The following is a 144179-nucleotide window of genomic DNA, read 5'->3' as shown; positions in this document are numbered from 1 at the left end:
TTCTGTCCTCTCTCATTTCTGTTTATTTTGTTGTCTCTTTGTTTCCCTTTGCCATGTTGTCATTCATTCTCCCCTCTCTCTTTCTATCTTTGTCACGTTCTGTCTTAGTTTCTCTCTCTCTCGGTCTCCCTCTGATTTATTTATTTGTCTCTCTCTCTATCTATCTACATCTCTTTCTTTCTATCTATTCCTCTTTCTCTTTGTATCTCTGTGCCTCTGTCCCTCATTCTTGCTATTCGCTCCCATCTTTCTTTCTCATCCTATTTCTTTGTTTATCTACCTTTGTCATTTTGTTATTCTCTGTCTCTGTTTTCTTTGTACCTTTCTTATTTTTTCGTTCTCTCTTTCTATCTTAATCTCTCTCTGTCTTTATTTCTCTTTCTTTCTTTCTCTCTCTCTCTCTCTGTCTTTATTTCTCTTTCTCTCTCTCTCTCTCTCTCTTTGTCATTCTCTTTCTCTCTCTCTCTCTCTCTCTTTGTATCTCTCTTTGATATTCTCGCTCTCTGCATCTCTAACATTCTATCTCTCTATCTGTGCCTCTAAATTCTCTCTCTCTCTCTCTGTACCTCTAACATTCTCTCTCTCTCTCTCTCTCTCTGTCTATCTCTTTGACATTGTCTCTCTCTGTATCTCACTTCAACATTCTCTCTTTCTCTCTCTTTCCCTCTAAAATTCTCTCTCTCTCTGTCTATCTCTTTGACATTGTCTGTCTTTCTCTGTATCTCAGTTTAACATTCTTTCTCTTTCTCTCTCTTTGTGGCTCCCGTGATTAGCCAGCACAATTAGTATAACCACCCTCCTGCCCCACCGGGTGAAAAGAGAATGCCTGAATTTGAATCCCGCCAATGATGCGAAGAATATTTATGGGTCCATTTCGTAATGTGGCTGAGTTAGTCGGTCTGAGCAGAGAGCAGCACAGTTTTTCCTCCCGGAAAATCTTGGTTTTCATCCAGCAAATAGCAAGTTGCTTAAAGACTTTCAGTTTACATACAGCGCAATGCGCTTGAAACCCTACAACTGTGTTCGTCATTACATCTCCCTATTTCTCTCTTTCCATCTCTCTTTGTCCTGTCTGTCTCTCCCTCTCGACTCGCGGAGGGTGCCTGTAAATAAAACTTTAATCTCCACAGCAGCGTGCATTCGTCAGTATCAAAATCCACGCGCTTTTATCCGTCCCTCCAACGAACTGCGAGGCAGCCCAGCCGGATGTCCTTTTTTTTACGTTCAGTTTGTTCCTCGAAAGGCCAAAGTTGCTTTCTTCAGGGATTTACCATCAAGGGACAACGGAGAAGAACAGGAGCTGCTTCACTGGACTGGAATAAGATAAGCAACCCAAAAAACTGAATTTTTCTCCAACTTCTTCTCATATTTGTGATTGAAATTTCCAAAATTGCATTCCATCCTTACAAAAAAATATCCTTTAACACAAAACTGCCAAACTCCATATCTACCAGACAAGACATCCAAAAAGGAGACGAGTCCAGAAAAATCTTAAGACACTTACACAAAAAAAAAAATTGTGGAGTTGGCGTAAGAAGACAGAATATTACAAAAATATCCATCTATTTATTGAAACGAGCTTCTTGGAGTGTCAGACACGTGTTAAAATTTAATTTTCTTCGATGTCTCCTTTGGCTCCTGAAAGCGCCTTTTTTTTCCTCCTCCATAGAAATCGAAGGCAAAATACCAGAAAGTTAATAAATGTCTGGCTTAACAATAGGAGGGTTCTTTTTAGATAAGCGGAATTCACTTAAGGCACCCCGCTGCTTGCCCGTGTATCTTTTAATAGTAGCTTTGATGTTGACAAGGCAACAATATACCTTTAGGGTCTCGCGCAAGTAAAGCCCCTTCATTACTTAGTGCTCGCCCGGTACCTTACAATAATAAAAGAAAAAGCAGTCAGATTTCATAAACTGACATCAAATAGGAGCGCCTTTTTTTGTATTTTAATGTAATGACTTTGAGCTGAGCAGCTTCGAATGTGTAGATGCGCTTAGAAACAGAGTTCCTTTCATTTTTAAGTTTTTGATGGGAAAATGGAGTGGCTGCAGGAGAATAGGCGCGCGTTCTTTTTTTCTCCTTTGATGCGCCTACGGTATGAAATATGAGATGTTTCGTATTTAGAGACATTTGGAGCTTTGCTATTGTAAGATGGACGGCTGGAGGTTGATGTCTTTGTAATGCCATTGTTTCTTTCCTCTTTAATTATACATTATAAAGGAATTATCAAAATTTATTTTGATTTTGGAGTTAACCAAACGCGCTGGAGAGGAGATGAGGAATGTTATTTAGGGAGAGAGATAAAATTGAAATAATAGACAGAATTGTGTAGAGATTAATAGGAGTAAGAAATTTGAGTCGATTATCACGTGTTTTGTGGTATTTGGAAACCGATTTGTATTGAGGGATCGAAATCAAAACATCCAAGAACCAAACGAAAATCAAAATAATAATAACGAAATGAAAATTCAAAATTAAAATATTTTAAAAGTGAAAATGAAACAAAACTGAAGGTCAAAGTAAATCAAAAAGGGGAAACATCAAAATCAAAATCAATCAAAAAAAGTGGTCTCCATAATCAAAAGTAATAAAAAAGCGAAATCGTCGAAATGAAAAGTTATCAAAAAGAAAATCGTCAAAATCAAAAGTAATCAAAAATAAAGACGTAAAAATGAAAGTAATCAAAATGTTAAAAAAATTTAAATCAGTAACGATAAAATATAGCAATAAAGTAGGAAATCATAAAATCATAACTCAACTTCCCCAAATCAAAAAAAAAAGTTAAAAAGAGAATAACCAAAATCAAAAAAACAATAAAACAATAGAATGAATAAAATCAAAAAAATTAAAAAAATTCCCCCAAAATAACAAAATAACCAAAATCAAAAATAGCGAAAAATTAAATATCTAAATTCAAAAATTATGAAAATGCGAAATAGGATATAAAGGAAATTAAAAATAGAATAACCAATATCAAAAAAGAGAAAATAAGAGTAATGAAGATATAACAACCGAAATTAAAAATAGAAAAAAATTAAATAATTCGCTAAGTTAAATAGAATAGCTATTTGAAATGGAATAAACAAAATCAAAAATAGTGAAAAACGTAATAACCAAAATTTAAATTAGTGAAAAATCGAATAACCAAAATGAAAAATTATGAAAATTCAAAATAAGATAATAAATACCAAATCAAAAACAGAAAAATAGAATACCCAAAATGAAGAACAGATAAACAGAATAACCAAAATCAAAAACAGAAAAATGGAATAACCAAAATCAAAAACTCGCAAAAAAAAAAAAAAATGGCTATTTGAAATAAAATAACCAAAATCAGAAATTGGGAAAATGCAAAAATGAGATAATAAAATAAATCAAAAATAGAAAAACAGAATAGCCAATATCAAAAACAGAATAACCAAAACCAAACATAGAAAAATAGATTCGCTACGTTAAATAGAATGTCTATTTGAAATGGAATAGAATAACCAAAATCGAAAATAAAATAACCAATCAAAATTGAAATAGAATAATCAAAATCTAAAACAGAAAAATGGGATAACCAAAATCAAAAACTCACAAAAAAATAATAATTGACTTTTTTTAAATAAAATAACGAAAATCAGAAATTAGCAAAATACAAAAATAAGATAATCAAAGAAATCAAAAATAGAAAAACAGAATAGCCAATATCAAAAACAGAATAACCAAAAATAGAAAAATAGAACAATAAAAATCAAAACTAGTCAACAAATAGAATAACCAAACTAAAACTTACAAAAATGTAAAACAGTCAATAACCAAATAATCGAAAGAAATAATCGATTTAATTTCATTCCATTACATTAATACGAAATATGAAAAATGTTTCATGGTGTCAGCAATCTCCAGGAAAAGTCTATTTTTTACCTAATGAAACAACGACACCCCTCAGTAAACCCTCGCTTAATAATCCCCGTACAGTATTTGGAAAATTTTCGAGTGTTCTAGCCACCAAGCGGAAATAATCGGAATCACTTAGTTAAAGACATTTTGTGGCAAAGTTGAATTGTCGGAGTGGCGCGATAAGAATGGAAGGCGATTTTATTTGCCACCTGCGCCGTAAAAGTGGTCGTATATTAAATGAGACCGTCCCACTTCCCCCGATAATTGTCCCCATCAATCATATTTGCTCTGTTTGCGTTGGATTCCATTAGGACACTTTTCCAAATCAATTTATGAGCAACCGCAAAATTGTCCGATTCACCGTATCGACGTGGGTGGGCGATGCCAAAAATGTCCTTTTCGGGTACGGAACGCGTTGTAAAATTTGCTTACGGGGCGGAGATGACAACGGACAATAATTCTGCGGAGCCTCATTAAAGAATCGACACGGAAATGCAACAGTGGCGCACCACAGTGGATAATGAAAGAAACGCGATCGATTTAAATATTTTTCATCTCTAATCTAAGTCTGATCAACGCCACCAGATGGCATTGCCGACGGTAATGCCATCTAGTGGCGACTTTAACAATTATATATTTATTTTTTAAATAAATATATTTTAATATATTTTTAGCCTTATTTATATTTAAATCGTTATTCGACCTATGGTAGTGCCCTCTAGCGGCAAAAATATGAGCCGTATAATTATTGTTAAAAGCATTTATTCTACCGATGGTGGTGCCCTCTAGTGGCCAAAATATAATCCCTGTATTTATATTTAAAGGAATTATTGGTAGTTTCGTTATTTTTGAAATAAAGAAACGCGAAAATATTGTAAAAAATAAAAATGGCGCCCGTGATTGCGAAATATAAAGAAGATCGATGTTTTAATGAATAGGATGGTGACAGGGACACGTGCTACTGCTGTTTGTCTAATACAAAAGCATCACCGAGCTGTCTTTGATCTCCTTCGATCTGCCATTTGTATGTTTTAAGAGAAGACGAACATCCACTCCTGTCTTCGCTCGTAATGGCCGTGTCGTGTAAAACCATTTGTTTATGGGTTTGGAAAGTTTTACTGCTTTGGGGGGGAGTGGAAGAAGCCAGTTCGTACCCCACCCACACTTCGACTCCCTTAGCAAACCCCCAGTGGGAACGTTACAACGATTCCGATTGCAGCTGACATCCTAAACTGAATATCAAACCATGGTCGATTACAACCACTATTTACAGCACCGAAGCCATTACGAAATCTTTGCAGCTTTTTTTTCCCCCTTTCCTTCTTCCTTCTTTATTTTTCTTTCTTTCAGAAGGCATTTCGCTACGGTGAGTTCGGCGAGGTAAACGACTTGGAGCCTAACAGCATATAGATGTGGCATTTTATCTAACTGCAAGTTCTGATGTCTTTTTAAGTGCGTATTGATCGGATGGTCACTGAAGTAGTTTTTATTTTCTCTTTTATCGACGGTAATTTATAGAGATTAACCCATTCATGTCCACGTGCTTCCACAGAGAATCCTTCCATCCCTCCACAGGAAACCGAAATTCTTAATAAGTCCTTAATAGTTCCATAAAGGATTCCTTCTCAGCAAGTTTTGCTTCTTTAACAATTTCGTCTACAAAATGGATTCCTATTCGCTGATGATAATAGGCCTCCGATAACGATCAATGTGCCACAGCCAGATTGAAAAGGTCTTTAGAAATTTCTTCAGTCTGTGATTGGACTCGAACCCGGATCTCTTCAAACGAGTGATGAACCTGCTGTTCTCACAAAGGATGCACTTTCAGCTTTCCATCCCTTAAGATTTTCGATGGAAAAGGTATTCCCTCAGAACGTTGCTTCACTGCATCACACATCTTACATACGGTGAAACTTGTCTGAAATTTAGATTATAGGTGCAAACTATACGTTCAAGATTTACGTTACAGGCACAGGATTAAAGGTTAAGGATTAGCATTACACCAGTAGGATTAAAGGTTAAGGGTTAGCATTAAACGTGCAGAATTATTGGTATTTTAGATTATAAATACAGTCAAGACTAATATTACAGGTACAGGATTATAGGTACAGATTATAGGTCTGGGTTACCATTGCAGCTTCAGGATTATAGGTACAGATTATAGGTCAGGGTTACCTTTGCAGCTTCAGGATTATAGGTATTTGTGATGATAAATACAGTCACAGTTAATATTATAGATACAGGATTATAGGTTAAGGGTTAGCATTACTGGTGCAGGATTATGGATATTTTGGATTATAAATACAGTCAGGATTAACATTATAGATACAGGATTATAGGTTCAGGGTTAACATTACAGGTACTGGATTAAAGGTTAAGGGTTAGCATTACAGGTGCGGGATTACGGACATTTTAGATTATAAATACAATCAGGGTTAACATTATAGGTACAGGATTAAAGGTTCAGATTATAGGTCAGGGTTAAGATCACAGGAACAGGATTATAGTATTTGTGATCGCAAATACGGTCAGGGTTAACATTATAGATATAGGGTTATAGGTTCGGCCTTAACCTATAATTTATTACAGGTAATAAATTATAGGTTAAGGGTTAGCATTACAGTTGCAGGATTATGGTTATTTTAGATTATAAATACAGTCAGGGTTAACATTGCAAGTCCAGGATTAACATTACAGGTACAAGAATTATAGGTATTTGTGATTATAAAGTCAGTCATTGATTATAAGTCATGTGTTTATACGATCAAGATTAATATTGAAGATACAGGATTAGAGGTTCAGGGTTAATATTGCAGTTACTGGATTATAGATTAAGGGTAAAATTACAGCTGCAGGATTATAAGTATTTTAGATTATAAATACAGTCCGGGTTCACATTACAGATACAAGATTAATATTATAGTTCAGGGTAAATATTGCAGTTATTGGATTATAGATTAAGAGTTAAAATTACAGGTACAAGAATTATAGGTACTATAGATTATAAAACAGTCAGGGTTAACGCTAACAATACAGGACTATAGGTTCAGGATTAACATTACAGGTACTGAATTATAGGTATTTTTAGATTATAAATGCAGTCAGGATTAGCATTACAGGTACAGGATTATAGGTTCAAGGTTAACATTAATATTACAGGTACAGGATTATAGGTTCAAGGTTAACATTAATATTACAGGTACAGGATTATAGGTATTTTTGATTATATACACAGTAGAATGTCGGTTATTGTACACAATTTTGACAGAGTATATTTCGGTAGTCTATTAAATTGTTTAGAATAATATATTTTAAGTACCTGTGGTACCAAAGGACAGGAGGAAAAAATTTCAGCAACTGGAATTTATAGTTTACAGCCGACGTACTGTACCTGCTTATATAGGTTAAAACAACTGCCAATAATCTGCTGCTTGAAAGGGTACAGGATTATATTCGTCTGCAGGATTCAGTACGTTTTCAAACACGTAATTCTTTGCACTCACTTCTTGCGATTTGTTTCATCCAGTAACGATCCAAAAGGACTCAATGTTTCATTGGCTATTGGTTTTTGTGGTGTATACTAATAATTTTACTATTGTAGTAGTAAAACCATTAAGTACTAAATGTAATTTCTCTTCTGAAAACGTGATAACGTGGATCGGTACGAAAATAAGGCGCATCAAAAACGTAGGCAGTTTTTGTGTCTGTGAAGAAAGCCAAGCAGGCTGGATAGATTATCCACTCCACTTCTGCATATCGCTCACCACACTGATGAAGACAAATAATGAACTAAGTAACAATATGACGAAAATTGACTTAAATTTTTAATGAATTTATTTAAATGTTTATTTTCTCTAATTTATGTGATGGTAAATTTGTGGTATTCTTATGGTGAAGTGTTTATGCAAATGTATCAGAGTGGTTATTATGTGAAAGTGACATCGTTGAAATTAACTCTTCTTTGTTTCTTTTATAATGCTTTGTATAAGAGGAGAATCATGATTTATTATAATCAGGAGATAGTCTTGTTTCTTATAAATAATAAATGTATCACTTTATTTGAGTGAAATTAGAAGGAAAGTTAAACGCAAAAAAGATTCGAAAGTTCAAATTTCCGATCCTAATAATTTTATCTACCAGTGTGTCTTATCACATTCATTATGACAACCGTTGTGTGTGTGTAATCATTTTTTCTAGACTCAAGTGCAATGAGTCTAGAAAAAAAAATATCCTAAAACATTGTTTTGGTCTTATAGTCTAAAAAATACGGTATTACGAAAATTATTAGGACATTCTTTATGACAAGCGTTATGTGTGTGATGTTTGTGAGTTATCATAAAGATAATGAGTGGAGGGAAAAAAAGGAAGCATTCTGAAAAATTAGGCTTGTCTTTCCAAAAAAAAAAAAAAACGTCTTATGGTCTAAAAAATACGGTATGTCGAAAATATGTGAATTTTCTGATGCTAATAATTTTATCTACCAGTGTATCTTATCGCATTCTTTATAACAACCGTTATGCGCGCGTGTGTGCGTGTGTGTGCGCGCGCGTTATCATAAACGTAATGGGTGGAGAAAAAGAATTCGTCTTGGCTGGCAACGACCAAACTTCTAAGCAAAATATGGCTAGATATGAAAGCAAATGAACAAAATAACATCCAAAATAAGGAAAGAGCGAATGAGAAAGGAAGGAAAATGCAAAAAAAAAAAAGCACGAAGGTACAAGAGCTTAGACAGATGTTAGGCGAATGGCAGCCCAGGGAATCAGCCAGTGTATTTTACTTCGCAGACACTGCATTCATTACAGCCGGGCAGGTATTACGTTAAAGTGGGGAGGTCTTCGCCTTTCTCCTTCCCCTTTCTCCTCCCTACAGCATCATTAATCAATCTTTCTATATTACAGCCTTCACCACTGTCACCGGCTCGGTTGTCCATTAACATTCTGCCTTGTACAGATCGGCTCCTTTTAAATATACGGCCGGTCAGCTGGCAGTGAGATCGTAATGGGGTAAAAAACACACACGCGCGCGCACGCACACACACGCACACTGTGGTAGGCGCACTCAACACACAGACGCATACTTCTTTCTCGCTCCTTCTCGTAGCAGCCGGCAGCCTTTGCCATAATCTCCCCTCCTTAATTAACACCGCTCCAATAATCTCTGAATATTAATTAACAGTTCTCAGATCTCCGGATAGAAGGACGCTCCGTTGTGCGTCCGCATTTAAAATGAACTTTGAATTAGCTACGGAATTTATTGTTCGTGTCCGTAGTCGTGTAACACGTGTACACTCGATCCGTCTTGTTATGTTACTCTATCGTTCTATCCATTTCACTCTGTCTGTCTGCAGTTTTTTAAAATTTGGACGAAACTGCTAATTTTGTTACCGCCTACGACGACTGGCTTGCTTCCCAGCTAATGGCCAAAAAATATAAGGAAATCCATCAAAATAAGATAACTATCTTCAGTTCTCCTTAGAGAAATTCACCACTTCATTCTTCGTACATTTGTGGAGTCATGTTAGTATATCTAAGTTGGTTATTGATCCAACTGTGTAAAACGTGAACAACGGGGAATTTTATACAATACTCCATTGTATAGCTATTCAAAAGGTGTCCCACAAGGATCTGCCTTGGGACCTTTTTTATTATTTTTTATATAAACGGTGTCTTTGAACGCTAGATGACTGAAACCAAGGGCAACATATACGCTGATGACATCAGATTCCCTTTTGTGTGATTTTATGAGATTATAGAATGTTTTTATTAAAATATCTATTGATTGGTGTATCAATCAACAATACTAATCCAGAGAAATTCATGTCCGTTGCTAGCTGCCGCTAGAAATTTTTATGATTGGTGGTTACATTGATTTCAGTCGGTTACTGCGTTTATTGATCCACCATATAGCTGTCCCAAGACAAACATTGCCCACATGGATCTTTCTTAGGACCTTTTTTTTTGTTATTTTATACATAAACGGTTCTTGAACACTAGAGGACTGAACCTAACATATACGCTGATGGTATCAAATTCTTTTTGAGATTATAGAATGATTTTAGAAAGAATTATAGAAATCATATTTTTTTTTGAGATTATAGAATGTTTTTATTAAGGTTTTTATCAATCAACAACACTAAAAATTTTTTGTTCGTTGCTAGCAACAGCTAGAAATTGCAGTGATTCTAAAAATTCCAAGACAACATGTCCCACAAGGATCTGCCTTGGGACTTTTTTTTATTACTTTTTACATTAACGGTGTTGGAGTACTGAAACCAAGTGCAACATCAGCAATATATGCTGATGATATCAGATTCTTTTTGGTATTATTTTATGAGATTATAGAACGCTCTCTTAAAATCTTTATTGATTGGTGTATCAATCAACAACACTAACCAATAGTAATTTCTGTTCATTGATAACTGCCGCTAGAAATTCCTGTGATTGGAGGATTGATTTGAGTCGGTTATTGCACATTTATTGATCCATTATATAGCTGTCCCTAGACAAACGTTGTCGCACAAGGATCAAGCGGTGTCCCACAAGGATCCTCTTTGGAACCTTTTTTATTATTTTATATCTAAACGGTGTTCTTGAATACTAGAGGACTGAAACCAAATCCAACATATACGCTGATGGTATCAGATTCTTTTTGGTATTATTTTACGAGATTATAAAATGTTTTTATTAAAATATCTATTAATTGGTGTATCAATCAACAACACTAATTTCTGTTGGTTCTAGCTGCCGCTAGAAATTTCCATGATTGGTGGTTATTGATATTGATTTGAGTCGGTTATTGCGTTTATTGATCCCCGCATTCGGAATGTCGCCAAGGATTTCCGTCTGTTTATTGGAGTCGGAATTTTTCAAATTGCGAAACCTGTGACAAGCAAATGTGACATCTCTCTGTGGTTTCCTGGGGCTAATTTGAGAGCCTTTTTCTTTTGCTCCTACTATCCATCTTATTCTGTGTCATGTCTTTCCTATTTACAGTTGTATACAAGTAAAAGACGAAAACCTCTTCCATCCTTCTGTCTGCCCCCCCCCCCACTTCCCAAAAGAGGGGGAAAAAGAAAGAAAAAAAACGAACACAACATCCGGGGATTTGAGAGAGAAAAGTAGTGAAGTTTAACGTAGTCCGGGCGATAATTTTTCGGGCCATTTTCTTTACCCCTTGGTTCCCATCGAGACCTCAGTAAATTGCTGTAGATTTGAAGAAGATAGTTAAACTCCTCTCCGGGGAAATTAAAGAGGCACGGAAAAGAAAGCGAGCCGGAAAAGCGATATTCTTTTTCTCCGTGTAAAAGGTCGTACGGCTTATTCCTGTCATTTGCGTCTGCCTAATTTGATGCGAGCGTTTCTTGTCGGCTTGGATGCTGCACGACATGACAATTACTTTTCTCATTATAATTTCGAATGGTTAAGTAAAAGATGAGAGGAAATAATTCTCAATCGATCATCGGTTTTCGTCTGCGAAATATCTTCTCCTTCCTTCTTTCCATCTTCCCAATCGGAAGTGAATGAAAAGAAATTTAATCCCTTGTTTTTGGAAATGAAAATTTTCAAATTAGTTTAACAAAAGGGAGACTTTGGAAATTAAATTTACGAAAATTAAAAATAAAAGAAAGCAGGTGGCGCTGCACGGCATACTTCTTGTGTGTCTATCGATCTATTTATCTTTTAAAAAAAAGGAAAATTTCATTTATATTAATAAAAATTTCCATATAGGAAATATACTAGCGCCACCTACCGACGAAGAGATAAATACTACTATAAGCATTATTCTCAGAAGATAAGATGATCACGTGTCGGATGACGTCACTAGTTTGTGCTTTTCGTGCAACTTAGAATTATGGATGCGACTTCTACTTTTTCCTGAATCATAAGGACAGCTATATGGACGCCATCTTGAACATAAAACCGTTGGGAGGAAACTGGATAAACATATAATAGAGGGAAAGGGAAATAAAAGGATTGTCTTCATCTTATAAAATAGAAGAAGGTGAAAATTTTCATTTAAATTAATAAAAATCTCTATATAGGAAATATACTAGCTCCATCTAGCGACAAAGAGAGAAAATTGTAGCGTAAGGTTTTATAAATACTAGAATAAGCAATATTCTCAGAAGATATGATGATCACGTGTCGGATGACGTCACTATTTTGCGCTTTTATACCGTTCACGTAACTTCGAATAGAAACGTTGATGGATGCGACTTCTACTTCTTCCTTAGTTGTAAGGACAGCTACATGGACGCCATTTTGACTAGCTGGAACAGCAGATCAGGGGAAGAAAACTAGATAAGCGTGTAATAGATGGAAAGGGAGAATTATCGAAGGTTGGAAGAGGGAAGAATCGTAAACCTCTAGTTTATTTATTTATTTTTTTTCCTCACACACACATTTCTCCTGTACGCATGGTGACATTGGTATGGCACTTTAATCTTCCTATTCAGGCGCAGTGGATAGATAGAGTGTTTAAACAGGAACACTATCTCAGTACGAGAGGGGTGGGAGGGGTGACAAAAAGATTGATGGCGAATTCAGGAAGTTTCTAGTAATTCCATGAACAAATGAGAAGTTCTCTGGCTTCCAGCATCCTCTATAGGATCGATCAAGTTTCCCAGTGCGATTGAGACATTATCTCACGAGGGAGATTTTGTCATTTCTCTCTCGGAGAGAGAGAGAGAGTACGGGAAGGAGCATCTAATACTAGGCGCACGTCCCATGAGCAGTTCCACCCTCTTGTGTTCACGATCAGTATACTCCTTCACGCTCCCTTAGCTCAGTGATTAGCGCTTATCAGAAGTGAGACTATATTGGACGCTGTATCGACCGGGCCGTGGTCTAAGATAGCGGGCCTGTCCGCAGATAACTGTCTCCCTTCTCTGATCGCAACTTTCATCTTCGGCTTGAGAGGCGTCGTCCATTAATTTCTATAAAACTTGCAGCCCTACATTACGTCCGCATAAGTAAGCGAAGCCAAGTGCTTCTGGCGATAAGTGGAAAACGGTGTTCCACGAGAGCTGATATGAAGATATCCGACAATAGAAAGAAGATATTGTTATATACGGGTCGAAGTTTGGAACTTTTTCCGGAGGGGGAGGAGAGAGAGAGAGGTTGAGGGACTGTTTAGCAATACGCTTATTATCGCTAGATGATGGCGGTGGTAACAAGTCCCGTTTGGGGAGGAGGTAAAAAATGTCGGGGGAAAAAATCTGCGCGCAGTCAGTCTCGCAATTTTTGGGATGGTAGCAGAGCGCGGCTTCCGTACTTCTGAAATATGACAGCGTGAAGGATGCCGGGAATGAAACTGGGTAGGTGAGGAGTACAATAAGGTAACGAGCCATTCTTAAACAACGTTGGGAATTATTATAATGAGCTTATAATTAGAAAATAAACGCTATTTAGAGTTGGCTCTCGAAAATTAAACTGCCATTAGTGGCCCATTTGGGTTATGAGAAGGAAGAGCGAGAGTTTGCATATTGGCTTAAAATCTTCTAGTCTTTGATTCTTTTTCTTTCCTTCCCTCGGGGCTGCAAGTAGTTATATCCCCACTTTCTCTCTCGTTCTCTGTCTATCCTTGTGTTGCACGTGAAACAGAGTTACAGGATTACCGAAATCATTGGAAATCTGCAATAAACTCGAACCGAATCTTGTTCAGAATCATCAGAAGATGAAGTACAAAAAGTCTCTTCTATAAGAGAACTTATATGTTTTACAGAAAAGCGCTGAAATTCATTCTCGTTATCGCATGTGTCAAAGTCATAGCTCCTCATTTGGCATCTCATATACCAAAATTATAATCCTCATTAACATCTCGTATAACAAAATAATAGCTCCTAATCTGGCATGTCATATACCCAAATTAGATTCTCATTTGCCATCTCACGTACCAAAATCATAGCCTCTCATTTAGCATCTCATACACCAAAAGCATAGCTTCTAATTTCACATCTCTTATACCAAAAGAACAGTTCCTCGTTTGCCATCTCATATACCAAAATTACAATCCTCATTAACGTTTCATATAACAAAATCTTAGGTCCGAATTTGTCATCTCACATAACAGAATCATAGCCTCTCATTTAGCGTCTTATTTACCAAAATTTTATCCCTAATTTAGCATCTAAATACCAAAAGTATAGTGCCTCATTAGCCATCTCATATAACAAAATCACAATCCTCATTAACATTTCATATAACAAAATCATTGCTCCTAATTTCACATGTCCTATACCAAAAATATAGCCCCTCATTTGTCATCTCTTTTACCAAAAAATATAGCCCCTCATTAGCCATCTCATATATCGAAATCACAATCCCCATTAACATTTCATATAACAAAATAATAGCTCCCAATTTGGCATCTCATAACAAAATCATAGGCTCTCATTTAACTCTTCTCATATACTAAAAATATAGCTCCTCATTTGCCATCTCATATATCAAAATCGCAATCCTCATTAACATTTCATATAACAAAATCATAGCTCTCAATTTGGCATCTCATATACCAAAAATAGCCTCATTAGCCATCTCATATAACAAAATCACAATCCTCACTAACATTTCATATAAAAATCACATGCCTCACTAACATTTCAAATAACAAAATCACGATCCTCATTAACATTTCATATAACAAAATCATATCTCCTCATTCAACAAAATCATAGCCCTTATTTGGCATCTTATGTACCAAAAGTACAGCTCCTCATTTGTCATCTCATATAACAAAATCATAACCACATTTTCCATCTCATATAACAAAATCATAATCATCATTAACGCTTCATATAACAAAATCATAGCTCCTAATTTGGCATCTCATAAACCCAAATTCTCATTTGGCATCTCTGTACCAAAATCATACCTCTCATTTAGCATCTCATATACCAAAATTATAACTCCTCATTTGGTATCACCTACCCAAAATCATAGCCCTTCATTTGGCACCTCGTGTGCCAAAATCATACATACAGTCCTTAGGAGGGGAAATTCTGTATTTTATGAATTTATGCGAATCCTTAAGTTATATCGAAATCTGAAGGGCACATCAGAGTGATTAAGAGGATGCTTCTCAACTAAAAACCTGCAACTAAGACAGAGAGAAAGAAAACGAAATAGAGCGATAAACAGGGGGCGATATTTATCACTATCCAACATATTCATTGCACATATTTATCTCTCCCAAATCCCCATAATCTAATCCTGTCTCGATATCTAAAGGCGCCCTTTCTCAAATCTTCCAACATCCCAGATCACCATGGCAACAGGATTTGGATTACTACGGATGGATTTATCGCAAAGTTGGTAACGCGATCACACGTGCTGATGGAAAGGACCCGAAAAAAGAGAACCGCACGCACCGCACAGAAAGAGAGAGAGAGAGAGAGCAGAAGAAATATTCGTGCACTCAATAATAGAGTTTGTAAGGTAAGTCCAGGCATCCTCAAAGAGCGCGAGGCAGTTCAGAGATCGCTGTCGGTTCTTCGTGTCCACGAACAAGGTAAACACAGCACGAGAAGGATACAGTTACGTCGAATTTTAAGAAAAACAACTTTAATCTTTTCTCCTTCTTTCTCTCCAGTTCGCTATTCAATTTAGCGTGGAGAAATACTATACCAGTTCGGAATCCCCGGCGAACATCTATAATAGTAAATATTGGGGGGAGGAGGAAGAGGGAGAGATCTGTCACCGACACCAGCAGCACGCTGTCATTTGCGTTGGCTACGGTAGCGGGTACGTCCAAAGAGCAGAGCACCGGATACCGCTGACAACACAATGCATCTTCATCAAGCAATATCTTCGAAGTAACTTTAAAAAGCTTAACGTCACCAGCGTCTATAAATTCGGACCGATCAGCTTACAAGAATGACAGCAGACAAGCTCCTTGGCTGTCTTCCATCGCTGCAACGATTGATTGCCGTTCCCCAGGTAGATTCGCTGCCAAAATGGACATAGCAACGTTTGATGGTTGATTGGAGGGAGAGGATGATAAGAGGAAAACCGCAATGATATTTAAGCATGCGTCTTATGCCATGTCATATTCGAAATAAGAGACTCTTTGAAGAAGGAGTCTTTACATCTATGGTCTTTGTTTGATGCATATTCCCCACGGTTATATCCTTTAATAGGTTTATTTATTTTTGAAAAGTATTCAACATATTCGAAAGAAGCATCCTTTTTTGATCGGCATCTACTTTGAAAATGGAGTCTAATTTTAGAGCTAATGAAAACATTTCTCATAGAGCAGTGATGGGAATTTCTCCTAGGAGAAATAGAACTATATCCTTCAGTTCGTGACGTTGATACTTTACAGATTTCTTACTTTGGAGTGTTAGTTACAGTGGGAATTCTCAAGGGAGGTGTTCTCTCGGGCCTGCTTTTCACAACCATCATTTAATAATTAGTTCTTGTGGATCCGATAGATGTGGAAGAAATCTAAATGGTAGGTTCCAGCCCAAGGTTGTGTGCAGCGTTTTTCAGTCAGGACCTCTGACAAAGTAACCCTAGAACAGTCTGTGATAGCTCTATACAGTTTATAAATTTGGACAAGCTTTATTTCTTCCTGATGTATGTCATCACAGGTAGCAGTTAATTAAGAAATTAACTGTTAATTAATAAAGAAAGCCTATAACTTTTATAGGCTTTCTTTTTCACTCTGTGGTTGAGTTATTCGATCTCAGGTAAGGATAGAAAAATATTCATCATCTTAAACTCGGGTTTTCCATCCATAAAAAAAAGCAAACCGACCAGAGAACACACGCAATTTATGCAATTGAAAATACATTTTATTTCTTGCGTAATATGAAATACGTATACAGTAGCTCACAAATAAATAATTCCAGATTTATTTTAAGCCTCTTTAGATGCTGTTTGAAGCAACTGTAATTACCCAGTTTTTGGCAAGCTACCAATGAGCATTTCTTTAATTTTAAATACTACGTAATTATTAAAGCAATCGCTGTACACTGATTTATATAACCGCGGTTTTTACATCACTATTTAATCAACTAATTCGCCGCGTTATTGCGTCCTAAATAGTTAGAAGGTCACATTTTGGTGCCGCTTATTAACCCCGTACATCGCATGTGGCAAGAATAAGTAAAGAATGTTTTTGGTATTGATCTTCAATGACGGAAGAAAAAGGCAATTAATTTCATGATTAATCACCCCCCATTTCTTATGATGGATTGTTCATTCCAGGGATAAGTAGCTTTCCAAGTAAAAGATGGAAATAAAATGAGGAATTTTTATAATCTTGAAATACAGCACACCTGAGTCACAAACGATTAAAAAAAAACTGCTCATTTGCATATTAGTAGACGGTTCCAAAAGATGCCACGTTATTCTTGACATTGAATAAGGAGCCAAAACTTTTGGCAAGTGCCTATCTTTTCTGAAACTGCTGAGCTCATGGAGGATTCGTTAAAAAAAAATAAAAAACTTAAGAAGAAGAAAACCATCGAGCTGAGCTGTTAAGATTTGTTTACTCCTTTACTTAACATCTTGGCAATTTGGAACGAACACCGCCATCTGTCGGTGACACAAAGAAAACTGAAGTATGAAAATGATACGTTGCCAAATAGCGATATAGTTAACCATCTATCAAATTGTAGTCTCTCTCTCGTTCACTGTTCTCCCTTGTTTTTTTTTTCTTTTTTTTTTTAAATATAAACCTCGCTAAGATAACCCAATTTCTACACCGGCATATTAAAGATGATGATTGATCACTCTTTGGTATGGTGTGGTGAAAAATAGTTACTGTAATGGATGCCGAAATCAGAAAGCATTTATAAAAAAAAAAAGCTTGAACGACTTTAATATTAGATACACGGATTTCACATTACAGCCTCCAAATATTTTCAGTACAGATAGGAATATTTTTTACTGCCACTCATATCAAAAGAGACAGATCCTCCTAATCAGTGGCTTATAAAAATACCAAGTAGTAGGGCCGGTTAGTGTTGATTATGTAATCGATCAACTCGCAGCATGCAGTCCACATTTCTCATTCTCAAAAATAAAAACATCCACCCGAAAAATCACTTTTCGATGCTTTAGTGGATGGAGACTGTTTTCCATCCAACAAAACGTTTCGAGTTTCGTGTTTAATTTTTTTATCTTTTTTTAAAAAATATTATTAAAGTAGTGCCTAAAGAAACCACTTTAAAAATTATTTCTTTTAATGTGTTAAAGATAGAGAGAAAAACCGTGAATATGTTAGGGTCTGAAGAGGAAGACGGTTTTAATTCATATTTATTTAATTTATTTTCTTTTAAAATTCTAAAAATAAATATTATTTGACTTGTTTTTTAAATTAAAAACAAGTAATATAATTAAAATAATTAGAGGTGTTTTTAATTTAAATTTCGAAATATTATTTTAACTTTTGTTTAAAAATTATTTCAATTTTATCTAATTTGTACTTTTAAAATAAAAAAAATTATTTTAACTTCAGTTAATTATAAATAATTTTCAATTTCTTTGCTTTAAATACTTTCAGTTTAGATTGTTTTTAATTTAAATTTCGACCTATTATTTCATATTTTTCGTTTATGTAAATTTAACTTTTTTTTTAACAATTTTTAAATTTCAACTTAAGCTAATTATAAATAATTTTTAATCCTTTTGCTTTAGATTATTTCAGCTTAAGTTGTTTTTTAAATTTCGAAATATTTTAACCTTTTTTTCGAAAATTTTATCTCAATTTTATTTAATTTTTACTTTTATTTTCTTTTAAAATTTAAAAATTCTTTAAATTTTAACTTAAGTTAATTATAAATCATTTTTAATTCCATTGCTTTAAATTATTTCAACAAATTAAACTGAATTAATTAAAAATTATTTCATTTTAATTTGTTGTTCGTTAAACTAATTTGTTAAACAATTTTTTTAGTTTAACAATTAATTTGTTAAACTAAAATAAAATAAAAGTTTAATTCGAATGATTTTTAATTATTTCAGTTTAAATATGTTATAGTCTGAAGAGGAACATGGTTTTAATTCATATTAATTTAATTTATTTTCTTTTAAAATTCTAAAAATAAATATTATTTGACTTGTTTTTTAAATTAAAAACAAGTCATATAATTAAAATAATTAGAGTTGTTTTTAATTTAAATTTCGAAATATAATTTTAACTTATTATTATTATTATTTCAGTTTAGATTGTTTATAATTTAAATGTCGATTTGTCATTTTAATTTATTTCATTTTTTTAATTTATCTAATTTTTACTTTTTTTTTATTTTCTTTTAAAATTTTTAACTTGTTAATTATAAATAGTTTTTAATTCCTTTGCTTTTAAATTATTTCAGCTCGTTGTTTTTAATTTAAATTTCCAACTATTATTTTAATTTTTTTTTCGAAAATTTTATTTTAATTTTATTTAATTTTTACTTTTATTTCGAAACAGGACGACAGAGGGCGTGTGAAAAAAGCAGGTTATCAAGATTAGATTCTGCAAAGATGAGACTTTATATTTATCACACTAAAAGTACTGATTAATGAACACAAAATTAATCATTTCTAATTAATTTGTTGCAGAAACAAAATTACTGGTGCTAAATTACAGCCGCCGCATTATTCCAGAGTTTATAAAAATTTTAAATACATCTAAAAATAGCGAGCTACAAAAGAAACAAGATTTTTATCTGAAGTGATAATAAAAGAGCATTCTAACAAAACCAAAGCATCTTTCGAAATGTATTGAATCTTTAACTTCCACGACCTCTATTCAAAATCCGTGCTTTATAATCAACCCCCAAAAGACAACCCGGGAGTTCGAAAACGATCAAAACAAAAATTCGTCTCAATTCATACTCATTTTTACAACTCGGGATTCGCCGATTCGATACCAACTCCGCTGCCATGGCAACCATTTATTTATCATTCATTTAAGAACATAATTATACTCTTTATCTTTAGGTGCCATTAGAATTAGTCATTCTTCGTATAATCGCTTGAAATGAGGTCAGTGTGGACCACCCTCTTGTATGTCAAGTTGAAAATAAGTTACATACAAGCGCGCGCACGAGCAGCACATACACACTGGCAGAAGAGAGAGAGAAAAAAAAAAAGAGTTCCAATAATTATGCCAAACAAACGCAAAATTAATTAGTAGAACGAAATGAGACATGACATTTATTTTAAATGGATGCCTACAGCCAAACAGACGAGACCAGTTCTCTTTCCTAATCGCATCATCAAAAAATAAGTGTGTAATTTGAATTTCTTCAATTAAACGAACAAAAAAAGGATTCATTACCACATTTAGGTTCGATGTAAGCCGGGTCTATAGAGAGAGCCAATTACAAAAATTATACACCCACCGATATAGATAGGGACGAAATTACTTTAAACAAAAGAGAGATGAGTTTTTCTAGTTGCTCTCTTCTCTTTTGTTTTTAATGACTAATCAAAACTGAACTCTGTTGCCATAATGTTGCGGCGTGCATTTAAAAAACCAGTTTGGTTTGGATTGGTTTTACTTTTATTGGCGCATTAGCAACTAAGGCTATAATGCGCCAAGGCAAAAAAAAAAGAAAAAAAAAGAAACAGTAATCGATATTACACGTAATGGTGCACCTAATAAAATGGCCTGTCAGTGTTGTTATCATCTATATATAACAGTTATCATCGTCTAAGTGTAATATATTATCAGGAATTCCATCTTTAATAATAAACATTAAAAGAAATTCAAACACATCAAATACTTTAAATAATTAAATTAAATCAAATGCAGTTTGATTTAATTTTGATTTTATTTAATTTAATTTGTTTTTTTGATTCAATTCAATTAAATATTGATCTTTTTGTGAAGATCAGTATTTAATAAATTAATTTAGTTTATAGTAAAATTGAATTTTAATTAATTATTTATTTAAGTATTAATTAAGTATAATATAATACTAAAATAACATTTTATAATTTCATTAAATTATTTATTTAATTCGTTTGAATATTTGGATTTCCTTAATATCAATTACGTTTAATATATTTAAATATATAAATAAAGTAATTTAAATTACTTTAATTATTAATAATTTTAATGTATTTTATTAAAATATTAATTTTTAATAAAATACATTTTGATAAAAATGTTTTAATAAAATAAAATTAATTTAATTGAATTTGTATTAAACTGGATAATTTAATATAAATTATTTATTATTTATTTACATTAATTAATTTATATTATTCATATTATATTATTTATTTAATAAAAATATTAGAAATACATTTTTATTTAGTAATATATCGAGATAAGATTTAATTATTTTATGAGATTATTTAATGTTTTAATTTAAAAAAAATCTTAATTTTACTTACTTTTTAATATAGTTAAATAAAGGAAAATTAATTTTAATTAAATAAATTTTGATAAAAAATTAACAAATTACAAATGATTTGAATTTTTATTGAATTAAATAATTTAATGTAAAATACATTTTATTCAGTAATACATATTAAAAAAATAATATTAAATAAAAAAATATAAAAATTTTATTTAATTATTTTCTAAAAATATTAATTTTAATTACTTTTTAATATATTTAAATAAAAATATTTTATTAATTTTAATAAAAACAAGTAATATTTACTTATTTAGAATTTTAATAATTTAATAATAACGTTACATTCGTTGAACTCTAGAAATCTTTTAAGTTATTTGATTTAAGATTTAATAGCGTTTTATTAAATCAACTTTTCTTTTATTCGGTTGCTGCACAATTTTAATTATGGGGGAAAAATGAATTATTGGTTTTCGTTGGTTTAAATTTGGACATGAAAATCCTTTAAAGATGGATTGCCTCTTTGTTATTACGACAAAGACTCAAATTTCCATAGCAATCATGCATTTGATAATGCGAACAGAGCTTTTTATCCCCATGGTGACAGGCTATTGTTTATATAACATAGCGCTCAGCCATTATTTATCTGGTCCCTTTGTTTCTGCCCAATGCCATCAAGAAGCTTCCCCGCACAGAGAGAGAGAGAGAGAGAGAGAGAGAGAGAGAGAGAGAGAGAGAGAGAGAGAGAGAGAGAATGCGGGTCTGGTGACAAATGGTCGTTTGTAAGAATTTTGAAACCTCAACTAACCATATTTAGAAACATATTGTTTATGTGGAAGAAAAAATTGATGGTGAAGGTCCTTGATAATTGATTAGCCAGTTTGGCAGTTAAATCCATATTTCCGGTCACAGGAATGGATGAGATAATACATCAATTAATCGTAGTGGTGTGTCTAGGAATTCACGTTTCAAAGGCATTTTTCAATAGTGGAACTTCGACCACTAGAATCTCTAATCCTACCAGGAATCTCAGAAAAAAACAAAACAAAAAAAAACAATTGATAGTTGCATTGCAAAGGAATCACACTACAGAGAAAATCAATAATTTATAATTGAAAGAAAAGTATAAATCCTTAAAACTGATTATAAATCAATGTGGTCCATTTGATGTTTGCTGGATGAAAAACTCGAGTTTCCGGGAGAAAAAGTCACGCTACTCTCGCCGATCCTTCTCATAGTCAAGTTAATAATACGTGCCTATTTCGGCATGATTCCATCCATATTGTAACACCTTCAATCCAGATTAGATTATTTATTAATTATTTTAACCTACTCAGTTGAATCCTATGCTTTTCCAGGAGCATGACTCTGTCGAGGATTGGGAAGCTAGAAGATTTTGCTGTAGTGGGGTTTTGGGAACACGAGCGATTAAGCCATATTGGTCCTAATATACTGTCTGTAAATTGCGCCTGTTCTGTGATCGATTTTCTGTTTTCTGGATGAAAATCCGAGTTTTCTCTCAGTTATCACAAAATCATTTAGTGGTCTTAGAGTTTGACAAACTTTTGGCACCCCCTTCCATAAAGAATTTCTCATGTGTGAATGTAGATACAAAATACAGTTTGCATTTAGGTAAAGAAAGATCTATTTCCAACCGAACTATGCCGCTAGATTTGAAGAATGTGCAATTTGGTGAAGATCCCAATGGAGTAGTGCTGTTAACGACAAAACTGGACTGTGGAACAGTGGAAAAAGATCATATGGCTTGACGAGTTTCCATTTACACCTTTTGGCACCAATGGTAGGATGAAAGTTTGGCCAGAACCTCATCCAGACTGTTTCGTGTTCTCAACTCAAGCTGCTGGAGGTGGTGTCACGATAAAGGATATGTTCTGTTGGTATGGACTTGGTCTGTTCATACTGTTAGAAAACTGTGTTACGTCAATGAATATCTTTCTGTCGTATTTCATCTGGATTGCGATGGATTATTTCAAGATGACAATGCGACTATCCACCGTCAAATGTATCTGAATGGTCGAGAAACATTCCCAACGTGTACTCTGGCCATATCACTCTCCAGATTTCAAACCAATTGAGAACGTCTGGGACATGTGGGAAAGTGCAGCTGGGCTTCGCAGTTCTCTTCCAAACACAATAAGCAGCTTACAACTATCCTGATGGAAGAAGAGTCAAATGTGGATCAAATATTGTGGATCTTGCCACGGGCTGGAATTCGGGTGAAAGGTAGCCTTACTAGATATTGAATAAAGGTTTCTGATTTTTTGGCCAGTGAATGTAGATTATAACCAATCATAACGATATCTTCCCTTAGTCCGGTGAACAGTATGATCAACGACAATTGATTTACAAATGATGCACTCAAAAATTCAAACATTTAGAAATCGTAAGTTGGTGAGATTCGATTACTCTTGCGACTCCATTATTTTACCTCCACTTAATAGAATTCCGTATAAAGTCTTTGGGAAGTGGGCAGGTTTTTTTCTCCCTCCTCTTGCAAGTAATCTTTCATGCAGTCACTGTGCCATCCTCCTAATCTGTATTCTCTTCAGGAGGTCCTGCCTCCAGTAATCATCAGGATGAGATGTTCCGAAGACTTTCTTTCCCTGTCTTAGCGAAAAAAAAAAAAACTTAGGAGTCCGTTATTCGCAGGGTAAGGCTGGTGTTGAGAGCTAATTCACTTTAGAGAGAGACAGAGAGAGAGAGAGACTGAAAAAAAAAAAACCCAATTTTTTGTTATTGAGTACCATGGTTATAAAATGCTGTGATTTTAGGATTCGTTTATCTTAATTTCTCTTGGATATTTTTAAAGATTGTTTGCGATGATACTTCTCTCCTATTCTAGGTTCATGGATTCAGAGTTCATGGATAAATTCCACCAATAGGTCACACGCCCCTCTAACTATTGCTGTGTAGTGCAGTATACAGCGATCCTGGACATATTTAACCACAGAAAGACTCTCACAATTCTTTCCTCTATTGAAGACCTCCATTTTTCTCTAACCAGTTTTCTTTGTCAAAGTTCTCGACACGTGTCAAGAAGCGAAAGCAAATGGATCCATACGGAATACAAATGTTTCTTAGAAGGGCCTTTAACATCATGAACGCTGACCTATTCCAAAGGTCACATTTCACTCTGAGAGAAGAAAATTTGTTGAAGATTTCGTGAGGTTTTCTAAAAAAGTTTGTGGGGTTCTGAACGTTGCTGAATTCCATGTAGAGAAATTAACAGGATCTTAAACAGGAGAGAGTTTGGCTCGTTTTGGAAAATGGGCCCCTTCTTGGGAGAAGGTGTCCAAGTCATTAGAAAAGTCTGGTTAGTTTTCAGCTTGATGGATTAGTTTTATGGAACTTTTTTATGCGTCTATTTTTTTTGACTTGCAGTGTACAAAATACCAGTAAACAGCTGTGAGTTAATTTTTTTCTCATATATGCGTCAGGATATAAACAACAAGTCTTTTTTTCCACCAGCAATAAAAGAACACCAAGGAAGATGACAAAGATCTCTCTTCCTCTACAGGACGAAATTACATTTCTCATGGAGCCAAGCAGGCTCTTGGTGAAGTGTAATCGATCAACTTAGTCGTGTCTTTCTCCTTGCTTCCTCCTCCTACAGAATAATTTCAATTTGGCGTGTGACATGGGAAATGTATCGATGACCTCTTACTTCAACCATGTAAGAAATTTATTTCTTGGACTCCACAAATCACCAGGCTGGAATTACCTTTATTACGCCGCAAATTATACGACTGCTGTCACGTGATTCAACCTTCTTTAAAGAGACATACATTTTTTTTAAGTCCTAAAATACACAAGAACGTTTTCCATTGTGAAATACAGGAAGAGCCGGTCCTAAACCACAAGATAATATTTTTTAAAATATCTACAGACATATATAAATAGCCAGTTGAATTTATGAAGTTCTGAACCTATATCTATAACAATGAACATCAATAATGTCGGTCCTCCTGCGATAAAGTGACCTTAGGACGGCCTTGTGGTATTTATCGAATTAAAATGGTTTGTTTCTTAACTTTTGGAACACCAGTGTTAACAACAATGGTATCAATCAGAGTATGTACAGTGGTGAACAAAAATATTGCTTTTTTTTTTAATTTTCCAGAAATATTATATCAAAAACTGTACTTATATCTGGGACCTCAGCCCTAACTCAATAACGAGTGAATAAATCGAACCTGGACCTTTCCAAAGTAGGTTTAACACAGCTACTCGTTGTCTACCTTCCCCCCTCAACTCATAAAAGTGGATATATCGAGAGAGGGGTATATAAATGTCTCCATTTTTAATAGAGAGGGAAAACAGAAGGTTCTCTCTTTGGTTAAGTTGAGTTTACGATGTCAACATCTACTGGACCTTACCATGTTGAGTATGAGTGTAAATCTTTAACATATCTACCACAAATAAACATTGTTTCTGTGTACTCTTCTTTCCAGGGAGCACATAATTCCTACCTCGCTGAGAAATCTATAAAACGTCGGAAGAGTCTTGAAGGACAATATTTTATTAAAGTGTCAACATGTCAGATCCATTACTGAGACATTCTGACATCCTCCTTTTCTCTTTTCGCTCTCTTTAAATGGATGCCCGATGTGGGTGGCACATACCAAGCTTTTTTTTTTTCCCTTTCAAAATGCTATGGCATTTGCTTACAGTCGACAAACCAAAGATTCCACGAAAATAATCTTCTGAAGATATTTAAAATACATTAATATTTCTAAAAATAAAAATGACTGAAGACAAGAGTTTAAGGGTAATTTATTCAAAAGGTCTCTGAGGTCCTCGCGGGTGGCGCATTGGTTATAATTCCCATCCCCCTCCCACCCTATTGAAAAAGGCCCTTCCTGGCTGAAGTCGGACATCAACAATCTTCTTGGATTTATATACTCCAGTAAGATTGTTGATTATAAATCCATATGGAGGACAGTCCATACATCAACAGTTTAATTTATCTCCAATACAGTCAGTAAATTTCGTAAGGGGGAGGAGTAGGGACCATGACTACAGTAAGGATCCGTTATCCCTTGTTCTTTAATAAATCTGACAAGCCTTGATTTAATTCCATAGTTTTCCTCCATCATGTCAAAACAGGATCCACATGGGAGTAATTACTATGGTGAAGGAAGCCTTCGGAGTAATTTTAAGATTTAGAAATTTATTAACATGAAGACGAAGGTCCCAGATGGCAGCCACATCTCTGGTGTATACTCTGTTGAGCGCCATATACAAGTATCAGTGCAGCTAAACTTTACTTGGTCAACACCATTTTTCATTTCACCAAACTTTGAGATTCCTTTACCTTTTTTCTTAGGAATAGTGTTGTCTTGAAAGAAAATTGCCTTCTGCTACAAACAGCTAGTTCGTCTCTCGGGTATTTGTAGAAAACTAGTGATTTCCAGTACAGTAGAGACGGTTGTAACATCACATCAACACTAACCGGGTCCAATTCGTTCGTTCTCTGCTATTTTCTTTCATTCTAAATATCACATTCTCTATTGAAGAGTGAAAGAAAAGTAATAGGAGCAAACATTCTTCTTTCTGTAGTTTAATATCGCCTCTAAAGACTCCTTCAGTGATAACAGAACCGAAAATCCAGCTAAAGATGTGCAAAGCATATTAAAACCATAAATAATAATATGGAGGCACTACGTTTTGAAAAGTATACAAAACCTTCATCAAGTAAATTGCCAACTGATAATTTTTAGACTTCAAAAACACTAATAAATTATAAACAAGCGTTCTTCTCTTTGTCCTTAACTTAGGGAACAATTTTTAAGAAAAACAAATAAAACTCCAAGCTTTTCTTTATGAGAGATAATTTTCAATAATTTGCCAGCTGTTTGGCTCATAAAAAGGAGCCATTTAATTATAAATCCACAAAACTGTAATGAAAATTAATAGGCTACATACTCGGCTAGGCCTATTTAGTGATGGATAATTTTTAAACCATGGCATGAGCTAAATTGCCCTTGAAGCGCCATCTATGGTAAGTAATAGTAGATAATATTTTGCGTGTCTTGTTGAGGTTAAAAAAATGGATTCATTTGCAGAGTTAATAATTTTCGTCCTTAAAATTAATGCGTTTGGTATCAATCTGGGACCGAGCAAAAGGTGTAGCTATCGGTTAACTTTAAAGGAATCTGGTGTCTTCGGATCCCCCTCCCCTCTCCGGCCCTCAAACACACGTGCGTAGAATATGATCACATTTGCAGAGACGCCATCACGCGGGCTTTAATGAGATGCAAATGACGCAAGAGCATCAATATTTGCGGACCTTAAAAATATAATTACGAAGTGTATTCTTGGATATTGTTGGCCATCTTGGAGGCGCTGTTCTCCTTAGATAAGCGACGCCAGTGACAGCAGAGACATCTACACTTAATGACACTTGATGAAGTATCTTCAATAAACCTGAGATTTGATCTGACGAGTTGGAGGTGCTGCTAATAAACTGAGGTTGCCTTAAGCACCGGACATTAATACGAACTGAGTTTATAAGAGAAGAAAAAAAAAACTTGGAGTATATTACCCACAAAGATCTTCTGGAAGTGGAGAAGAAAAAAAAAAAAAAGAGAGAAAATAAATTAAAATTCTAGCTTCAATATTAAATTAAGAACAGCGTGAGGGGCAGAAGATGGAGTTCCAAGATGGAGAAGGCTAACTTCAAATTAAGTACAAGATTTGATTAAGCCATTCTGTCGCTTTTTTACTGCACACCAGAGAAGATTCTATAACCATTACGTGGCAATTGTGGTGCACTTTGTAATTTACTCTCAAATAAGCTCGGGACATTTCAAGGAAAGCAATCTCGCCAAGGGTTGTTTGGACAACCTGATATTAACGTTGTAATTAACTTTTTTTCTTTTTTTTTTAAATATTTAAGTTATATTTTTACCCAAACTTGTATAATCAACGCTGACCAAAGATCAAAGGTATATGCTTTTTAAAAGATAAATAATTAGGATTTAAGAAAAAAATTAATGTTTTGGTAAACTTCTTGATGTGGTCTTTCGATTTCTTGCTCCATATCCTCTGTCTGTAAACTGGCTGTGTTCTGTGGTCGATTTTCTATTTTGCTGGATGAAAAACCCGAGTTTCAGGGACCAAAAACCATTCTACTCTCTCCTGAGACCGACTAACTCGGCCACGTTGTGGAAGATACCCCTAAAAATTCCTCACATCATGATGGAACTCGAACTCAGGTCTTTTCCACATGGTGTGGGATGAAAAATTGTGAACAAAGTTCTGCAGTTTACTCCAAGAAAGCTAAAACTTTAACAAATATAACTACTTAACTGGTAACGTTTCTGCATTGGATGTTGAATCCGTCATCAGGCCAAACCAAGAAAGAAGGACAGTCTGAATAAGGTTTAGAGGAGAGAAAACTTGAACACATTGCTTGCTTTTTTATTCAGGTGGTTTGATTGGTAATTTCTATCAATTATTTATGAAGAATTGCGTAAGATTCTTCTCTAACATTTCTTAAATTTAAAAGAAGCGGTATGGATCTGTTTATTCTTTATATAGTAAGTTTGATAAAACAGGTCCAGTTTGAATTGTTCATGACTTCACCATTGAATACCTTCAGGAGATCTATTTGGTTTACCGTTTTATTTTTCCAGAACCATACGAAGTTCTTTTTCGCCAACGATTCCTCATGTTGAGTTTAGTTTCTCACTTTGGGGTCTTTAGAATTTACGTCCAGGCAATTAATGCAATAAGGTGTCAGTTAATTGTGTAATTAAACTGTTCGTGCTCTGCAATCGCTTTGTCTAATTTTTGGAATGACAAAGCCAAATTTCGGGAGAAAAATCCACCCAACTTTTTTGAACCAAGATTGATCAACTGGTCGAAGTTGAGAAGTACACACAATAATAAAAAAAATAAGAATGTTTATTCAGTATTGAATCGGCCTTCTGTGTTTCGAATAACAGCAAGTGTACGAAGCTGCATGGATGTGGCTGTGGCAAAGTTGAAGGAAGAGGACTTCGTTGTCGAATAGCTCTCTCTCCAGCATATCCCACACATTCTCAACAGGATTGAGATCAGGTGAATGTCGAGGCCACGAAAGATGGTGGAAATCCGTGTTATATTCTCCGAACAATTCTTGCAAGATTCTGGCACGATGAGCTGTTGCATTGCCATCCATAAAGTGACCATCAACTTCTGGATAAAAGTATAACACTGCAGGATGCAGTAGAGCTGGTTCTGGATGACATTCGATCTTCCACCGGTATCAAAGAACCCAATCCGTGTCAAAAAAACATTCCCCATGATACCATCTACAGATGCTTGAGTTATCTGAACCAGGCAACAGGGTCCATCGCTTTAGCAAGGTTCTCGCCATCAGTAGAACACACATTGTTTTGCAGTGATGGTAGCAACATGGAACCGCTTGCTTTACAGTCAACAATCTTTGAGATGGATGCTCTTAAGAAACCAGTTATGTTTTTCTTTTCTTGAATCATGGCTCCTGCTAAACACACACCCACAATAAGACCTTTTTCAAAGTCTGACAGTAGCTTGTGCAGTCTTCATACTCAACGAGACAACACGACATTCTCTCCCCTCCCCACGGTTCTCTTTGCATTTCTTCTGTCTGTAACTGTCTTAATACAAAGGTTCTATTTTTTTGGCTAGCGCGTGTACTTTTATTAAGTACAAAGGAGCTTTTGGGGGTTTTCTTCACAATGTGACCGAGTTATTCGTCTCGCGATCCATTTCCTTACCCTTTGATTCATCCTTCAGAAAGAGACAAATTTCCCTTAGAAATACACTCGATATATCGACTCCTCACGGCCTTAGTTGCCTTTGCACAAATTCTAAGCAACCTCTGCAACGTTTTAACAACTTCCAATTCTAAACAACCCAATTAAATGTGATTTCTTTAAAAATTAGTGATATTTAATTAAAATTTTTAAAGTTTAAAAACTCGAAAATCCAATATTTAATTTTTTTTATATATATTTTAAAATCAACAAGAAAAGAAAAAGAAGGCTATTTAAGGGAAAGTCTTTGCCAGCCATTATGAATACGTTTTCCGATAAAAAGGGAATAAAATATGGCTTACTTTGGAAATGCAGTAATCCGTCTAAACAACGGATTACCGGAATTGTATCTGCAACCGAAATGAATGGAAACACCCCCTTTGAAAATTTATGCTATTCAAATATACGATGAGGGGAAAGAGGGGGAGGAGAAGAATGTTAGGTTCAATAAAAACGTAGCCGGAGGGATTTTTTCGTATTCCTTCAACCATACAGAATCTTTAATAAGGTGGAAAAATAACAAGATAGTAAGAGGAAGAAAGTTAGCATCTCGTGGAGCATTATAGAAACAAAAAGAATAGAGTATTTTCTTTCTCTCTCTCTCTCTCTCTCTCTCTCTCTCTCTCTCTCTCTCTCTCTCTCTCTCTCTCTCTCTCTCTGCGTGTGTCTTCTTCCCTTTCCAGCCCCTGAGCACTTTTGAACATCGTAGAGAAATCGAATAAAATGCATTATACAGCACCCAACAAATACTAAGACACATCGGAGGGAGTGGAGGGAGGGCTGGCATATAAGAAAAAAAAAAAAAAAAGCAAAATCGACTGTGACTTATAGCTAGTTGGCATATCACACTATTTTGTGATCTCTTTTCATGATAGCGAGCCTCTCAAATATCCCTTTTCGTGAGCACTCTGGCGTCCACGTGTAAGCTTTGTCAATTGATCGTTGACTAGCATGCTCCCCGAGATCTATGGTAACGTAAAATACACCAAAGACTGTGCCCATCTTGGTAAATGTATTCAACCGCATCAATCATGAAATACGAGAACATAGCGATACGTTTTTCTGATTGAACGCTACGCGAAGAAATTGGGTTTTCCATCCTTTTTTTTTTTTTTTTTTCTCCATTTCGGGTAAAAACTGTCTTAGAGTCTGTCTGAGAAGGTTTATGGTTGACAACTATTGACGTAAACCTCTAAGAAAGGAAGTAGTAGATGAAAGAAAATATATTCGAGTGAAAGGAACGCTAAATATGTAAGAATTTCGTACAAAATACGATCCGATTGTTTTGTTCGTTTGGCGAACGCCGTATAACGCATTATTGGATAAACAACCACTGTCGCCGTTAACGACACCACTACAAACGGATGGTTCAGACGCGACTGGCTGAAAACAATGCACTTAATAATATGGAAGGCCACTATATACACATTATATGCTAGCAGTGCGGATGACAGAGTTATTGCGCAAGTTCCGGTTTTTTTTTTTTTTTTCTTCTTTGTGCGCAGTCGCAATTATTAGCAATTTTAATGTTGTTGATTCGTAGGAAAGTAAGGCGTGCACTTATTGACACTATAACCATCGAATTATCGAGAGAAAGACAGAGATATTTTCCAGAAAACAAAAAGAAGACATAACTGGATAAACAACCACTGTCGCCGTTCACGACCCCAATACAAATGCATCATTCAGAGAGTATAAGCTAAAAAAGAGTGCACTTAATAATATGGAAGGCCTTATATACACATTTTCTGACAGTAATGTTGTCTATTAAGAGTTTCTGCGCAAGTCGTGTTTCTTTTTGTGCGCAGTCGCATATATTATCAAATTTTAATATTGTTCATTCGCAGTAAAGTAAGGCGTACACTTACTAACACTGTAACCATCGAATTATCTGTGGAGAGAAAGAAAGAGAGAAGGGGGGGAGAGAGAGAAGAATATTTCAAATATGATTAGCCTTTAAGAATGGTTGCGATAGGCATGTGTGCCTTAAGTGAGCTGTAATGAAAATAAATTGCTGCTTTGCGCAACATCATGGCCTCTTATTTACCGATGTACAATTGTGTTAAGTAAAACCATTTAAAAATAAACTTATACATCAAAGGGACGGATCTACGATGGGGGTGGACAGGGACGGAGTCTGTTTCGTTACACGAACTTCGTTCGATGCGAATTTTTGTCAGTTTGATCAAAATATATGGCCATCTTGGTACAAACTTTTAAAACCATCAATGAACATCACGTGATTAATGGCAAACGCAGAGATAAAACGCGAGTAATGAGATTTGTTCTTATACCCAAAACGCCGTGCTGGCTTTCTTTCTAACTGTCTGCATTCTCTGTCCTCTTCTCTCTCTCTGTACTTTCAGTAATGATGCATTTTTTTTTTCTGGGCCAAATTCGATCCCCCACCCTTTTTTCTTTCTTTCTTTCTTCCCACTTTGCTTCCCCCTAACTCGAACTTATTCTGGTAATTACCTTAAAGTCATTTTCTCAAACATTAAACGTCTCTTTACTGTTTACAGTTCCTTTTTTTTCTCTTTCCCCCCTTTTTTTTTGCACCCCAGTGTGCATATTTCTCCTGCTAATGGCTTTCGCAACATACACACAGAACGTTTGTCTGCTCGATTCATTACAAAATTGAGCGCATGCGCAGGTAGAAGTTTAATATATAAAAAAAAAAAAAGATATGAAATAAAGAGCATTAGTTCTATTGGAAAATTTAAGTATATCACTTTGGACGCAAGATTATTTTTTATATGTACAGTAATTAAAAAAAAATAGACACATCTTTTGAAAAGCGTTCTCTTGAACCCTTTGGAGAAAAACAACAAATAGCATTTTTATTTGTTTTTCGCCAAAGATCAAATACTTTTATCGATGTTAAAGCACAATTTGAAGTAAACGATATCCGATTACCAGCGCCACCTAGCGGTACATTCTGGTAACTCGATAATAAATGCGTTTTGGCTTTCAATTGGATGGGGCTTATATTTTTAATGGGGATGGAATTAGCTACAAGATCACGTGGGATTGGTACAAGAACGCAACTCGTATGATCCTGATCCGACACCTAATACGAAAGCAATTATCTTGGTCATGAAGGCCAAACTTTGGTGCAATTACTGGAGTACTCACCACTCTTCTAAGCACACGTCCAATAAGTAATAATCAGAGGTAACCATGGGTGAAAAAGGATGAATCACTAATACTCATGCTCTGGTGAGCATTGGTCGCGTCCGAACGACAAAGAAATGGAATCGAATAGGGTTTAACACCCTTCGATTCTTGTTATGTACAGTAGTGGACGAAAAAAAGTAGCAAGACTAAACTCTTACAGATTCGACTGAGATTTAAAAAAATAGATAAATCTGGCGCAAATTAGAATGCCTTTAGAGAGAAAGAAAGATTAAAAATATCTTTTTGTACATACCGATTTGTATTTTTTGTTATGTACAATAGTGGACAAAAAAAAAGGAGCAACATTTTGAATTTATTGAAAATAATCGAAAATTCATTTCGGGAATAGATGGATTTTTTTTTCTTAATTAAGATGTGCCTTTCGAGTTCTTTTTTTCCCAATTTAATGTTGTGTGCGTACGCGAGTGTCCCGATGATACCAATAAAGCAAAATCTTTCAGGTGGTATCCTCGTGGAGATAAAAGCTCCAGCAATTTGAGATTTGTTAACGATTTCCTTTAAGACCGAGACTCGGTGTTCCTCTTGCACATCGAGAGCGAACAGGTCGAGATGCTATATCTTGTTAGTGCCTCTTTTATTTATGCCACTTCTTCCAGACGTTTCGCAAGGATGCAGTTTCCTTAGAGAGTACACTTAAAGCATGGTAACTCAGAGGTATTCTTTCCCCAAGGAACAACTACCGAAGAGTACCACATTTATTTTATAAGATTTTCTCGGAATCGGGAGACGAAAAATATTAGAAGTAACTTAATATATCTAGATCTGTAAACTCTTCTACTGTCAATGACCTTTTTCCACCAGTGGGACCATCCTGTTCGTTTTGGGAAGGGAGCTGGACCATAGACTTTTAGGAGCATCGACAACTAAGGCCATATTGGGCGGTATATATTGTGTTAAATTGTATTTGTTCTGTGGTCAATTTTCTGTCTGCTGGACGAGAAAATAGTTTCCGGGATGAAAACCAAGCTACCCTCGCCTGAAACCGACTAACTCAGCCATAAAAATTCCTCAAGTCATCCACGGGACTCGAACTCAGGTCTTTTCTACCCAGTGTACCAACTGTGCTACCCACGATGGTGCGGCGTATCCACTCGTCTGGCACAGAGGTTAACGTACATGTATTGAATATGTGAAAGAAATCTCAGACAACTTACATTGCTTTGCACCCTTTGATGTATTTCGAGTCATTAGAATTTTCACCAATTTCCTGGTCCGGGCGCCGCTGGTTGTTATTTTCTTGTGTTTCATTCAGTTTTTATATCTTTTTTTTTTTTTTCTTACTTTCATTCTCTCCTGCTGTTTTTCAGGCGGTTTTGTTTCTCAACTGTCTACATAACAAAGATTTTTGTTTACTGTTTCCTTTGAGTGCTTCACTTTAATCCGATTATCAAAAGAAACAAGTTAGTTGACAACATATATATCCAATTACTTTCTTCTGTAGCTCGTTTTTTTTTTTTTTTTAAGATATTTTTCTTAACTTTTTCCTGATAGTATTGTCCATTTTAATGTCTGTACGAGCCATTACCGACTTTGGAAGGTGTTTCTTTACGAGTTTTCACACGTAGACGATAGAGGGCGCTAATGTGTGATGCAGCTTGTTTACTTATGATGGTAAAATGAAAGTTAAATTATTGGCTGATCTACGCCAAACGATAGTCTTACATGAAACTCCCAAATATTGGTGATCCCACAGGATACGAAATCTCGTGGAGCACTTGCTCGACTACCAATCTGAATTTTTGTATAAGAATCCATCAGTGCCTAGCCATCCACATTTGCATTCGTGTTTGAGAGGGGCACAAACAATGTAAAAGAGAAGATCCTTTCATCAGTCCTCTACCAATCTTCATTTTTGTGTTTAAATACATCAGTGCCTAGCCATCCATATTTTCATCCGTGTTTGAGTGAGAGGACTAAACAATATAAACAGAAGATTCTTTCGCCAGTCCTCTACAAATCAGCATTTTTTATTAAAACCCATCAGTGCCTAGTCATCCATATTTACATCCACGTTTGATAGGTGTCTAAACAATGTAAAAAGAAGATTCTTTTACCAATCCTCTACTAACATGCATTTTCGTTTTAAAATCCATCAGTGCCTAGCCATCCATGTTTGATAGCTGTCTGAACAATGTAAAAAGAAGATTCTTTTACCAATCCTCTACTAGTATGCTTATTGTTATTTGTTATTGTTATTTGGTTTTTAGGAGCATTAGCAACTAAGGCCATATTGCTCCGGGAATATGCGGTGGTCATTCCCTGACCTTTCCGCATCCTTCGTATTTGGTGGTGACGGGCTCGAACCCCGGTCTAATCAAGAAGCGTGTGCTACGCACCGCTGCTCCTTCCCACCTGGCTACGGAGGCGCCCTACTAGTATGCATTTTTGTATTAAAACTCATCAGTGCCTAGCCATCCATATTTATATCAATGTTTCTTAGGTGTCTAAACAATGCAAAAAGAAGATTCTTTTACCAATCCTCTACAAATATGCAGTTTTGTTTCAAAATCCACCAGTGCCTAGCCATCCATATTTACATCTACGTTTCAATGTAAAAATGATAATAATCCTTTTATCAGTCCTCTACCAATCTGCATTTTTGTATTAAAACACATCAGTGCTTAGCCATCCATATTTGCACCAATGTTTGATAGCTGTCTGAACAATGTAAAAGGAAGATGTTTGTTATGTTGTTATTTGGTTTTTAGGAGCATTAGCAACTAAGGCCATATTGCTCCGGGGATATGCGGTGGTCATTCCCTGACCTTTCCGCATCCTCCGTATTTGGTGGTCAAGGGGTCGAACCCCGGTCTAATCAAGAAGCGTGCGCTACGCACTGCTGCTCCTTCCCACCTGGCTACGGAGGCGCCAGTAAAAAGAAGATTCTTTTACCAATCTTCTACTAGTATGCATTTTTGTTTTAAAATCCATCAATGCCTAGCCATCCATATTTGAATCTGTGTTTGAGAGGGGCGTAAAAAATGTAAAAAATGAATCTTTCACCAGTCCTCTACCAATCTGCATATTTGTAATAAAACACATCAGTGCCTAGCCATCCATATTTCTATCCGTGGTTGAGCTAGAGGGCTAAACAATGTAAAAAGAAGATTCTTTCACCAGTGATTTTTAAATTGAACTCGATTTACACATTTATTCGCAAATTTTCCAAAGACTTCGATTCGAGTCCAGGAAAAAAAAATATTACGACTGTAAACCTGAATTCTTAAAAAAATAAATTTAAGCACGTGACTGTGCATAAAAGCCACCTTTTCTTAACTCCTCCTTAGCGACTCTACCAATGTTTGCGGAAAAATCCTGGCACATAGACTACACAATAAAAGAACGCTCAAGGGGTAGGGCGAAAGCTTTTGAGGTGGGAGGGGAAGAGAAAAAGACAAACTAATTTTCTCACTTAAACAATCCAACCATTTCCGGTGTTGTCTAAAGATCCACTAAACCGGAAATGAAACATTCAAATCGTTTCTGTTTTTGTCTATCCCAAAAGACAAATGGATAGAGGGGGAGGGGGAGAGGAGGAGAAGCTCGAAGGACCAATAATCTGCAGGTGTGTGGAGGAGAAAGGGGTTGTCTACTATAATTAAAACTGAATTCAATTTGCAGAGTGTCACTTGATTTGCAACCAGTGTCATCAACCAGTTCGGGACAACCCGCCCACAAGGATGGTGGAGAATCATTTCGTCTGGTAATGGGATGAGTCGCAATTCTTTTTTGCCCCAACCCGCCCTACTTTGATCCAATCTTCTAAGCTCGTGCAATGCACACCACGTGATCTCGAAAATTCATTCTTTCAGGTCCTCTTCTATTCCAGAAACAAACAAAAATAATGAAGAGAAAATCTTGCAGGAGCTTGAAGATTAAATGGAAATTTGTGGGTTCCTTTCTCTGATCAGAACTTGAAGGATTTTTTTCTTCTTTCCATCAGTGCCTTTTTTTTTATTCTTTCTCTCTCTCTTCGGGGCGGTCAGAATGTGCTAGAAGTGTAGAAATCTAATCAATTCAAAGTAATTTCTCTGTCTTGCCCCTCTGTTATGCAAATTATTCGAGAACTGCACATGCATAAAAGTTGGTTGTGGTAGCCGGCCCTTGTAGAGAATTTCAAAATAAAGGACATTTTTTTTTTTTTTTTTTTTTGTCACTGTAGCTTAATGAAAGTGAAAAGTTTGTCTTCGGAAGTGGAAGAGACGCTTACTTAAAAGAAAGAGTGAAAAAAAAAGAATTTTCTCTTCGATGTTTAAGCAAAGATAGCTCTTTTTATTAGATTAATGAAAATACTCGCTTCGTTTAAGCTTTTGTTTTCTCCCATTCGTTCTGTCAATAGACAGAAAGGAATATTTGAAAGGGCCGGGTAAATAATTTCACTAATGAAAATACACCCATTGTGGTCCTCAAATAACTGTGGGCAATCCTGGTATTGTTATTATCCAACATCACGTAAGCAGCTATCAACTAGTTGAAAATGCAACTCCGCTCACTCTGAAGAAGAGGCGTATTATCGTCCTTGAAACGTTACTGTAATTAAGATATTTTCACTAATCATTTTGTGTTACCATGGCCGCGTGTGCGTGCACATGCATGTGTGTGTTGTAGTGGGTTTTAGTAGGGCCGGACTAAAGTATTCTGCACCCCATGCAAAAATTTCAGCGCTGCTTTGGATATCCTAGAAATCTGCGTAAGGTTTTGCAAAAAATCCTGCCCTTACTCTTCAGCCCCTGTAAGAATGGCGCCCTGGGCGAATGCCCTGTTAGCTGGTGCCATATTGCTCCGTGTATATTGTCTATAATGCGTGTGCGCTGAGTTCGATTTTCTCTTTGCTGGATGAAAACCCGAGTTTCCTGGATTAAAAACCATGCTATCCGTGGCTGAGTTAATCAGTCTCAGGCATATTTATTGTAAAAATACCCATGAAACCTCCTTACATCATCGACCGGACTCGAGACAAGCCACCGATGTCCTTTGTTTCCTCAATTGTGGCTCCTGCTAAACGTGCTCCAACAATCACTTGAGTTCACCATGACCAGTACAATATTTATCTATTAGCCAGGAACTCGTGCTCAAAATCACCAGCTTTCCTGTGACCAGCCCACGTAGGTGGCACAGTTAGTAGAATCGCTCTCCTCACAGCGGGTGGAAAAGACTTGAGTTCGAATACCATTGATGGAGAGAAATTTATGGTCCTTTTTCACAACGTGGCCAAGTTAATCGGTCTCAGGCGATGGTACCATGATTTTTCGCCAGAAACTTCGGATTTTTATCCATCAAACAGAAACTCGACCACGCAGAACACGCAGTGTACAGACAATATATACGCAGCAATATGGCGTTAGTTGCTGATTCCCCTAAAACCTGCTACAACAACATCTGCACGACCAGGACCACTAAGAAGCTCCAAGAAAGCGGACATTACTTATCTGATACCAAGGAACTCGTCATCATACCATGTGACAACTTAAATTAACACACACGTACGTTTATCTGTTGACACCAATTTCAAAAGGCCAGCAATTTTTGTCCAGTCAATGTATTTCATTGTTGGATTCACTGGAAAATTTCACCTGAATCAGTCCATAGATGGGTAACATAAGCCAGAATATCACTAGTGGATCGACATTGATGGAATCCATACTGGCGATCGTTGATGAGATGAAAAGGTTCAAAGCATCGTAAGAGTTGGAGGTTGATGGATTTCTCTAATTCTTTGGAAAGAGTTGACATAAGCTCAACAGGACGATCACTGGAAGGGATTTGTCACCCCACTTAAGAACTGGCTGGTTGTGAGCAAATTTCCAACAGACTGAAAAATACCAGTGGAACGATAAAGCGTAAAAAGGAAAGACAAAACAGGAGTGGGACACAGGCATTAAGAACAGGGGAAAAATGTCGCCAGGACCTACAGACATTGGTACCATGGTTATTCAGGAGTCTTCTCTTTCTGAAGACCATGGAAGACATTTCATAAAATATGTTCGGTATGGTATGAGCCTTACCAGGACTTTTAATGCCAGAGTTTTGGATTTATGAATATTTATTGCAAACGATATTGCAAAATCCAACAAGGATCGAAGAACAGCGCCCTCTAAGAATCTCCTAAATTTTCATTTCAACTTATTTTATCAAAAAATAAGGGGAAAATGATTGCTGGCACTCAGTAAGAAAAACTTTTTTTCCCTCTCCAAGTCTCTTTTCATTTGGACCAAAAAGGATGCTGTCAATAAACTATGTACGAGGTACTCTGTCCACGGGCGTAATCATTTCCTGAATGGTTTCTTTCCTTAGCCGCTAGATGGTGTTTGCGCTATATGAAATGTGGTAAGAGAAAGAAGAAACAAGCTTATGTGGGAGTGGATTGCAGGACACATAGCTTTCATGAAGATCTCCGCAGAAGTAACAACAGTTCTCCTCTGTTCGTAACAAGATACTGTTATCTCTATCGATTTCCTAAACTCGTTATATGACCAACAGCGTGCAGAAGACACAAGAAAAACATTCCTCCTTCGAAAAACTGAGGGAGGAAGAGAATTCCGTGTATTCCAAGAATGGAAACTTCTTTTGTCTCGCTCTTTTTAAATAAAACGATATGGTTTTTCAATAGTCTTCGATTTTTCATGGCTAATTTAGGTATGGAGTGCCAGCTGAAAGGGAATGGTAAAGAGCAGAAGAAAGAAGAAGTGCTTTTATAGGAAAATTGTTGACATCGAATCGGAAATAACGAACTTCTGCTTGTTGAAATCGACCTGAACAAGAAATTCTAATGATTCTTACATATCTGTCATTTGTTAGAAATACCACGTAACAATAGAATCATCCAACTCATTGATGACGTCAGTCAAACGCGTTAAATAGATCTGTTGGAACCATAGAATCTTACATTTCAAATATCATGTTGGGTCTGAATTGAAAAATCTACATACTGTTGGGCGAGATTGAGTCTGTGAGGAAACGAGTTGATGCCCTACAGTAACTTTAATCTGGGGACTTGTCACAGATTCCATTTTTTTTGATGCTATGTCAGGGATTGTACTTCTGAATCTGGCTCCAGTATTGATCAACCTGTTCAGAATAATTTGGTTCTCCAGGATAGGTTGTTAATTTGGGGACTCTTTTGTAAGAGGACAGAAAAAGTGTGTTTAGATCGGACAAAATATTCTTGTGTCTGTAATTCTGTCCAGCCGTGAAGTTATTTTAAGATGAAAGTCAAGTACATTAATCTTAGGTTTGTGGGACTCTGCAAGGCTGATGGGGGAATTTTTCTCAACATGGCCAACCTTAATTAGTAGATGGAATTTATTTTGTAAAAACAGTGAGGTGTACCGATTAGCAGCTCTTAGGAGACTATGTACTCCTTGCCATGTTGCATTTTTTTTTCTGGAGGGAAACAGGTTCTTCCGAGACGATAATGTTTGAGGTCATGAGGCTGGCACTGTCTACTAGTAATTTGAGGAACATAGAGAAGATAACACCAATCTTGATTGGCCATCAAATTTGCCAGATTACAATCAATTAAACATCTGTGGAATGTTTTGGAATGGAAAGTGGGTCAGGATACGCAACTCTCATCTATTCCAATACTGTGGCGGACGTCCTCATCTATTCCACCACAGTATTGGAATAGATGAGGACGTCTTCAGACATCAGCCGAATAGAGGTTGTTACCCGTGCAAAGGTAGCCCAACACGGTATTAAGTAGATGTTCATAATTCAGTGATCACTGAGTGTATATATTGTGAGAGAAAATTTTCTAATAATTAAGACAAGTAGCTTGTGGGCCTAGGTGCTTGAGGGGAGATATTGCCACAATTGTGTGGCGATGAAGTGATGATGCAGATGATGAATTGATGAAGTTGATGGTGATGAAGTAATTATGAATTGATAATGATAGAGTCATGATGAATTGATGGTGATAAATTAAATGAAGTTGATGGTGAAGGTGAATGTGATGAATTACTGCTGACGAAGTCATGGTGAATGTGATGAATTGATGGTGATAAGATGTGATTAAGATGAATTGATGAAGATGTTGAATTGATGGCGATTGATGAATTGATGGCGTTTAAGTGATGATTAAGATGAATTGATGATTAAGATGAATTGAAGAATGGTGATGATGAAATGATGAAGAATATAATGAATTGATGACGTTGAAGTGATGAAATGGTGATGAGGTGACGATGAAGTTGATGGTGATAAATTAGATGAAGTTGATGGTGAATTGGTGCTGACGAAGTGATGGTGAATGTGATGAATTGATGGTGATAAGATGTGATTAAGATGGATTGATGAATTTGATGAAGATGTTGAATTGAGGGCGATTGATGAATTTGATGAAGATGATGAATTAATGGCGTTGAAGTGATGATTAAGATGAATTGATGAATGGTGATGATGAAATGATGAAGAATATAATGAATTGATGAACGGTGATGATGAAATGATGAAGAATATAATGAATTGATGACGTTGAAGTGATGAAATGGTGATGAGGTGACGATGAAGTTGATGGTGATCAATTAGATGAAGTTGATGGTGAATTGGTGCTGATGAAGTGATGGTGAATGTGATGAATTGATGGTGATAAGATGTGATTAAGATGAATTGATGAATTTGATGAAGATGTTGAATTGATGGCGATTGATGAATTTGATGAAGATGATGAATTGATGGCGTTGAAGTGATGATTAAGATGAATTGATGATTAAGATGAATTGATGAATGATGATGATGAAATGATGAAGAATATAATGAATTGATGACGTTGAAGTGATGATTAAGATGAATTGATGATTAAGATGAATTGATGAATGGTGATGATGAAATGATGAAGAATATAATGAATTTATGACGTTGAAGTGATGAAATGGTGATGAGGTGACGATGAAGTTGATGGTGATAAATTAGATGAAGTTGATGGTGAATTGGTGCTGATGAAGTGATGGTAAATGTGATGAATTGATGGTGATAAGATGTGATTAAGATGAATTAATGAATTTGATGAAGATGTTGAATTGATGGCGATTGATGAAGAATTTATGGTTATAATGAGTGGTGACGAAGAGAAATTGATGGTGATAATGAATGGTGACGAAGTTGAATTGATGGTGATGAATTGATGGCGTTGAAGTGATGATTAAGATGAATTGTGATGATGAAATGATGAAGAATATGATGAACTGATGAAGAATATGATGAATTGATGGTGATGAGGTGACGATGAATTGATGGTGATGAGGTGATGAAGGTGATGAATTATGGAATGGACAGTGGCAAGAATTGCCACTGTCGGAATACTGAGATTACAGGAGAAATAAAAATAAAATAAATTAAATATCCCTCCCACAAGTCCCTTTGCTAATGGGGAGAAGGACGTAATTATCCTCCTTTATAAGGCGATGGTCAGACTACAAAAACCATGAGGAAACGTAAACCAACTAAATCGTTTTGGCAAGGAATGTCACATATACATAAAAGTAACAATCACGTGATAACCAAGTACAGTTCTGAAAGGCAATTGCAGACAACTGGTGATTATTTCACTGCTGAAATTAATGTCCAAAGTAAGGAACTGTGTGACTCCAATTGTCAGAGACGCTTTTTCAATCACCAACCAATAAAGGGCCCCTCTGCTTGTCAAAAAACTTCAATAAACTGACGTCACAGACGACGCCCATTTCAATTTGCACCCTCGCTCTGACAAAACGCAAATACCCTGCCGGAGCTAAAAATACTTTTGCAGATAATTCCGAAGCCCATCTTCCTGATAGAATTCGCTTTTCGTTAATTTTGCAACGTTTGGAGAAGAGCGAGGCTGACAAGCGAAACACAAACAGAGCCGAGATTGTTTAGGGAGAATAAAGAGTTGATTCCGAATACGGTGTCATCTTCCATGTATTTCAACGAGACTATTGACAGCCGCCTGGCTTTAGAAAATGACCGAACTTGACACCTCAAAGGGCCGTTACAGCAAACGCTAAAAATCGAACTAACGGTAATACGGCTTCTCCAGAAAGAGATGAGAAATCGGAGCCGTACGACAGCGCACATCCTGAGGTACGCAAGCATCTTCTGACAAGCTTTTGTGATTTTCAATTTTAGCAACGAGTTGGCGTCACCATCATATTAAATTTCCACCTTGCTAAGTGCTTAACAAAGTGTTTCACTACTTCGTAAATATTGCATTCGGTACAAAGGAGAAGGATTTTACAAAGAAACACAACACCCTTCCTCGAGTTCACCCGATATGTCGCTAATTAGTGCCTATTGTCCTTAAGGCTTGGGGCACAAGTAGGCATAGTGATCACCTCTTCTCTCTTTGTCTATCCACCAATAAACGGATACCCGGAATTCTACTGGGAAATGGTTGGTTGGTTGTTTGAATCTTTAAAGATACTTTATTTTGTTTATAGGCCAAAAGTTCATAGAATCTGAGAGTTACGATGCCGAGGTCCTTGATTTGAAACATCATACGCTGATGAAACAAGAATCCTAGAAAATTTACCGTATTTACCCGTGAAATTATTCTAGTTCTCTTATTCGATAAGGAGATAAAGGAAAAACACGCTTTCCATATTATTATTATCAAGAAATTGTTTTGGATAAATAATGGCTTCCGAGAGAAATAATGGAAACGGAATTGGTGTCGAATTTCTAAAATTAACATTCTGAAAATGAAGGCAAGTTGGAAAAGTTCCATGCTTGTAATACGTTGGGCGACATCCAAAATAGGGCCTAACAGAAGAACAAACAAACATAAGATTTCTGTTTGTCTTCTGAGGCGTTTCACAACTTCTGCGATGGCATCCATGTTCCAAGGAGTCAAATATTGATTCATAAACCGTGAACTGCCACTCTAAATACAGGAAGACTGCATTTCACAATCAGTGAATGAACATCCATGACATGATTCATGACTGTTTCCTCAGGAAGAGACATTGATTGGCACTCGGGTGGTTACAATCTTCCGTAATGAATAATATCAACCACCTCCACATTAAGCACATCAACGCTAGTAAATGCCACCAGGTTGTCTCTCTGAATTCCCCGTTAGTCAACCAGTTTTAATTCGCCTTGCAGTTTATGAGAAGAGTACAAAATCTTATTTTAATAAATATAATAATAGAGAACACAAACTGATGTAATCGAGTGATTACTTTTATCTATCGGGATGAAAAGCTCAGTAAATTTCGAAACTGACTAACTCAGTACTGTTCGAAAGTGTCTCAATGATTTTCTGGAGTCATTCGACCAAAAATCGTGTAATAACCATAATTCTGGTTTTAATTTTCGCACTTTTTGTGTCTTCTCTTAAAAGAACGAAGAAAGAAAACCCCATCGATGCTGCAGAGTTACGCAGAGGTATTTAAGTCTCTCCTTTTCGATCACAGTAAATCGAAGAGGAGAGAGAGAAGAAAAAAAAAATCAAGGATCTAGCCCGCGCTGTTCATCCGTTACTTAGGGTTTCCACACGGCAACTGTCATCAAAGTATCCTTTTCTCTGGAGAAATTTGTGTAAGAGCTGAGAGATGGTTACATCTGATGTTGGTTCTTTTTTTGTTTGTTTTCCCTCCTCCTTTCTTCATTTCAGGCTTTTTCCTTATATCATCGGTGCCGAAACCATCAGGCGTAAAGGATTTTAGGATGTCGGAATGCACCCTGGAGATGTAAAAAAAAACGTTGCTCGAGTTTTAGAGGAAAGCTCTGAGATTAATTTTCTTAAAATGGAGTGGTTATCGTCGGTATAAAGCCAGATAACCTCAGTGGCCCGCGAATAATTCATTAGCGTAATGAATAGAGCAATTACCACGCGTTTATATGGCCAGCAGTACGCAATTAGCAGTTAATGAGATCCGCATTATTAATAATGACCAATGAGCACAAAATCAGCTCATTGTTAGCCTTAAATTTTAGGCTGTACATGACGTTGTCAAACAACGCGTAGTTAGCCTTAAATTTGAGGTTTCGGTAAGATTTAGCAATGGCACGCCATTATCCTTAAATTCGAGATCCTTTGCTTTGATCAGCCATTAGCAAATGTCTGATAGTTGCCCTTAAAATTACATCTACCACTGGTGACGCAAAACATGTCGCAGCTTATTGTTAGCCTTAAATTAAATTTACCATTTAACAATGAGGTATAAAGCAACTTATTGTTAGCCTTAAATTTGTCATTTAACAATGAGGTATAAAGCAACTTTGTTAGCCTTAAATGTGCCATTTAACAATGAGGTATAAAGCAACTTATTGTTAGCCTTAAATTTACCATTTAACAATGAGGTATAAAGCAACTTCTTGTTAACCTTAAATTGGCGATTTAACAATGAGGACACAACACTGCTCATCGTTAGCTTTTGACAATGAATCGATGACTACAAATCACTGCATTAAATTCGATATTTGTTTTAAGTTTCGGTGACTCAAGTTACTTTTTATTTTCAAAGATCTTTTAAGAAGTACTCGGGACAAAGAAGATTTGCTCTTTAGAGAATCTGCATTTCCTGATGAGGAAATTTAAAAATAGGGTAAATAAATAATTAACAGACCGCTGCATGCAGAATGCATCCTAAGAGGAAGGGCCGGACACTGAGTTCCGCAGCTAACAGTTCCAGTGATTTCACATCACTTGTTCTGCTCGTGGATATCCATTTTTTTTTTTTTTTTATTTTCATCCATCGTGTGGTAGTGGAAGTTTAAATAAACACTGGCAAGTATCTTGTCCTGTTTACACATTCTCTGTGAACAGGGGCGACAATTTTGACAATGTTAAGCCGATTATACCGTGATCTGCTTGCCAATGTTTGCTTAAGTATTTAAGTAAAATAGTCTGTTGCTTATCTCCAACTAGGAATTCTATTGGGAGAATGAGTTCGTGTTGCTGTTTCTCTTCTATCTCTCTCTCCTTTCTAAACTCAACCATCACTCACTGCAACTACAAAAGTACTTAAAAATATTAAATAGGCGATGTTTTATTCATATTTTTTTGTCTTATACGACTGCGCATGCGCTTCCCATTAAAATGCGTATTTAAAAAAAGTAGATTTTTATCCTTCAAGTATTATTACGTCGTCTGCTGGTCTATTAGTAAAGTACTGTTTCTGTTTTGTGAAAATTGCAGACGACGTTACGAATTTTTACGTCTGCGTTCATTGTTCGTTGAAATTCTTTTCTTTTGCCGATTTCAATTACGAAGTGGTCTTACGTCGTCTGCACATTTTTAACCAAACGATCAGCTGTTCATTTCAATTAACAGACGAAAAATGCGCAGATCGAATGATTGAATATTTCGTCAGACACGCAAACTGTGCATTAAACGTAATTTGAGGAAACTCAATGGAAATTTATTAATAAAAAAAACACTATCTTTTGGTTTTTATAACTAATATCCACAATAGATGGCGGGACATGTTTTTCCCTGCACCTTATTTTCAGTATGCAGAATTTACCGGTAGAAATAAAATAAAATACAAAAATAAAATAAAATAATACGAATGAATTTAAAGAATAAAATAAAATAAAAATAATATAAATGTAATGAAATTAAAAAAAATAAAATGAATGAAATGAAATTAAAAAATAAAATTAAAACATAACAAAATAAAATAAATACAGTTAAATTTTAAAAATATAATAAAATAAAATAAATACAATTAAATTTAAAAAACAAAATAAAATAAATTAAAAGATACAATATAATAAAATAAAATATATTAAATGCAAATAAATTAAACCAAATAAAATAATAAAATAAATTAAACAAAAAAAGAGTAAAATAAATGCAATTAAATTAAAATAATAAAATAAAATAAATTAAATAGTTTTTGATAGTCTGATTCCATTGGCATCTTCACACGAATATTTAAAACCAATAAAAATACATCCGGGGAACAACAACAACAAAACTGTTCAAGCGAGGTATTATGAAGCCATTAGTGTCATCTTTAAAATTGATCTTAATGGTATGTTCTCTGTTGCTCAACTTCCATCCACATAAAAGGAAGTGTGCAGACACCAGTTTGATCATCTATCACTCTGATTGCGTATTATGTCACTGTTGTCGAGGGATTCCTCTCTTGTCTGGTTTGAACGCCATACAATTGCAGACTGATACCACTTGTCACTGGAGATTCTAATTGAGATTAACATGTCCTCTGGATACCTTAACTTCTCTTCGTTATTGTACCTTTATGTATCGGTGGAGGAAATATGGCTCCATTTGGTGGCATCGCTTTGGTTCCATGATGGTAATCCATCCATCCATCGATGTTGAGTACAAGGTGTCAGAAACAATAATTTAAAAAAGGTAAATAATCTTCGTATATTAAGCCAAATTCCAAAATGAAACCAAGGATTTTGATTACATATTATAATTAATAAATTTTCACACGTAAATATACGTATACAGAAAAAGAAAGAAAAAAAACTCCAGTGGAAAAATTTATTCTTTAAAAAGAAAGTCTCTCCCCTTAAATTTCGCTTGTTAGGAAGGAGAAGCTGATAAAGGGATGGTGCACTTCAAGCATGTCTTCAAAAGGACTGATTATTATCTATCCATTCTCATCCCAGATTTCAGCCTCTAAAGTCACAAAGATTTTTTGATTGTTGCCACGGCAACCGGAATGGTGTAACTTTTACGAGTTAGAAGAGAGAGAGAGGTTCATTGTCGGAGGATCTTTTGGATGGGAGGCGCCTTACTACGGAGGGATTATAAAAGGCAAATAAAAGCGGGGTGGGTTATCAAAGATCATAACAGGAAGAATCTATTCAAGTAGAAAGTTTTACAAGATACGCTCCTATACCATTCATGAAAGATTTTACAACAGGTGGACCTGTATAATTTTGGCAGGGTAGTGTTGTTGTTGTTGTAATAGGGTTTTAGGAGCATCGGCAACTAAGGCCATATTGCTCCATTTATGCTGTCTGTAAATGCAGTTTGTTCTGTGGTCGATTTTCTGTTTGCTGGATGAAAAACCCCGAGTTTCCGGGTTTTTCATCCAGCTACATTGTGAAAAAGACCCATATAAATTCCTCACATCGTCCACTGGATTCCAACTGAGGTCTTTTGCAACCGGTGTGGATAGAACGGGGTGATCCTACCCACTGTGCTACCCACGAGGGCATCGTTTTATGAAAACCAGAAGAGGAAGTCAGCAAAAATACTTCCAAGTTGCGTTCTGACCTGATTTTTCTTCATTTTTAGATTATGACATTGCACCGAGGGGAAAACCAAGCCCTTCTCTTTCTAATAAACAAAAATATCCTACTTGGTAAAAAAAAAGAAAAAAAAAAGGGCTGCTGGACTTCGTTCTTTTGCATTAAGAATATGGCCGCGCTATCTACTTACATCTGCAATCTCTTAATGCGTTACCATCTGCAATGCCTCAAGAAGCAGAAGTAGGAGAGGTTATAGCAGACGGATGCGTTAATTGCTATACAATGCAACCAAACATTAAAATAAAGGAGAAAAAGCTTTGAAATTTTAAGATACGCTGCATTTTATTTAGAAAAAAATTCCTTAAATGAATATCGTCTGCCAAAGCAAATGGAAGCAGATCACCCAATAGATGTCGTTAGTAGTAAACAATAAAAAGAGCTAATGTGGCAATGGACAAGCAGAAGTAAACTTAAAAAAACAATTGTTGAAAGCAAAAGATAAGGAAACGTGCGGAAAATTTTATGTACACTACCTAGCAATATTATTGGAAGTACTAGTATCGATCATTTTATTATTTTCTGTCTAGTTTAAGTTATTCTGGCTCTACACATTCCATCTTTCGTTGTATTACTGAATTAATGCATCTTGTATAGAAAATAGTGCCTCTAGAGTATTTTACAGCAATATGTTTGAACAATGAGTCTTTTATCCAACAGAAATATTTCCAAATAACATCAGCCATCGAAGTGGAGCAGTTAATTGATATCAAGGTATTTTGTTATATTTTACTGGCTGTAGAAGATTTTGCAATCTTTAATGGATGGTATCGTTTCAGTCTTCGGTTAGCTATCAAGAACTAAATGTTTAATATGTTCTCCTGAGATTCCTTCTGTCCTTTTTTTATAACCTTTAGGAGAGCAGCGCGCATTTCTTACAAAGCCGAACTCATACAAAGGCCTAAGAATGTCCATTATAACCCATTATCGGATAAGATTATTTCTATTGACTTTACTTTGATGATAACAGAGTCTCATGATAAGGTTTCTTTTTGCCCTTTGTTCCTGGTTGGCGACTCCATTACAGAGTTATTCGACATTGTTCTTAGCAGTGATGAATAAGAATCGAAAATTTTCGGAATGGTCCAAAAAGAAAGTGCAGATTGATCATAATTAAAGTTCCCGTATTCTAAGACTTTCTGGAGGTCAAAGGAATGGGAGAATCAGCCCCGGAATCTAAGGACCTAGAAGAGGTTCATGGGAAAAGAAGTTGCATAAATCACCACAAGAGGGATGACGATTTGAAAGAGGAGTTTATTCCACGTTCCAAAGCTCTCCCCCCTACCTCCCCTTGTAAACAGAGCCAGCTGGAATCTTCTTGGAGACAATGAACACTCCAAGAAATTGAAACCCGACTCGAGCTCATTTTCACATACGACGAAAGACATTCAACTCATTAGGAGAGGTGTGCATCCCTCAACATGGCGGATAACAAGCAGTCACTCATGTTTTTCCAAGTGCCTGTCTACCCATGGCATCATTTGAAATCTGAACATCGGTCTATTTGTACAGAAGTCTTCGAAATGATCTGGCGCAGACGATAATGAGGAAGTACACTGTTGCTAAGCAACGCAAGTTCAATTGTTGAATTTTTTTTTTTTTTTTTCTATTTGTGTTCGAGTAGCCAATTCGCTTCACTCTTCTCCCACGAAAAATAAAAGTTGTTGCTAAGCAACCTAATTTCATTGATGTTATTTTTCTCTTTCTGTCAATTCCTACATTTGGATATTTACAGAAACCTTCAAAGTTCGTTGAGGACATCCAGTGTTGTTTCAAAAACCAAACATATAGTCAAAACTATTATCTCTAAGCAAAGGAATCTCCTCTTTGAAAAAAAAAAAAAAAAAAACACGAACGTTGGCAAATGTAGGTTCACTGTTGACCTTTGATCCATCGGTACCAAGTCCTTACATCCATTTCTCAGATCTCCTAAATTAAATACAAATGACTGCCGATTATCCGGATAATCGAGACTCCGGATAATCGAGACTGCGGATAATCTTCAAAACAACACAACCATTACATCCAGCTTACGCTACATTGTCAACAATCTTCTGGAAACAATTAAACTATATGAGCAGACGACGGAAAGTCAAAAAGGTGGTAAGTGACATAATCTGTTTAAATTAGGCCCGCGAGCCAGCAATAGCGCGTATATTTTACAGTAGCTTCGTAGTGGGCGCAATTACTGATTCATCGTCTGCCACTATGAGAGACGGGGGTTATCAGTTCAAAGTCAACACTCGTAGAGCGCGGTGGTTTTCCTTAATTTGCAAGCCTTCAGCCACAACATCCCATAACAAACACAAGTCATTAGCAAAGTAAACAAAAGCCATCAGGTCTGCTGTTTTTGTTAAATGTTTGACTTTAATTAAGGTTGCCACATGGGTGGCTAGAGATTACTGTTAATTAGGAATAACAAATTTTCGTTGAGTAAATAGGTTGTTTAGATGGCGCTGCATTTATAAATCAAAACATCCAAAAAGGACTTTTTTTCTCCTCCCTTCTCTCCATCCATATTAAGAATGGTGAATGAAATAAAGAGTAACCTTTATTGACAAATGCGCTTTGTTTATTAATTAAATGAGACGTAATTAATGTTTTTCTAATGATTTCTTCTCTTATGGAGCTATTTGTACTAAACAGAACGATGGGAGTGGGAAAATGCACACTTACAGCCAAAATATTAAGAACACCTACTTAATAGTGGGTATGTCCACCAATACCGACGTCACACTACGAAGCATGGACTCTATAAGGTCCCTGAACGTTGCAAGCGGTATATCGTATCGTGTCGCCAAGGTTGCTCCCTTGGATGTCCAATAGTCCGTGGTGGATGGTCTAAGCGCTGGATATGTCGAAGTAATAATCCCAAAATTTCCATAATACTGCTATCCTTCAACCGATAACCAACAATCATCCCTCTTTCGAAGTCCGTCAGATCACGTCCCTTGCCCGTGTCGATCAATTTGCCTTGTTTATGACTTCTTCCTATTTCTGCGTTAGTTTCTATCACCAAATATTTAAACTTCATTTCCTATTCTATTCTTTTTCCTTCTAATTCTAATTTAATTCGCAATCTGTGTAGTAAAACAAACAGAAAACGAATTGCATTTGTAATCCGTCTGCTTGTGTAAGCAGTAGAGTCATCTGCATGATTTATCATTTTAAATTCTTTATTTCATATTTTAACATCATGCTTAACTTCTAAGTTTACTTGTTTTAATTGGAATTTTATTTTGCGTATAAATTTATCTCAATATTCTAATAAGGTTTAATTTTTATCTCCCTGAAACAATTTTCTTCTTTCGTTTGGTTTTTGTGGCCAGCAGGACTTAGGTTTTAATTCGCGCAGCAGAATAAACTTGCATTTGTAACGAGTTGCATTGATATTGCGCTACTTTCAAACAGATGGACTCGCCAAAAGGTTAATTGGCCTTTGTTTAAAAGATCACACTGCCATGACAGCCTGTATCAGGACCAACTGGCCCCTCATCAGATCACAGTGGTCTCTAGTGACAACATTCCAACAACACAGCAGTTTAGCTTGATATAGATGGGTCAAATAAATAATTTGGCATTTATTATCTGAAGAAGTGGAACGTGAAAGAGGACAGGAGTGGATGTCATTGCTGTCATTAGGTGAGACAATGAAATTGTAAATTTTTAAGGTCGTCTGTAGACTGAAATACAGCTGAAAGATCGTTAATATGAACAATAAATATAAGCGGTACTAAGGAGGATCCTTGAGGGACACCAAGTGTAAAACGTTCGAGTAGATAAATTGTCTCCTTTTAACCGAATAGAAGACCGACTTAAGAGGATCCATTATCAGAAGCTAATTGGAAAACTTAAAGTATATAAACACAATTTTTCACTTACTAAGGGTGTTCGTGGCAGGTGGTGGATCCGGTAAAAAGATCGCACAGAAAATGGGTTTCGAAGTGAGTAAAAGATACCTGGCTAAAATATGTTGCTATTTAACAACAAGATTAACAGAAATGAGATTTAAAGGCTTATTCGAGGTCTATTTAGGAGAGCTAATCCCCATTCTTTCTGCATTCACGCTGTCTTACTTCTAGGAAGGATTTAGCACTTTCAGAGCCCCAAGCCGGAATATTTTGGGGGGAGGGAAGCCCCATTTGATGTAAAAATACGATTATATTCACTTTTAGGAAGGAAAACAAACAAACTGGAAGTTTCAACACTTGACTCGGGCAGAAGGTAAAAAGGGGTGCAATAATTAATGGATTATTAAATAATAAAGGGGAGAGCACAAATGTGCTCTCCTCTTCTGTTCAGTAAAACCATAGAAATTCTTTTCTACCCGGTGCGGGGAGGGCAGCAGTCCTACAAACTGTACTACCCACTGGGGACAATTAGGGGCGGTCCCACGATTTTCTAAAGAGGGAAAGAGGCTAAGGCAGTGTTCCGGGCAATTATTAACGTTCTGATCTTCATATAGCAGTACAAAATCCACATCATTTTGATATTCTGCTCATGAGGGAAGTCTATCGCCCCTTTAGTCCCCTTGGACCCCCCCCCCGATGGCAATCACCTTTGCTTTATACCTTTCATCGGATTTCTAAAACCAACTGCGCATGCCTAAGTCTGCCACGTCACAGCAATCGTATCTGTGGACTCACTCTTCTGAGTATTAGAGCAAACCCTACATTTTCAAGACGGTTCCGAACCAATAATCTTTATTACTCAATCATTCTATCCATCTATTCACACATTTCTACTCTCTCTCTATCAGTCGCCTAACATCCATTTATGACAACGTCTATCTATAAAACATTCGCCCGGAGAAATCTTTATTCTTCCACATTCGGGGGGTTCAAATTAGGTCCATCTATCACTCCACAGCTATTTCAAGTTGCACGTGGTGTTGTTACATCCGAATTATCCGTTCCCCCCCCCCCGATGAATAATACGACACACACTTCACGAAAACCGGTTCTTCCATCAATTAGAACAACTCTGCCAAAAGACAATTTTAATATTCATGGCTGGCAACACTGTTCCCTTCTTTCTTTCTTTCTTTTTTTTTTTTTTTTTAAGGTGTGTGTGGCTATCCCGGGGTGGTTTTTGTCTAATACCTCATTCCTTACCTTTGAGGTGCCTATTTTTAAACGGTGGACCGATGCCAGAATGCGCTAGAGGCGACCTCTTGCGGAGGACGACATTCCCAACTCTCTCTCTCTCTCTCTCTATCTGTCTGTCTGCTAAGTAAACTGTAGCTGAGCGCCAAGACGCTCCGGGCACATGTGCATCTGGTCGGCGCACGAAAAGCCACACCTACTAAACGCCACATCAGGGAGGTCGTTGGTTCTGACGCCTCCCCATTATTCGACACCGGACTTTGCGAGGCGGACAGTTTTTCGGAAAGGGGACTGTGGGAACCTTCCCGCCGCGAGCAGAACGAAAAAAAAAAAAAAGAAAGAAAGAAAAAGGTGCCGCTAATGACACAATGACATTGCGAAACTTGCCTAGAGAAGTTGTTCCCCGGCAGCGTCCAGCCCACACTTCTTTCAGAGGAATTACACGCGGATTTATTCGCACGTGCAGAGCCCTCGTTCAGACCTGAACTGTGTGCGCCGAAGAAAATAATCCACAGAAGGAAGGACAAAAGAGAAAAAAAAAAAAGAAAAAAACTTTTCTTCCTCGCCGTTTAAAAGACCTGGACGGAGCTTCTTTTATTTTTTTTGTGGTGCGTGTGCGTGGATAGGGGGTTAAAGACCGTGACCCCTAGCTTCCGGAGCCTCCGCTGCACCGAACAACGAGAATCTGGCGGAATTTTCTAGTTCGACGGAAGAAGCACGTGGAATTGGTGTGTGTGTGTGCGTGTGCGTGCGTGTCGTCTCGCCTCTATGAAGAAGAAGAGTTTTTACCGATCAAAAAAAATAAAATAAAAATTAAAAAAAAAAAAGTAGAAAAGGTAAGATTGCTTTACGTGCAACGCGGGAATCGTGAAAGAACAGTCACGATATCTTACAGAAACAATGGCTGTTTAAAAAAAAAGAAAAGATCGGCAATTTTCTCTTTCCATTTGCCTTTCCCATAACCGAAGAGTTGGCACCCACTGCTTTTCCAAGGTTAGTTCCATTTTATGATTTTTAACCTACTAAAATGTCGATTATTTTCGTCTGTAGTGTTTATTTCATTCTGTTGCGTCACGCCACGTGACAGCAACAGTATCACGCGCAAGATTTTAATCGTAATATGACAACAATGTAATGATCGTGGCGGTTTATGAACGCCACAATTCTAGATCGCTAAGCCTAATTCGTACATCATTTATAAACGCTACAAGTCTATGTCGGTTAAGCCTAATTCATACATCTTTGCAATGTCTGCTGTTATTTCTGTTGTCAACCCCCCCCCCCCCCCATTTTCCATGTCCCTGTAACCCACTTGGGTCTTAGCTTTGAAATACCCTTTGCTGTTTTCTTATAATGTAGTCTCTACAACTTTCAGAAATCGGCTTAAGATTATTTATCGTCGCTTTATTGGTACTTGCCACCTGGTGGCCGAAAAACGAACTACGATGTAGGTCGAAAGAATTGTCTTTTTTTACTGGATCGAATTGCTGAGCTCAGCGCCGAATTTTTTGTACAGCAGCAGCAAAAAATTTAATATCTACTGCCTTTATTTAGTGTCAAGAACAGTTTTATTTCTGGCACCTGCTTTGCACCAACCCTTCAGTTAAAATGAATCCCATTGAGGTTGGCTGCTTCTCGTATGACGGAAACAACGACCCTCATCATTTCCGCTTTAGTGCACCAAGAACACCCCACCGACAACGGTCTGAACAAAGAGCTAAGTGTGTCTACGAAATTATCGTCTACTGCCGGGCTAGCGTTCGACGTATACATGCCTCATCCCCCCTTTCTCCCGCCCTCTTCTTCCCACCCTCCTTTCGCTCGCCTCCGTCTGCAGTCAAATATTGCCAACATAACCACACCATGAAGCGAATGTAGGGAGATTTCAAGTGCTTATGGCTGCCTACCCTCATGTGGCAGTGTCATAAGAGGCAGACAGTACTCCAAATGCCTTCTGACGAAGTCTGAAGCGTCTATAAATATCCGCGAGAGAAAAGAGCAGTGAGTGACGTCATTTGGAACTCCCAAAGTTTTTATTTTTATTTTGGCCTGGTTTAAAGATTTGCTTAGTTTCATTTAATTTTTATACCAACAGAAAAGAAAATATATTTATTTATAGCTTTAATACGGATATCTTTTGCTAAGAAGGCTTTGGGGTTGGGTGGGGGGATCAGTTGTAATTATTATTAATTCTGATTATTGATAATCTTATTAAAGAACAGAACACGACGAGGACTATATATAGATGTCCAGAAGTATTAGAAAGGACAGCGCATGCAATATCTAATAATTTTTTTAAAAATGTGTTTAGAGAGAGAAATTATTGAAAAATCTGAGATTAAGTACATTCTCAAATAAGGCGTTAAGGTTTAAGAGGCGGAAAATTCGAAAAATTTCAGTAATATTTAAAGAAATGGTCTTATTTCGATGATTATGCACAATTGGAGTTGAATATTGAGCTTTATCTCTAAATAGTTTCTTTTACTCTATTATTAAACAAATGCATTTATAAGTTGAAATGTTCAGCACAATTACTGCATTTTCTGCTCCATTGTTTAGCATGTTCGTTTCATCCTCGAGCTGCATTGTTTAGCATATTCGTTTCATCGTTGCTCTGCACTATTTAGCATGTTTATATCATTTTTCGTGCTGTGTTTCCATTCTTTTCATCCTTGTACTGCCTTGTTTGGCATTTTCATTTCATTCCCATGCTGCATTGTTTTCATTGTCGTTTCATCCTCCCGTTCCTGTTTAGTGTGGTTGTTTCAACCTCCCGCTCCAATTTTTAGCATGTTTGCTTAAACCTCCTCCATAGTTAGCGTCTTCATTTCATCCTCGAGCTCTATTGTTTAGCAGGCTCATTTCATCCTCGTGTTCCATTTTGTTTGGCATGTTTATTTCGTTCTCGTGCTATATTTCATCCTTGCATTGCATTGTTTGACATATTCATTTCACCCTCGCGCTGCATTGTTTTCATGTTCGTTTTATCCTCGGCTCCAATGTTCAGCATGTTCGTTTCAACTCGCGCTCCAATTGTTTAGCATGTTTGTTTGAATCTTCTCCATCGTTTAGCGCTTCATTTCATCCTCCAGTTCCATTGTTTAGCATGCACATTTCATCCCCATGCACCATGTTTAGTTTGTTTATATCGTTTTTGTGCTGTATTTCTTCATTTCATCCTTTCATTGCATTGTTTGGCATGGTCGTTTCATCTTCGAGCTGCATTGTTTAGCATGTTCGTTTCATCCTCGAGCTGCATTGTTTAGCATGTTTGTTTCATCCTCGAGCTGCATTGTTTAGCATGTTTGTTTCATCCTCGAGCTGCATTGTTTAGCATGTTTGTTTCATCCTCGAGCTGCATTGTTTAGCATGTTCGTTTCATCCTCGAGCTGCATTGTTTAGCATGTTCGTTTCATCCTCGAGCTGCATTGTTTAGCATGTTCGTTTCATCCTCGAGCTGCATTGTTTAGCATGTTCGTTTCATACTCGAGCTACATTGTTTAGCATGTTCGTTTCATCCTCGAGCTGCATTGTGGTAGCATGTTCGTTTCTTCCTCGAGCTGCATTGTTTAGCATGTTCGTTTCGTCCACGAGCTCCACTGTTTAGCATGTTCGTTTCGTCCACGAGCTCCACTGTTTAGCATGTTCGTTTCGTCCACGAGCTCCACTGTTTATCATGTTCATTTCGTCCACGAGCTCCACTGTTTATCATGTTCATTTCTTCCACGAGCTCCACTGTTTATGTTCATTTCTTCCACGAGCTCCACTGTTTATGTTCATTTCTTCCACGAGCTCCACTGTTTATGTTCATTTCTTCCACGAGCTCCACTGTTTATCATGTTCATTTCGTCCACGAGCTCCACTGTTTATCATGTTCATTTAGTCCACGAGCTCTACTGTTTATCATGTTCATTTCGTCCACGAGCTCTACTGTTTATCATGTTCATTTCGTCCACGAGCTCTACTGTTTATCATGTTCATTTCGTCCAGGAGCTCCATTGTTTAGCATGTTTATTTCGTTCTTGTGCTATATTTCTTTTTGTCCACGCGCTGTATTGTTTGGCATGTTCATTTCAACCTCGCGCTGCACTGTTTACATGTTCGTTTAATCATCGTGCTCTATTGTTTAACGTGTTCATTTCATTCTGGAGCTCCATTGTTTAGCATCTTTATTTCATCCTCGAGCTCCATTGTTTAGGAAGTTTATTTCATTCTCCTGTGTTTCCATTCTTGTGCTATTTACAATATTATCAAGATTTGGTGGTTTGTTTCACAAACAATCCATGATGACTCTGAATGTACTAGTTCTTTCATATGTGATGTGTGAATAAGCCAAAAAGATAAAAAAGAGATCATTGTAGACCCTACTAGCCCGTGTGGCATTATAAGGGCGAATCCAGTTGGTATTATAAAAACACCTTACCATGTTATTTCTCGTGCGATATTTTTCCAATGCTTCTTTAATTTCTTTTGGCGAATCGCAGCAGATATTGAAAGTCAACATATTGTAACAACCGTTAAATCATACAGACACATCAAACGAATTGAAGAAAAAAAAAAAAAAGGAAATTTTAAGGTTCATAATACGCGTCTTTGCAGTCATTTATCGCGTTGGTGCCCAAAACAGCGCGTTCCAATGTCACGCGCAAACCCGCATCTGCAGCAGGGAAAATCAAAGGTACCATTTCGTCAGCCGCACAATAAATGTCTATAGCAGAACCTATTTGTTTGCGCAGCCACTGGCACCATTCACCCCAACCCACCCCACTAACCCCCTTAGCTACAAACATCACAGCGCAGATATCGGTGGAACCTCGTCGGGACTTACAATGGCACCATTAAGCCTCTTTCCCATAATCAGCTTTTCTGCTAAAATCGCTGCCGACATTGTCCGGCGTTAGCGGATTAAGGAATTACAACCGGGGGGGGGAGGTCCATCCGATGTAACAGTAAACAGATCTTACTTCCGTTTTATTGGCCGCGTGAGGTACCTCGCGTAAGGTCGGAAGTATTTAGAGTGCTATCCACAGAGAACCGGAAGGGGTAATTAGCGAAGAGGGAGAGTCAGAGCGCAGATGTATGTGTGAGCCAGATACATGTATCAGCATTAGGCGTTGCGCACGTTGATGGCAAATATGGTTTCGGTGGACGCTGACCAGAAAGTTCATAAATCGAAAATTCAACATTTTGTGACGTCGCTTTCCCGTGAGTATAGCTACTGTCTGTACAATTGTTGTTCCAATAGGTGGGATTAAATAATTCCCTTTTCTTCCGGTAGGTGATGCCACTGCGCAGAAATAAAATATATTTAAAATTTCTAATAAGATTCCAACTGTAGCGAGCAAATGGAAAATCAAATATTCTGAACACTGAGTCGTAACAATGCGACGTAATACGGGGCATCTGTGATGAAGATGAGGATAAAGAGAAAGAGCATCCTTTGATGCTGGAGAGAAGATGAAGATAAAGAGAAAGAGCATCCTTTGATGCAGGAGAGAAGATGAGGATAAAGATAAAGAGCATCCTTTGATGCTGGAGAGAAGATGAGGATAAAGATAAAGAGCATCCTTTGATGCTGGAAAGAAGATGAAGAGCATCTAATACGATTCAAAATCTAACAAGCAAATGGAAAATCAAATATTCTTAACACTCAGTGGTAAGAATACAACATAATACGAGGCATCTGTAATGAACATGAGGATGAAGAGAAAAAGCATACTTTGATGATTTTCTCATAGAAGATGGAGAGAAGATGAGGATGAAAAGAAAGAGCATCATTTGATACTAGAGAGAATGAGGATGAAGAGAAAGTGCATTCTTTGATGCTGGAAAGAAGACAAGGATGAAGATAAAGAGCATACATTTGATGCTGGAGAGAAGATGAAGAACATCTAATACGATTCAAAATCTAACAAGCAAATGGAAAATCAAATATTTTTAACACTCAGTTGTAACAATACAACATAATACAGGGCATCTCTGATGAAGATGAGGATGAAGAAAAAGAGCATCTTATGACTCTAAAAAGAATATGAAGAGCATATAATAAGATTCCAGCTGTAACAAGCAAATGGAAGATCAAGTATTCTTAACACTCAGCCGTAACAATAAAACAGAGGGCATCTGTGATGAAGATGAGGAAGAGAAAGAGCATCCTTTGATGCGGGAGAGAAGATGGAAAGCATCTAATCGGATTTCAACTAATACGCAAAGGGAAAATCAAATATTCTTAACACTCAGCCGTAACAATACAACATAATACAAGGAATTTGTGATGAACATGAGGATGAAGACAAAGCGCATCCATTGATACTGGAGAGAAGATGGAGAGCAGATATAAAACTTGCATACAAATACCAGAAATGAGAAAAGTGATTCGCCTAGAAAGTTTTAAGGTACCCTCATCAGTTTCCTACCCTATTCTTTATTCCTTGTTTTAATCTTTCTCTTACCTTCTTCTTGTGTGGATGTTTAATGTGTACAAAGAGTGCCAGGAATTCCCAGGACTGCAACTGTCTTTCTCCATTCATCCCTACACGAAGAATTACTTGGCAGTCGCCCAACAGTTCGTGTATTCTCTGTTCTCCTGGTGACTGTGATGCTAGAAAACTCCATCTCGATTATCACTTTTGGGGCTAGGCCTGTTCGGCGTGTAAATCTTGTTACTAAAACACACACACAAGTAACGACTTGGTCTTGTTCCAGCTCCCGTGTCTTAATATGGTGAATATTGCTTCAAGGTTCAGCGAATATTTCTCGCTTGTTTCATCCCCCCCACCCACCTTCTCTAGGGTCAACCACCTCCGGGTTTTCTCTCTTCTCTCGCTAATATCAGTCGAAAAGGATCTCTATAAGTGTCCAATTCAACAGAGGCCAATACAGATAAAGTTCTCTCCATATAACGCGGGGCCTATGATTCAACAGAGTACTGAAGTCTTTTATTCCGATCATTAATTCAAAAAAAAAAAAAGGAAAAAAAAGAGAATAAATAAAAAGCAGACCACCTTAAGCACGCTCGCCAATCCTAGACTACCCTGTCTGGTTTCTGCCGCAGGGGTGGATGTTAGCAACTGTCAGATGGGGGCCAAATACCTCACGTCGGCTCGTCTTCGCTCTCTAAGGCCTCGGAGAATCGTTTACGTATCGGTTTTGGAATGTGTTAGCGTCGTCCCCGGGCACCCGCCCGAATTCTGGTTGCAATCTGATAAGTGCAGGTTTGGGTGGAACGGTATAAGAGTTTGAAATCGAGTGGTAAACACCAAATATGCTTCCAGTTCCATCTGCAGATCTCCTGGCTTTAAAAATAAATGAAACAAAATATTTCATGCAAAACCAACTGTGGAAAAATAAAATGTTAATACTTTACCAATATTGGCATTTTATTATTGAATATTAATAATTTAATCTTGAAGATTTTAGTCTAAAGATCTTTCTTGAATTCTTAAGCCTAACGTCTTAGGAGTACATATGAATTTGTCGTAAAAATGTCTTATCCGTCATTTATTTTTTATTAAAGTGGTCAATACGAGGGTCGGTCTTTTAGAGTTTATCCTCGTCTATAAATATTTGACTTGGGGACTTGAAACTTAGATGGAAGTTCCATGTTTCCCTGTCCAAGAAAAATTAGCGTTTAGAAAAGGAAGTGGACAAAGTCTGAAGGCCAGGAATCGCGAGAATAAGGCGAGTGCTCCACAGATTTTCAAAGCCAAGTCCACACCTGATTACAAAGTCCACTATGCGAGCAGGAGCATTGTCGGCTAGAAGGTGGACACCTTTGGATAGCTTCTCACTTCTCTTCAACTCGTAGCCTCTATTAGCCTTCCCACGCTTCTGTAGTACTCCCAAGTGATGCGATCGCCTTTTAGGAGTTAAGCAGTAAGAAATAGTAACAGTATTCACCATCTAGTGTAAGGAAGACAGTCTTTTGCTGAACTGGCAAAAAAAAGTAGATAAGAAAACACAAATTATATGCTTCCTCCCTCACACTGGTAACTATCCAGTTAACCTTCGAATTTATTGAAACTGTCAGCCTCAACTACCTGCGAGGGCAACTTGATCCAAGTATTAAAGACTCGTTAGCCAAAAGAAAAACTTCAACCCCTTAATTTAAATTTACGGTCCCTAGTTCTAGAATTCTTTATAACAGTGAGAATTCCACCTTCATTCATTTTACTAATCCTCTCAGAGCCTTGCAACTGTGTAAACCTCAATCAGATCATCTCTGAGGTGCCTGATTTCCAAGCTCTGTAGCCCACATAATCGGAGTCTTTCCTCAAAGGTCGTCCTTCTGCCGATCCCATCATTCCAGATGTTCGTCTCTGGACCCTTTCAAAGAGCTCAATGTCTTTTTTTCAGATGAGGTCTCCATACTTGACCACAGTATTCCAAATGTGGTCTTACAATTGCTTTATACAGAGGAATTGTGACCTACCTAACTGTACAGGACAGCGTTCGATAAATCATCAACAGGACATCATGGGCTTTCTTGCCTCCCTGTTTACTCTTTCAGAAATCTTCATATTTGCCTGTATTGTAACTCCCAGATCCCTTTCCTCCTCCACTGTTTTTAATTCAACCCCACCAAGTGCATAATTTATTTGTGGGTTGCTGTTCCCCAGTGGAAGATCTTGCATTTAGCAGCATTAAAACACCGCTGCCACTTGTCTGATCATCTTTGAAATCTATTGAAGTAATCCTGAAGGATCGCTGCTTGGCACTGATCATTGACAACTCTGCCAATCTTTAGATCATCTGCAAATTTTGACATCACGCCTTCTATCCTTTCGTCGATGTCATTTTTGCAAATGAGAGACAACAGTGGTCCAAGAACCGATCCTTGAGAAACCCCACTTCTGACTTTACACCAATCTGAAGAATATCCATTAGTCATAATCCTCTGTCTTCTGCCCTGCAGCCACCCAGCAGTCCGCCTTAGAACCTTACCAGTATTCCCAACCTGTTCAAGCTTATACCTTAAACTTTCAAGAGTTACTGCGTCAAATGCCTTGTTAAAATCCAAATAAACCAAGTCGAAATTGTTCCCAAAATCCAGTTCATGAGTAACTGTGTCAAAATTGCCTACTAAGTTAGTTAATCATGATTTTCCCTAAACAAAGCCATTATGTATTTCCTTCAGAATGCCATATCTATCTAAATGTTCCTGGATTGCGCTCTTAATCCCTTCTTCTAAGATTTTTCCAACCACTGAAGTCAGACTAACCGGTCTGTAGTTACCAGCTTCACTCTTGAACCGGCTTTTATGTATTGGCGTACATTGGCACTTCTCCAATCCAAAGGAATCACCCCCGAGTCGAAAAATGTCCTCATAATTAACCCAAATGGTTCAATACACTCCCTGGTGTTCTCCCTCAAAACTACAGAATGATACCTTAAGACTCTCAGAAAACTGATGTCGTGAACCTGTTGGCAAACAATTGAGCTTGGCTCTTTTGGGGATTGGTGAAGACGATTTTTCTATTGTATGCTCACCTGTTTTGTTTCTGGGTCATAGTGATGTACCCATCATAACAATTTGGTTAAAAAAAATCGATATTCTCTTTACCAAGCTCCAAGAATTATGTGGAAGACTTTTTCAAGCGGAACTTTTGAAGAGAAATCTCAGGCCCATCGAGCTAAGAGAAAACATTGGCCAACAGAGCAAAGAATGGAGACAAGGAATTTTTCATATATGTGAATACAACAAAGAAGAAAGCCACTCAGATCAAACCCTTGTACACTGGGTGTGGGAAAGTCTTAGACAACCAAGCTAATGTTGCGGATGAATTGAACAAGCACTTTGCATCGGTCTTTACTGGCGAAAGACCCTTCATGCTGGGAAGAGGCTGTGCGAATGAGGCTGACCATATGAAATTGATGGTCTTAATGACGGATGTTTATTAGAAAAGCTCTTAAGCATAAATGCAAACAAGGCTCCGAAATTGATGGCATATACCCTATAGTTTTGAGGGAATATATTGAACCATTGAGGTTAATTATGAGGGAATCTTTGGATTCAGGGGAGATTTCTTTGGACTGGAGAAGTGCCAATGTATCGCCAATACATAAAAATGGTTCTAAGAGTGAAATTGGTAACTATAGACCGGTTAGTCAGACTTCAGTGGTGGGAAAAATCTTAAAGGCACTGATTAAGAATGCATTCAGGGACATTTAGACAGATATAGCATTCTGAAGGACACACATAATGGATTTGTTAAGGGAAAATCATGCTTAACTAACATAGTTGGCTATTTTGACAGAGTTACTCATGAGCTGGATTTAGGGAACAATTTGGAATAGTTTATTTGGATTTTAGCAAGGCATTTGACTCAGTCCCTCGTGGAAGTTTAATGTATAAGCTTCAACCGGTTGGCATTACTGGCAAGATGGAATACTGGGTGGCTATAGGGCAGAAGGCAGAGGGTTGCAATTAATGGATATTCTTCAGATTGGTGTAAAGCCATAAGTGTGGTCCCTCAAGGATCAATTCTTGGACAACTGTTGTTTCTCGTTTTCATAAATGACGTCAATGATGGGATAGAAGGCGTGATATCAAAATTTGCAGATGGCGCAAAGATTGGCAGTCGTTAATGATCAGTGCCAAGCAGCACTCCTTCAGGAAGACTTGAACAGACTTCAAAGATGGTCAGAGAAGTGCTTTGTTTTAATGCTGCTAAATGCAACCTCTTACACTTGGGGAACAGCAACCCACAATTACATTATACAATTAAATTAATAGTTCCAGAAGATGTTTTTTATTGCATTGGAGGAAGGGGGCGTAACTGCCAACCTCATATCCTTCTAGAACTTTGTACCTATGTCGGTAAATGTGGATCAAGTTCGTATACACTTCTCCAAAGCTTTTGACCTCGTTTCGCGTGACTTCTTGATAAAAAAAAAGTGATTATGGCGTAACTCGATAGTCTACTTCCTTATTCTAAGGGTATAAGTCATCTCTAAGATTATGGATTATCGGGTTTATCCGCCCACTAGTATTCAAAACTTCAAAAATCATTTAAAAGTTATTTGAGCTATGTCCACGTTCATTTCGAGCCCAATGCAATGAATGTATTCTTCAACAAATGTGAGTTTCTGGTGCCACGTCTTCAGAGATTAACTGGATGATCTAGATCTCTCTCTAGAAATGAAGAGTTGAATATCGGATCTGCTATAATTACTGGAAAATTGTCCACGAAGTACGCTGGAACGTCCCACTGAGGGACAGGGGATGTCTTACCCCTTTTCTTCGCAGAAGAAATCTAAATCTACATTCCCTGAAGGGATCTTCTCAAAATCTTCCTCAAATTATTTCAGAGATTTAATTTTGGCAATGATTTTCGAATTCTCCTTCTAGTTAAGTATTTCTCTCCTGTACAAGTTGACCAATCACCGAATGATTATTCACACCAAGATTAGTAATGGCCAATTCATTTTTCCTAAGATGAATCCACTAAATACCATTTTAAACGTGGCCAACCGCGATGTTCCTACCTTTCTAGCTGTTGCCAAAGATCTCTGAACAGAAGTGCCAGTTTGAGTTGCGCAATGCTTTGTCAGCCTGTCCAGTAAGACATCTGCAATTGTCTATTTAGCGATTTCACAACTGTTGGAGGAAATGGTAAAAAAAGTTGCTGAAGATACAACTTTATAAAGCTGCTTCCCACTTGTGGACCCAACTGGAATACTACCTTTGGTGCAGGATGCATTCAGTTCTGTTCAAGTGGCGTATCGCTCGATATTTCTTTCCAAAAATCCTAACAATGGCAGACGTAGATGCTCGTGACGCCAAACATCTCTCTGAGGAAAGCAGACCCGGGCAACAAACAACGCTAAACTTTTTCAAAACAACTTTTGTGAAGACTGCGCTGCCCACCCTTTTCCTCCGGAGCAGTCGCACGCGCGATTCGAACTGCTGGAAGGGAGGATGTCCAGACAGAGAGAGCACAGTGCCGTAAAGATCCTCTATCTCCTTGTGGCACACTCTATTTACAAGTGTCGAGTGCAATGAGCGCCGGGAAAGTCAAAGGCAAACACAAAAGTGTTGGCCGTCTTGATGATGCCTTCCAGAAATGCAGGTGCCTTTTCTTATCTACGCTACCCTATTTAGGCACTTTGGGGGGGAGGGTCGAGTCGCCACTCAGGTGAGCGAAGGTAATGATCTCGCTGCGGGCTAAGCGATATCACAATGAACGCTAAAACGCCGTGAAAGTTTTGCTCAAAACTTCGGTCGAATTTGGGACACACACAAGTTGACAGGAAAGAAATGAAAGACCAACTCTTGAACTGTGTCAGACACTTGCAAACTATCTATCTATTTCATTCAGCGCGTCTATCGTTCTATCTACGTATCTATTTATTTCTTTTTCTACGACTATCTGTATTTTTTTAACAAAAAAACAGAATATTCCTCTTCTGTCCACCTTCACGATGTCTTCATTCTCCGTCTATCGCTCTCTCTCTCTTTATTCGTACCTTTCTTGGATATCAATTGCGTACTCAAATATTCGTTTTTCTATTATTTTGGTAAGTTGGTGTATAATGGAAGTTTAATGGCCTTATACAACTTAAGATTCATCTCTATGGAAATCAGTGGCCCACATTTTAACAATACCATCACGTGAGATGTTTCTCTCTAAAAATCCCCTACCACGTACATCTTGTGTCGATTAGAAATTAAAGAAAAAAATCTTCGATGGTAGGTCAGGTGAAACCTGGCAAGGAATCAAGCCAAGACTGCTTTATAATCAAGAATCTTAATGCTACCTGATTATACCACAGTTTTTTGTATCCATATGGGTGTGTCTTGGACAAATTGAAGAACCAAAATAGATTTTTATTGATAGTATTCTATCGAGAAAATTTTAAACTTTCTTCAGATCCAACTCTAAATGTTCTTAAGAATAATTCCTACGAAGACTCGTCTTCAAAGAACACGTGGTGCTGTTCCTCATGAATGTGAACTTTTCCAGTGTATATAGCACTTGAAAAATGTTGAGTGTCTTACTCCTGCGCACTGTATTGCACTGGTATAGATTTTTCAATGATTATAAATCTTTAAAGTACCAAATGTCATCTATCAGAGTGGGTTCTTTACTTAAATTAATGTCAAGCAGTCCACAGTGATCCAAGAATTTATCCTTAACCCATGCATAACTAAATATTTTGTTTCGCTGGTACTATACCATTTCTTTGGAAATATAAACCAATAATAACAAACATCATAAACAACACAGAATCCAGTATGAAACTCTGGAACTCAACCCAAGACTCTAATCCGATCAGAGCAAATCATAATCATCCTTTGTATCCCATCATTAAACCAATAATAATAACAAACATAATAAATAGCAAGGGATCCAGTAAGAAACCCTGAAACTCAACTCGAGACCCTGATCCATTCAGAGCAATACCTAATCAAAATCGTCCATTGTGGTCCATCATTTAACCAACTTTTTATCCCCACTAAGGGCACTCTGCTCTATCTCATAATAGTTTAACAAATTAGCTGGATATGATTTCGTATTAATCCCGAGTTTCTTATACAGTTTCCATCTTGTCCAGAAGGTCCTCCACTACACCTTTAATTACATGTTCCATAATTTTTCTCAACTCATAAGTTGAACTTACACGGCTGTAATTACTCATTTCTTCCTTGGAATTTTCACATCTGCTATCTGGAGCGATTTCATCCGAGCCAAGAGATGCATGTATTATGGTAGATGGACTTTGGTTAATGTTTTACCAGCATTCCAATACCCATAAAATACAGCTGTAAATATTGCTACAAAAAGTTTATTTACCTCATCACCCGTTTAAGATCATAGGCAACGTTACCAACGTTAATCTGTAGTGGATCCTTCAAAGTCTGCCTGAGCATTTCTTATTCTCTGAGTAACTTTATTACAAATTAATTGGAACCCTTCAGATAATATATACCAATCCTATGCAATTAGCTTTTCTGTAACTGATTTCATCGACTCAATGGCCATCCACTTTGGTCTCGGCCATCAACATAAGCAGAAACATTTAAATTATGAAAACATCAACAGCGTCTAAAATCACTCCCTTGTACAATTCCCATTTAGTACTTGTCAGATTCACCGACCTTTCCACAATTGAGCGAGTTCAATTAAAATCTAAGTCCATCTTAATTATCCAATATTGAAACCTCCATCGGTCTCCTGAACTATCGGAACAAAACAAGATGGTCCATGTGCGTCGTGTGGTTTCCTCGATGTGCGCACTCTTTCATCGAGACTTAAATCAGGACTCATCAGACCACGCGACTTGCCTCCCGTCCTCCTACATTCCGTTCCTCGCACTAACAGAGCCGTATTTTCTGGTTTATGCCAGTAATTAGTATTAGTATTAGTAACGGCCGCATGGTGCAAGAAAGCACCATACGGGTTATGACTTATGCTGCACCAGCCAAAAAAAAAAAAAAAAAAAAAAAAAAAGGAAATTAATCCTATCATCCTATGCGCTTCCCTTACCCGAAAGTACTATCCAGATGACCTTTGAATTTCCCCAAACTGTCGGCCTCTACCACCCATGAAGGCAACTTATTCCAGTAATTTATAACTCGCTGGCTAAAATAAAACTTCCTGCAGTCCAATCTAAACATTTCCCCCCGTAACTTGAATTTATGTCCCCTAGTTCTAGCATCATTTATAATCTTGAAAATTTCGTCCTCATTCATTTTACTGATGCCTCTCAGAGCCTTAAACACCTCAATCAAATCTCCTCTAAGGTGTCTAGTTTCCAAACTCTGCAGCCCACATATTCGAAGTCTTTCTTCATAAGGAACCCCTTTTGCCGATCTCACCAGGCGAGTTACCTGTCTTTGCACCCTTTCAAGAAGCTCGATATCTTTCTTTAGGTGCGGTCTCCATACTTGAACACAGTATTCCAAGTGTGGTCTAACATAAGCCTTATATAATGGGATTATCACGTCCCTATCTCTACTTGCAAAAGTTCGATAGATCATCGATAGGACACCATGGGCCTTCCTTGCAACCTGTTTACAATGCTCAGAGAATTTCATGTCTGACGGTATCGTAACACCCAAGTCCCTTTCCTTCAGTACTGGGTTTAGTTGAACTCCACCAAATGAATAAGTTATTTTGGGATTACTGTTTCCCAGGTGTAATACCTTTCGCTTTGTTGGATTCAAGCATAGCTGCCGTTTTTCTGACCATTCCTGAAGTCTATCTAGGTCTCTCTGAAGAAGCTCAGCTTGACAGTGATCATTAACTACTCTACCAATTTTAACATCATCTGCAAATTTAGACATCACGCCCTCTATCCCTTCATCAATGTCGTTTATGAAAATTAAAAACAACAGTGGTCCTAATACTGATCCTTGGGGAACCCCACTTCTTACATCAACCCAATCTGAGGAATAGCCATTTATCACAACCCTCTGCCTCCTGCCCTGAAGCCATCCTTCTACCCATCTAAGGATTTTCCCAGTGATTCCAACCTGTTCCAGCTTATAAAGCAACCGCTCATGTGGGACTGAGTCAAAAGCTTTGCTGAAATCTAAATAAACAATGTCGAAATTATTCCCTAAATCCAGCTCGTGAGTGACCCTTTCGAAATAGCGAACCAGATTTGTTAAACATGATTTTCCCTTTACAAAACCATGCTGAGCATCCTTGAGAATTTCAGTTCGATCCAAATGATCCTGAATTCCACCCTTGATCATTGCCTCCATGATTTTCCCTACCATTGAAGTCAGACTGACAGGTCGATAATTCCCCACTTCACTCTTAGAGCCACCCTTATATATGGGAGATACATATTTGCACTTTTCCAATCCAAGGGAATCTCCCCAGAGTCTAATGATGCTCGCATAATTAGCCTCAATGGTTCAATGCACTCGCTTGCCGCCTCTCTCAAGATTATAGGGTATATTCCATCAACTCCAGGAGCCTTACTGGTCTGTAGGCTCGAAAGTTTTTTCATTAAATAATCTTGCGAAATTTCAATATCATTAATTACATATTTTTTAACTTCGCTCCCACAATTTCCCTTTGCCACAAAAGGCTTTTCATTTGTAAATATCGATGCAAAATAACTGTTGAGTTCATCTGCAACGGCAGCTGGTGTATTTATTACTGTCCCCTTTCCCTTACGTAAAGGTCCGATCTGGTTTGTCCTGCTCTTCTTGGCATTTATATATGTGAAGAATTCTTTATCCCCCCTCTTTGCTCTGTTTGCTAGTGATTTCTCATAAACTGCCTTTGCCTGTCGAACCTTTTCTGTGGCTCTATTACAGATCATCCTGTAGCTGTTATAGGCTTCAGTACTTTTTATTGCTCTGTAACGTTTCCATGCCACCTTTTTCTGCTCAAGTAATGCGGCAACTTCGATATTCATCCAACTTGGAACGCTTCTCGTGGAGTATTTTTTTAATGGTAAATACGCATTCAAAGCGTCTGTGATTAATGTTTTAAAAGCGTACCACACTTCAAATGTATTCATTCTCTGCGCGATATCTACCCAGTTAATAGAGGCCATGTAGTACCTTAAGGCATCGTAATTTCCTTTTCTGAAATTAAAACCCATTCCTTTGCCTTTTACTTCTGCTCCCTCTCTCGTCATCATCCACCGTAGAACTCCGTGATCACTTCCTGCTACTGGTTCCTCTACTGTCAGCCCTGTTATGTCATCTGATTCATGGGTGATGATGAGGTCCAAGATAATCTTTTCTGTAGTACTTTCCCTGACATGTTGATACAAATAACAGTCATCTAGTTGATTTAAAAATTTTGTTCCCCATGTCGAGTTTCCTTCCCATTTACTCCAATCAATTAGAGGCAAATTGAAATCACCCATAATAAGACATTGACGCTTACTTTCCCATTCCATTTGCATGTAGAGGTTTTTGTCATAATCTTCAATCACCTGGTCTGTAGATTACTCCTACTCGCATTATACCTTTGTTTCCAACTATCTCACACCATACAGATTCTATACTAGCACGTGAAACGTCTGAATCCGGGAAAGCTATCGTCGCACTCAGGCTGCTTCTGATAAGAAACATTACCCCACCACCCCTTCTATCTAGTCTATCCTTCCTAAATACATTATACAAGCCGTACTGAAACTCATCATCCCCAATTTCCGGGTGGCACCACGTCTCTGTAAGCCCTATTATGTCCGCGTTACTTGTTTTAACCACCAGTTCGAATTCGCTCATTTTATTGACGACACGTCTAACGTTACTGTATAAACAATTAAGATTTACTGTTCTTGTATATTTAACAACCCTAACGCAACCCTTGAAGTTTTTTAGGCTCTCTTCCCTGATATTAGCTACCTGCTCACGTGAAACGTCTTTGCCCCCAGAACATCTAGATAATACGTCCAGTTGGGGTAACAGATAAGAACTCTTAAGGTATGTGCAAGAGTTACATTGACCAATATTATCAGATAAACGCGTGTCAGTATTACCCACATCCCCCCTAACTAGCAGTTTCCCTGAACCTTTAAGGTATCCTCAATAATACTGGCAAAACTTTTGCACCACCTTTGTTTAAGTGTATCCCGTCTCTACAAAACAAATTGCTTCTACCTACAAGTGTGGGTAGAAGCTTCCATCAAAGTCTTCAACTCCGTACTGCATCCCTTGTTGAGTTCTTCGCATGGAACGATGGATTTATTTTGTTTGGTATGAAAAACCTATTCCATTCGCTTTAAATCGATCCTCAGATCGAAGGGACCTTACCACAAAGCAGACATTTTAGTTGAGAGAGAGTATTTATAGAAGAGATATCGGAATTTTCTTCTTCCATCAAGGAGTGATTGATTATTGGATAAGCATCTATTTAATCTTATAGAAGATGGATGGCTATCCAGACCCAAGGAGGGATTAAAGCCAAATGACTTTAGGAGGGAACTTATTCCAGTGTTCGACAACCCTCTGCTCATAGGTGAATCTCGTGAAACCCTCGGCGTAAGCTGTTGTACTTATATTGAAGTCATCATTGAGGAGAAACCTCGAGGACTAAGTTCCACACTAGGGGTACAAGAATAGACCCCCTGGGGACAAACTCAAGTAATATGTTTGGATACAGAGTTCATTTTCTTCTGAGAAAATTCGTGCTATTTATCGGCCAAAATACACCCAATTAATGAATAAATATTGATGTCTCCTGGCCTTAGTTGCCTTAAAAAATAATTGGCTCGATTTTCCAAATGACATCGGAGCAATAATCGCTGGAAATTCCTACCATCTGCTAACAACAACAACATCTAATGTGTTTTTGTCTTTAAAGGAACAAATTCTTAATCTACTATTAAGATGGAGAATAGGTGTTTTCTCTTATGCAAATTTCTCATCTCTGATTGTTAAAAGATTGGAATTTTACGCTCTGTGAAGTGGAACGCAAATGTTTATCTTTTGTTTACAGTTTGCTGATCCATCGCTCTCTCTTAAGCAGGATTTATGATAATGAAATGTTTAATATTTATAAAATCCATTATTTCTTCTTCTTTAGAAAGGTAGTAAGGAAAAAAGGTGGGATGGGATGGGGGATGCTTGTCAGTTGGTGTCAGGCAGTTAGTTTAATGTGATGACGTCTCTGCAAAGTACCACCACGGAAATCATCATCAACATACAGCAGTTGGAAGTTATGGCTTCAGTTCTGTTCCACCATTATTGGCTCTCTGGATGTCTTTTGTATGTGTGTGGATGGAAAAAAAAAAAAACAGAGAGAGAGAGAGATTGAAAAGATTTATCCTTTAACGACAACCTCATCCAAGCCAGCACCCTAATTTTTCACACTCCTTGTCATCTTCGATTAGCGTCGTTCTGAGGATGGGGATGTTTCATCGTATTGAGTACGGAGAAAACGGTCGCATCACGCTACGGACATTCCGCCTTATCTCCGAGACCAGATTTGGAGGATGCGGTTTAAATGTTGACATAATTTTATATCTCTATTAAATCTCTATTTATGGACGAGCGAGTGACAGCTTGGACAGGAGAAATCTACGCGGTATCTATGGCAACAGAGGATGCCGGTCTTATCCACTGAAACTTATCGCGGCTGAAGGAAGAATGTTCCCTCCAATGGCTAAGATAATTTTATTGCAGCTCATATATTGTTTGATGGACGAATCCCAATATTTTTTTCCAAGAATTAGGAGATTATCTTTAATCCCTCGCAAACTATTCCTTTCAATTAACTCCTAAGGATGCTTCACGTATCAGTAATCCTAGAGAATAATCGTATTTTGGGATTGAAATAAAATGAAAAAAAAAGGAAATTTTTCAATGTGTACGTAGCTTATGGATTGTGGAGAAACCTCTAAAAATGTCTTCGAGATTGAAGAAATAATAAAGGATTTATTAGCGTTTCCAAAAGAGGAGCAAGGAGTCCATTTGCTATCAGAGTGAAGTGGGTGGCTTCACTGCATTACACTACTGCTATGTGGGGAAGCTATCTTCACTTTTAACAATATTCGGGTATTAGAAGAGATTAATAGCATCTTTCCAATAAATGGACAGGCGGAAAGAGAGAGAGATAAAGAATATAATAGAAGAGAGAGAGATGGAAGAGCAAAGAGAAAAATAAAGTGTACGTAGCGCCATGACAAAAGGCAGGACCAGACATGAGTAATCCATCTACGTACATCTTTTAACAGGATTCTCGGTACTCGGCGTGGCATCTCCAACTAATAACTGTAGATCTTTAGCTGCCCCCCCCCTTCTCCTCCATCCCTTTAGCTGCCTCCCTTTTGCCTCCTCGGTGGTTACCCTGGTCATGAAGGGAAATGTTTTTCTCTTATTTCCGCTCGCTCTGTTTACTCAATACTCCATCCTCCCAAGAGGACTGAACATCTTTCGGGCTAATGGAGCCGCTGCACTTCGTGCTCATGACAGCGGCTTCGTGCCTCTCCGTTCCGCTCGTGCTTCTTTAGCGGACGCTGTCAAGTAATCAACTTTTAAATGAACAGCATTCGTCCACTCGTTGCTCGGAATGTCACTCAAGTATTTCTTCTGGATTTCTCCACAACTTGACCTTTCTGACAGGGCGGGAATTAAGGGAAGAAGAAGGCGGGTGGGTGGGTGTGGGGGGAAAGAAATTTGTGCCACAGGTAAGGAAAGATAAAAATAGATGCCTCCGCTTAGTGGGAAGGTTGGAAACCCTCACGCTGCTCAATATTCGCGCACGCGAAAGCACCCTCGATGCGCCGAATGTAGGCCACACACAATGTTCGAACGACAGCGTGAAGGAGAGGACGCTTTCATTTTATGCAATCTGAGAAACAGACAGAGATGGACGCCGTGCATTTTGGAAGAAGACAGTCCATTTATACTTTAATGAATTAATACAATCTTTCTCTCTCTCTCTTTCTCCAATTCTCAGTTTTTTTTCCTTTTCTAATCCACCCTTTTTTCTTTTCATCCTCTCTCTCTCTCTCTCTCTCTCGCATTGCTCTTTACACCTGTCTTTTTAATGTTTCTCTTTTTCTCTTTCTTAATCCATCTCTCATTCTCTCTCTTAATCCATCTCTTTCTCTCTTACTTCGTCCGTCTCTCTCTCTCTCTCATCTTTCTCTCTTACTCCATCTCTCTCTCTCTTTCTCGCATTAAATCCATTGCTCTTTACACCTGTCTTTTTAATGTTTCTCTTTTTCTCTTTCTTAATCCATCTCTCTTAATCTATGGCTCTTTGTCTTCTCTACATCTCTCTCATCTTTCTCTCTTACTCCATCTCTCTCTCTCTTTCTCTCTTAACCCACCCCTCTTTCTATCTTAATCCATCTCATTCTCTTAATATATTGCTTTATGTCACTTAATCTTTCTCTATTATTTTTCTCTCTTAATGTTTTGCTCTTTGTCCTTCTCGCTTAATCCATCTCTCTCTTAATCCATGTCTCTTTGTCCTCTCTTCATCTCTATCTTAATCTATGGCTCTTTGTCTTCTCTTCATCTCTCTCTCATCTTTCTCTCTTACTCCATCTCTCTCTTAACCCACCCCTCTTTCTATCTTAATCCATCTCTTTCTCTTAATATATTGCTTTTTGTCACTTAATCATTCTCTATTATCCTTCTCTCTTAATCTTTTGCTCTTTGTCCTTCTCGTTTAATCCATCTCTCTCTTAATCCATGTCTCTTTGTCCTCTCTTTTTTAATCTATGGCTCTTTGTCTTCTCTTCATCTCTCTCTCTCTCTCTCTCTCTCTCTCTCTCAATCTATCTATTTTTGTCCTATCTTACTTACTTCATCTCTCTTAATCTATCTCTTTCTTGATATTTTTCTTTAACTTTCCCAATCCATTTCTCTTTCTCCCTACCTTTATCTTTCTCAATATTCCTATCCCCCTCTTTTTTTTTCTTTCTCAGTCTTTCGTGTCACTCTTTCCCTCTGTCTTTTTTTTTATCTTTCTCTCGCTGACTTTCTCAATCTCTCCCCCCCCTCAATCTTTGTATTCTTACTTCTTTTTCAATCTTTATCTCTGTCTCTCTCCCATTTTTCCCTTCACTCTCAATCTCTTTGTTTCTTTTTCTCTTTATCTATTTGTGTTTTTCTCTCCTTGGCTCCTTCTGTTGACCTTTTTATCCTCACATAAACATCTTCCATCCGTCTGTGAAAGATTCTTGCCCATACATATGATTTGGTACACTTTTTCCTTCTGCAATGTACAATTGATAATAGAAGAATATAAACCCCTTGGTTCCGAAGTACATCAGCAGGATATTTACCTGGATTCGACCATGGCGACCCATCAGCACCATGTTTCATTTTCTCTATTCATCCCAAGTAGTCTCTTCATGTGAATCTACATTCGGGACAGCATCCAATAGGAATTTAGAATACCCACGAATGGCTGATTCCTGCAGCCCATAAATCATTTATACTGTCCTGGAAACATACTGTGTAGTGTCGATCAGTCGTGTTTTGTAGCCGTTTTTAAAATTTTGTGAAAGTGGAATGTTTTTTTAGACTAAATGATCAAAACCGATTTTGCAGAAATCCAGAAAGAAGCGAAAAGCAAATAACGGATTAACCTTTAATTATTTTAATTCGTTCTACGCATTTTAATAAAAACTAAAATACGTATTTCACGGATACTTCCCCGAAGAAGATAAAAATAAATCGATATCTACACGTTTAATAAATTACTAGCAAAAACCGACTCTTCAGAAACTAGCCAATATATGCGCAGTACATGAACCGAGAATTCTACTTTTGCATCTCCTATATTGCCTATCAATTCCTTCAGTCATAAGGAGATTACTTCGATGGCATCTTTCAAAGTAATCTCCCTGTGAGATTACACGGACGTGACCCTACATGCTTAAACTACATACACTACATACCAAAAGAAACAGACGCACTCATTAGAAGAATAAATAACAAAATATATATTATGCATTACAAACAGACCCGAAAGCCGTTTACCACCTTGTTTTCATACTCATTAGTTCACTGTATGAGTAAAAGGGGGGAGGGGGTCCTACTACGAAGCGAAAATCTGTCGCAAAAGTAATCCTCACCCACTTTCCTCGTGACTGAACCGAGTTTTCTCTGTCCGTAGTCAAATAGCTCGCAGCTAAGGAGCAAAAGAACGCAGGTAAGAGTCATTACCAGAGAGCGAGAGAAGGTATAACAAAGGGGGGGGGGGTGGAGAAGAGTTACTCGAAGACGAACGCTAGTAGGCTACAGCTTATTACGCCGTGCGTTATAGGAGGTCCAAAGATGGCCGACTGGTGATTAACGATGCATTTTATTTCCTTCAACAGACGCGCGGCTGAGTGAAAAGCTTTCCCTCCCTCTTGTAACCTCCCCCTCCCTCTCCCCTTATGCTTCTGTTTATCGACTTTACTGACATCCCATTTTGTGTCGAAGGTTTTTTTCTTCTTCTTCTTCTTCTCTCTTTCTGTGTGCGGGAGGATGTAATGGATCAGTTCGTTTAGTGGCAGCGTAGGAAGAGGCCTACCTTCCTTCACAATTACAATATATAATGGAGAGTCACGTGATCCCATTCCTCCCCCCCCCCCGACCGAAGTGTAGTGTGGAGGAGGATGTCGGCTTTGCGTAAGTGACAAAGATAATTGTTTGTTTAATGAGGCATGGATATGAATGAACACAGGACGCTTGCCTGGTTATTTATGATAAAAATGGGGAAACTATCTCTTCCCTTTTTTCTCCCCTCTCCCCTTCTCCTTTCTTTTCTTCCAACCTACCTGCCTTCCTCCTTCGATTCTTTTTTAAAAGAACATACGCTCGAGAATTTTATTTATATTTTTTTAACATCATTAACTCTGGCAGAAGTTACATCGACCAAAAGATGAAGGAGGGATCGGCGAATCCGCTCGCGCAGATAGCGCCACAAAATTTATTTTTTAATTTTTTTTAATTACTCTCTACACTTTTTAACACCTCGGTAAGTTATCGTTAATAATCACATCCACCGTAAGGTAGGCGCTGAAAGGAATCAGACTTTTACTTCGTCTGCTTCTGTAAACAGAAATTTATCGTCTGCTGATAATGTACTCGTAAACTGTTTAAAACCAATTTCGATGGGAACAGCCTCCAGATGGCGCTCTGATAGCCGATTCGCGTTCTAATGATGATTATTAAGTTTTTACATATCTGCTCCTTCCCCACACTGGATTGGAGGGATTCAGAACGCCGGAAAAGAAGAGTATTTTTAGGAAATACCAGTCTCTGAGTCTTTTGGACCCACCAATACCTCCAGATCCATCTTATTCTGTCCTCAGGAGATTTCCACTTAAATACCGAGTAAAATTCCATTAGTGCTTCATAAATCGTCTTGTCTGAAAGGTGGCGTGTTCCACATATGCACGCGCTTGGGTCTCGCCGGGGTTACGGCAATCGTAAGGTTGTCCTTTTAACATCTGAGCTCTCATTAAATCATATCATTGCTCTTACGGGTTTCGTGTGCTGTCTGCGCGTCTTCTCTCTCTCTCTCTCTCGGCAACCCCCCTCCCTCCATCCTCGTACAACCATCCCCCCTACTTCTGTCACTTGTAATCAAAGATAACGTGCAGGTATCCTTCACTGGGCACGCAAGCTAAGAGGAAACTCATCAAGTAATTGAAGATGCGCTAGTTTATGAAATCCGAGTCAGTTGAGCTATTCCTTAAGTCTAAACAATTCTCAGAATTCTGATAAAGGGGGTCATTATTTCTGATGACCCTCGCCTATAATTGTATTAAGTTCATAGGCCCTGAATTCCGATAAACTCAATTAATGCAACACTGTCCATTTCTAAGCCCAACTTCATAATCGCATTGAACAGCTTCGGGGACCAATTCCTCTCGTGGTTTGAATGGTATTACTGTTGGAGATGTTAGGAAACATTACAACAATCCCCCTTCCTTGTATTTGTATATAAGAAATCTCTATAATGTAGCATATTGTATCAATACAATAGTTTTCACGGTTGGTTTGTCTTCTTTTCAGGATGAAAAACCGAGTCTCCGGGAGGAGAAAACCATGAAACTCGTAAAAACCCTCAAGGATTCCTCTTAAGGGTTCTTACAACGGCGTGAAAAACCCTCAAGAGGAACTCTTGCGGGTTATTCACACCGTTTCCAAGGTCAAGAGTTCCTACGTTCCAACGGAAAGTATCCATCAACTTCAGCAGGAAACTAATCGAACCAGGATCTGTTGGGTGCCACAAAAATACCCCTACACTTCCTCCACCAGTCTGTAACAATGGACTATTTATTCACGTTGCTCTCGCCATACGCTGATCCTACCTTCAGCATGGAACAAGAGACTGGATTCGTCGGACCAGGCGACCTTTTTCCACTCCTCTAATGATTTGGTGTCAGTGCTTCTGTTTCTAATCTATTATGACATTCTAAATAATTCAACCTTACCCGGCATTGTCGCAATTATTTGGAGAAGAGACGACAGCGCTGAATAATGTGCGGAACCTGCCATTTCCAGTCCACAGCCCAGATCTGAATCCAATTGAAAAATCTTTGGGGTATTTTTGAAAATTTTAAATCAGAACAAGACGTTCTAGTAGAAGTGAATTAACCGCAGCCTTAATGGGAAATGGAACCAAATTACAATCTCCACATACCGAGAACGTGTAGGCAGTGTCCTACCCAGAGGGTGTTGATATTATTAAAACCCATGGAGGTCACATTCGATTTCAAAAACTCCACGCTTCTAACCAATATTTTTTTTTATTTAGCCTTGCAATATATTTTGGAGGTAGTGTATTTCCTCTGCACGTATCACTGCAGATCGGCTCGGGGTTTAAATATTTTGTGCTAGCAGTGTATATGCGCGATATCCAGGGCCGGTCTAAAGTTGAGGTGATCCAGGTGCAATGATAATGCTGGGGATACCCAATACTCCTTGATGGGTCTGGGCAGGCCCCTCTATTTGGATTTCAGCCCTTTTGAGTAGACGACCCGGGCAATTATCCCCGGTTTACCCCTTTAAAGCCCGACCCTGTCGATATCCACGTGTTCTCTCGAAGCCTTTGAAATAGTTTTTAAAATATGCATCAAATGAATTTTCTCCACTGGTACTGGTCAAGAATTAATATTTGGTTTTAATTTATTCAAAGTACTGTTGATTCATCTTAAAATAGAAGCTGGGGTCGTTTCTCTCCAACGTATCAGCCATCACGAGGTGTCTCTGCCATGTGTTTATAGAACTACACGATAAGCCTCGTGTTTTTTCGTTTTTTTTTTCTTTTTAGTAAGAGAAGCTACTAGTTTACGATGTGTCATCAACGTGTCTGCCAACATAGCATCTCTCTCTCTCTCTCCTATGTCGATAAGAGCCTTAGCAAAAGTGATTTATTAGTTTGTCTCTGACTTACAATATCGGCCTGTACGTTCTGCTAGGGGTCAAAGATACTTAAGATGGGCCAATATCCAGGGAATGACTACGTTGATGGTCGTTGGCGGTAGTAAATAGTTGCTTACCGACTTCATAGCCTGCATCCGCCTCTATAAATCAAGTTTAATTAAATACAATTTGATAGAAAAGCTTATCTGCGTGCATCGGTCTCCTTCTATATCATAATAAAGCAACGTAGGTATGGTAATGTTGGCCACGTAATGAAATTTAAATGTACAGATGATTTAAAACATTTGCATTTTAAACGTGGTACGATCGTTGGTGTCTGAACTCTTAAAAATGCTAAAATTCGTGTATTTCGGCCGTTATAAATTTGAAAAATCAAAGACAAAGGTTTATGAGAGACAAAAGGTGTATTATCTTTTAAGAAAGAGCATTTCCGTTGAATCTTTAACCGCGTTGTCAAAAGATCACACATTCTGTGCTCGATACACGAAGCATTTGTCTGATAAACGAATAATGAGACGGTTGGGAGAAGCGCGTTGGACAAAAGCCAAATTGCCCTTCGAGAAAAATCCGTTTGTTTGAGAATAGAGTTATGTTCGATAGAGTTGAAGACTGATATCTCCTTCAAACTGAGTAATGTTAAAGGATGGAAAGACAGAACGTTTAGCGAAAGCTGTATTTAAGACATTCTTCATTAAACCAATATTGGCATTAGAGAAATAAATAAATTACTTTTCCATTTAATACACCAGGATGCGCTGTACTTGTTTCAATCAACTTAATTGGTTTCGCTGGCACGTACGTATTTATTTCTACAGGTCTGTCTGCGTAGATGCCTTCCCCTCCCCCCTTTTACTGACAGAGTGGACTTAATCACGATAGTATTTGTGGTAACTAGATTGGGCGTACTGAGGAAAATAAGTATTGGAAAAGTGTAAACGTTTCATAAGATAGATCGTATTATGCGGGAGAAATATGTTAAATAATTATTTTTACTTTACTGCATGCAGATTTAATAAAAACTAAAATTCTTCTCCTATTTCGCGGATATTCGGTGATTAATATTAAAATAAATAATTATTTATTAGTATTAGTAACGGCCGTATGGTGCAAGAAAGCCTATGGCTTATGCTGCACCAGCCAAAAAAATAAATAATAATAATTAATAAATAAATAAAAATAATAAAATGAAATTAAAAATTAAATAAAAAGGAAATTAATCCTATCATCCTATGCGCTTCCCTTACCCGAAAGTACTATCCAGATGACCTTTGAATTTCCCCAAACTGTCGGCCTCTACCACCCATGAAGGCAACTTATTCCAGTAATTTATAACTCGCTGGCTAAAATAAAACTTCCTGCAGTCCAATCTAAACATTTCCCCCCGTAACTTGAATTTATGTCCCCTAGTTCTAGCATCATTTATAATCTTGAAAATTTTGTCCTCATTCATTTTACTGATGCCTCTCAGAGCCTTAAACACCTCAATCAAATCTCCTCTAAGGTGTCTAGTTTCCAAACTCTGCAACCCACATATTCGAAGTCTTTCATCATAAGGATGCCCTTTTGCCGATCTCACCAGGCGAGTTACCCTTCTTTGCACCCTTTCAAGAAGCTCGATGTCTTTCTTTAGGTGCGGTCTCCATACTTGAACACAGTATTCCAAGTGTGGTCTAACATAAGCCTTATATAATGGGATTATCACGTCCCTATCTCTACTTGCAAAAGTTCGATAGATCATCGATAGGACACCAGGGGCCTTCCTTGCAACCTCTTTACAATGCTCAGAGAATTTCATGTCTGACAGTATCGTAACACCCAAGTCCCTTTCCTCCAGTACTGGGTTTAGTTGAACTCCACCAAGTGAATACGTTTTTTTGGGATTACTGTTTCCCAGGTGTAATACCTTACACTTTGTTGGATTAAAGCACAGCTGCCATTTTTCTGACCATTCTTGAAGTCTATCTAGGTCTCTCTGAAGAAGCTCAGCTTGACAGTGATCATTAACTACTCTACCAATTTTAACATCATCTGCAAATTTAGACATCACGCCCTCTATCCCTTCATCAATGTCGTTTATGAAAATTAAAAACAACAGTGGTCCTAATACTGATCCTTGGGGAACCCCACTTCTTACATCAACCCAATCTGAGGAATAGCCATTTATCACAACCCTCTGCCTCCTGCCCTGAAGCCATCCTTCTATCCATCTAAGGATTTTCCCAGTGATTCCAACCTGTTCCAGCTTATAAAGCAACCGCTCATGTGGGACTGAGTCAAAAGCTTTGCTGAAATCTAAATAAACAATGTCGAAATTATTCCCTAAATCCAGCTCGTGAGTGACCCTTTCGAAATAGCGAACCAGATTTGTTAAACATGATTTTCCCTTTACAAAACCATGCTGAGTATCCTTGAGAATTTCAATTCTATCCAAATGATCCTGAATTCCACCCTTGATCAATGCCTCCATGATTTTCCCTACTACTGAAGTCAGACTGACAGGTCGATAATTTCCAACTTCACTTTTAGAGCCACCCTTATGTATGGGAGATACATTTGCACTTTTCCAATCCAAGGGAATCTCCCCAGAGTCTAGTGATGCTCGCATAACCAGCCTCAGTGGTTCAATGCACTCGCTTGCCGCCTCTCTCAAGATTATAGGGTATATTCCATCAACTCCAGGAGCCTTATTGGTCTGTAGGCTCAAAAGTTTTTTCATTAAATAATCTTGCGAAATTTCAATATTATTAATTACATATTTTTTAACTTCGCTCCCACAATTTCCCATTGCCACAAAAGGCTTTTCATTTGTAAATATCGATGCAAAATAACTGTTGAGTTCATCTGCAACGGCAGCTGGTGTATTTATTACTGTCCACTTTCCCTTACGTAAAGGTCCGATCTGGTTTGTCCTGCTCTTCTTGGCATTTATATATGTGAAGAATTCTTTATCCCCCCTCTTTGCTCTGTTTGCTAGTGATTTCTCATAAACTGCCTTTGCCTGTCGAACCCTTTCTGTGGCTCTATTACAGATCATCCTGTAGCTGTTATAGGCTTCAGTACTTTTTATTGCTCTGTAACGTTTCCATGCCACCTTTTTCTGCTCAAGTAATGTGGCAACTTCACTATTCATCCAACTTGGAACCCTCCTCGTGGAGTATTTTTTTAATGGTATATACGCATTCAAGGCATCTGTGATTAATGTTTTAAAAGCGTACCACATTTCAATTGTATTCATTCTCTGCGCGATATCTACCCAGTTAATAGAGGCCATGTAGTACCTTAAGGCATCGTAATTTCCTTTTCTGAAATTAAAACCCATTCCTTTGCCTTTTACTTCTGCTTCCTCTCTCGTCATCATCCACCGTAGAACTCCGTGATCACTTCCTGCTACTGGTTCCTCTACTGTCAGCCCTGTTATGTCATCTGATTCATGTCTGATGATGAGGTTTAGGATATTCTTTTCTCTAGTACTTTCCCTGACATGTTGATACAAATAACAGTCATCTAGTTGATTTAAAAATTTTGTTCCCCATGTCGAGTTTCCTTCCCATTTACTCCAATCAATTAGAGGCAAATTGAAATCACCCATAATAAGGCATTGACGCTTACTTGCCCATTCCATTTGCATGTAGAGGCTTTTGTCATAGTCTTCACAATCACCTGGTCTGTAGATTACGCCTACTCGCATTGTACCTTTGTTTCCAACTATCTCACACCATACAGACTCTATACTAGCATGTGAAATATCTGAATCTGGGAAAGCTATCGTCGCACTCAGGCTGCTTCTGATAAGAAGCATTACCCCACCACCCCTTCTATCTACTCTATCCTTCCTAAATACATTATACAAGCCGTACTGAAACTCATCATCCCCAATTTCCGGGTGGCACCACGTTTCTGTAAGCCCTATTATGTCCGCGTTACTTGTTTTAACCAGCAGTTCGAATTCGCTCATTTTATTGACGACACTTCTAACGTTACTGTATAAACAATTAAGATTTACTGTTCTTGTATATTTAACAACCCTAACACAACCCTTGAAGTTTTTTAGGCTCTCTTCCCTGATATTAGCTACCTGCTCACGTGAAACGTCTTTGCCCCCAGAACATCTAGATAATACGTCCAGTTGGGGTAACAGATAAGAACTCTTAAGGTATGTGCAAGAGTTACATTGACCAATATTATCAGATAAACGCGTGTCAGTATTACCCACATCCCCCCTAACTAGCAGTTTCCCTGAGCCTTTAAGGTATCCTCAATAATACTGGCAAAAACTTTTGCACCACCTTTGTTTAAGTGTATCCCGTCTCTACAAAACAAATTCCTTTAACCTACAAGTGTGGGCCATGCTGATAGAAATTTACCCCCTAAAGCCTTGCAGATTCCTTCAAGTCTTGAGTTAATCCACAAGGCTCTTAACATATAATCCCTCCTATCGTGTCTGGGCAGAATTGCAGACACATAGACATTATGGCCTAGCTCGCGACATTTCCTCAGCATGGTCCTGTATTTTTCCAACAAATCGTCAGATCGTGTACGTTTAATATCGTTTGTCCCCACATGAATAATAATATTTTCTTTACCCCCTTTAAAATCCGACAGTCTGTTGGTGACATCATCAATAGTTGCTCCCGGCAGACATACCCTGGTTCTGCTCCACCTATCTTTATTACAAAAAATATTCCCCGTTTCCCTGACAATTTATGTATTTAGTAAACTGATAACAAACTATTGGGAAATCAGCCATAATATTTCTCGTTTTAATAATAAAACAAGATCACTGGGTGAACTAACATAATTATCTTCATTGAGACACCAAGTCTCCTAATGTCTAAATTAAAATGGAATTACACTCTTCAGGTGTGGTTGAGGAAGAATTTCACCTCAGGAGATTCTGGAAAAAATTTGTCACGTTACTTACCACACTGCTCGACAAAATTAACAGAACACGTGCAGCTTGCAATGAAGCAGGACAAAATTTGACATTTAGGACAAAAAGGTCATATTACAGAAGATTTTTCGTTCTCCGCTACCTTGAACGTGGTAAGGACCTAAGTGGTATGGTGCCACCTAAACGATCCTTTATCCATAACAATAACTTGCCCTCAATGCCACGCTGTTTCAAAGCTTTACTGGAAGCTAAGTATTATGATGCCAAACTTATTTTTTGCTTCCAGTTCCATTATTACAACATCACAGATTGGTCAAACAGGATCCCTCCCCCCTTAACAAACTCATGCTGTGATTTTGGTACAATTCCATACTTTTAAAGATCTCTCTTTAACCACGGTGTTCCCTGGAACATGTCTGGGCTGTAACCCTTTGATCCTCCTTTGTGAATTTGGCATTTGCACACCTGCAATCTGTAGGAACCTTCCTCGAATCCAAGGATGGTCTCATAAATACGGCCAAGGGATCGCTTACCTCTTCTGCTTCTTTAAATATAACTGGATAGATCCCATCAGCCTGCACAATTTCTCCTTCGCTTTCTTCTCAGTTATCCCAAAATCATTTATCTCCCAGTTATAAATTGGTAAGACAGAAGCAACTGATTGCACTTTTGACAAATCGAGAGCAGACCAACCCTTCTTCATCCGCGGGAGATGTCGAACAACGCGGGGACGAAATGCCCACACAGAGTGAGAGGTCGAATGACTAGCCGTGATGGCTATTCACAGAGCGAACAGCCACTGTTCACCAGGCATGGTACCTGCTGATTTCTGGTTTCGAGGTTACTGGATGCCATTAATGTAATTTCAGTGACTGCTGGATCCGGTGCAGATTACCATTCGAGAGATGGCAAACACCCCCAGCCGAGATGCAAGCAGCTGCCATTGTGTCCTTAATTGGCTGTATGCAGGGGGGATTGACGCTGCGCGTATTAAATTATGATGTGATGGATATTGATCATTCTGCAATCGACACAAATCCTTCATACATGTTCCAGCTGTACATAACTGGTGGCAGATAATGGAACTACACTCTGAAAGTTAATTCCATTGAAACAAGATAGTGGGTGTATAGGCCCACTCACTGGCAAAAAGATTTGAAACCAACATTTGATATTGGAATTCCACTAGGTGTCTGAGGGAGTCCAGCTCCACATTTGACCATTCTCACATTACTTTTGTACTCTGTACGAAAAGAGCATACCACATACAACGATACCACCTCCAGCTACTTGGATGGTAAACCCGAGGCAGTCTTTATGCATCACCACACTGTCACCTACCATTGGTGCAAAAAAAGCAATTCGAGATTCATCAGGCCACATGATCTTTTCAACTCTTCTCAAATATCCAGTAAGGTTCATGGTACTTACACAAACACAGTTGGTAATTCAATAAAAGTATGCACGTCCTCAAATAACAGCAGGAAGGAATCATCCCAATTCGTTGACGACAGTGGGGATCGCAAGAAGTCCTCTGACTGACAGGAAACTCTTCAGGAGTCTGCAGGTTAAAACGACTTCCACAAGAACATTATCAGGGGCAAACATATGATACACATGATAGTAAAGTATGTCGCAGATCAGCATATACAGCAAAGTGTGAAGACATGAAGAACACGCGACCATTCTTCTACCTGCCCATGGAAGAACAGATCGGTATTACTTAGGCCTAAAGAGAACAGTTTTGAATTCGGCAACCCATGTCCTGTTACAAGATAAGAAGAATAAATTTCAAGCGCAAACCGTTTTAAAGTTTTCTTGGAGTAGTCAAGCCTGATAGAAAAAGACACGTGACAGAACTAGTGGAAGAAGGATCCCAACTGATCTGCCAAACACTAACAAGTTCTTTCCAGCAGAACTAGACACTGTACGGTGCACCCACAAGATTGTCAATAACATTCTTCTCTGGATAGCTGAAGATTAAATTGAATCTTTCTATTAGATACACGATGGAACCAGTAGCCATCTACAGAGCCATCGCAACCAGTGCAGACCACGGATATTCTGCGGTACCAGATGCAAGAGACTTGGTGAGAAGTCCCGCAGGTGGCTATTCGACACCTGTGTGACTCAATTCCCAGAAACCTAGCTCAATGTACCGCAACCATCGTGGATTTTCATAATCGTGATCTGTCCATCGTAAGCATCTTTCTGTGTCACGAAATGTTTCACACATTAGCATCTACAACTTTCCTCGTGTTTTCCTCAACTCCTTGTCGATAATCATTCCACACATCCTCTCTGTATTCTTGTTCCATACGGGGGTGCTGCAATTTCAATGTCCCTGAGGGTATTTATACTATCTATCATGCCATCTACGCTTTCCTTTATTGTTTATTAGATTATCAATTGAGTGAAATTACTCCACTTTTAGATTACCACTTGGACAGCGCACATGTGATTTATTATTGCCCAAGGGACATAACAAGGAGGGAATTTGACAGAGGGATCAGTAGCTCTGTCTAACTGATGGATAATTCCCTCGATTATTCAACCAAATCGCAGTTTTTCAATCATGCGCATCCACTTAGAGTGACGTCACTGACAGGTGACGCTTAAAAAGTAAGAAAATCGGTGTTTGTGTGTAAAAGACTATGCCAATTCAGGTTAGTCATGCGTGGCCAAGTTCCTTCTTAAGCACTGCAACTCGCTTTCTTTCTTTCTGTCTTTTTTTCTCGGTTTATCGATTTTAAGTTTCGAAAACGGTTTCATCAAGAGTCGCTTTTTCAACGTGATTAATTTCGCATTATGTACAGCTTGGGCGGGTGGCATTAGCATTGACCTACAAATGTCATATTAACTGTTGTTGTTGGGAACCGATCATCATCCTCCGTTCTCTCTCTCTCCTCACACCCTCGCTTGCATAAATAATAGAAGAGGGAAGAAGAAAAAAAACACGTGACTCCACTTTTAACCATCAGCTACACAGCACAACGGCTTGTTAACACTTGCATAAATATGATCATTAAATCATTCTCATCCATCTGAGAATCTCACGATCTCTCCAATTAACTAACAACATCTCTATCGAGTTAACTTAATACACTACTCGAAAAAATTAACAGAACACGAAGAGAACGTCCTTTAAGCAGAAATAATATTTTCGGTTGCCTTGCCATTACTTATTTATTCTTGCTATTCGCCCCATTCCATGTTGCCTCATCGATGCACAAACCGCAACTGGCCATCTGCGCGCACTCACATTCAGGGCATATAATTAAAATCATTGTCAGATCATTGAAAACATTTTTAACTACATTTCACATTTTCACTAGATATTGTAAGCAAAATATCTTATTAATTATCATATGATATGATTGCCTCATAGCCGGAGCTGTGGATAGGGAATTATTTCCCCTTATTTTCATTAATTGCAAAGTTCATGAATAGGACGTTGAAGAACTCAACTTTTCATTTTAAAATCCCAAACTAGCTACTTCTGCTTGTTTCCAGATTTGATGGAACACCTTCGTGGTCATCATATTTGACGAGATGCTGATGGAAAGTGTACCGTGACCGAAATGATTAAAGAACTTCAAAATTTTATTCTTCAGGTCCATCATCTTTAAATTCCAAGCTGAGTGAGTGCATCTAAGGAATAGAAGAATTATGTAGATAACTTTATTAATACAAAACTTTTACAGAAATTTTTTTTTATGTCATGGCCAAAGAGAAACCAGTGAAATTTACCCTGCTTCCACTTTTGCCGTTAGGTGGCGCTCTTGAAGCTACGGTACGTGAATCCCAATAACAAATTCTGTAGTGTTTGCTTTTTAGCCAATAAAGGAATATCCGCATGGCCTTTCTCTTTGAGCCTATTTTTAAAATTATTTCATGGTAAAATTGAAGGCGTCCTCCTTCACCTCCTCCTCCAGATATTCTGACCCTTTGACTTTATCGTTACCGGCAGTTTGTTTTGCAAAATAAAGCCTTTTAAATTCCCTGGTATACTTTGCTCACCCGATGTTCAAACTGCTGACTTTGCATCTTTTGCTTCAACTCCTTTAAGAAACATTACGTCTTATCTAGCGTCTGACTGGGAACGCTCCTCTGATCACATGTCCCCCCTTCGTCCTCCCCACCTCCAACCAGTCCTTGTTAAGCCATCCTTCACCAGAAAGTGGCGAAGGAGTTGTTGTTCATTTGCTGATAAGAACCCGCATATTTTCGATAAGAGAGTTAAAGCAGTGAGTGGTGAGACGCAACCACTTTATCAGTGTTCAATCATACATCTCCGTTGTTCCTTAGAACAGGGTAGGCTACTGCTATTGTAACACCCACGAAAAGTTTCCTTTGTGGCAATGGACAATTGGCGACACCTTTAAAAGTTTTTTTTTTTACTTTTTTTTTTTTTTTTAATGGGGATATCATTTTATTTTTAACTCGTACATTTGAGATAAAAGAATTGGGGTCGAAAATATATTTAAAAAATGTATTTTAGGTAAAAAAAAAAAAATGTCGCGGAATGAACCCCCCCAAATAAAACAATTTGCTTCGCTTTAAAAACTGATAAAACAATATGGAAAAGCATTTTTCAGTTAATAATTAAGCTAATAAATTAAATTAATAATTAATCTGTCTAGAAAAGACGTCAATTACAAATCATTATTAGCCTTCAAGAATGCGCTGCATGCTGCGTAAATTTCGAGCCATTGTTAGCCTGCAAACACGCGCGACATGCTGCGTCAATTTCCATTCATTATTAACCAGCAAGCACGCGCTGCATGCTCTGTTAATTTCGAGTCATTTTAGCCTGCAAGCACGCGCTGCATGCTTTGTTAATTTCGAGCCATTGTTGACCTGCAAAGCACGCGCTGCTGCTTTGTTAATTTCGAGTCATTTTTAGCCTGCAAGCACGCGCTGCATGCTGTGTTAATTTCGAGCCATTGTTAGCCTTTTTTACACGTGCAGTTTCAAACCATTGTTGCCTTTCTTTTAAATGAAACATCGTCTGCTCAATACGACTATATCCCTCCCTAATTAAAAATATTACAAATAAACGTACATTTCGAAAAAGGGCCGGACAGTACTTCTTCTTACGCCCATTTAAATAGTTGAAAACAAAACAAAAAATATACATTAATAATACTTATAATCTAGCCAAACGAAAGTTATTTCTGTCTTGCACGTGCCCACTGCTGTTATCACTCTTGGTGATATACGAGTGGAAGCTGTGGGGTTGTCGTAATGGCCACTGCAGGAAGCAATCATCATAAGCGACCGTGATGCGATGGACAGTCCGTTGCTACTACCGACCGTTACATCGATAATATCCAATTATTTGCCAGCAGATGTTGACCCGCAGACGCCATCTGCTAAATGGAAAACCCTGCAAGATCCTGCGAGTCCTAGCTACCTTGGCCTAGTGTTGCCCTTTCTCTATTTACGAATGCTTCTTAAAATCACAACAGTTCTTTTATACAGAGAAGACACCTATCGGCAATTAGAATATCTTTGCACAGTCCTGATAGTACACTGGCTTACCAAAATATTAGGATCAGACTTACCGATACACGAGTGCATTGTGTCGAATATTTTGGTAGGTTAGTGTAGATGTTCAGTTATTCTTCTGCTCGTCCGATACGCGTTCTTTAAATACACGTTCCCGGCATTTTGCCTTCCTCTTAACATTTCCTCAGAAAATATATCGTCAAAGAAAATAAACTGAGTGGCGCAGTGTAAATAGCTTTAGGCATTTTGACCCCCGGGGGCCTGTTACGGCTCACAAAATCCGTAATCAATGGGCGTTGCTGTGACAGTAGTTGCGGTCGTCTGTCATTTTGAATCCACGCAAACAGAAACAAAGTTGATGAGAGACAACTTGCAGACGGGGTTTGTCCACGGGTTAAGAATTATTTTAGGAATATAAAGAAAGCCAAAATCTGCTCGCCAGATGGCGATACTTGTCATAGCCTTAATTTATGAAAATGTATACATTGGATCGCGTGGCAGATTATAGAAAGGTGTCATGGTAACAGGGCCATAGAAACGAATGTGTGCGTCCCCAGCGTGAAGGTTTTGTAAAGAGATGCTTGAGATGTAGCTGGCCTTGCTCTTTTAAATCGATACTTATAAGTCACCATACCATTGTATCCAAAGAAAGAGGATTCATATCTCCAGGCACTGTGTATTGGACCGGTAAACAAGCATCGATTTGGTGTGTTGAAGGAGCACAGATATTTTATTGATGGAAACTCTGGTTTGCAGTCTTAAAGAGTCAACTGCATGAAATCCAGGCTATTTGTAGGAGTCGGTTGCATTTTCCTTTTGCCATAATAAGGACTGTTTTTCAAAGAGGAATCCACTTGTTGAATCCAGCCATTGGAAAAACCGATTGTTTAAAACAACCTCTTTTTTCTTATATATAACAAGAAACTTAAATATTCCAAGGCTAAATTAGCCTTAAAATTAACAACCTGCTCTTCCTGAATCTCAAAATTTTAGACTTCATAAAATTGAAGCCTAAAGGCAATCCATTAGCCTTAATAAAGAAAGCCTTCAAGAAAAATCGTAGGATTTCGCACCTTAATTATTCTTTTAAGGCAAATTCCAGCCTCGAGCAGTTGACCTTAAGAAAAGCAAATCTTAAGGCAAATTTGCCTTATGGTTTTATCTCCTACTAACTCAACTTTGAAGGAGAAAAAAAAGGGTGCGTGTAGCAAAGACGCAACTGTGGATGCGACCTGCCGATATTCCGATCCGCTGCCGCTGCAACGGGGGGTAATTTAAAGAGGCATATTCGCCGCATCACATAAGCAGACGACGTTGGATTGCTACCTGTCACGCTCCACTACCAACAAGCCATCATCTCACCGGACGTGTGGTTTGTCACTGATGTGTCTAATCAGCGGAAGAAAGTGCGGTAAAGTGATCACCGGAGGAGGGGGCAGAGGAGAGGGGTGGGGGAGGGGAATTCGGTCGTGTCGTGAGGGTTGAAGAGTTAAGAGATCATCCCAGACTTTGAGTAATCATTACCGTAATTGCCATTCAACCTCCACCGCGCCTTGCCAACGATCCATTCCACCTAAAGTATTCGTCTAATAACGATTCATTTGTTGTTTCGGCTTAGTGGGAGCTCGTCAGCCTTACGAGCGTAAATAAAAGGCGAACTTTACCGAGTGTTTCGAGGCTGACATTGGAGGTGGGGAGAAGTGGAGGGACGAGCCAAGTTAACCGAAGACGATCCTTGATTTTGGAGTCCCCGGACAAAAATCGCCATGTTCGGTCCGTTTCGCGTATGCTAGAGATTATTTTTAGCAGTAAGTTTTGTCATGTGAAGAGGGATGGTAGTAGTGAGTGTGTGTGTGTGTGTGTGTGTGTGTGTTTCGAAATTGTCATTAAGAGGTGTTGGTCGCGTGAAATGAATTCGGGGTGGGGGGGAAGCGTTCCTTTTGTGTGGCAACAACCCCACGCGCGCATTCGGAATGGTATTTAAATGACTCACTCGTGACATAATTGTGGCGGTGCGCAGTGATGTCATTTGAAAAACGAAAACTTGGCCCTGAAAGAAAGGAAGAGTGAAGAGAGAGTTTGAAAGGGGGTGGAGGGGGGGGGGGGGGCGAATGATGGTGCTGTTTGTCCGCCAATAAAAGAAATGTAATCCGAAAAACTGCTTTGTCATTCGTATTAACACATGAGGGAATAAAGTGCAGCTGCCATAAAGAAACAAAAAGGGCGCTACCCTCCGACCCACCCACTTGGGTTCCATGAAAATTTACAAAGTTCTTATTCGTTTTGCAACCATCGCTCGAAACTGAAAGAGAATCTGGAGACGTCCTTCAGGGCAGGGCTTTCTCTAACCCTCACTTCCTTTCCTTCTCTCTCTCTCTGTCTAATTTTCTCTCCCTTCTTTCTTTCCATGTTTCCGCCTGCCTCTCTCTCTCTCTCTCTCTCTCTCTCTCCTCCCCACTCTTTCATTCTCTCTTTATTTCCTTTCTTACGTTCTTTTCTTTATATGTCTTTACTTCTTTTCATTTTATTTCTTCATCGCTTTCTTTCTCTTCTCTCTCTCTCTCTCTCTGTCTCTCTCTCTTGCCTTCTTTTTCTCTCTTCTTCTTTATATGTATCCATCCTGCTTTCTTTCTTTCCTTCTCTCTCTCTCTCTCTCTCTCTGTTTCCTTCTTTCTCCTTCTATTTCTTCTTTTCGTTCTCTCTCCTTTTCTTCTCTTCCTTTCCTTCTCCCTTTTTCTTTCCTCGTCTGTTTCTTCCTTTCTTCTCTCTCTCCAGTTGTTCCTTTCTCTGTTTCATGCTCTCTGCCTCTTGCTCGTTCTCTTTCTGTGTCTCTGTCTTTTCCTTCTCCCTCTGTCTTACGTTCGCTCTTCCATTCTCTCATTCCTTCTCTCTATCTGTCTTTCGTTCTCTCTCTCTCTTCTTCATTTTCTTCTCTCTCGCTCTCTCTTTCTCCGTTTCCTTCCTTCTCTCTCTCTCTCTTTATATGTTTTCTTCCTGTTTTACTGGCAGAGTGTAAGCAAACCTTTCAAATCCACAGAAATTAAGATTATATTGAATTCCAGACAGTCTTCGCATTTTGGACTAACTTTCCTTCTTTAAAGACGTTTTATGTTTAAGAAAATTAAAACCTGTTGGAAACAGCGGCTCTCTCCCCCCACACACAGAATTAGAGAATGATTTGCACACTTATTTCAATCTTCCAGCCGATGTTTACCCAAAGAAGTAAAACCCACGAGAACGATGTCCGCAGCACAGTCCGAGCCCAAAATATGAAGAGCGCATATCAAAGGAAAACTTGCAAACAAGTTGATAAAAATGCATGATGTCCATAATGATCTTTACTGTAATATTGAACTGGATGGTGTTTGTTTTCGTGGTTGGATTAAACAAACGCCATTTAGTGAGCGGGGGGGGGAGGAGGAGGAGGGACAGAGTGTATAACGCGTGGAAGATGGGGAGACACTACGTAGATCATTGTTTCCCCATCAAGTAATTCTCCGCCGAAGATTAGGACTGCAAACATCTGTGGTGCGATTACGAGTCATTGGAAAGAAAGCCTTCAGGGACATCATCATTTGCTTGATGAAAGAAAAATGGCAGACAACGCAGAGACTTATCTGCAGGACCATATCTTTCCTCGCTTACCACATCTGTTTGGACAGATACTACCCACTCGCCAATAAATGGATTTTTAATCTCAGTCTGTGGAACCCACTGACGAACCACAATGTGGCACTTCAATGAGACTGATGAGCCGGGTTGACAACACTGGAAAAGCACTCGGACCTCGATAGAATCCATTAATTATAAATGACCGCAGTGCGCATTCTCATATTGCAAACGGCCCAAGTATGCGATTGTCAAATCACCAAACTACACGAGGATGGACATAGCCTCCCACTGGCGCCATCTACAGGACGCTAGCTGAACCTAGAAGTTCGACAAGCTTGCCACCATTGGATGAAAATCCCTGCCAAGTCTTAATCTGTTGCCCTGCGTATAAATAACGAGTGAAAACAAGAAAAACTTAATCTCTTTCTTTCTATCCAAAGCTGTGCCTTTTTTTCTGAGGGGGACAGTCCTCCTTCCTTCGTTCTCTCCTCCATAATTAGCTGACAGGGCGATGCAACTCATTCTGTACCTTTACCCCCTCTAATGATGAAATACGAGCATCCTCTGCTCCCTTCAGGGAATATTTTTGTTTTTCTGTTTTGCTTTCTTGCTATAAAAATTTATGTGATAAACGTGTGTTTCTACTCCGCTCGCGCTGGCGCGTACAATTCCCGCTTGCAGAGAGAGAGAGAGAGAAAAGGAATTGGAAGGTTCAACAACAAAGGAGCCATTTCATGTCTTATCTTCACACATACTTTTATGAGGCTTGTAAAAACTGTCATCCAAGATAACTAGCTTACTGATGCCAAGCCGAACCCCAGGGCAACCATCACCCCACACCCCCCTTGTTCGTTCGACACCGAGATACGTAATTTCGGTTTTTTTTTTTCTTTGTAACTCGTAAACTTCTGTGTCTGAGGGACTGATGATATCGCACGTGTGCCAGAACCTCCTTCGCTATAGTTTTCAGTGATTTGCAGATGCTCCAGAGAGAATGGAAGATGCTGCAGGCAGACAGGGAGGTTACCCAAGGCGTACTGAGATGGAGATTACTTCTGTGTGTCGCTGATCTTTTTTGTACGATCACGTCACCTATAACGACTCTTAATGCGAATAGTTGGGGCGCAAACTTTCAGTTAGTTTGATAAAAGGAGAGTGTTAAGATAAGCTACGATGCATCCTGGAAGGGGAAAAATGTTTGGCAAACCTCCACCAGAAGTGTTTAATGTTTTATTCGTAATTTCATCTTTTTCTTTTGTTTGGTCATTGAGGACATTTAATATTTAGTTCGTGTGAAGTCTCTTTGTGTTGAATACACACGAAATACATCAGCTGGAACTTCAGCAGTTCAATGTTTGCATCACCAAAAATAATCACCACATTTTCTGTGATCAGTCAATACCATTGACAGAGCTCACAAACACTAACGTAGTAAAACGACCTCAAATAACACATTGTGGGTCCCATGTCTCTAAGAACCTCATATTTAATCTGAAGGAAGACCATCCTATCTGAAGAAAGACTATAGTATCCAAAAGGTGCTATCTTTATCATTAAGGAAGGCTGCTTATCTAAAAGGGTTCATCCTTAACCTAGGAAAGTCCTCGTATTAAACAGTTTCCACATTGATCCTTAAGAAGGATCTCTGTATTTAAAAGTCTCGACCTTTATCCTTAAGGAAACTCCCCCGTATCTATAAGGACCCCTCTTTGTCTTAGGAAGGACCCCAGTATCTAAAGTACCTTCATTCTAAGATGGTGCCCGTATTTAAAAGTTTGAATCTTTATCTTTAATCCCGTGTCTTAAAGGATCTATCTTTAACGTAGGAAGCCCTCGCATTTCAAGAGGTTCCGTCTGTAACCAATTAGATCCACATATTTAAAAGTTTCAACTTTTATCCTTAAGGGAGGTGCTCGTATCCAGAAGGGTCCATCAGCCTAGGAAGGTCTCCAATATCAAGTTTTAGATAGTCTCTCTATGTAAAGTGAAAGTACCTTTATTCTAGGATGGTCCCCGTATTTAAAAGGGTCCATCTTTAACCTAGGATGGTCCTGTATTTAAAATGTACCATCTTTATCATTAAGGAAAATTCCCCTACATCTAGAAGGGTCCATCTTTGTTTTAAGAAGACCCCAGTATCTAAAGTACCTTTATTCTACCACCACGTATTTAAAAGCTTCAACTTTATCTTTAATCCCGTGTATAAAATGGGCCCATCTTTAATGTAGGAAGGTCCTCGTATTTAAAAATATTCCATCTTTAACCAATTAGATCCACGTATTTAAAAGTTTCAACCAGAAGGGTCCATCTTTAGCCCAGGAAGGTCTCCAATATCAAGTTTTCGACATTCCTCCTATCTAAATCCTAGGCTGATACCTTTATTTAAGGGACTAAGGGTCCTAGGATGGATCCTTAATCCCGTATCTAAAAGGGTCCATCTTTAACCCTTGATGGTCCCGTATTTAAAAAGTTCCACCTTAAGATAGGTCTTCATATCCATCATATATATATTTCAGAAAGGAGATACAGTGACGTCCCCCTCCCCCAAAAAGGGGAAACTTTCACCCTCCATGGGGTTTCCTAGGATGGTCCTGTATTTAAAATGTACCATCTTTATCATTAAGGAAAATTCCTTTTATTATTATCACAATGGTATAAAAGTAAACTTGTAATCATAAAAATGATTATAAATTCAGTAAATGGAAATCCATATCCTCAAAGTCCATAATTTTCTTTCTTTCATCCTCCACAAGGAAAAATCATTTTCAATTTCCCCCCTCTTCTTTCCTTTCCGAAAGTTTCTCGCCTTACCACGATACAAAGCGGGACAAAAATGTGCCCACTTTAAAAAGAATCTCTTCGAAGCACTAAAGAAAGAAGCGCCTCTGGTGGAGATTAACAGTAACTATTAAAGAGTGGAAGCGATCAATATTTTAGCAGCTAATGGATTTCTTTGGCGTCAGCAAACAGTTGATAAATTATAAGGATCTGACGCCTGTCACAATGTTAGCCAATCCGACCATTTTCCAGCATGTCGGCTAGATTAATTGCCGCTAATGCCCACCTCCCCCTTTCAATCCACCCTCCCCTTCTTTAGAAGCAGTTTAATATAAATATCAGGCTGTTCATCACGACTTTAGCAATCTCTGCTGTTCTTCTCTCTCTCTCTGCCTGCCATTTAAACAGGATATTTCGGAGATGTTCCAAGGCTGGTTTAACTACCTTGGAACAGCTCAAAAATATTTCCAAGTCTGTGAATAGAATGAAAGACTAAACTTCTTGGGAACAAAGACTTCGTTAAGAGTATTCTTATAAAGGAACTCTCTGTACCATTTATGTCAGTGACCGAAACGGATCACGTGCAGACAGAAAGGTTACGATTTCATCTACAACAGGGGCGGCAACGTTTTATGGCGATATCGGTGGCACTCGACATTCGTTTAATGGTGACGTGGTTCTGAAAATGATCTGTGGAGCACTTGACATTTTGAAGTACCCCAGAGTGGAAAGAGAAATAAGAATTGTTTGTTTATGTGTGTATGTGGTGATAAATGACTCGCCTTGAACAATGTCCAAATTATTTTCGCGTTCACTGGGGGCCACCTGCTTTTCAGTTCGCTTCTCGGAAACTTCGAGATTAAAAGGCTGGTGAAGAGCAAAAAAACATCAATCATTAATTATTTGTAAATGGACAGAAATCTCTCTCTCTCTAAGTATGAAGAATAAAACTTGGTTTTCTTTTTTTTATTGACCACATTACCAAATCGTGAATTCAGAACTTGTTTTCGACAGAGAACACGTGTCTTTCGCTGACTGTACACTCGTTGGTCAAAAAATTAGAAACCTTTTGAAATTCGCATCGACAGATAACTAAACGTATCATATACAGGTGTAAGGTGTCACGTGATGTGATCTTGGTGCTTCTTGGGGATGCCAATGGATAATGATGGACGACGAATGTCTGTTTCATGCTAATTGGAGGACCAAGACATCGAGAAAACAGTACTGTATGAGTACATGGATCCATCACACCACGTCTCAAAAATACAGGCTGATGGTGGCGGTTGGGAATGGATTCTTCCAACAGGATAACAAGTCATGGTCCAAGTCCAGAATTCTTAGAGATTTATTCTTATATTCTCACAGAAACGTGAGATGAGGTGGAACGAGCTCTTTGGAGCATAGGTCCACAACCATTTGTTAGAACTGTTTTCAGTCAACATAGATGTATTCCTGTGTCACGCTTTGGACACCTTCTTGAGTCCTTGCTATGATGAATCCAGGCTTTTCTGAGGGCTAACGGAGTACCTACTCACTATTAGATAGTAAATTGGCCACTCAGTGTACATGACTGGTTTATCCACAGTTATTAGAATTGCGTGGAATTCTAAGAGAATTATTTTAGATAACTGCGTGTATTTCATGTTTAATATTAAAATTTGGAGTCCTTCAAGAGCGCTCTCAGGACAATGGAAAGATTCAGATCCACGTCTCAAAAATACAGGCTGATGGTGACGGTTGCCAATGGATTCTTCTAATAGGGTAACAAGTCATGTCCCAAGTCCAGAATTCTTATTGGGAATTGGTTACACAAACGTGAAATGAGGTGGAACGGGTTGTTTCGAGCAGAGATTCGCAAAAATTTGTGACAACTGGTTTGAGTCAAGATGGATATATTCCTGTGGCACGTTTTAGATACCTTGTTGAGTCCATGCTATGACCAATGCAGGCTGTTATGAGAGCGAACGGAGTACCTATTCACTAGTAGATAGGTGTACCTAAGAAATTGGCCACTCATTGTATATGATAGTTTATTCTCAGTTATTAGAACTGTGTGGAATCCGAAGAGAATTATTTTAGATAACGCTCTTGAAGGACTCCAAATTTTAGTCCTTCGAAAGGACTCTCAGGGCAATGGAAAGATTCAGATCCACGTCTTCCAATAGGGTAACAAGTCATGTCCCAAGTCCAGCATTCTTATTGGGAACTGGTTACACAAACGTGAAATGGGGTGGAACGGGCTCTTTGGAGCAGAGATTCTCAATGTGGATTTTGCAACAAATGTTAGAAGCAGTTGAATAAAGATGGATGTATTCCTGTGACACGCTTTGAACACCTTGTTGAGTCCATGCTATGATGAATCCAGGCTGTTCTGAGGAATAAACGGAGTACCTACTCACTAGTGTACCTAAGAAATTGGCCACTCAGTGTATATGATTGGTTTATCCGCTTAACTGCGTGGAATCCGAAGAGAATTATTTAATATTAAAGTTTGGAGTCCTTCAAGAGGATGCTCAGGGCAAAGGAAAGATTCAGATCCACGTCCCAAAAATACAGGCTAATGGTGGCGGTTAAGAATGGGTTCTTCCAATAGGATAACAAGCCATGTCCCAACTCCAGAAATTCTTATAAATAATTGGGTAGAGAAATATGAAATGAGGTGGAACGTGCTCTTCGGAGCAGAGATCCTCAATGTGGAATTTACGAAAACTGTTGGAAGCAATTGAGTCAAGATGGACGAATTCGTACGCTTTGGACACCTTGTTGAGTCCATGCTATGACGAATCCTGGCTGTTCTGAGCACTAAGCGGAGTACCTACTCGCTAGTAGGTAGGTGTACCTAATAAATTGGCCACTCAGTGTATATGATTGGTTTATCCGTTATTAGAATTATTAACTTTTGAATAACTGCGTCCTTTTCATAACATATTTAACGTTAAAGTTTGGAGTCCTTGAAGAGGGCGCTTAGGGCAATGGAACGATTCAGACAAGGAAAAGAAAAAAAACAAAAACTTCCCGGTGTACTAAATAAACCAAAACCAAAAACATTTTAATTACGAACCCTTCAAAGTAATCTTAATTAAATATCCAATTTCGGAAGCAATCTACAAACCCCCCAAACTGCGAATCAACACAAAGACAAATCCCATCAAAGAGGGGAAAAAAAAGAGAAGAAAAACTGGATTTGTGTACTTCATCCTGAATGTCAGCAACTCTTGCGACACAAGAGTTCCAACTGTATGCGCCATCGGATGACCGCGGGGTCAAGCAAATATTGAATTGTTCCCTTTTATTTGCTCGCCGCATGCAAGGGGGGAGGAAAGAGGGGAAAGTTTCATTTTCTTCCTATAGTTTGCAGTCCTCCGCGTAGGCCCAGCAAAGGTGGATAATACAAGCAGCTATAGAACACCCATAATGACTGCAGGCAATTAGCCGTAGCACCTTTCTGCCCGTTTCCCCCTAATAGCTCGAGTACGTCAGTACTCCCCCATCACCACTAAATCTTTCCAACGGGAACAATAAACACAGAAGACCACTAAAGTGTCAAATACTTAGCAGTTGGTTTCTCCTCGAGCAGCCCAGAGCTCCCTTGTAAGAAGGAAGTCCTCGACTCTGATTGCCTTAAGTAAACTGAGGGATAAATACTTAACAGAAAACTGGCAAATTCCCTGGAACTCAAGAAAAATAAATCTCTACTCGTGCGTGCTAAGGCTGGTTAGTCTGAGGAAACTCGCTAATATCGGAAAAATTTAAGATTTTTATGGCAAAACTAACATAATATACACTAACCGCCCAAAAATTTAGAAACCTTTTGCAAACAGATGTCTCTACTAAATATTCCTAATTTTTTGGATAAGAAGTGTATAATGTATTATGATAAAGCACTTAACCCTCCTATTTATTAATAAACTGATTAAATGAAATGTCATGGGGAAAATTACACACACAACTGTAACAAAGAGCAAACGAAACGAAGTAGATTTTGCTTTAAACTATCACAGCCTTAGTAGGTGGAGCCTGAATCAATTTAGGTTAGAGATGCCTGTAGTCACTTGTAGCTGATTTGAATGTGGTCCAAAAAGCGTGTACTGCTGCACCAAAGGTAAGAAGGGGGAAAAAATCGTGTTAGTTTTTAGCGATTTCTTGAGTTTCCAAATAAGATCGATACATATTCTTGAACACGTGGACACTCCTCTTTAATTAAACGAAAGTCTAGTGATCTCACTGGTTTATCGTGTACTCCCAGGTATTTTGTCTTGTTGTTAGGCTGAAACGCTGTATTTTTCTTTTTCTTTTTTCTGCCTAGCTGCCCTTTCTTATTCGTTTTTTTCCCACTAAGAAATTAATTAAAACTTAATTACTTAGTGCACTGGAAAAGCCTCCGAACATTGTCTAGAGCAATTTGTAGCACTTTCTTCCACAATGCCTTTCTTCTTCCACGATCGCACTTTTTTCCCCCTCCCTCTCTTTTACATTCTTTCTTTCTTTGACAAAACGAAATAAGGAATTCGATCATCTATTTTTCCTGTTGTTATCAAGTCTTTCCGCTTTCTTTTCCAATTCCTTTCAATTAATGCACTTTTATGGTTTCCCTAAAACACCAAGCAACTCTCTTTTTCCTAATTTTAAATGTAGAATGCAACGCCACCTAAAATTCAAAGCCTGAAACATATGGTGACGTCATAGATGACGTCACCACACGTTCGAAGCCCTCCCCAGAAGAATGTATTAAAGGGAGCTCTCCCGAGAAGAGTGCATTAAAGGGAACCCTCCCCAAAAAGAGTACATTAAACCCTCCCCCAAAAAGAGTACATTTAAACCCTCCCCCCAAAAAGAGTACATTTAAACCCTCCCCCAAAAAGAGTACATTTAAACCCTCCCATAAAAGAGTACATTTAAACCCTCCCCCAAAAAGTACATTTAAACCCTCCCCGAAAAAGAGTACATTTAAAGGGCCGGTCAATCAACTCAGACACCCTACCATCGCGTTCTTCCAGACGCCATTGACGTAGTGGTTGATAACTGTAAAACGTCTAAGTCCAGCCACCCGGACAAAACCAGACCTGAACTGATGACCCTGGGCGAACGTCGGAGGGCAAAATATATGACGGGCAATTACCTACAGACAGTATTAAGGTGAAACAACCAATAGGACTTGCCCGGTTCCCAGGAGGTGCCCCCGCCCTCCCAGTGTAAGTGTCGATTTTACGAACTACACTACCACAGTAGCGTGAGCAAAACCCATACGTTTAAACGACCCCTAGAGACATTTATCTGCACACTTCTGTAGTATCTACCATTGGCCACATTTTCTACCCCCTCTCCTCCCCCTTAAAAAAATGAACCCTTGTTGATTCTCTGGACACCGTTTCTACTTAACAGATGTTTTATGCGCATGCCTACACATGCATCATAGGTGATAGCAACCCCTCGAAAGCAATAGAACGTCTGGTAGAAATTCTCGGGCAGGTTTTTCGAGTGAGAAAGTGCTTGGATGCTGACATTTATGACATCGCATCAACAATAGGTGGCACTCTCTAATAATCGACTCCCATAATGCAATATTGATCACGAGAGATATAATCGTAGATCATTTCTGCTCGCCAGTTTTTACTGCTGCCCAGAAAAGCATCGCAATTTGAAAACATAAAACAAAACTACACATTCCACTTAGAGAAATACGAAAATAAATCATCTTTCAGGCTCACTCCACGATTTAAATTAGGTCATTTTTTTTGTGGGGGAGGGAGGGGGGTTCATTTTCTCCCCCATCTCGGAACTGCTGTGGGCATCGCCAAAGATTTTTATCTTAAAGAAAATAACACCCGGTTTTACTGAATTGGGATTTAGGAGAGAGAAAATTGAGAGAGAGAGAGATTGAAAGGTAGAAAAAAAGAGAGAAAATAAAAAGTAGAGAGATTAGAAGGTAGAAAAAAAGAGGGATTAAAAGTAGAGAAAAGAGACACTGACAGAAGAAGAGGGGTTAAAAAGGTAGAGAGAAAGATAAAAAGGGAGACAGAAAGAGAAAAAGGGAGACAGAGAGAGAGAGAGAGAGAGAGAATGAGAGAGATTAGAAAGTAGAGAGATGGACAGAAAAAGAGGATACCCTCTTTAGAGTATCAGAAAGACAGAAAATAGAGAGCGAGAGATTAACAGGTATAGAGAGATTAAAAGGTCGAGAGAGAAAAACAAATATTAAAAGATTAAAAGGGGGAGAGAGAGAGACACACACACAGACAGAAAAAGGGGATTAAAGAGAAAGATTAAAAGGTAGAGAGAAAATGACACGGAGAGAGATAGAATAGAAAGCAGAGAGAGAAAAAGAGAGACAGACAGAAAATGGCGGAGAGATTAAAAAGTAGAAAGAGAAAACGAGGAGAGAGAAAAAAAAAGATCAAAAGGTAGAGAAAATGAGAAAAAGGGTGGAGTAAATAGGGAGAGAGAGAGAGAGAGAGAGAGAGAGAGAGAGAGAGAGAGAGAGAGTGACTAGAAAGTAGAGAGAAAAAGAGAGACAGAAAAAGAAGAGATTAAACGGTAGAGAGAGAAAGAAAAGGAAAGATTAAAAGAGAGAGGGGGGGGAGAGAAAACAAGAGACAGAAGAGGCAAACAGAAAATGAAGGAAAGATTAAAATGCAGAGAGAGAAAAAGAGAGATTAAAAAGTAGAAAGAGAAAACAGAGAGAAAAAAAGAGATTAGAAAATAGAGAGATTAAAAGGTAGAGAAAAAGAGAGTAAATAGGTAGAGAGAGAGAAGAAAGTAGAGAGAGACAGACAGACAGAAAAAGAGGGAGAGATTAAAAGGTAGAGAGAGAGAGAACAAAAGAAAGATTTAAAGGTAGAGGTAAAGAAAACAAGAGACAGAAAGATTATAAAATAGAGAGATTAAAAGATCAAGAGAGGAAAAGATTAGAAAAAGGAGAGATTAAAAAGGTACAGAGAGAGATAATAGAAGGTAGATAGAGGGAAAAAGAAAGTGATTAAAAGGAGAGAGAGAGAAAAAGATTAAAAGGTACATGAATAAAGTTGAATTTTCCAATTGAGTTCAGATTGTAGACACAGTGGGTCTTCTACAGGCAAAGAAAATAAGTAAATAGAGCAAAAACTTTTACTTAAACAAAATATTCGATTAATTAAAACAGTTTTTCGCAATTATTTTTATGAAATATCTTCGCAAATGATATTCAAATTTAAAATCGTGAATTTACAACAATTCTAATTTCATTTTTGTAGATATTAAATTCAATTTCTAAGACACCTTTTCTTAACATGTAAGTAATTGTTATTTAAATTTCTTAAGAGGATATGTATATGATTATTTCGCATACGTCACAATACTCTACCAAATTGGCTCATTTGTCCAAAGTAAAGCGCAAAGTAAATGCACATAAAAAGAACAGGAAATTGAAGTCTACAGATAAAAACAAGTAAATAAAAACAAAACGAAGTAAATAAAAATAAGACTGATCCGTCCTATTTAAGTGAACAGGTAGGAGTAAGGCAGAGCACTGGTATTTCTGCACACACCATCAGAGTCTTAGAACTTGCAAGAAGAGTCAATTTTAAGGTGAAGGTAACGGGTGAGGTTAGCAATTTCAGTTGCCTCTTGAAGTGTCCAGGGGTGTCAAATATCTCCAGATTTGCTTTGTTGATTGATCTTGCAGTCCTGTTATAGAAGTTGTAGTATCCATAATTTGTTCTCGCATAGGATGGTTTCTTAAAGCTCTTGTCGGTGCATTGAAATTTATTTGTGAGACGAGATGAGGGCAATTCAGGGTACCATTTAACAGCTGGTTAAGAAGGACATCAAAGGAAAATGATTCTTTAATAAAGATACCTAAATTTTTGGCTGTACTAACTTTTTTGATTGCCTTGTTGTTGATACAATAAGAAAAATTAAGTTTGTTTTTCTCGTGTGCATTAGCAAAGCTCATCAGTTCACACTTGTTTTCATTGACTGCCATTTTGTTCTCCTTCAGCAACTGAATAACTCGTTGAAGAGCTTCGTTTAGGATGATGCAGTCATCGGTACCGCGAATTGCTTTATAAATGTTTATGTCGTCCGGAAATATGTTGATTTGGTAGTCTCCAGGGGTGCTTGGCAGGTCGTTGATGTAGATAAGAAATAATAGCGGGCCTAAGGATGAACCCTGTGGGACACCAATTTCAGGCGTTAAAGGATATGAGGTTTTACTTTTAAATGTCCACATACGTGCCAGTTGTACATATAGAGGGACACGGTCACACAAAACCTTAATTTGTATTCAAATAAAATGTATATTTCATTTCAGCGATTGACACACTTACTGGTCATCCACACCTGGGTGCATCTTTGGGGACTGCACGACCCCTTCTGCATTCAGCCAACCAGTTCACGATGGAGGAATTTTTATGGGCGATTTAGAGATCAATACACTGGTGCCTCATGTTCTTAGCTGCCTACTACTTTAATTTAATCGGGCACTGGGATTTCTTTGATTTTAATCTGACCACTATCGGAAATCCCGGTTGCGGAAACGCATAGTTCAATTAACGGCGTAATGTTCCGGTAACGATTTTCTCGTGTTACATTAGTGGTTACATTTGAGAGCTTGATTGATAGCATCACGAGCAACTCATATCTACCACAAGTGAGCCAACTCCGAAATTAGCCAGGGATCATTTGGGCGAACTTCGCTTCGAAACCAGCTTGCTGTAACTGTGGAGATCATTCCTTTACATCGAAATTAAAATAATGAATCGGAAAATGCGCTCTCAATATCAAATTCCTCATCTCGATATCAAATATAGAAAATCCTGTCTCAGAAAAATCCCCTATCTGAAAAATTATGAACGAAAATTTAAAAACACACCTACCAGTGACCGAAATTTATTTTTTGGGACACCGGGCTTGTCCTGGAAAAAATTTGGGACAACAGTTTTATCAGGGATAAATTTTATGCATCCTAGAAAATATCGGACTACCCGATTTGTCCCAGTGCTCAAAAGTTTTTTTGGGACACCAGGAAAACCAGAATAATTTTTTTTCTTTTTCCCTACAAAATCAAACATATTTATTTTTAAAAAAATGTAAAGTTTTGAATTAATAATGTTATTTCTGTTTTTTTTTTAAGGGAAAAACTATACGTACAGAAAAAATCGGGACAAGAATGAATTTGTCCCGTAAAAATTGCGGGACAACAATTTTTTCAGGGATAAACTTGATGCGTCCCAGAAAATATTGGAGTACTGACTTTGTCTCGGTGTCCCGAATTTTCCCGGAGTTTCGAAAAAATTTCTGAAAAATCCGGTGTCCCGATTTTTCCTGGACGCATAAAGTTTTTTCCCCAGAGGAAAAAAAAAACAGAAATAAACATTATTAAAAGTGTTTCTAATTTAGTCAAAACTTTACAATTTTTTAAAATATGTTTGATTATTTTAATGTAACGCCCCTATCCCGAAAAAAATTCGGGACACCGGGGCCCTACATTACAATAATCAAACGTTTATTTTTTAAAAAAATCGTTGTTTTAATAATGTTTATTTCTGTTTTGTTTTTTTTTTTTTTTTTTCGGGATAAACTTTATGCGTACACGAAAAATCGGGACACCAGATTTGTCCCAGTATCCTGAGAAAAAAATTCAGAATACGTATTTATCCCAGAAAATATTAGAATACCGGATTTGTCCCAGTGTCCCGAATTTTTTTCTTTTGAGACAGCCAGAAACCAAGACATCTAGGGAGCCCTACTTTAAAATAACCAAACATATTTATATTTAAAAAAGGACTTCAAAAGTTTTTACTAGATTAGAAACATTTTAATATTTTTTATTTTTTTTAAAAACATAATGAGTCCAGAAAAAATTGGGACACCAGGAAAATCAGAACATCAGAATTAATATTAAACATCTTCATACTCAATAAATCACAATTTTTTTTTTATTCTAAATTGATTTGATTTATAAATTTAAAAAATTTTAAATTTAGAAAATCATGAGGTTAAAGAAGCAATTGGAATTATTCTGATTGGAGTCTGGATCTAGAGACAGAAACCCATTCAAAAAAAAATCTCTAAAATAATGTATTTTTTACTAAAAGGACATTTTTAAATTCAGGATATTTTTAATTCTGCATTAAATTCTTCTGCGTCTGATCGATATATGAGTTGGACACTTTTTGAACAGCAACCACGCTAAAGAGGCAAAATAATATCCAAAGAAAATTGTAAGGAGACGCTTTCGGGTTTCTTATCTTACACCGGTGTAAAAGAGGCGTTTCTAAGTGCGGCGTTCCTAGATCTCGTGTGTGTGGATCTAGTTGACAACACGGCGTGGTTCTTTCTGTTTTTTTTATATTCTTCTTCTTCTTCCACTGTCATCTCTCCTATGTTCCGTGTTCGTCACCTCCCAGTACGGCTATTTTCTGGATGGGTACCATGGAGTTGACAGCGAACAATGACTGTCTAGGGGGGTGGGACGAGTTGAGGGAGAGGGAGACAGAAGAGCGTCGATTTATCGGCGAAGGGATCAGTTCTAGCCATGACAGACTGATGGGCTTTCATATCCCTGTTGACGTGTCGATCTTTTGTTAGTGGACGAAGTGCGGGAGGTTGACGGAAATGAAGCACGTTCGACTTTCGGGAAGCCTTCAAAGAGATCGAAGTGTAGTCATGAAAATCGACCTCTGCTGGATTTTCGAATTCCTATTTTTTACTATTTTTTTTCTTTTTCCCTCACGTCCTATAATACCATCTTGTTTGCTCAGGGTGAGCTACAAACTTGCTGTCTAAATATATCTGAGTAACGTGACACGTGTCACGTTTTGTTTTCTTACTGGATTCCACCTTTTAACCTTTGTCAATTCGTCCTCTGTCCTTTGTTCTCCTAAAGTAATTCATTTTGCTTCCAGCGACTCAAAAAAGAAAAAAAAGAAAAAAAAACAATGTCTACTGAGCGAAAGCGAAGTATCCCAACTCTTCGAAATCGTTTATAGAAGGTGGAAGGAGCAAAAATTCTAATCAGCGGTCAACAGTGATAAAAAGAAAAAAAATGGCTGGAAGTATGATTGTGACGTCATACTGTTCAACAAATGGGTAATTAGGCTATTGGCTTGAAGGAAGCCGCGGTTGACGTCACTTCCGTGACGCAATTTTCGTGACCGATCATATATACTCGGTTATAGGAGTCCCCAAGGATGTTTCACATCGAATATTAAGAGCTACGATGAACTAGGTCAAGAGACTATATGAAAAGTTTTGGGTGGTTAAACTTCAGAAAGAGACTCTTACCCATGGATCTTTGCGATACTGAGCAATGAATAAGCGTAGCTCCTCCTCCTACTGCTTCGCGTTGATTGAACGATCTATTCCTTTGTGCAATTTCTTTCCCGATTTAAAGGGAAACTGCTTAGGACGCCTCCCTTTTCCCCAGTGGAAAGGGGGAACCCTAAGTCTTTTGGGAAACGAGTCTTCCCCCTTTGCTGCTGGTTTAAAATAATAAATTTTCTGTTTATACTCCAGGACGACCACACGATCAGAGGAGTTCACAACATAGAGAGTACAAGAAACAGCACCGTATTTATCAGCCAAGGACTTATACCCCGGTCAGTCAGGCACGCTTCACCACTCATCATGGAACACAGTTACGCATAGGAATAGATCGCCCAATCAGCTCGAAACGGTAGGAGGAGCTAAAGTAAGTAAAAGTCCCTTACTGAAGTTTAACCAAGTTTTGAAAAGTAGTAGGGTTTTCACTAGATTAAGTTTAAAAGAAAGAAAAACAGAGCTGGGTTTCGACACTGAGAAATCTGCCCCGGGAGCACAAATACCTCATCCTGCTCAGACGACTGACACAAAACCGTTAGAAATGATAAGAAATGAAAACAAAGAGAAAGTCGTAACTTAAAACAGATCAAGAAAAAAAAATTTAGGAGGATTCACGGAAATATTAATTACGCTATTGTTTACATTAATTAATTCCGGCGTTCGCTGACCCCTCAGTTACACGTAATGTACAGCATCGATAATTTGAACAAGGTTTATAAAAACATTAAAAAAAAAAATTACATATTTCTTTTAATAGCTGCAGAAATAATTCTTTTACAAATCGATCGTTCTTAACTGTGTAATTAACTGTTTACTTTAAAAATAGTAATCATTTGGAAAAATATTTCTTAATTCAAATTTACTTAAAAAGAAAACAGAAAAACCAAGAACTGTATTATGTTAGCTTTATGAAAGACAGCATCGCCCTCTAGTGTTCAAAACGAATTAAACAAAAAAAAAAATCAATTTCAATAGACAGAAATAGACAGACAAAACAGACAGAAAAGAACAGCATCGCCCTCTAGTGTTCAAAATGAATTAAACCAAAAAATCAATTTCAATATTATTTAATAAATCAGGCAGAAAAGGACAGCATCGCCCTCTAGTGTTTTCAACACGAATTAAACAAAAAATCGATTAGATTCTTATTTAATAAAACAAAGACTTTTCCAAACATATAAAAAATAACATTAATTATCTAAAATTAAAGCTATTATTAATGGCTGGTTAAGATATTAATCTGCTATTTATGTACTCTAATAAAAATAAATAAAAACATTGGATTGTTCACGAGCGAAAATTCAAACTGCGTTTATGTCCAAATGTCAATGGGGAAAGGGGGTGGGGTGGATTAGTACTAAAAGCGCTCGCATACACACGCGCTATTAACGTAAGAACGGATCAAACTACCCTCTTTCCCGCTACTGACGCATACAACGGAATTACCTGGCCGCCAAACACGTGCTGTGGTCCGTCTTCTGGCGTTTATCTCCATAGACCCCAGCTGCCGCCCGTGCCATTAACACCCAAACGACGTAAGCAGCAGCTGTCGTACAAAGCGACTCTTACAGGACACATCGGTAATCATCTAAAATTCTAATTACGGCCGCCGAGCGAACGATGGAAGGATTCCTGACGGCAAAGACTGCCGTGGTGCTGGTTACGGGACGCGACAACCTTTATTGATTCCTGCGGGGCTACTCATCTTTAAAGAGGCGTGTGGCACTGTGTATGCATTTGATAGGGGTTTTTGGTTAGTTTGTTAAGGGAGAGACCTAATTGGGGGATAGATGATCGACATTAAAGTGTCTTTCCTTCCTGAAGAAGAAGAATCGTACTTGATGGGGATGTTTGTTTAATTTGTTAAGGGGAAAGACCCGGTGGGAGGGGAGGAATGTCTCACGTTCCTCCAGAAGAATCATATATATTGGATAGGGATAGTTGGTTAGTTTGTTGAAGGGATGACCTTTAAAGAGGAGCGTGACACTATGTATGTATTTGATAGGGGATATTTGGTTAGTTTCTTAAAGGGGGGAGACCCGATTGGAGGATAAATGATTGACATTTGTGTCGATCATTTATCCCCCCAAGATTCGTAGTTCTTAGGAAAGAAGAATCGTAGTTGATAGGGGTATTTGTTAAGGGGGAACACTCGGTGGGTGGGGGGATGTCTTACGTTCCTCTAGAAGAATCATAGTATTGGATAGGGGGTTAGTTTATTGAGGGGCGACCTAGTGGGGGAGGAGAGGCACGTGCACTATGTATTTGATAGGGGGTGTTTGGAAGTTTTTTGTGAAGACATGTTGGGGAAGGCTGTCTTTCTACAAAAAGTCCTTCCTTCCTGAAGAAGAATCATACTTATCAATCAATTTATTGCGTATGCGTGGTTAAATCCTTAAAGAATGAGAGTCTGGGCTGTTAAGAGTTTAAAAAACACTCGTGACCCCTTATCCCCCCCCCCTTCTTCCAGAGGATGGCGACACACGGATGTCTTTCATTCCGGATACCATCCAGGTATTGAAATGACTCCAATATGATAAAATTTTATTCTTCTTATTGCGCGGGCTACTTCTCGACAGCCTGGACACTTGTTTTTAGTGGTGGAGGGGGGGGGGGGGGGGTTGTTCTGAAACGCTTCTTCCGGCATTCAATATCCGATACTATTTCGAAAGGGCATCGCAAGTTGCAAATAGGTGTGTTTGTTGGGAAATGTTCTCGTGCCAGAAGCGCTCCAACGCTTCTTCCATAAACAATCTTACATCGTGTGAGGTGCAACTTTCTTGCTCGCTGGCATCCCATTCGGAAGGACTTTAATAAGTGTAACGGGGGCCACTTGCGCAATGAAAATGATTTCTTTTCTTTCGGAAGCGATTCGCTACCACAGTTTAGCGAGTTTTCCAGCGTTCGGCTTTTTCGTTCGTGGAAGAAGCCATTATAGAAGATTAAATTTTTTCTCTCTCTTGAAATAAGGCTAGACAGTGGAGGCCAGAATATTCGCCAAGTCTGCTCCTTTCACCATCTCTTAACGCTACTTTCTGGTATTCCGCGCTTTTTTTTTCTCTATTCCCCCCTTTTGCCCATCAACCCTCTAAAGTTCTTCGCATTGTTTTGGTCCACGCGGATGTGTCTCTGCAGTTTACTGCGTTTACCTCCTAACTGCGTTTCAAATCTATTTGTTATTAGGAAAAATGTTTTAGTTCCACTTCGGAAAATGTTGTTTACAAGCAGAAAAAACGAGAAGAAACGAGTGGAGGAGTCTCTGGATCTCCTTTTTTGTTTGTTTGTCGGGAAGGCAAAGGTTTGCGAAGTTTTTGAGGCTTTTATCGAAGCCACGGCAACAGTTTCGCTCAATGACCTCATCCCGTACTTACGGATGCTGAGGCAAACCGGAAAGTAAAAATAAACGACAGACAAAAACAAGAATAAAAGAGAAAAAATCAAATTCATTAAAAAAACATAACATTGGCACAAAATAGAGTAAATTACTTAAATATAATTAAAATAAATAAATAACTAATAAAATTAGAACATAAAATAAAAACTTACATATTAAATGATTTAAAATTTAATTTATAATTAATGTAAATTAAAATTATTTACTTTTTTAATTTAAAATAAAACAAAAACTAAACGAATAACATATAATAGTAAAAAAATAAAATAAAATAAAACTAAATAAACATTAAAATTAAATAGAAAGTATAAAGTTAAAATAAGTTGAATAACATAAAGCAATAAAATACTTTAATTAATAAAATTAAACAATAAAACTAATTAGCAAATGAAATAAAAATCGTAAACCAAAATACATAACAAAATAAAACATTTAATTTAAAATTAAGCGTTAATTAAATTAATTTACTTAAACATTTAAAACAAAATGAAAACTAAAAAACAACAATGAGCAAAGTAAAATAAAAACTAAATAAACAATACCAAAATAAAATTTATTAATTAGTTAGTATTAATGCTTAATGCCTATTAATAAGTAGTATTAATTAAAATAAATAATCTAAACAAACGATCATAAATAACTCAATTGGCTGCGATAATTAACACAGCCATCCATAACTTCAAGTATGCTACTACTTAGGACTAATAATAAAATTTAATTTCAAATTTTAATTTTAAATGTAAAATAAAATAAAAACTAATAAAATAAAGAAAAATAAATTGAGTAAAATTAATGAATAATAATAAAATAAAATGCACATAATAATTAATAATAAAAGAAAGCAAAATTAATAAATAATAATGCAATAAAATAAACAATAAATAAAGTAAAGTCAATTAATAAATAATATAATTAAATATAATAACAATAAATAATTATAACAAAAAAGTAAAATTAATAAATAATAAAATAAAATTAATAAATTAATTAAGTGTATTCCACAGGGGGTACCTTTGGCACCCTCTGTGGAATACACTTAATAATTAATAATAAAATAAATTAAAATTAATATATAATAATATAATTAAATAAACTTATTAGATAACAAAATAAATTAAAATTAATAATCAATAATAAAATAAACATAAAATACACTTAATAATCAATAATAAATAAAGGAAAAATTAATAAATAATAATATAATTAAATAAACTTATTAGATAACAAAATAAAGCAAAGTAAAATTAATAATCAATAATAAAATAAAGGAAAATTAATATATAATTATATGAGCTTATTAAATAATAACAAAATAAAGTAAAGTAAAATTTACAAATAAAAATAAAATAAAAGATAATGTTAATTAAAATAAATCATACTAGTAACTGTATTAGCAATGAAACAAATACACCAATCTGTAATTTAAATCTTGATGCTGTTAAGCACCTTTGGCGCCCCCTGTGGAGTAATCAGCGAACGAATAAATAAGACTGGAAATCATTTTTCAAAGTGCATTCCTCAAGTGTTACTATGGCCACAGCGTGGATGACTAAAGGAACCCGAATCAACAGTCATTTGTTGGGTACACCTGTCTGTTTTCTTCTCTCTTTTTCTTTTTCTGATATCATTTAAGCAGAATGGAAGTTCTTATTACACTTAATAATAATAAAAAGAAATAACTAACTTCTATAAATTAGCGAGTTTCAATTAACAGCCAACTATAGAATTTTATTTTGCATCGTGGGAGTGAAAATTTTAATTAGTTTTACGATTTTTAATTACGCACGTTTTAATTAAACTACCATTTGACGCCGTTCATTATCTCTTCTCGTATTCTGAATATTTAATTTCGAACAAAGATGTCCAAAAACATTAACGGGGCTCGAAAAGTGACACCTTTCGCCTCCTCCGAGAAACTTATACGAAACTCATTAAAGTCCCAATAACACTTTAAAGCGCCAACGAACGAAAGATGCGGACACAAATGGCGCATCCGCTCTCAACAGACCCTCCTCACCGCTTATCACAACAATTCTTCGATGCTTGCCAAATATGGCTTCATTTTCCGGCCAATAAACGAATACCATACACAGACAGAACACATTTCTATAACAGCTCAGGCATCCAGCGCCCTCAAACGGGAAGAATTATCATAAAAAAAAATTCATTCGTCAAATTTATCTTCGCAATAAAGTTGACACTTATTCCCGCTTGAGGGCGCTAATGCAAAACAACCTCGATTATCCGCGCTATGTTTCGGATTAACGAACAACGCATTAATATCGAATCAGTTGTGTGTTTATAAATGTAAGACACATTTTTAAAGTAATTTGTATTTTATTTTTCTTTCTTCACAGAATGAAAAGATGGTAGATTTTAATTGCACACTCTAAAATTGGGGCTGAATCAACTCCAAGAAGAGGTTATGGATGGTGGCCAATTCGATCCGTATCACAACCAGTACCTTTATAAAATAGGAATCTACGGGTGGCGTAAAAGATGCCTCTACGTTTTGGTCCTTCTCCTGATGACCATGGTCATAATCAACCTGACGCTAACAGTCTGGATTATGAGGGTGATGGATTTCTCAATAGTAAGTGAACAGATCCTTCTGGTGTTCCAATATAAATTCAGAGATTTTCCAAATTTCATTTGCATTTTGGTCAACATGGATCCCACTGATAAAAAAACCCAAGTGGGTTTATTAAATTAATTTCTAAATTAATTAATTTAATGATTATATTAACTACAGTACAAGATCAAATTACTGACCAGTTTAAAAATTTAAATTGTTGATTAGGCTGACTGTTCTACACTGCCCGTACAAAAATATCGGTACACCGAAATTCGGAGCATGGTTTAAAAATAATCAAATTAGTTAAAAATCTAAATTGTTCATTACGCTCACTGTTCTACACTGCCTGTACAAAAGTATGGGTACACCGCAGTTCTGAACATCGTTTAAAAATAGCTTCTTTCTGCAAACACTGATCTAGAGGTGGTATTGGTACCGTCGAGTGGTGGTGGGGGTCGTCAGACACGGTTACATTTTTATCCGGACTTTGTAGCGTTTCTCTAGAAAAGAACCTTAAAATTTGTCATTCTGCGCAAAGCACTTCTTGCTTTAGCAGTACGTGAATGGAAAATGTAGTATCCGGGGGCTTATGTTTTATTTAAACCACGACAGCCCCTTTAGGAGTGCACAAAACAGACAGCGGTCTTTTGTAATATCAAACTAGCACGGGAGATACGTGAGACTTCGGAGGAGATTTCGGATAAAATCTTACCGAAGTGAATACTAGAATTCCGCATGGACGCTGTCTTCGGCGAACTGACGGGAATACCTTACGTCTCCCTCGTGCATCGGATTAAACTCAATGAACCACAAAATCTGGGGTTACTAACGGTTTGCCCCCCCCCCCCTTTTACGAAGTAAATATTTGACGTCATACAAGTTCTGTCTAACATTTTGTTTCTTAGGATATCTGCTTTTGACTAAAAAAAAAAAAAATCAGATTTTAAAATTTCTTAACGCCTCACGACCTTAGATTCCTTTTTTTTTTTTTTTTTAACTCTAAAGTGTGTGAAGAAACTAATTATCTTGCTTTGTATTTAGAATGGTATGGGCAAACTACGGATCGTTACAAACGGGATGAGGTTAGAAGGGGAGGCTGAATTCTTACATGGTCTCTATGCAAAAGAAATTCGCTCGAGAAGGGTAAGTAAGGTGGCTGTAATTTTATTTATTTATTTAACATTGACACATTTTCAATTTAAGTCTGAGCCTTTTGATCGAAGTATGATTTCAGTTTCATTTATACTTTTCAATTTATAAAAAAAAAAAAAAAAAAAAAAAAAATGTTTCTCTTTTTTTACGCTAGGAGGAGCCTTTAAAAATTGAGTCTTCTGAAAATGTTACAATCAACGCCAGAAATGGCAACGGAATAATCACAAACAGATTGTTTATAGGTGAGTATTGATTAATCCATACAGTAATTAAAAACTGTACATTTATACACTAACCTGCCAATTTATTAGGGAACTCCAGTGTTGTGATATGCAGACGACTCCTGTCACGCGTAGAATGAAATAGGTTGTGACGTTATCGATCAAGTGGTACTGCACTTATACGAACTACAATGGTAGAACAGGTGCACCATGGGAAAGGAAGATGACATTTGCAACTCGTCACAAATATCACTTGGTATGTGTCTCGATTTACACTTTTTTGCACCAATGAGAGGGCAAATGTGTGGTGGGAACCTCGTGAATCCATGCATTCAGGCTACCTCGTGTTCACCACTCAAGCAGGTGGATTACGATCGATTCATTCAAGAGGACAACTCAACTATCCACCATGCAAAAATTGTATCTGAGTAGTTCTAGGCACATTGCCAAGATACTAAATGCCAACTGTCTAATTCTCCAGATCCGAATCCAATTGAGAAAATGTGGGATGTGTTGGAAAGGGCATCTCAGCTTCGCAGTACTCCACTGACCACAATACAGCAGCTGACAAATATCCTGATGGAAGAAGAATGGTCAAATGTGGAGGTAGACTCCATCAGACACCTAATGGAATCGACGACAAGACGTGTATTGGTTGCAATTCGGCCAAAAGGTGAGCCTACTAGATACTCAATAAAGGTTTTCAAATTTTTGTCCAGTGAGTGTAGATAGGCCTTGGAAACCAATGAATTCCACAGATCTGATGGTCATTCTAGAACTGCAATGGAATACATCACCAACGTCTGCTAAATGGGGATCTAAGTTCTTTACGTATGTTCCCTAATATTTTGGTAAGTCAGTGTATATAACAGTAAATCGTTAAAAATCGTGACTACATCTGATCCCCAGTTTGGCATTTCTAACGACTTTAAAACGAAAGTAATGGGGATTGCCAATCACCAAACTTTTAATCAGCAGGAACCTCTTTTTGCACTGATTTAATGACCTCTTTCTCTCTCTCTCTTTAATGCGTAGGTCGGTCTTTAGTGGAATCGATAGGCGAACAATTTACAGTAAGAAGTCCCCAAGGTGGTCTCCTCTTTCGTGTAGACAATAAAGAAGTTGTAGTGTCGGCAGAAAGGTTAAGGGTCACAGGTAAGTAAAGGTACTTTATATTACTACTTCACCACTTATTTTCGACGTTTTTTGTTTTTAATATTCACAGATTGCCGAATGATTGAGTTCGTCCTTCTTCGTAGTAGAGCGTTCCCACAATGCACCGCGACTGAGTCCCTACTGCCGACGGGGTTAAATGAAAACGGAATTTGTTCGTTGGCGGTGGGTGTCGAGTGATGCATCACGGTGAAGAAGATGTTGGTACCATTTTAGGATGATACCAACGTCTACGACGACGTCTGCATGATCTAGAGCAGGGCCGGCTAATATACGGAAGTGAACCACTTCGGCCCCCAAAAGGTTTTCATTCCTCCTCTCACCATCTTATAACTTTTAACTGAATATTAAATATAAGATCTGACCATAAACGGTCTAATTATGTAAAAATTGATAAACGTGCAGCCTCTGCATTACTAAGTACTCTGCGTTATGCGCTTGTCTGTACATGTCTGACATTCCTGGAATCATTAATAATATTTATTATCCATAAATCCTTTCGATTGTGTTGTGATAATCATGTCGTACACAGTATTCAAATAAAAAAACTCAAAAATCAAAAAACCCAAAAAACTTTTTAAAAAATAATAAAAAAAAAATTAAAAACGCTCAAAAAAAAATAATAAAAAAACTCTCAAAACAACTAAAAAATTCCAAATAATAAAAATCTGAAAAAATCAAAATTTAAAATACTCTCAAGAAATCAAAAACATAATAAAAACTCTCAAAAACGCAAAACAATTTATAACAACTCTCAAAAAAAAACCCAAAATTAAAAGCTCAATAAATAATAAAACGCAAAAAAATTAATAAAAATTCTCAAAAAAATTCAAAACACTAATAAAAGAAACTCTCAAAAAAATTCAAAAGACTAATAAAAAAACTGAAAACACTAATAAAAAACTCAAAACACTAATAAAAAATTCTCAAAAAAATTCAAAACACTAATAAAAAACTCTCAAAAAATTCAAAACACTAATAAAAAACTCTCAAAAAAATTCAAAACACTAATAAAAACTCTCAAAACTATCAAAAAATAATAGAAACTCAAAAAATAAAAAATATCAAAAAATCAAGAACTGAAAAAATAAAAAACCATTGTAGCAAATCATCTACAGTTATTTGAGAAAAACGGGGCGACTAGATTGAGAAACAATCATGAGGGTTGCTGCCCCTAATGTCCAATTAAAGTACACTCACGTTCAAAAGTTATAAATGAAATGGAAGCATTATTATTAATATTCCGTTATCTTAATCGATGCCAGATTAAGAAGGAATTATTGGGAAAGGGATATAGCCGTTGGGTCTTATCATTGATGACCCCTTTCTCCCTACGAAAGAGTCCGAAATAGAGAGAAAGAACTACAACACTTCAAACTATGGTAGCTGTCAGTGGTTCAAACAATGTATATTCATCATAGTCTGTACAACTGCCTTTGGGTATCCGTCCAACCGAACGTCAACAACAAGCAGACAGAGGGGGGAGGTGATGTCGGTGACGGCAATATTCGGCCACTGTAATTTCCTGGTGGAAGGAGAGATCAGTGTCACAAGCTGCCGACATGGAAGCTTGGAGAAATGATGTCGGAGTGACAGCGCCCTCATCTGTACGATGGGGCGGAGATTAAATATTTGGGCAATCCAAGGGGGACGAAATGGGGTGGACAGAATCAGTTGGCATCTGATAAATAGGGTGCGCTACTTAGGAGGCAATTTCTGGGATGCAACGGGACTGAAGGAAAAAGGATGTCCGCTGTTTGCAGAGGTTGGCCAAGGTCATTCGTAAACTTACGAATGTCTAAGATGCCCAAGGACTTGTCACGAGTAATAAGCCTAACAGAGAATCTTTTAACGGAGTATTTGCGTGTTTCTTGAGCCCAAGTAGAGATTCTGGATCCTTTTGTAGTAAATTATGACTGTGGAACTATAATTTATACGTCAGGCTCTAGTCCAATTAAAACCAATAGAGCGTATTTCCTGTTTCCTCAAGTATCCTCCTTAGTTAAATTTTATTCTTCGACCTCCATCCGCAATTTACCATTTAGTTTCAAAAATACGACCATATTCTCTGTATGATAATGTTTTTATATTATATTCTAACACACATTAACAAAAAAACTCTATCAACAATAGTTTCTGAGATACACTTACGTTTCAAGTGCACTTGCAAATAGTTTTCATCAGAGTGACTTGTAAATGCTTGTGAAACGTCAACAGGAAATTTTTTTTAAGTGTTATTTTGATTGGCTGGTTTACGTAGTTGTATTTGGAGAAAAAAAGATGGAGTAAAACTTAAAAGTGGGATAGTTGGGGGTCATTCTAAACAGGACGTCCGTCTTAAGAGATATCACTGACACAGAAGCCCGCTTTTTTGCAAGCAATTTTTGACGCATGCGCTGTCGATATAAGTCGACAGAATTTCGAGCATTGGTCAAGAAAATAACCCTAGTGGACCAAAAATTCCATTGTGATCGAACCCGGGATAAAAGTAAAATTGTAAATAAATTAAAATAGCGACATTTATAAATTTGTAATATATTAATGTTGATCAATCATTGGGAAGAGACAGAGAAAAATTAGGTTTATTTATATATTTGGCAGGAGAAGGTGGCGTGCAATTTAAGGGCTCAGTCCAGACCCCACTTGTTCGTGCAGAACCCTTCCAGCAACTCAGGTATGCCAGTTTTTGAAAATATAATTTGGTAATATAAATATTAGACTTAGATAATCCATTATTCTTTTAAAAGCTAGCAGAGACAAAGAATTTACATCTTTAACATTTTACTGCGATTATTCAGGGCAGGCTCAAGGGTATATGGCGCCCCTAGGGTACATTGACTGATGGCAGCTCCTTCTTCCAATGTGAAAATTTCCATTTTTTAGAATGATTCATTTTACCAAATTGCGCCAAGGTTTAGGGGGAGCGTATGGGCCCCTAAACCTTAGCGCCCTTCAGCCGATGCTTATCGTCCTTACCCTAAAGCCGGCCCTGCGCTTATTGAACACTACATAAAACTGTTCACTTTCGCGCGCACTACAGCAATTCTCCGAGTAAATTTTAATATTTTTTCCTTTATCATTCTCAGATTAGAGTCGCCTACCCGTACCCTTCACGTGAAAGCACCAGAGGGCGTAGGTGTGGAGTCCAGGGCGGGAGATATCAGTGCGACCAGCTTAAAGGACCTAAAGCTTCAATCAAAAGAAGGAGTGGTAAGGATTGTTTATGGCTGCTGTTGGGAAATAAATTTTAAGGAATTTATGGTCTTAATACGCATTTCTTTATATCTCTCTGCCTCTTTTTGCAGGGGGGTGGGTAGAAGGTAGCGAAGCATGCTATAATTTAGCGTTTCATTTCTTCATATTAAGATTAAGGATTGCAGTGTGTTAAAGAGTAATTGAAAAGTTTTGAATTACAGCTGCTGGAAAATGCGAAACGGAAGCTGGAATACATTTTCTCCCAATCAAGTGCAAAATGATGCGATCATAAATCCGAATTCAATGGGTAACCAATATATCATTTGGTATTACCAAAATGTTTTATTCTTTCCAGGAATAAAACATTATACACTGTTCGACAAAATTAACAGAGCACCTAGAAAACGTGGGGCAACTTGTGCAACTTGCCATAAAGCGGAAATAATTTGGTATTGGCCAGCCCAGTCCTAGTTTGCCCTCTGGACAAACGGGACTCATCAGAGAATAGAACTGTGCCCCATTTGTCAGGACTAAAAGTTACATGTTAAAGGCCTCGAAATGATTACAGTCATCCCTCTTCTTTTTTTTTTCAAAATCCGCCAGATCGCGTCCCTTGCCCACATCGATCAAGTACTTCGTATTGACCGCCTGCAATTAAACTGCAGCTCATTGCGCGCGGTATAAGAGTGGTTATTATTACAGAGATAAACTTCATAAAAAAGTATAATTATATTTCATTGTTGATGCATCTCCAGGCGTTACCATGGTTACGTTTCATTATCGATGTAGCCACTGCAACAATAGTTACGTATCATCTTAATCCGCAGACGACTTAAATTAGGATTAATTACAATTAAATTAGGATTAATATTCAGCCCAAAATGTCTTACTAATTTTTGTTTCCCGCCTGCAGATCTGGCTCGATTCGGAACGAGTAGAACTGAAAAATCTCAAGACTGCTATTCCGACCTCCAGAGGTCGTTCCTATCCGGGCATCTATCAACTCTGTGCTTGTGAAAACGGACGATTATTTCTGTCGCCCCCAGATGGTTACTGCCAAGCGGACAGCATAGTGTGCAGGTAACGTGGAGTCCCCGGTTAAAAAGCTTACCCACTCAGGTTCCGAGATGAAGAGAGGCAACTTCGAACGGGCTGCGAAATCAAATCGAATCTGGATCAACAACCTTCAATAAAAGACTCTGCCGAGTCGTCAAAATATGTACCGTGCTTCCTGGTGGCTAATTTAGATGAGTTTCCGTGTTATTTTGTATCAAAATACTTCTCTTCTGGACTGTTAGTATGTACTGTGGGCGAATGACTCATCTGCGTTGAACTCTAGCATCCTAGGACAGTCGCTAATGCAATCGACGTCTACCCCTTTGCTTCTGGTAACAGTGAACAGTAGCAAACACTATTGCACGAAGTTGTATACCCCCTAACAGTGGACAGTAAAACTATTTTTATAGTGATAAAAAATGTATCCAATTATTTCAGATCGCGTCAAACTCACTGGCTAATAAATTAGAAACCTCTATCTAGATGGGTCACCTTTTTCCAGAACCCGTACACGTAGTTTCTAAATTTTTGGTCAGTGAGTGTATATTGTGCACTTATCTTCTTAACAATTATTGGATGATATTAAGAAAACGCATTAGTGCCAGAACCAGTACACGTTGTTTCTAATTTTTTGCCCAGTGAGTGTATAATGTGCATGTATCTTCTTAACAATTATTGGCTGATATTAACAAAACGCATTGATCATTATTATCAGCCAAGTTCATCGTCACAATGTTTTTATTTTAATTGCTGAATATTTTAACAATGCAGGAGACTGTTGATAAAAATCGATTTTTTACGTTTTTCAATATGTTTTGCATTGTTGAAATATTCAACAATGCCGACAACATCGTTGACAAAAACTCCATTTTTTACATTTTTCTTTTAATTGTTGATTATTCAACAATGCAGAACATATATTAGATAAAAAAAAAAATTTTTAATTTTCGAATATTTCAACAATTCAGAAAAATGCAGATATTGTTAATAAAAAAATCGATTTTTTACATTTTTCTTTTAATTGTTGAATACTTTAGCAATGCACAAGAGATATTTAACAAAAAAAACTTTCTTTACGTTTTTCTTTTGTGGAATATTTTAAAAATTAAAATAAATGCAAAAGATATTGTTGATTAAAAAAACATTTCTTTTACGTTTTTCTTTTAATTGTTGAATATTTTAACAATTCAGGAGTACTGTTGATAAAAACCAATCCATTTTTACGTTTTAAAGTTTTTCTTTTAATTGTTGAATATTTCAATAATGCAGAAGATATTGTTGATTAAAAAATCGATTTTTTACGTTTTTCTTTTGTTGGATACTTCAATAATACTTAATTCAATAATATTTGATAAAAAAACTTTTACGTTTTTTTATCACGTAAATATTCCACAATTAAAAAATTGTGGAATATTTTAAAAATTAAAAGAAATGCAGAAGATATTGTTGATAAAAAAATCCATTTAAGTTTTTCTTTTAAATCAATTTAATTTTTTAATTTTTGTTAAATCAATTTAATTGTTGAACGGTTCAGTTTTAATTGTTGAATCAATATCTTCTGCACTGTTGAACAAGGCAGAAGATATTGATAAAGAATCCGTTTTTTACGCTTTTCTCTTAATTGTTGAATATTTCAACAATGCAAAAAATATATTTGATAAAAAACATTTTTACGTTTTTCTTTTAATTGCGGAATATTTTAACAATTAAAAGAAATGCAGAAGTAATTGTTGATAAAAAAAACATTTTTACGTCTTTCTTTTAATTGTGGAATATTATAAACAATTCAGAATGATAAAAAAAGATTGTTTTTCTTTTAATTGTTGAATATTTTAACGACTCAGAAGATATTGTTGATAAAACAAATCGATTTTTTACATTTCTTTTGATTGTTGAATATTTCAACAATGCAGAAGATATATTTGATAAAAATTTTTTTTTTTACTTTTTTGATCTTTTTCTTTTAATTGTGGAATATTTTAACAACTCAGAAGATATTGTTGATAACAAATCGATTTTTTACATTTTTCTTTTAATTGTTAAATATTTCAACAATTCAGAAGACATTGAGGAAAAACATTTTTCAAGTTTTTCTTTTAATTGTTGAATATTTTAACAACTGAGAAGATATTGTTGATAACAAATCAAATTTTTACATTTTTCTTTTAATTGTTGAATATTTTAACAACTGAGAAGATATTGTTGATAACAAATCAAATTTTTACATTTTTCTTTTAATTGTTGAATATTTCAACAATGCAGAAGATAAATTTGATAAAAAAAACCTTTTTACTTTTTTGACGTCTTTATTTTAATTGTGGAATATTTTAACAATTAAAAGAAATGCAGACGATACCGTTGATAAAAAAAAAATCAATTTTTTACGTTTTTCTTTTAATTTTCGAATATTTCAACAATGCAGAAGATATTTTTGATTAAAAAATCGATTTTTTTTCAGCGGGAATTCTTTTAACTATCGAACAACATTCAAGTCGAATTGTGAACCGTTACTGGAAGCGCAGTAATAATTCACGCAGATTAAAAATGTCCATTTTGTGACAGCGACGTAAGATAACGAAAGCAATTTCATGCGAAAGCGCTGTTAAAAATGGATTAAAAAACAATATTTTAAAGGCGCTTATTTTGCAGTGGAAGAGCAGCGTTTCGTATGACCACGCCGTAATAGTAGACGCTAAATACGCGCTGTATATAATTATAAAACGTGTTTACACAACGATTTTCCATAAATGGATAGGTGACATGCGAAGGAAACATCCGAGCATCTTACAATCACATTAACCTTCCCAAGACAGTGATTACTCACACGCTTTCCTCGAGCCACACCTTTCCAACCATTTAGAAGTAATTTGCTCGCAACTATTTGCAGAACATAATCACCACTTCCTCGCAAATACACTGCAAAATGAATCTTTAAATAAACTCCGATTTGACCACGAGGTGCCGATTGCTCGATAAAAACCGATTAATGGCACTTATCGCGAATATTGTTCGTTATAAAAATAGATTCCGATGTCCAATGGAGTGGAACAATACAGTTGAACAACAGAACTTCACGTAAGCAATCAATAAACATGAAATGACGGGGCATTGCATTTGAAAAATCAAAGGATCCAACACGATAGATTCAAACAACAGAAGAGGACGATAAACAATCAAAAGGGATTTATCGATAATCTAATTGAGATGAACAACAAATAAATATTAAGACTGTTAAAAAAATATTTAAAAAAATGAAATGGATTTAAACAATAAAAAAACTGATTTAACAATCAAAAATTAATTTCAAAAGAAAACAAAACGAATATAACAATCAAAATGAACTTCTGTTGATTAGAAGCAGATTTAATAATTCAAAAACAATTTTTATTAATAAAACACATTTAATTTAATGGAGTTGAGTAATAGAGAGTTACACAATATACAATTGACTTAAGCAATCAACAGAGCTGAAATGACTGAATTGTTTTATAAAGAGCAAAGGGTCCAAACACAGATTTATACAACAGAAGAGGGTGATCAACAATCAAAAGGAATTCAACAATCATCTGAGGTTAACAATAAATAAACAATAAAAACCAGTTTAAAAAAAAATTCTGAATTGTATTTTAACAAGCGACAATCAAAAAATTAAATAGAATTAAACAAAAAAATTAAAAAAAAACTGGTTTAACAATCAAAAATGAATTTAAAAAGAAAATATAAACGGATATCACAATCAAAATAAACTTCGATTAATTAAAAGAGGATTTAAGATTTAATAATTCAAAAACAATTTTTTTTAGTAAAATGGATTTAATTTAACTGAGTTAACTATGTATCGTTTTAAGGATTTGAAATGACTGAATCGAATTTTAAACAGCAAATGGTCCAAACACAATAGATTTAAACAAGAGAAGAGGGTGATAAACAATCAAAGAGGATTTAACAATCATCTAAATTGAATAATAAATGAACATCAATACCTGTTAAAAAGCGAACAATCAAAAAAGGGAAATATATTTAAGCAATAAAAATCAATCGAAACAAATTTCTATCGACTAAAACCTGATTTAAAAATTCAAAAAGAATTTATGTTAATAAAACAGATTTAATTTAATGGATTTCAACAATGAACAGTTAAACAATAGAACTAGACATAAGAAATTAACAGAGCTGAAATGACTGTGAATTGGATTTTAAACAGCAAAGGGTTCAAACACAACAGATTTAAACAACAGAAGAAGGTGATAAACAATCAAAAGAGATTAAACAATCATCTAATTGAGGTGAAGAATAAATAAACAAATAAAAAAAGGAGATAAATTTAAAGAATAAAAAAGGATTAAAGACAAAAACTGATTTAACAATCAAAAACGAATTTCAAAAGAAAATAAAAGCCAATATAACAATCAAAATAAATTTCTATTAATTAAAAGCAGATTTAATAATTCAAAAGCAAGGTTTTTTTTAATAAAACTGATTTAATAGTCAAAAGAGAACATAACAGAATGGATTTGATATTCAAAATAAAAAGGAATTTTTGTTAATAAACATTTAATAATCAAGGATGGATTTTCCAATCAATAATGAATTTCAAATTAAAATAATAAAGTCGATTTAAAAAAATCAAGAATGTTAAATTATCGATTGTTATATTAAAAGAAAATGATATAATGGATTTAATGAACAAAAAAAATGTTCTTTTAATAAAATCGAATTTAAAAATCAAGAAGTAATTAGAAATTAAAAAGAAAATTGAAACTGGATAAAAATACAACGAATTTCAAAACAAAATTTATAAAAACGGATTTAACAATCAGAAATTAATTTGATTGGTAAATCTGTTTTCTAATTCTTTAATCATTCTCAGTTTAACAATCTCTAAAAATTCTCTAATTCTTTTGAGTTTTAAATCCGTTTTTTAATCCTTTAATAAGCTCTCAGTTTAACAATTAAATTACTTCTCTAATCTTTTGATTGTTAAATCAGTTTTTAATCCTTTAATAAGCTCTCAGTTTAACAATTAAAATACTTCTCTAATCTTTAGATTGTTAAATCCGTTTTTTAATCCTTTAATAAGCTCAGTTTAACAATCAGATAGATTCTATAATCTTTTTGATTGTTAAATCCGTTTTCTAATCCTTTAATAATTCTCAATTTAACAATCAAATGGATTCTCTAATCTTTTTTATTATTAAATCTGTTTTCTAATCCTTTAATAATTCTCAGTTTAACAATCAAATTACTCCTCTAATTCTTTTGATTGTTAAATCCGTTTTTATAATTCTATTGACTAAACGGATTTAACTGATACAGAGTACAAACACTGATTAAACAAAAATGAAAACAAAATGGATTTATCAATCATGGATGCTTTTCAAATGGATTTAAAGAACACAGGCTTAAAACAGAGAAGTGTTTTAAGCCAGCAGGGTCCCCCAAAATAAAGTTTGGTATGCCCTTTCCTGATTCCACCTCCAAAGTGTTTCTTACTGTAACGTACTCTTGCCTCTGCAACCCCCCCCCACCATTACAAGTGTCGTCTTTTCTTATGTTGACAGAGGATTAATATTTCTTTACTGGCAATCCCCCCTCAGTTAAGTTTATCCCTTGGCCTGGGATGTTTCCATCGCGCGCGCTTAAAATATCGCTTTGTTTAAATTACTTTATGAAATCTTCTGCGCAAAGCTCTCTCTCTCTCTCTCTCTCTCTCTAATGGCCAGGAGATCAAACTTGGTGCATATCAAGCGCTTTTCACTCACCGGCTAATTATAGATGTCGCTGCTGTGCCGGTTTGTCTTTTGACATGTTAATGACTGGCCAAAAACGTTTCTTAATCCTTCGTGATTGCAAGAAAGCAAAAATATGTGTACTGGGAGGATTAGTGTCTTTATTATAAAACGCTATCTGGGACAACCCGATGACGTGGTCGATCCATCATCCCAATAGAAACAGCGTCTCGGCATCGCGCGGTTTTTCTTAAAGCTTTTTGATAGCTGCCATTCCCAGGAAAACTTCTTCCACCAAAACAGTTTAATCTACATGCGTGCCATCTATCGGGGTGCTATTGAACTATGAAAAAAATTTTTCACTAAAAAAAAGTGGTGGAAAAAATTCTAAATGAAGTTAACAAGAGAAGATTTTTTATTACTTTTTCTAATATAGGATCGATTTTGAGGAGACTCGACTGAGGGTGTGCGAAGTCTACCAGTTCATGAAGTTAAAAGTTTTATCCAGAATTGTGACTTTTAATTTTTTTAAACAACCAATTTTTTTCTCCAAAATACTATTTTCAAATAGTGAAGAGCATACAAGTGCTAGTTCGTCTCACCCGGCCCTTTCTTTCGTCTTTTTGAGTCCAGCTGCTAACGTAAGACGATACGACAGTGACGGGAGGCATGCGTGGCAAGAGCCAGTAATGCCGGAAATAACTGTCGTATTTTGGGATTTCCTGAACAGTCGGAGAAAATGGAAAGAAAGAAAAAATGCGGTCTAATGTGATGCACATGGTGACACCCCGTGGTTACTTCTCCTCCCCCATAGAACTTTTTTTTCTCTCAGCAGTTAAAAAAAAAAACATACACTACACCGGTGGAGAAAACTTAAGGTGTCGATGACAAAAAGAAAATTCGCAAAATGACTGATAAAAATCGATTAAATCTGGTATTGAAGTATATATGACTTGTGCGCATGCGCAGTTTGATCGGTTGCCTCCTACATACACTGGTAAACAAAAGTTTAACGACTTTTATGCACAAATTGAGAATATTTCGTTTCTACGCATCCGACGTATTGGTTATGCATTCAGAGTGAAATATAAAATTTCATGAACATCCGTTTACTGGGATGTTGAGTTATTACATGAGGACGGACGGACCCACAGCCGACCGGGCTAGCCGAGTGGGTAAAGTACCTGCCTGGCAACCCAAAGGTCGCGGGTTCGATTCCCGCCTCGGGCTTGGATCAAAGTACTGCAAAAACTTTGGGAGGTGCAATATGGTCACAGAAGCCGATGCGCCAACAACTACCAAATCAAAAAAAAAAACAAAAAAAAAACGGACCAACAAATAACTAATAATTTTAATGAAAATTGGGATGTCTCGACTAATCTTTCTAAAAGGCCCAAATATAAAGTTTCATGGAGGTCTATCTATTGGGATGTCGAAGTTATTACATACGTACAGACGGACGGACGGACCAACATATAACTAATAATTGCGGGAATTCTATTGGTCCGATTTTAATGAAAATTGGGATGACTCAAACTTTCTAAAAGACCCAAATATAAAGATCCATCAACTATATGAAAATCCATCTACTGGGATGTCGAGTTATTACATGCGGACGGACGGACCAACAAATAACTAATAATTGCCAGAATTCTATTAATCCGATTTTAATAAAAATTATGATGTCTCGACAACTCTTTCTGAAAGACCCAAATATAAAGTTTCATGGAGATCCATCTACTGGGATGTAAAGTATTACATGCGTACAGACGGACGGATAGACCAACAAATAACTAATAATTGCCGGAATTCTAATGGAGCGATTTTAATGAAAATTGGGATGTCTCGATAAATCTTTCTAAAAGGCCGAAATATAAAGTATCATTGAGATCCATCTACTGGGATGTAGAGTTATTACATGCGGATGGTCATACCTAAGGAATTAATTAAAAGCAATTTTTTTTTAACTTTTAATTGACCTTACAAAGAAATTTACAGAGAACTGCGTGCCAAAAAAAAAAAGGTTCAAAGTTCACCAGCCATCGCTTCCCAACGTAATTGAAGGCATACGATGGAAAAACAAGCCGAATTTCTTTTGGAACTCCCAACAAGGCTTGTACATTTATAATCTCCACGTTAGGCTTAGCTACAATGGAAAAATCAATGTTTTATTCCACTCCTTGCTTTTAACCATTGAGCCACAAAACGAACAAAGTCTTTTAAATGATTCCTGGGAAGATGCTTTATCTAAGGCAGTCGCCCTAAGCGACATCTTCAAGAAACACATTTGCTAAATTACCTTAGCACTTCACCGCCGAAACTGTCAACACCCAAAGCGGCCGTATTAGGTCGGACGACTCAGTCGCAACAACCTCCGAATAAACTTACGGGGGGATATGAAGGGGGGCTAAAAGAGAAAGGGATCCTTACCGACGTGGATCATCACATTATCATAAACTGCAGAAGAGGCGAAAGAACATAAAATTCTTCTTTCGTGTTTTTAAAATTCTACACGACGCCGCTGACGGCATCGGTGACCCAACCGCTCCCCGAGTTCTCCCTTCCGTCATTCTACACAGACCGCTTGTGGGAGTACATACAGACGATTCTTCTCCCCCCCCCATTTCCTCCTTTCTTCCCCCCATCAGTATGGAATGTCGTATATTACACATTCTCTCCTGGTTGGGCTTCTGGACATTTGCCGATCTCGGAATGTTTGAAACTGGATGACATCGATCGGTATCGCGTTTTCAACGATGCCGCCTGTCCGGATGCGTTCTAGGGGGCACCCATCGGGTGGCATTCGATTGGTGGCCGCGTTTATTCCGAATCTGATTAACCTCGAAAACAGAGAACTATGTGGAAAGTCGTTATAGTGGAATAACCAATGAAAATGGTGAAATAGCTTTACGAATGAGGTCCCGACTTCGAAGTAGGATTTGTTATTATTTTGTGGTCGATTGTAGGCACTGCGTGGCCATTTTATTAGGTACACTCATACATTGAAGTTTTTGAAATGAGAGTTTTGTTCAGGAATTACCCATCCATTCTTAACAACTTAACATTATGGAACAAACTGATGTGTATCTTCACAAAATATCTCAAATACGACATAACTAAAAAAAGAAAGAAAGAAAGCAAAAAGTGACTACTTTTATCGCAAATAGAGAATATTTCGATTCTGCGCATCTGGCATATTGTCTATTTATTCAGGGCGAAATTCAAAATTTCATGAATATCCATCCACTGGAAATACAGTTATTACATGCAGACGGACGGACAGACGAACAAATAACAAATATTTGCCGGAATTTTATTGGTCCGATTTTAATGAAAGTTGGGATCGCTCGACAAATCTTTCTAAATGACCCAAATATAAAGTTTCACAGAAATCCATCTACTAGGAGTCGAATTATTATATGCGGACGGACATACTGATGGAATTAATTAAATGCAATTTTTTGAACTTAATTTCGTATTAGTACGTGTTTGATTGTTTAAAATTCTATACTGCGCATCCGACACATTGCTTGGTTATATATCCAGAACATGGGTACCACTTTGCGGGCGTGGGTTCTTTTGCTTCGGTCCGTCCCGAATTAGCCTTCTTCCTCTCTTTCTCGCCGAAGTACGGGATGTACTGGAGTATAATCCATTTCCCTTTCATGTCTATATTTCTGCGCATCTGGCGTATTGTCCATTTATTCAGGGCGAAATTGAAAATTTCATGACCATCCATCCACTGGAAATAGTTATTACATGCGGACGGACAGACGAACAAATAATCGCTGGAATTCCATTGATCAAATTTTAATGAAAGTTGGGATGGCCCAACAAATCTTTCTAAAAAAAGGCCCAAATATAAAGTTTCATGAAAATCCGTCTACTGGAGGTCGAGTTGTTACATGCGGACGAACATACAGACGGAATTAATTAAATGGAATTTTTGTTAAACTTTAACAATTTCATATTAGTATGCGTTTGATTGTTTAAAATTGTCTGCAATAAAATCGTAGATCTGAGCAGCTTTGGGGGGACAAGGGGGAGGGTCTTTAACTTTGACAAAAGGTCAAAATCAGCATGTACTGTCACCTTGAGATCTTATTATTCCATCCGTCTTCGAGATTTAAAAGCCTCTAGAAGCAGAGCGTTTTTTTTTTTTTTTTTTTTTATTCTGTTTTCTCTCCCTGCACTCTTTTGCCTTTAACCACTCCTCCCCCCCTCCCAAAAAAAGAACCACAAACAGCACGTGAAAAAGCAAGATGGAAATGTGGATATAATTACCCCGTTTTAGTATAGAGATTTGCCATTTCCGTTCACAAGCCGTACGGCTGTGAGCGTTTCAAATGATGGTGCGTTTCGCAGATTCCCCAAAAGACTACATCGCGATAAAAATGGTATCTTTGAAAAGAAGATTGATGAGTTTATTCTTTGATGAAATGTGGTCTATAGTGAACCGCGCTAATGCAATTCTTCCTATCAAAAGCTAGGGGCGCTCTCTCTCTCTATTCTCTCTCCCCCCACTCCTGAATAGAAGCCGAGAATCTTTATGCGCGGCGCACACTAAGATCATACCGAGGGTGGCCGGCCGGCCAACGCCACTAAAAACCGCTGAATGGAAAGAGAGTGGAACCGGGTTAAATGCAAAGCCCACATTTTCCGATAGGCCTATCATTAAGCAGCTTTGAAAAGGACGTTTATGAGGGGAAATTACGCATTCCCGGGACGATTTTTAAACATAATGAGGCCCAGTGTTCCTTTTATTATTTGGAGACTGCAGGTGGCGCTGAGAGCGCAGCTAATACGTGTAGGTTTAACGTAAAACTCGACTGAAAGAAGATCGCACAATTGGACCCGAACTTTTCATTATTCCATTTTGTTTCTTTTCTCGCGAGAGTTGCAGCCACGTGATTTGAATACGGGAGTGGTTCGCGAGTTTAAAAGAGGGGTGACAACTTTCTGAGGGGGGAGGGGATCACCTCCAATAATTGGACAAGACGGGGGAGACGCAGAAAGGGGAAATGAATGTTGTTGTTGTTGTTTGGTTTTTAGGAGCATTAGCAACTAAGGCCATATTGCTCCAGGATATGCGGTGGTCATTCCTTAACCTTTCCGCATCCTCCGTATTTGGTGGTGACGGGCTCGAACCCCGGTCTAATCAAGAAGCGTGTGCTACGCACTGCTGCTCCTTCCCACCTGGCTACGGAGGCGCCTGGGGGAAATGAAGAACGGCGAGTGACAGAAAGAAGGTGAGAAATGACGCGTGAATTAGAAGGACGGTTGGGGGTGGGGGAGGGGGGCATGGAAGCAACAGTATGTCACAATTCTTCGCTGTCCGGAAAGCGTAATGACATCGTCCGATAAGAGCAAGCGGTTCCAATGAAAATTCTCCATCATTCTGTCTATCCCGGCGCGACCTCCATCTTCCCTTGACACCCACAGATAAATGGACCGACGGAGGGTGCTTATAATGAAATGAACAGCGGGGCCGACACTACAATGCGGACACGATTTTTTTTTCTTTTCATTCGCGTCATGATTTTAATACGACGCTCATGAAAACAAGCAGTAATGACCATTCCTGCCACCAGGGGTAATTAACGGACGAATAAAAGCCGATAAATTCCGGGCGCCATTACATCTGACACCGTAGGGATAGAACAAAGAAAACTCGTGTTAAAACTCCCCTTCCCTCCCTTCCCCTTCCTCACCTCCGCTTATTTCTTGCCGTCTATTCTGCCGCCGTACGGGCAAACCCCCTTTTGTGCCGGAGCCGCGCGCGTTTGCCGCCGCCGAGATTAAAAACTGTCCCATTCTTCGCCCGTTGATTTTTAACACTTTTCTGCGCGTTCACAAAAACCGGGTAATTTCCACCCTTTTGTACGACCACCCTTTCGCAGCTTACGTCTTTTTACAACACCCTCTTAATGCGTTGCGTGTATCTTTTTAATAGCTTCCGAAATACCTTCATAATAGCCTCTCCGCCACCCTCTTCCCCTCCCCCATCCCGGTTCGCAACAGTTATGGCCGGCTTTCTCCTTTTGCCACCCAAACAGGTGTAAACTCAAACGTTTGCCTTTCGCCCTCCCCATTTTTTTTTTTTTTTTTTTTTCTCCTCTGTTGCTATCTGCTCATTTCTATTCTCCCCTTCTTTCTCTCTCCTTAATATATTTGATTTATTTACTGCAGTCCAAGTAAATCGAATTATTATACAGTCGAAGCTCTATAAAGTCGTTATATCGGAAGGGCGTTATGTCCATTGTTCATAAAATAGCATTGTTAATGAGAAATTGGCCGGGACCAACCACAAAGGACGTTATAATGTGTGAGACGTTAAAAATAGGGTCGCTATAAAGAGCTTCGACTGTAGATCTTTAAAAGCCCTATAAATCGGCCAACCCCCCCTCTCTTCTCTTCACTGGGCTCCCCGTTGCCAGCCATGGCGGTATGGTAGCTTCGCAACTAAGAGGAACCCCCAACTGTAGAGGCCATGGCAACATCCTAGACTCTTATGTATACCGCCTGAACATTTTATTAGGACCACGAAGCAGCATGATGGACCGCTGTCCACCGATATAACTGCTCGTGGAGTCCACAGGGTGTTGAAAAGGGTCACGAGACTCTCTTTGGACCACTCATGCAAGAGGACTGTGTTCACACCATGCCTTTCCATTTCGTTCCACATCCGGGGTTCGGATCTCAGGAGTAGGTTGGCCAGTGAGTTTGCTTGAACTCTTCCTCGTGTTTCTCAAACCAGTCTTTCGCGCATCTGGAGCGACAGATGGTCGTAGAATCAATCATCCTCAAATTACACAAGATGGTTCCAGTGCTTCGTGTGGTTTTATCCACGTCAGCACTGTTCCATGCGCTGAAAAAAGCTAAACCGGGACTCATCGGACCCCGTGACTAACCTCCACTCCCTCCGCGTCCATCCTTTGAGCTCCTGGCACCCACGAAGGATTATAGAATTTTGAAATGCAAATTTTATATTCTGAGTCGTTTGAAATTCTTAAAACACAAGTCATACGAGGTAACAGAACTTAGTGTGCGCGCATGCGCAGTAGCTATAGGGAAGGAATCACGAGGACCGCCGTCAATATGGAAAAAGATGACATTATAATACCGCCTGTTTCGTAACTCCACTGGCGAAATGCCGTGACTGTTAGAAACCGTAAATCGCCGCGAGATAGTCTCGTGTGCAGCCGATAACGGCCACGACTGATGGGGCGCCGGTCCGCACTCGAATCTCCGGACGGAAATAAGTGTGCGTGCGGAGTAAGTCGTCCGTTACATAATACGCCTCGCGCATGTTCGCAACCCTCTCTTTATTTCCGTAGGCAGACGAAGTGTCCATCCCCTTAACTGACCGCTACATTTCTCCGCCATCGTGACGCTGGATTTATCGTGAGGAAGAGGGGGCGGGGAGGAAGATGACCGCCGGCCGTAGTGTCGCTGAGTTAGTGCAACATGGCGATGCATCCCACGATTTTCGTATTTCTTGAGCTTTCGTTTCTACTCGCAGAAGAGGAATTCGCACCCGAATTTTTTCAATGGAGAGGAACACGTGACCAGCTTGCCATCACTTCCAAAGGGCCAGATTTACTCTGGCAGGCGAAGGGCTGTTCTCATTATTTAAAATTACAAACATTTACAGTCATTTTCCATTGTTTAATTGAAGAATGCTGGCTATTGTTTGAAACGTCAAAAATTGTTAATTTCACTCTTACACAGTTTGCGTTTAAACAATGACTCTCTTTCGACAATGAAAAATAGATTTTTGATTTTTACTTTCTATTATGATTTTCAATTGCAGCTTTTTTTTTTTTTTTTTTTTTAAACAAAATAATTTCGTATATTTCACATTCTGTTTCAACTCTGGCCATTGTTTGAAAAGTTAATTCAAACCGCTGTCAATTTCATACTTTTACAGTTTGCCTTTTAAACAATGGCTATCTCTTTCAACAATGAAAAACAGATTTTCGATTTCTTTTTATTATCATTTTATATTGCAGTTTTTTGTTTTTTTTTAATTGTTTGATATAACGTTTTGTAGAGAAACTGTAACAAAATTAAAAGATAATTACAAATAATCAGTTTGGAATTTCGTAAATTTCATAGTCAGTTTAAACTTTTACTAAACAACGGTGGCTATTGTTTAAAACGTTAACAATACAAACCGTTGTCAATTTCATAGTTTTTCCGTTTTTGATTAAACAATGGTTCTCTTTCAACAATGATAAAGAGTTTCTATTGTGTTTTTATTCTTTTAATTGTTTGAAATGACAATTTTCTAGAGAAATCGTAACTGAATTATTGATAGATACCGCGTATTTTTTTCTAAATCCAAATTAAAAGATGAAATTACACATATTGACAATGTGTAATTTTGTAAATTTCACAGTCAATTTCAACGCTGGCCATTGTTTAAAACGCCAACAATGGAAACCGTTGTCAATTTCGTACTTTAACAGTCTGCGTTTAAACAATGACTCTCTTTCAACAATGAAAAACAGATATATTTGACTTTCTATTATCATTTTCTATTGCAATTTTTCTTTTAATGTTTGAAGTAACATTTTTCTAGAAAAATTGGAACAAAATAATTTCGTAAATTCACAGTTAGTTTCAACACTGTTTACTAAAGAACACAGGCCATTGTTAGAAACATTAACAATACAAATGGCTGTCAATTTCACACTTTTTTCAGTTTGCGTTTAAACAATGGCTGTCTTTCAACAATGAAAAACAGATTTTCGATTATTTCTTTTTATTATCATTTTCTATTGCAGTTTTCGGGGTTTTTTTAATTGTTTAAAATAACATTTTTCTAGAGAAATCGTAACAAAATTAAAAGATGAAATTACAGATATCCAAATTTTATAATTTAGCAAATTTTGCACTCTATTTCAACTCTGTTCGCTAACGAACGCTGGCTATTGTTTAAAACGTCAACAATGCATACCGTTTAAACAATGACTCTTTCAACAATGGATAGATTTACTACTGCCGATTTCTTTTTTTTTTAAATGACATTTTTCTAGAGAAATGGTAAAATAAATGGACTATATTTTGTTTACACTTTTTCTGCAGCTTTAACAGGTGACTGGAAACCGATTTATTCTTTAAAAAAAAAAATCGCCTTCAATATATTCCGAAAAAAAAAAAAAAAAATACCAAAAGTAAAAAAACAAAAAGAAAGAAGCTAAGTGCATCAATTTCTGGTGACACCAAGGGGGAGGGTGGATACACGAAAACCCACATATGCTATTGGCGTCTCTTCTGCCGACACATCTCATATAAAACAATTACAACAAACAGGATTTTTTAAGTCAATCTTCTCCCCTCCCTCCCCCGCGTTTCAGCAGACTCACTAAGGAGAAAGATTATTTCTTCGCAAGATACATCGGTCTCCAGGACATATCCTGGTTGCCAAGATCTCTTAGCCACCCACTGTAATCCTCCCCCTGGGAGCAAGTCTTCTCCTATTTTCCGAAACTAATAATAAAAGGGAATCCAGTTACTGAAGCCTTAAAAGTTCTGTCTCGGAGGCCGAAAAAACGAAGGAAATAACTTTTCTCCACTAAGAAGTGCGGCGTTTGACTGCTCCGAAGGTATTTTCTCGAAAGAAAGAGTATCAGCGAAGTCGCCAGATAAATTATAAGTCTTTTCGACCAGCGATAAACAAACATCCTTTTATGTCGGGCTGCTGCTCTCCGATCAGTTTTCTTCGTCGTTCTTTTCAAGAGATCTTCGGGAATATTATTGGCCCGCAGTCCCATTGTGGCAATTAAATTGTCATTTGATCTTTAATCTGGGCGAAGACAGCGCCTGCATTACACGAGTGCGTATATATACACTATGTTGTCAAAAGTAACCGGCCACCTGCACATTTCAAAGAAAGTTTCATTGTTAGAATATTTAATAACGTATCGGCTGACCTTTGACCTTAATTACACGCTGTGTATACTCCGGTTGGTCGGTGTAGGGTTTTAGACACATCAAGAACACTTAGGCCATATTACGCCGTAAATATGTCTATAAATTGCGTGTGTTCTGTGTTTTGCTGGATGAAAAACCCCAGTTTCCAGAAGAAAAATCCATGCCACTTTTGTGAGAAACACCCATAATTCCTGGCGTCACTGACGCCATTCGAACTGAAGTCTTTACCACCCGATCACGTGGGCAGAAAAGACCTTATCCGGTTTTGGGGAGGATGGTGATTACACCAACTGTGGTAACCACGAGGACTGTTCAAATGGGGTTAATCTCGGTCCTCTGTGCAGGCCAATACATCTTTTTCAAGTTCATGTCTTCAAGCTAAGCCACTACAGGACGTGAAGTATGACATGTGCACTGTCACGCTGCAAACAGAAAGAAGCGGACATGGGCAGACAATACGCTGTATTGCCAAAAGTATCGGGACGTTCCAAATCCCATCAGTTGTCGCATTCTTTTGGAAATAGCGTATATAACGAGTGTGACGGTTATAAAATTCTCCAATGTCCACTAGGAATTCGACTGTATTCCCAGGCTGACGCCTAATGACATCATCCTCCCATCATGCACCGCGATGGTGTTTCTTGGTCTTGTATTCGTTGGTTGCCCAACAGATGTATCCCTTGTTTACAGGCAAAGTGGGACCACCGTTCAGGTCTGCCCTACATAAGAAAGAAAACAATGAGAATTATTTTTATACTCCGCCATCTTGTATTAAAACGCCTACAATATATCAATGTCATGAAGCAAGTGACCTCTCCTCCCCTCCCTCAAATTTCTTCCCCTCACTGCTCAAGTGAAACTCAAAACTTCCACAAGGTCCCAACGACATCGTGCTATCCCATCGCAGCCGTCATTCATTTGATCAGCCTGAAAATCGTAGCCGTAGCGGAAGACGGCAGCGCATGATCGATGTTAATGGAGGGAGATTATAACATGAACTGAAACGCACCGATCGATGAGAGACTCGATGAAGTCCGTAATGCAAATGACATTGATGTACGGTATCCGAGGAAACACCCTAACCTCAAGGTCCTTAGTTTCCTTTTTTTTTTAAAAGTGGGGGGAGGGATTTTAACCTTTACGTATTAAATCGATGATTAAAGTGCACTCGGACGCCCTCGCAACCGAGTAAGATATCGGTCTGGATTAGCGTGAAGACAAACGACAAGATAATCGCGTGTCGATAATCCGAATCCATTACGGATGACAATGACAGACGGGGCACCCGTAATCCTGCTGACCTTTAAGTGCTTAGTTCGAGCTGTTGACGGAAATTGGGAAAAGTATACGGTTTAGTGAATTGCGCAGGTCTATTTAAAATGCACGCTCCGTTTCTCCACTGAACCCTTCCGTTCCCTTCCTCCCCCGAGCCCCTTCCCTTTGACCACATCATTTGCTATAAGATTAAAAGCGCGCATTTATTTTGTAGGCAGGCAGTAACTTCTCCGTGAGAATGACCCGAATATTTAACCTTGCCAAGTAATCATAGCTAAGATATCAGTATTTCGCGAATACTTAATCTCCATAATAACGTCGATAATTTTCTCCCAACTACTGCGAATCAGCCGTCTTCCTTTAGTCGGGGAACTACGGCGAACCGTAAATACCTGAGCGATTTGTCTCAACTGAGATACTTCGGCAACACCGTACTGCAGCTACGATTCTCTTAAAACTTCCTTAATCTCAAATCAAGCAGACATAACTATGCCACTGTTCAAAACGACCTTCTAATTACAATTATAGTACGAATATCCCAATCTATTCTTTTATTTAAGATAATCAACAGACGTCAGATTTTAAGTAGCATTGTGACGTCACTACTATTCTATTGTTACGCTACATAACAATGAAATGAACCGCAGTAAATGTAACTTATATCTGATTATATAGTTGTACGTGCTGGCTTGCACGTGAAATTAACACTAGCACCAGAGACTACGTCACTCATATCTGATCGTTGTTGGCTTGCACATGAAATTAACAGGAGCGCGAGAGAAGACGCCACTCATATCTGTGATTGTTGTTAAACGTGCTAGCTTGCACATGGAATTAACAGGAGCGCGAGAGAAGACGTCATTCATACCTCTGATTGTTGTTAAACGTGCTAGCTTCCGCATGAAATTAACACGCACGCGAGAGATTACATCACTCTTATTTGATTGTTGTTGGCTTGCACATGAAATTAACATGCGCGCGAGACACTCTTATTTGATTGTTGTTGGCTTGCACATGAAATTAACAGGAACGTGAGAGATGACGTCACTCATATCTGATTCTTGTTGTACGTGCATATGAAATTAACACGGGCGCGAGAGATTACGTCACTCACACAGTATGGAGTACAGAGATGACGTCACCAACATCTGATTATATTGATGTAGGTGCTGGCTTACACATGAAATTAACACGAGAGTGACGTCACTGATATCTGCTTTTTGTTGGCTTGTGCATGAAATTAACACGAGCGCGAGAGATGACTTCACTAACATCTGATTATATTGTTGTTGTACATGCAGGCTTGCACGTGAAATTAACACGACCGCCAGAGATTACGTCACTAACATCTGATTATATTGTTGTATACGCACATGAAATTAACACTGGCGCGAGAGATTACGTCACTCACACAGTATGGAGTATGTAATTGGACTTTATTTTGATTTTATTGAAAACAAGGCACGCTATTTGGCTCCAACAGCTCCACCTGCAGTCTTTGGAAACAATTTAAATGCAAACTAGTTTAATAAATGGCTTTGGAACAGTCATGACTTTCCCACAAAATAGTTTAGAGAGAAAGAGAGGGAGAGAAATGCTTAGATCTCGCTGAACGTGCTATTCTTCCACGCCGGCTTACTAAAACGATTCCATTTAGAGTGGGAAGTGCGGGAAAGGACGGGGGGGGTGACAAAGGTTGGGTTCGATCACGGCATGCAGTAACAAAACAGGTGTCGATGATAAATGAATATACAGCAAATCGTAGGAGTTTAACGTGCGCCAAACATGTGTTGTTGCGAGAGAATATCGTGACTTAGAACAATCGCTTTCAAAACTGAAACGTGCCATTGCCAGGCACGAGGAGGGGACGACCTCACTGGAGAAAATAGAAAGGTTCTATCGTAGATAAAAGAGAGAGAGAGAACTGACATCAAGAAATTGGCAAATGCAGAGAGGGGAAGATTTTAATTATTCAAGTACCCGTTTAAAAAGCAATTCCCCGCTTGTGAGTCAAACCTCTTTCAGGATGAAAATTATAAAACGACAATTTCGGTTCAAATTTCGAAAATCGAAGTTTTCCGTGCGGGTGATGTCACCAAAGATAAGCATAGGAGCAGAAGAATCCTTTTTGAGAGATATAAGACAAGACCGAGTTTTAGGGGGATTGAAATCAACCAAGTTGTCTTTGCCCCACTGGAGAATTACCTGGAGATCGTCATTTAAGGAATTGGTAAGTGCATATTGAACGGGGCAACGTTTCTCAAAGCGGAAGGTGGAATGCAATGTGCCATCATCAACAAAACTATGGATAAGATTTCCCGTCAAGGGAAGAGGTCATTAATATACAAGAGGAAAAGAACTGAACCTTGGGAGACATCAGCATTAGTGGAGAAGTTAGAAGACAGAGCCATCTTCAATGAGCAATCAAAGAGAAAACTGAATACACAATTACAAAAAATAGTGGGTAATCTGTATGATGGAAGTTTATTTAGAAGACCTTTATGCCAAACATGAACAAAAGCCTTTGAAATGTCATGATATTTTAGTTTCACCAAACTTTTCCATTGAATTTGTCCAAAGGTATCACCAGTGGATTGACATTGATGGAATCCGTTCTAGCGATCGTTGATCCGATAGAAGGTTTCAAGTAAGTTTAAGAGTTGGCGGTTAATTGATTTCTCCATTACTTTAAAAACAGTAATTTCAATGGGACGATAATTGGATTGCAGGGATTTGTCACCCTTTTTAGGAACTGGCTGGAAATTTCAGATATTGAAATAAGAGAGTGTAAAATGGCGAAATAAAAGAGTATAAGACAGGATTAAGTTCAGCAGCTCGGGTTTTGTGAACAAGTGGAGAAATATTACCAGTCCTGGAGCTTTCTTGGCATCAAGGTTGTTCAAAATTCGCCTGCCATCCTTTAGACGGAAGACCACAGGAAGAATTGAGTGGAGTGAACTGGGAATGATAGCTTTACCAAGATCGTCAACACAAGAATTAGAAGGATGCAGTCAGCTCAGGCCATAGAACCCTCAGGTTTTAAGAGTGGTGGGAGTACAGAAGGGCAAAAGGTTGCAGCCAGTAATTTTGGTCAGAGATCAAAAAGCTGGACTGCTGCTTGGATAAGAAGCAAATTTGTGAGGGGAAGCTACTTATTCTGAGTACAACAGGTCAAATAATATAAAAAAAATAATAAAAGAGCTTAAGACTTACCAGATTCTATGGTTTATTTCAAGAATCGTCGACAGATGGATCCAATACATCCTTGTCAATAAAGTCCACTTCTATCAAATATCTCTCGGCTTCTGTTTACGTTGGAAATTGTGCCACTCAGCACGCGACAGGACATTAACGTAAAAGAGACACTCTCCATAGTACTTAAGCCTAATCGCCCAGATATCGCTTGGCAAATTTATTTCGAGCCCTCAGGGGAGGAAAGGTTAGCTTTTAACACAGAAACCGGGTAATTCCATCCGGGTACTGTATACGTTTTGGCTTAAGTCTATGATATAAGAGAGAGAGAGAGAAGTGTGTACGCGGTAGGGGAGTAGGATTACGTATAGCTCTTATTAATCTAGTTACCAAGGAGCTCGCAAGCAGCAAAAGAGAGAAACAAATTCTCCAGTAAGCTGCTTACAATGTCATCTCTTTGTCAAGATAACTGTATTATGTTGTCACCTCTCTTTCGGACAGAGGAAAGGCATCAAACACGCGCGCCCTTACTGAGATCTTCTTACAACGTACGCTTTCACCAAGTGCCTTAAGAACCTATTTAGCGAGAAAGGGATTACAAAAGGAAAATCCATCATCAAAGACATTTTGTGAGAATTTTTGGACTGTTCGTGGTTATTCCCCTCACGGATATACCCTTCGAGGATATCCCCCTACCCCCCTCTCTCTCTTCACCCCCTCCCACCGAAACATAAGTCCTGTCGGATGGACGCAGTTAATTATTCTGAGTAGTGTAGGTGGATTATCTCCTAATTACTTCTGGACGCGCGCACTTTGTTAACTTGGTGTTTGTTCTGTTGGTGACAGCTCGGTCATCTGGCGATGCTGCTACTACCCTGCCCTCTACGTCTTGCGCTACTGGGTTTGTGTGTTTTCTTTGTTTATGCATTCTACGGGGGACTTTTTTCTTCTGCCGAGTTGTAGTGCAATGGAAGTTCGTCTGACACTTTGATTGTTGCTTCCGACAGGCCGGTTGTATCGGCAACAACTTCCCCTCTTGTTTTTCGCCGGCGTCCCATCAGCTGCACGTGTTGGCATCATCACTTACGACCACACCTCTCTCATTATGATCCGGGCACGGAGTGTCATCGACATTCATAAATTGGTCTTCTGTCTTCGTGTTGGAGACAGACGAAAAGAGCTAGAGCGTGAGCGCACGAGCACTCGAAAGTTGTACTCTCGGACAATCCAGTGTTTGCAGTTTTAGTGAGACATGTCAAAGTTCCTTTTGTATAGACAAGTGATGACTGAGTTGCGCATGTCCCAAAGAGTGTCGCCAAATTTTGGCATCATATCAGCAGTTTTCACTATTTTCCTTCACCGCATTATTCATATTGATATATTTCTTCAAGTATTAAGCCTATGTCTAGTAACGCACATTCTGCGCAGCCTCTAACTCTTGTTTACATGTTCTTGACCCGAAACAAAGGAAGTTGTGTACCGTTAGATTTGCAATAAACTTAAAGGATAAGGAACAAAACAAAGGATGGGAAGTAGAATTATTTTTGGCTACATCGAGACATCAAAAAAGTTTGCAAAGACTGTTACAATCGCTTTGAAATGTGCGGGCCACATTTTCAGCCATTTTAAGTCGATAACTTAAAAAAAAAAAAGAGAACGTAACTCCTTAACTCCAGATCCAATGGAATCCAACAGGAAATTTAATGAGAATCGTCGGTTCTGACATCAAAGGCATTCATTGCGAGGTTTGGGGGAAGGGGTAAGGAGGGAGATACTAGAACCCTTATTAATAAGGCCAGAATGGTTGGATAGAATTAATGCCTTCACTATCAGCCGAATTTCGTCACTTTCAAGCAGGTGTCGGACGTCGTTAAAGAATAGCAGCAGAAGACACTAATTGCACACTTTGGTTGTAGCGTCGCCTGGCTCATGTGACGTTTCTGGTCGCCGTAAAAATGCTCTCCATCAGCAGAAATGATTAAGGATGTCTTCTGGCGAGGATATGCAAGGAGACATTAATCACAGACCACGCTGGCGAGCTGCATAATTGATTAGGGATGATGTCCTGCCCTTCAGATGATGTATCGATTAACACTGTTGATTACAGGTCACGTGAGAACCCACCTCTAGCACGCGCACGCGTTTCCAGGCGTACGCGCCAAACTATTCCGCATAACGCGTAGTCTTTAAGTAGCCCAGACGTTAATTTAAAGAGCACCAAACACTTTCGCACGAACCAAGCGCCCTTCTGTTTAGTGTCATCCTAGTCGCGCGAACGTGTCACGGACAACAATGACTACAAGGCAGAAATCTACTTAGCGCCAACAAAGTTTTCGGTTGCTCGTGCAAGTGATCGTTTGGTCATTCTCTTGTTATGGTTTCGTATGAGCAAAGTACTGACAGGGTCTTGATGTTAACTACTGTCAGGATAATTTGCTTACCGAGGTTATCTGCAGCGCGTCGCCTGTCCGCAATGATAATTCGCGGTGTGCTGTAACTCGAATTACAGTCTCTCCCCCCGTGGTAATTGCACACAGCCGTAATTCTGTAACGTTCGTTTGGCGTATGATATTTTCGTTACGACTCCAATCTCCCCTTTGGGGATTTGTGAACCCCGTTTCGTAAGTTATGAAAAGAGACAAGCGCTTCGCTTTAGCGGAAACCTAGTGCCCTCGTACCGCCCCGAAATGATATCCACTTATAACGGAATCTGATGTAAACTTAGACGAAGCCATTCGACAAGGGCTAAAATCCAGTAACCGAAATTGAGCAATGAATATCAGCAGACGTATTTCTCATTCTATTCTCAACTGCTTTGTGTAAAGAAACTATTATCGGAACTCGTTTCATGTTAAGGAACTGTTTTCAGGACTCGTTTCGTGAAGGAGAACTGATTTCTGTCTGCCTTCGACTGCACTGACGTCCAGGCCCTTCTTCAGCTATGTGAGGAGGGATATCAGATTAAAGGAAATATCCTTGAATTCTTAAAATCTCTTCCTACAACCAGGGTTCTCCACATGACGGTGAATAAAAAATCCTTCACTAGGAAAGTCAGTGTAGGAGTTCCCCAGGGCGAAGTTCTTTCTGAGCTCCTCTTTACTACTGCTATCCACCCATTCCTATACCAGGAAACGGATTTTTTGATTTCAGATGATTTGAAGCTCCTCTATCGGATCCATGGGACCGAGCAACCTGAGACTGCTTCCGACACCATCAACAACAGCCTAAAAGCTCAAGTTATGTACTTAGCACAGTTCTCTCTCCAGATTAACCCAAATAAATCTGCACAAATGGTGTTCTCACTGAAATCACACCCAACTCAACTAAACCTGAAAATCCATCGAACCTCCAGTAACCAAGCACAGAGATCTCGGGGTCATCTTTGACCCTAAGCTCAGCTTTAAACACCATGTCACAACAAGGTCTGCCGATCCAGATGGCTTGCCAAACAACACCTACTTCATGTCACAGAGTCTCATTTCACCCTTCAATATATTTATCGGTTTCTTCAACCAGTCATTACCTACGGATCTGAAATCTGGAAAACCGCGCTAAAAACAATCTCATCTGACGAGTACTGGCCTCTTTGGTGGGTGCTCTTCAAGCACAAGCTTCCAACCCCTCACGCATACTTCAGAAATGATCAAATTCTAAACTACAGAAAAGTCTCAGAACGGATCTTCACTCTCCGCATCCTCGTCACCATTAAAATGATAGCGGGTGAAATCAATACCCCAAGTTTTTGGCAGATTTGTAATTGGAGAATCCCCCCGAAACCCTTAAGGGGGATTCTCAAATTCCCCTTCTTTACAGTCTGTGGTGTGGAGGCTCAGGAAGGGCAACAGATTCCTGGCAA

The 144179-nt window shown here is 37.8% G+C and overlaps 1 protein-coding gene across 2 annotated transcripts; it reads left to right on the top strand.

Annotated features, from left to right (window-relative positions):
* Window positions 1–54425: 54425 nt before the first annotated feature.
* LOC150079639 (gamma-sarcoglycan-like) lies at window positions 54426–120608 on the top strand. Of its 2 annotated transcripts, none has more exons than XM_090382413.1 (8): window positions 54426–54506; window positions 113174–113409; window positions 114433–114534; window positions 114698–114785; window positions 115800–115919; window positions 118539–118611; window positions 119024–119147; window positions 120046–120608. In XM_090382413.1, the coding sequence occupies exons 2-8, from the start codon at window positions 113242–113244 to the stop codon at window positions 120214–120216; spliced, it is 846 nt and encodes a 281-aa protein (XP_090238539.1). In that variant the 5' UTR covers window positions 54426–54506; window positions 113174–113241; the 3' UTR covers window positions 120217–120608. The 2 variants fall into 2 exon arrangements, with proteins under 2 accessions (XP_090238539.1, XP_090238540.1); XM_090382414.1 differs by lacking the exon at window positions 54426–54506 and adding an exon at window positions 55456–55514.
* The last annotated feature ends 23571 nt before the right edge of the window (window positions 120609–144179 follow it).

This window comes from Mastigoproctus giganteus, chromosome 10 (assembly GCF_048544385.1).
Source record: "Mastigoproctus giganteus isolate SK-2022 chromosome 10, ASM4854438v1, whole genome shotgun sequence".
Lineage (NCBI taxonomy): Eukaryota > Metazoa > Arthropoda > Arachnida > Uropygi > Thelyphonidae > Mastigoproctus > Mastigoproctus giganteus.
Note: the sequence above shows the minus strand (reverse complement) of the source record. Positions and strands in the feature narration are given on the sequence as shown.

What these genes read in the sequence shown, in the direction of transcription:
- LOC150079639 (XM_090382413.1), top strand. Translation starts at nt 113,242, where the DNA reads ATGGATGGTGGCCAATTCGATCCGTATCACAACCAGTACCTTTATAAA. An exon ending in AGAAAGGTTAAGGGTCACAG is followed by an intron (nt 115,920 to 118,538) that starts GTAAGTAAAGGT and finishes TATATTTGGCAG; the next exon opens with GAGAAGGTGGCGTGCAATTT. An exon ending in TTCAATCAAAAGAAGGAGTG is followed by an intron (nt 119,148 to 120,045) that starts GTAAGGATTGTT and finishes TCCCGCCTGCAG; the next exon opens with ATCTGGCTCGATTCGGAACG.